The sequence below is a fragment of the Centroberyx affinis genome, unplaced genomic scaffold (genome assembly GCF_046629955.1).
Source record: "Centroberyx affinis isolate AG114_WGS23_722 - 3 ecotype Tasmania unplaced genomic scaffold, CSIRO-AGI_Caff_v1 ptg001619l_1, whole genome shotgun sequence".
Classification (NCBI taxonomy): domain Eukaryota; kingdom Metazoa; phylum Chordata; class Actinopteri; order Beryciformes; family Berycidae; genus Centroberyx; species Centroberyx affinis.
In genome coordinates this window covers 101,632-226,336 of record NW_027280059.1, presented here as the reverse complement: position 1 = coordinate 226,336, position 124,705 = coordinate 101,632, and the positions used below count along the sequence as shown (strand labels likewise).

At 42.5% G+C, this 124,705-nt stretch overlaps 5 protein-coding genes across 6 annotated transcripts; 1 reads left to right on the top strand and 4 right to left on the bottom strand.

The window, feature by feature from the left end:
* Positions 1-7,463: 7,463 nt before the first annotated feature.
* On the bottom strand, positions 7,464-8,099 carry LOC139651250 (TMF-regulated nuclear protein 1-like). The gene has a single exon (XM_071528097.1). The coding sequence runs from the start codon at positions 8,097-8,099 to the stop codon at positions 7,464-7,466; it is 636 nt and encodes a 211-aa protein (XP_071384198.1).
* A 6,501-nt stretch (positions 8,100-14,600) lies between these two features.
* On the bottom strand, positions 14,601-73,032 carry rps6ka1 (ribosomal protein S6 kinase a, polypeptide 1). Its single transcript, XM_071528111.1, is given in 23 exon segments — positions 14,601-16,446; positions 17,049-17,186; positions 17,439-17,556; positions 17,655-17,731; positions 17,936-18,097; positions 18,736-18,894; positions 19,047-19,136; positions 19,950-20,075; positions 21,006-21,136; positions 21,709-21,811; positions 21,939-22,003; positions 22,242-22,330; positions 22,455-22,525; positions 22,656-22,798; positions 23,591-23,628; positions 24,204-24,312; positions 24,481-24,558; positions 24,812-24,832; positions 24,835-24,891; positions 25,875-25,957; positions 26,126-26,241; positions 58,142-58,186; positions 72,869-73,032. Coding segments are annotated over 23 exon segments (2,280 nt in total). The 5' UTR covers positions 73,007-73,032; the 3' UTR covers positions 14,601-16,323.
* On the top strand, positions 72,889-103,788 carry cnksr1 (connector enhancer of kinase suppressor of Ras 1). 2 transcript variants are annotated; one of them, XM_071528110.1, is made up of 21 exons: positions 72,889-73,056; positions 75,016-75,173; positions 77,424-77,626; positions 78,087-78,171; positions 87,630-87,671; positions 87,996-88,115; positions 91,552-91,611; positions 94,371-94,439; positions 94,680-94,808; positions 95,671-95,789; positions 96,967-97,106; positions 97,561-97,736; positions 97,869-97,902; positions 98,440-98,615; positions 99,498-99,571; positions 100,052-100,123; positions 100,707-100,780; positions 101,007-101,068; positions 101,192-101,282; positions 101,718-101,899; positions 102,446-103,788. In XM_071528110.1, exons 1-21 carry the CDS (start codon positions 73,005-73,007, stop codon positions 102,890-102,892), a joined length of 2,565 nt encoding a protein of 854 aa, XP_071384211.1. In that variant the 5' UTR covers positions 72,889-73,004; the 3' UTR covers positions 102,893-103,788. The 2 variants fall into 2 exon arrangements, with proteins under 2 accessions (XP_071384211.1, XP_071384210.1); XM_071528109.1 differs by having other exon boundaries at positions 87,627-87,671.
* A 2,677-nt stretch (positions 103,789-106,465) lies between these two features.
* On the bottom strand, positions 106,466-110,402 carry cldn23l (claudin 23-like). Its single transcript, XM_071528112.1, has 4 exons — positions 110,289-110,402; positions 107,702-107,752; positions 107,359-107,552; positions 106,466-107,274 (listed from the first exon to the last, which is right to left on the bottom strand). The coding sequence occupies exon 4, from the start codon at positions 107,213-107,215 to the stop codon at positions 106,466-106,468; it is 750 nt and encodes a 249-aa protein (XP_071384213.1). The 5' UTR covers positions 107,216-107,274; positions 107,359-107,552; positions 107,702-107,752; positions 110,289-110,402.
* A 788-nt stretch (positions 110,403-111,190) lies between these two features.
* On the bottom strand, positions 111,191-122,834 carry grhl3 (grainyhead-like transcription factor 3). Its single transcript, XM_071528118.1, has 15 exons — positions 122,693-122,834; positions 120,868-121,042; positions 120,709-120,758; positions 119,370-119,655; positions 118,958-119,197; positions 118,116-118,227; positions 117,764-117,858; positions 116,571-116,729; positions 116,370-116,445; positions 116,114-116,244; positions 115,042-115,076; positions 114,792-114,880; positions 114,238-114,323; positions 113,678-113,742; positions 111,191-112,306 (listed from the first exon to the last, which is right to left on the bottom strand). The coding sequence occupies exons 1-15, from the start codon at positions 122,707-122,709 to the stop codon at positions 112,189-112,191; spliced, it is 1,734 nt and encodes a 577-aa protein (XP_071384219.1). The 5' UTR covers positions 122,710-122,834; the 3' UTR covers positions 111,191-112,188.
* Positions 122,835-124,705: the final 1,871 nt, after the last annotated feature.

Genomic DNA, 124,705 nt, shown 5'->3' with positions numbered 1-124,705 from the left:
AATCAAATTTGGTGAAATTTCCCTTTAGTATTATTGATTCCATAGAAGGAAACCCAGTCCATACACCTTACATTCTGGCAGAACAGCACCTTTTAATGTGGTACAGCAGGGTAATTCACAAAGACTTGGTCTGGGAAAACGTTCACCAATTTCACAGTGAACCCTGAAACCATGAATCCTAGTACTACTGATCTAAGAGGTGTGACATTCCTCACAGCTCCAGCCCCATCCTACACCCCAAAGGGCTCCAAAAGGGTGAAATGTTGGAAGGATGGTGATCAGCAGTGACACTTAATGTGAAACCCCATAAATCTTGATCGGCCTTCCCAGCAGTTTGAATTTGAATACATTTAGGATCATAACCATAACAGGTTGATCAAAAGATATTGATCATATTGACATAGACAGACAACCTAAATGTGCTGTAGTAGACTGTTGGGCCTTAAACACCTAAATCAAATTATGATTGAAAACCATCTCAATAGATTCAATATTCACATTTATGCAAAATTTGAAATAGTCTTTCCTGGCATACAAATAAAATATCAAATCAGCATCCATACACTTCCACAGTGAAAACTGAGATGACTGTATTGTGTATTCAGGAGCATTCAGCAAATTTCTGCTTTGTGTTGAGAATGCACTATAGTTATTGGTTCAGTAGTTATCAATTTCTTTATTCTCAACTCCATTAGTGGTTACCATAGCAGCTCTTCCTGACATCCACCAGAGACATTTCAGAAAAAGGTCTTTGGGGTCCAACATCACAGCCGGCTATTGGTTCTATAAGAACATGACAGCATGACATACAGTGAAAATATCAACAAACTCTGCATAGAAAGAAAACCTGTTAGATTTGCTTGATTCTTGAAAACTTTCACTTTTTAAAATGTCAACTAATGACCCACATAATCCTCTACATCAAGGTGTTTGCCTAGGTAAATACAAATTTAAAAATGTCAGGACAGAGAATGTACTAGTGGTGAAACTGTTTGAATTTCCAAGGTTAGATGGATGAAAATCGTCATACATATTCATGCATATATGTTTGGTTTGGTAACATAATTTACTGTTTTATATCCTTTTAGAGCTGCCTCCAGTACATGATAGTGGCCCTGCGGCTGCCGATCCCCCAGGCATCCCAGGCTAAGCTCGTTTATCATGTTTCCAGATGCTGCAGCCTTACATGCCAGCAGCTGTGTGGATTGTGCCGTAATATACCCAGAAGGCAGTGAATGTCATTTGTCTTTTGCTTTCTGTCCCACATTCTACTCTCATCCCTCTCTCTCTCTCTACCCTCCAAGCCGTCCAAGACTCTCTATTCCTCTCACCCATCTTTCAATAGTACACTCCTCCTTTTCCTGCTCCCTCTCTCCGTCTATCCCTCCTGTCATTTCTCACCTCATGCTTACAGCTTCTCCCCCTTTCCTGCCCACAGCACCATGCTTACACTTTATGGCTCCACTCTCTTCCCCCTTCCCTCCAGCTATCTCTCCATCCATCCTTCTTGGCATGTTTCCCTGCAGCCCTCCATTCTTCCAGCCTCATTGTCTCCATAACCCTGACCCTCCCTCCTGGATCCAGGATGATGTAATTCCAACCTGTCACTTACACAACAGGCCACCTCACTGACAGCCAGCCAGGATAATGATGCTGCCTGCCATGGCCCCCTCTGCTCTGTCTACTGATCTTCCTGGACCTGACTGGCCCATACAACCACTCATATCCATCCATTAGGCCCGTCTACAGCTACTAATGCATATATATAACAAGCACTCTCAGTAAAATGTTGCATTTTCAATACACTAAACATATTAATTCACAAATACCCCCACCCACTTGTGTGTTTGCATGTATACATGTACACATACACACACACACACACACACACACACACACACACACACATATATATACTGTATGTATATATACACACATTCACATAATGTACACACTGTGTAGTATAATGGTAATCCCTGAAATGAAGAGTGAAGCCTGTATTAATCCGAGGATTTGCATGGTTTCTGGTGTGGAAGAGAAGAGTGGCTTGGATCCATGATTAGCATTTTTGTGTATGAATATGTCAAGTTTGTGTGCTCGCGGGTCTGTAAGCTCCAAAAATAAAACATAATCGAGGATGTTCTACCTTTCTAATTCCCCAGATGCTCAGATCCCCCTGTCTAAAACCCATCTGCATGGGTAATGCGTTTTCCGTAAGTGAGCAACAGCAAAATCATGAGCTTAATGCAACTTCACAAATCCTGACTTGCAGTAATGAGCACTTGGAAGTGGGATATATTTCCTGTAATTCTGCCCTTTCGATCTACCGTCTGAGCACATGGTGATATAACCTCCATTTAACCAAATAAACCACTGAGAAGAGACTCTGAAGGATGAGTAAACAAAAATGCATGCACGAATGAACGAATTAATGAATGGAGGACACCATATGACAACAAAATAAATACAATATATGGCATGATAAATGTTTGTAGGTTATGACTATTGTTTTTTTTTTTTTCAGTGTTTTCCTCTTTGTGGCCTGTAGCATCTTGTTACGTCAAGCAGCAGTTTTCTGTTGAACAGGCCGTATCACTGCTGTGAGCTGCTGCAAGGTGACTCTACTGCTTCCTATACTAGCTAGAGTGGAGGAGGTTTGACTTTGAAGCTCTTATAGGAAAAAAAAAAAGTCTGAGGTCCCTCTTGGGATGTTTACCTGTAGGCCTATAGGAAGGTCGCAAGACAGAAACACCTGTGTTTTTTTTAGTAGGCTATAGGCTACCAATCGTCTAGGTTTCCTCTCTCCTTTATTATTCCTGGTGGTGTCTGCAGGATCTGCACGAGATATCAAGGCTCATTTTCCTACCTTCAGAAGAAGCCGTTTGCTGCCATTCATTCTTCTTTGTAGTTATTTAATTGTGCTGGAGTTGAGCGTTTTCCAAATCACTGCGCACACTCTGCTTACTGTCACCTGACATCCACAGGAAGAGATAGAAGTCTCCGCGAGGAAATACCCTGAAAACATGTCGCCTTCGAAGAGTCTCATCCATGTCTTTTTAATTGAGGGCGTCTTTGTTATTCGGGACTGTAGATCATTTCAAGATAGGCTTAGACGCCGTAAAGTTTTCATTTTAAAAACGAGTAGGCTAAATGTTAAAAAATCTAATTACTTATGGCATGCATTGTAAAATGATGGGGGGGGGGGGGGGGGGGGTCTGTATAAACTAGACCTAGGCAGAAGTAAATTGGCTATAACTCTAAATGACACCGGTTCCTCCTGTTTTAATTTCCACACCCGCACTACATTGTCTTCTCCCGCACTGTCACCTACAAACTCAGGTGTGCAAAAAATTAACTTACTGTTTTCTTGAGACGCTTCATCATGGCAGAATTTCACAAAGGGACTTGGATTTTCTCTCCAGCTTCAGAGACAAGAACAAACACATGAATTCTCTGCAACATTTCAGTCAGTTACTCCATTTATTCAAATCATTCTGCGTATCTGTCAAAACCTGCTAAATGCTTAAATTTAAATAAGCATATATCAAATATTTGCTAGTCTTGTACATTTTAGCTTTGCAGTCAAGTAAATGATACTGTTAAGAGAAGTAGGCTACTTAAATAAGTGTTAAATAAGTCTTAGCAAATTTGCACATAAACCTTAGCAAAACATTCATTCTTTCACTGCACAGCAGAAAGCAATAGCCTTTTAAAAAGCAATGTTAGTATCTCATGCAGGGTTGGGGTCAATTGACTTCCAGTACAATCCAATTGACTTCCAATACAATCTAATTGACTTCCAATACAATCTAATTGACTTCCAGTTCAATTTGGGAAGTGGATTTTTTTTTTTTTTTTTCTGGAAGAAATTATGTGGAATTAAGGCTCTGTAATTATGCAAATTGTAGTTTCAATGTACATTTTGAATTGAAAGCAAATTGACTCCAAACCTGGTCATATTGTTATGCAAGTTATGAATTAAACATTTTCTTAGTAGAATTTAACATAACATTCATACTAAAGTACAATACTACAAGTCTCGGTCAACAAAAGAATTTCAGTGTTAAAGATTTAACGTAGAAAAAAAAGTTCTGTGCTTATTCCAGTAGAACATGAATATTACTCTACCATACCACACATCACTAATAAACAAACACAATATATTAAGATACTCAAAGGATAAAAAAAATACAACATCATAAAGCTGGTTTTGGACCTGTGGTTGGCCAGCATTTGTGTCCATAAAGGGCTGCAATGGTTTTTAGTTGTATCGTCCAGTTCACTATAATCCTTCAATAACGCATTTGCTGTTTGTTTGGATTTGAGGATGGAAATCTCTTGTAGCACAAGTCATTTGTCTGTTATTGGTTGAATTCATGTGACCCTTAGATGTAATTACAAGGACAGGCAAATAAATACAAGAGAATTTTTCTTATATTTATAGAATGTAGTGTTCCTCTATGGGTGCGTTTCAATACATACTTTGTAAAGTAAAGGGTTTATTTTCAACCACAGGTTCAAACAAGGTAGATGAGACTATAGTGTATATTCAGTGATGAGAAAAAACAGAAACACTTCACAATTAACATTACATTCGTTCTGCAAGTGGGCCCAGAGATCTTTGGGAAATGTGGTCTTCTTCTTTTTCATTCATAGAAAAACACAAAAGGTGCAGTTCCACAACAGTGCACGATTTTTTTTTTCAGCCCAGATAATGATGTTTCTGGATGAGGTCTATGATGGTCATGAGTTTACCAGTTTATCATCGCCTTCATCGTGATTATCATCATCATCACCATCCATTATCATCATTGCCAATACACAAACATTGCATAAGGCATTATGAAAAGGCGTGGTATAGGCCAACAGTATATTCAGTTATAACAATAGATATATACATAGGACCATGAATACATGTTTAAGGCCTTCTAGACCTTTTTATTCAGTACAGATATTCTGCTAGCAACTGTCTCGGCTGAATATGGTTTGGTATAGATATATGCACACAGATGGCAAGCAGTAGATCCCATGGCCATATTGAATGCTTATATAAAGAGTTAGTCAACATTCAATTATAAGGTCATCATGGCTATCATGTCGTATGCTGTAAAGCCTATGCTGTAGGTCACTGAACGAAGCAGAGAATGCAACCCAAGTTAACACTGGACTTTGCCTGAAATGAATTGTATCTCCAATAAGCTTAGAAAAAATTATCCTTTAAGCCCTTATACTTAATTCTAAGCAAAAATTACCAAAGCTAACCAATTATCTCAATCTATTGTATTAACTATTGACTTGATTTGTCTATTTGACTATTCTAATAGCTCAGAATTCCCCTCATGGAAAGCAGCACAGATAGATAGATAGCTATCGAAGTGCACTCGCATTGCCATACATGCTTTTTCCAACTGATACCGCGCTGAGATTGAATTCCCTGCCTCCCGGCCATAACCTTCAATTGCCAAAAATAGATACCCCTGGTGTATTGACTGAGCTTTCTACGCACGCACACTCCGCTGAAGCGAGGGAGGGTGGGATAGATGAGTAGAGGAGCTACTTAGTCTTTCCTAATGCGAAGTAAAGAGAAATGGGTGGAAGGAGAGCAAATAGGACAAATAATGAGTGTGATCTTTTTGTAGAAATTAGGTCACCTATATGGGCCACAGATAAAGTGCTCGTGAAGCATCACAAGGGAATTACTTATTACTGATTGATGATTGATGATCATTGCCCAACGAGAACTAACAAACAGATTGATTGACAACAGGTTGACAAAGTCACTCTCACACTAGATCTGTCTGTGGACACTGGACAGTACTATGGGAAATATGGAAGTGCACACATATCACTTGTTTAAACCCAACTCTTTTGGCATTGACACAAAAAAAAAGAATGAAAATGCCTCGTCTAACTGCCCTATATTCCACAGTTTCTCTATTACTTCTTTCCTACAAATTGTTGATAAGAATTACATACCGGTGTAGCTACTGTGGTGCGTACACTGCACATCTTACTTGATGACCTGATGCCACTGTGATCTGCAAATTCACTCTGTCACTAAACAGCTTGCCAAAGCCATTGACATACAAATTATGTCACAACACCATGAAACAATCAGAAAAATGTGACGGTCTTCCTCTGCTTCCCTTGCTGATGCATGCAAGGCTTAGCCTAAGTGCAACGCCTAATCATCACATAAATGAGCAAGGTCAACAGCAAGCTTCTATCTATTATATTCTACTACACAGCCCGTTCTAATTCATTTAAAATAAATGCAGCAGAAATGCGAGTTGTCCCTAAATCCTCCAGCACATACAGGAGACTCATACAGCTGTCTAGCAGTGTCGTGGTTACAGTGCTCTGCTGGATACATTCTGAAGGTTCTTGGAAGAGAAAAGGGGATTGAGAGATGAGTGGTTGCTAGGTGACGGGATGAAAAGAGGCCACAGGTGGAATCATCCCGCAATCAACTCCTCTCCTCCTTTCTTTCGTTCCCTTGTTACCTGTCCTTCTCTTGGGAAGTGTAACAACTACTCAGGGGGATCCAGCTCCTGCTGCCAAAAACACAGGGTGCTGGAGTGGACCAGTGTTCTCGGAGAAGCCAAGGCACATTTTCTATATTTCATTGTCACCTAAATTCCCATTTGTGTATTTTCTCTCTTTCTGACTTCCTGTCTTTTCCATTTCTTGCCCTTTCTCTGCCCTCTTGGGTTTATATAACAATGCAGCAATCCCTGTCACGTCTACCTCTTGTTCTCTTTCGTTGCCCTTCACTCCTCTCTTAATAGGTTGGGGAGGCAGATTGTTCAATGCTTTCCCTCTCTTTCTCTTCATCTCTTGTTTTTTCTCTCTCACCCTCTCTCTTCCTCTTCCTGTCTTGCTCCGGTGAACCAATCAATGTTATGTAAGCCTCCCAGGCTCCTCGTTCTCTTCTGCATAAGTTAGGAGGTGCAGAGAAAATCTCTTGATAGCGTGTTACCTCACAGGCCAATCTGTTACCCCTCCTCCCACATCATCTGAGTAAGAAACTGTCATCCCTCACTCACATAAAAACATCTAGCAACCTTACATCCTGGATCTTACATCAATAATGGATCTCTCCTAGACACACAGATCTCCAACAACACCTTGAGTATCTGTGAAAACATTGAAGACATAATGACATCTTGTACACATTGCGGTGGTACAGTTTGATCAGTTTGCTAGCTAGAGCATTTCCTCAGAGATGCACCATTAGAGTCTGTGTGCTGACCAGGCAGCTTACTAGCAATTGTGATAGTAGGCACTCTAAAGACCCAGAGGACCAGCCTCAGGATACGAGAGCAGAGAGGTGGAAATTGGACAGCAGCCATGTTAATGAGTGATAAAGAAGCTAAAGAATAGAGGTCTATCGTCCCTTTTATGTAAAGCGCATCAGTAAAGCATTGGTAGAAAAAACACTGTGGAAATGCAATCCTCTTGTCCTATTTGAGCTTCACAGGCCATGGGAGGCACGTGCGCAGTCCAAGCATGGAGGAGAAGACGATGGTGGGTCGGTGCTTCTTGAACCTCAGGCCCTTCTTTAGCCGCTGGCTGTTCTCTGCCACATACAGCTCCCCCTGCTGGGCGCCCCCGGAGATGCGCGACACCAGCTCCCCGTGAACCACCACCTCCTGCTCCGAGCGCACGAACACCTCCCTCAGCTCCTCCAGTCGCCGCTCCATCTCCCGGATGACGCGTTGGCGCTCCTCCACCTCCAGGAGGCGCCGCCGGGCCGCCTCGAACTCCATGCTGGAGCTGGGGGTGACGAGCTTGGAGGAGGGGGCCGTGGCCGAGGCCGACGGGGGCTCGGACCCGGCCAGCAGGGCCCCGGTCACCCGCCGGAAGTCTCCCATGGAGATGGAGCGCCTGGTGGCCGGGGAGGCCAAGGCCAGAAGAGCAGAGGCGGACGTAGAGGGGGGCAAGGCTAATGGGAGAAGAGGGGGAGAAGATGATGATGATGATGAAGAAGCATCTGGTGGGCGGAGATCAGGGTGTGGGTCTGCGTTGGTAATAGCTGCTGCCATGTCCTCTGTAGCCTCCTCATCAGGAGTGTCTGTGTGTCTTTGTCGTCCCTTCATGGCCAGTGTTGCTTCTGTTTCACTCTTCCTGTTTGTATTGCTGCTGTCTTTGTTGTTGTTGTTGTTGTCGCTGTTGATGTTTTTCCGCTGTCTTCCCGTGTCACAGAGCAGCGAGGAGCCGAGCGGAGAGCGCGGAGAGCGTTGTGTGCAGTGATGCAGCCTGGGAACTGCTCCATTCATTAATAAGAGATCTGAGCCAGGCTTCTGCTGCTTCTGCGCCTGAGTGGTTGTGCTGGGGAGGAGCCTTCTGGCAGCTCATTGGCTGCTTGACTCATGACTATGTCAGCTGATGATTGCCGGCCTGCCTCTCTGCTGCTGATGCTGGCAGGCTGTCATGTCCTCTGGTTTACTGTTTTACTCCATCCCCATCCTCTGGAGCTCTGCTGTGATCAGCTGCGCTCTGTGGAGGACTGACGTCTGTTTCCCAGAGAAATAACAGAAGGCAGAGCGAGGCGAGGGAGGGAGAATATTCAGGGTTTTGTCCTTCCTCTCTCCTCTTTCCTGACGCTGTTTGGCTCAGTACTCCGAGCCTCTCTTCTGCCTTTCCTCTCACCAGCTGGTCTCTCCATTTCCCTCTCTCTCTTTCTCTTGCTCGGTTGGTTGCCCGTAGCAACACAGTCTCGACATCAGATGGCAGGAGCAGGAGGGAGGGGTGATGCTCCAGTTTCTCTCTCTCTCCCTATCACCTTCCCGCTCACTATTATCACTCTTTCCCGGTACTCCTTCCCCCCCACCTTCCCCTCCATCCCTCTTTTTTCCCTTTTGATCATTCACAGCCTACCTGCAAACTATATTTCTCTGTCTGCATAAACTCCATGTTTGACAACTCAATCACCATTGGTACACATCTGCACATACAGAAACATGCAAATAAACATGAAGACACACACACACACACACACACTGATAGAGCATACACTGAGGCCATGTGGATTGGCCATTTACTCTCGTAGCAATAAAACTATAGGTTATTGTTGACATGGCTATTTCAATTCTGATTTATTAATTTATTTAACAGGTGCAGTGCGCATTAAATTATTCAAGCACCTTTGCAAGAGCACCAAAATGGCTTTTCTTTGTAATCAGTAGTTAAGTGGAAAAACACAGAGAGAATGGCAGAATGTGAAGGCGCTCTTCACACCAACTAATTCCTGTGATCTCAGGGGTCCAATTTTTCAGAGCATTTAACCCAAATTGAAGGCATCATGTGACGCGATTAATCCTGCACCTAAAAACCTTGCCCTGGAAATGAAATGACGCACTTTAGCCTAGTGATCGTCAACAGTTACAACCCTGTGTAGAAGTTGTAACAATATGAAATAAACTGAAATCTGCATACATGCCTCAAATCAAATCTCCTAGTAAATGTGACCAGTCTCTACTTCATGGAGACTTGGCTCTTTTCCAATCCTAGTTAGTTACAGACATAATACCTTGGTTTTTTGTTGCTTTCAGTAATATCCATTCCATTAACAGCTAACATTACTCTCTCTGTCTAGACAAATATTGACTGGTGCTGCAATGGGATGGTAGAAGTGATATGATCAGGGTATGGAGCAAGACACAACACAACGTACACACAAATACACTCAGCCGTGCACGCACGCACACACACACACACACACACACACACACACACACACACACACACAAACTGTAAGTGATGATAGCAATGGTGCAGTTGGAACATTATGAACTGATGTTTTAAATAACTGCTCTATAACTGCTTTTAACCAAAAGTGAAAGTGAAAGCAATTAAGCTTTCAGGAGGTCGGAGGGGTGTGTGTGTGTGTGTGTGTGTGTGTGAGTGTTCACTCAACCCCTGCTTTTATGTTAGGATTGGCTTGCATTAGCAATAGCACTGACTGTTCTTTCTCTGCTTTTAGCTTTACTGATCTCCAGAGAGAAGAAAGAGAAGCAAAAGAAAGACATGGAGGCTGCACAGTATGTGCCTGTAGGAAGAAATGTAGAGGCACAAAGCAGTAAAGATGCTCTGCAGTCCTTTGTCTGCGTATTCAAGGATGGCTGAAAGAGTTTAAGTAGATTAGAATAAAAAGAGGATAGACAACTGTGACGAATGCAGAAGAAGGTACAGAAGTGTGAAGTTGAATATGAATGAAGCAGGCTAAAGAAAATTTAAACATTTGAAATATCAGAACACTTTAGTATGGAATAGTGCTGAACTTTGTACATGAAAAACTGGACGCCTTGAATACATTTTGAGCAGCTGCTGTAGTCCTATCCTGCCACATCATTTACAATGCAAATGTCAAATTGATGTGTTTTGAATATTGATTGAGATTTGGAAAGGAATTTGAGCTTCTAAGCATTAGCAAATAATATGAAAATATGACTTTTACCATACCAAAACAACTGTACATAGTGCAGCCTTAACTATGATGTTTATCTAATAATTGTACGTGTTGCAAAGTTGCCCTGGAAAGGGCTATGCAGAGTCGTTCAGTTGAGCAATATCTAACATGGCTTGTTGAGTAAGTGAAGATCTAAAGGATCAAGACAAGATGCTTCAGTGCTGCATTTTTTATCACGATGCCCATTTTTGGAAGATTCTGTTGGTTGCGCAACACTCTACAGTTCAAAAGCCATTCATTCTAAACTAATCCCACATGGTGCCTTGAGTGCTGCGCATACAGATGGCCACCATCACTGGCAAACAACTTGAGGACCAGGACTTACCCTGCCTGCAAGTACAGGGATGCTTAATAATGATAAAGTGTGCTGTTTTGAAAAAAGTCAAACCCTCATGCTTGCACACATATCCACAGCCCATGAAAAGGACACTCCTGCACTCAGACACAGACACTAGACAAGTGGATGTCAGTCTCTTCACTGGGTATACAGAATGCATTTAAGTGTTAAAGTGCCTAATCCATCTTAGATATAATTATCTCTGAACCCGTCCCACCATCCATTTCCCTCTCTCCATTTCTCTCTCTCTCCTCCCTCTTTCCAGCTAAAACAGCGATGAAAGCTGCTCTCAATCTCTCATACCACACCCTCTGTTCCAGATTACTTTAATCTGTGTGTGTGGGTTGTGTGTGCGTGTGGAGGAGTTAAAGTGACTGTGTGTCTGTATGTCGTCTACTCTGTATTGAGTTAAAATGTGTGTGTTTGCGCATAGTGAGTCTCTGGGAGTTGTTCATCTTTGGCATCAAAGATGTGTGCGTGTGTGCATGTGTGTGAGAGAGAGAGAGAGAGAGAGAGAGAGAGAGAGAGAGAGAGAGAGAGAGAGAGAGAGAGAGAGAGAGAGAGAGAGAGAGAGAGAGAGAGAGAGAGAGAGAGAGAGAGAGAGAGAGAGAGAGAGAGAGAGAGAGAGAGAGAGTATATAGGTAGGATAGTGACTTGGCAGTAGTTATACTGAAAGGATTACACCAGCAGGTCTGTGTTTAGTCAGGAGTGTGTCCTGCAGAGGCAAGGGTTGGAAACAGCTGCACTTCATATATGGCTGAAGCAAAGTGTGACACATTAATGAGCTGGAATGGATCGATGTGGTTGTACATCCATCATATACAGTCTGTGAGAAGGTACAATATTGTGATTTTACCACAGGTCAGGGTTGGAGTGAATTCACCTCAACTTTGATGAATTCAAAACGTAGCGTGCAACTGCTATAGGTTATTCATTCTCTCTTATTTCATTCAAGATTGGATATATGAGGATATAAGATAGGATATGAAAATCAATTTTCAGTTTCAGTTTTCAGAGTGCAGGTTCAGCAACAGACAGCAACCTGTAGCTGGTACAGATTCAGTGTTTTGCTCAAGCACACTACAGCAAGATGGATACTTCCTGAAAAGAGACCACAGTACTGTAGTATTGTGTAGAAGGTTACAGCAATAGTGACACAAGTAAAGTATAGGATTTTTTGTTTTTTTGAGAGTATAGGGATAATTCACAGTGTCAAAGCAAGCCATACTAAGACCAGATGAACTGGATGGGAGAGAAAAACCCCAGTTGCTCCTTTTTTTCTGACTTAAACCAAGCTGGAGTTGCAGTACTGCTGGGTCTGTGTAGGGCATCGTCTTATAGCTGGTGCATTGTGCAGTCATTATCATATACATGGCCTATACCATGCAATAAATCACACTAGATGACAGGTACACTACCATAATTTCCCCTACATGCTTTGTACTGCCCATGGTTGTATGTAGATAGAATTGTATTTGCATGAGTGTGCAGGTTGGAATGAATTATGAGTCACCATTTTATCACCGTAAGAAGGATATATTCCCCTGGGTGACACATGACCTGCAGCGAGAGCGAAAGAGAGAGAGAGAGAAAGAGTGTATCTCAGTTTTTTTGTGCTTGCATGTGCATTTCAGCAGCACAGGATGGAAGGCTCAGCAGCTGAGTGAAAACCTAGCTCACATCAGCCAGAACAAGAACAGAAAGGCAAATAAGGGAAATCCGACGACTGGAAACAAACTTCTATTAAAAGAAATCTCTACAGCTGTATTATCTCTTATACGGCTCTCAGGCTAAATGAGGATGTGAACCCCATCTCTCCACCCATCCACCCACTCGCTCTCTCACCCACACAAACACACACAGTTTAAAAAAAATAAAAAAAATCGAGCAGTTTCAGATGACAACTGAGGTAAATGCAGGAAATGGGACCTGGATGAAAACTACACTACTTTCTCCACTTCCAAGAGATAAGGGGACAGACGACGGCGATGATGCTCGTCTTCCACCGGGCTGTAAATCAATATCACTATCCTGCTGCAGGCTGAGTCAGTCAGTCAGTCTCCATGTGGGCGTTTGAAAAGAGCAAAGGGTCATTCACTGCAGTGTGAATCACTGGCATGCTGACGTCAACACACAGAGAACAGAACAAAATCATTAACACCACAGAGGGTGAATGTGCATCTGTGTACGAATAAATTACGCAAAATTTCTCTCGCACATGACGGACATGACGGTGCACATCTTTCTCAGCGTGTGACAAAGTGTGTGAGTGCAATGCAGATGAGTGAGGGAAAATCAGCAGTCAGAAGCAGAATGTTTCACTGTGTGACTGTTATGTAAGGGAGTGCTGCTGTGCATACAAGGGCAGGCGATAGGAGGTAGAGGTTTTCTGCCAAGAGCTGATATATTAAAGTGCTACCTGCTCCGATGGTTCGTACTGTCGCAGTGCATGCATGCTAGAGGAGGAGGGAGAGAGCATGTTTACTGTATGTAGAGGTGAAGGGCATGCTGGGTGGGAGGAGGAGACGGTGTAAGAGAACACTGCTGGAGTGTCTACAGGCCATCAAGGGCAGATGGAGAGGCGGTGAAGTAGAAAAAGTCATTTACATGCAGTCAGATGTTTACTGTTTGCCCTCCAGTAAGCCTATATGCACAAGCTGTCTGCAAGTATAAATACTACTCCGTCCCATTCACACTTTTCATTAAAAGAGCACAATAGGGACAGTAGTTATTTGAGGCCTGCAGTGTTTTTATCAGCAGGTCACATACTTTTTTTTTTCCATCAAGTGAGATTTTTCTCAATATTACCATTTCATAATTATGAGAGAGTAAGTCATAGTTATGAGATACTAAGTCATATTTATCAGATACTATCTCATAATTATGACTTACTATCTCATAAATATGACTTAATATCCCATAATTTTGTATCTCAAAATATTGAGATTCTAAGTCATAATATTGAGATTCTAAGTCATAATATTGAGACACTATGTCATAATTACGAGATACTAAGTCATAATATTGAGATTCTAAGTCATAATACTGAGATACTAAGTCATAATAATGAGATTCTAAGTCATAATATTGAGATACTAAGTCATAATATTGAGATACTAAGTCATAATATTGAGACACTATGTCATAATAACAAGATACTAAGTCATAATATTGAGATACTAAGTCATAATGTTGAGACAATATTATAATTACGAGATACTAAATCATAATATTGAGATTCTAAGTCATAATATTGAGATACTAAGTCATAATATTGAGATACTAAGTCATAATATTGAGATACTAAGTCATAATATTGAGATAATGTGCCAGATTTTTTTTTAACAGCTGGCAAAAATGGGGTTCCATACATACTTTTCAGCATCTTGTAACACAATGGTTGAATTAAAGGCGACTAGCAGACACAGTGCATCAGTCATAGTCAGTGCGGAGTGCTTTGATAGAAAGGCATCTGATCTGAACTCCTTAGCTCAGTGGACCTGGATTTGTTTTACTTCTGCATGAAGACAGGCGTGCACTTAACTCCCTCTAGTGGCCAGCCATGGTAACACACCAGGCTAAGGTCCCATCGGTATCTAGAAGGCAAAAGGATCAGACACATGCACACAAACAATCTACAGTTCCCTCTTCTCCACCAAATTAAGGCCTGGTTGACAGGAGGCAAAATAGAGATCAAAAGAGGAGGAAGATGTTTTCATTCACCTAGGGAAAACTGGTCGGCCTTATTAGGTACAACTCAGAAAACAGAAAACGAGGGAGACATTCTGTCATAGCAACTGGATTTTTAATTCAATATTTGTAAGATATAAAAATCTTCATCTTTATGATACAATAACATCTTACCATTTGTCTGCATTTACTGTAGTCGAAGGAGGGAGACTTTTGCCACCAAACAAAAATTACATAACGCTGATCCCTTGTGAGGTGAGACTGCTGGTTCATGGATTATTTAGCCACACAGGTCTTCCCTTCTTTAGATGTACAGTACAGTCTGGCTGTTTGGTTTGTTAAAATGTGTTTTCCATGTAAGACATTCTGCCTCACCTGTAGGCCTAGGCACCGAGCTTAAAGCAGGACCTACCCCATGAAGCTACTTACAGTGAGACACATCTGTCTTTTACTGATTGTAAATAGGAGAAATGGGAGCGCTTTTTAGGATATTGTCAGATTTTAGCTGTCATTGTCAATAAAATGAAAACCAGTCAGCGAGTAAATTGGATCAAGAGAACAGTCAGCCCCACCTCCCCTTTACATTTCACAACAGAAGAAGAGAACTGAATGGCATTAACTCCACAGACTGATTTCCTGCGATGTGCTCAGCATGTCTTTCACTATTTTAAATCACCACTTTCTTTGGACAAAAAAAAAAAAAAAAGAAAACGATCAACAACGAAAGCAGCCAACACGGGAAACAGCATTCAATATGCATTATCCAAGAAACACAGTGGAAAAAACAGAAAACAAGAACAAAGAAAATATAGAGAATTTAACATGCCACAATGTTCCTCGGGCAAGTTTCTTTCACAGAAAGCCACCTATTTTACTATTTTTTGTTAAGTAATAAAAATAATAGACATATCTCAAATGGGTGCCAGCAGGTTGACCAAGCGGAGTGAAGGGAAGGGAGAGGGACGAGGAAGCCACATGACATCATCACGGCACTGGACCATGCACATGACCCTGCAGCATCCCGCAAGACAATACACACGCACACACACTGCAAGTCATGCAACTAACACACACATACACACGCACATTCTCTGTAAAACAAAATACAAGCATAGATTGACATTAACCAAAACATCAGCATTTGACATTTCCCAGAATCCACGTGTTCTGGCTGTACCAAAACCAAAGAGGCATTTATGGCAGAAATGTTTCTTTTTTTTTAATATTCATGTTAATAATGCTCTTTCAAAAACATTTAACAGCAGTTGGACAGTACTATGGTTTTGCGCTGTCGGCACAGGTTGATTTGGCAGCACTACCGGTAATATAAAGCTCATCAACTTTAGAAAAAGAACAGGAAGACGGACGACGAAACAGGCAGACAGACAGGCGTGCAGCAAGCGGAATGACAACCAATCACAGCAATGCGGAGGAGAGAAAACACTTTCATTATCACTATTGAAAACGTGGCCGCATTGACTCTGTGGCGGGTCACACATACACCCACACATACACACACACACACACACTCATACTCACACACACACGCACATTGCGCAAACACATCTGCCAAAAACCTGCACCCTTTTTTGCCCCCACTGCCCCCATCCACCTTCATGTCCTTTTGCTAGTCCAATATAGCAAACAGAATGATAGCAAGAGCGGGACGACTGATGTCACAAGATGGGGGCAGGACCACAGTCACTGTTCCTTGGCTGGTAGTAGCAGGTGGACACTGATCCCCGAGCGAAGCTGACTGGGTGGTGTGAGCCAGGAGGTGTGGTTTCGGTCAGTCTCCAGTGAGCTGATTGGTTGTTGTGAGTCTCTACAGGGAGGTGGAGGGAAGTTTCTTGACGCGTCTCTGGGCTAGGAAGGAGCTCTCGATGGGCTTGAGCTCCGGAGTGGGTTGGGAGTTCTTCAGGGCGGAGTAGGTGGCTGCCATCGCACCCTGCGCACACACAATATGGGGATGTTTAGGCAAAGGCAAGGAAAACTTTATTTACATAGCAGCACATTTCATACACAAGGCAAATTCAATGTGCTTCACGTAAACCACAAAAAATACATAATTTGTCTTGTAAAATGACATATTAAAGAAAGAAAGAAAGAAAGAAAGAAAGAAAGAAAGAAAGAAAGAGAAAAAAGATAAAAGGCTAAAAATCACAACGATCAACTCAAAATTAAATTAAAAACAAAGAAAGACAGAAAGAAAGAAAGATAAAATAGGTACGGATGGTAATAAAAAAAAGAAATCAATAAGTTATAATAAAAAATAATAACACCTGTTACACATACATATGGATGATTTAGTAAAAGGCCACAGAGAAAAGGAATGTGGCTTAGTAGTTTAGTGGTGATGTTTAGTGGCTGGACAGGACAGTTTGGTAGCCCACACATCCACTGTCCAAAATGCCAGAAATAAAAACATCAATTCAATTAATCTCCATAACACCATGAACAAAGGATTTACACTTCCATGATTGTTTGAACCACTTGAACCACCTTGAAGTACAGTATTTTAGCGATAACGAATCCGCTCGGCCACATTACCTTGACCAGTTTGGGGTCCTGGTGTGGGAGCTGGCTGTTGGGCAGGTGGTCTCTCTGGACAATCCAGGGGTGTCTGAGGACCTGCTTAGCTGTCAGTCTCTGGTGCGGGTCCACATGAAGCATCTTAGACACCAGGTCCTAGAGGGAGCACACATCAAACATGCATGTGAAACAGGACAGAAACCGGACAGAATGAGACCAGAGCCATTTTTAAAAGGAACAGGAGCCTAGAAAAGATGCTGGAAGAGTTGCCACTAAGGCAACACAGTTTTCCACTTAAAATTTCCATTTTGCTGTGGCTCTTGTGCTACTGTACTGTGGACAAAATTTCAAAAGATTTACAAGAGCTTTTCTTAACAATTTGAAGCCTTTAGAGATTTCTTGCTCTACCTTGGCAGCATCAGACACAGCGTCCCAGTTGCCTCCAGTCAGACTGAAGTGACCACTTCCTATCCTGCTCAGGATCTCATTCGGAGTGTCCTCGGGCCCATTGGCAAACGGAGTGAAGCTGGTGGAAGGAAATGGGACAGAGAATGGAGTGAGTGTGAGGGAGAGAGAGAGAGAGAAAAAATGTGTTTAAGAGAGTGTTTGTGTGTTGCTATTCACCCGGCCAGCATGGTGTACAGCAAGACTCCCAGACTCCAGATGTCGCAGCCTTCGTCATAGCCTTGACGCTTCAACACCTGCAATACAGAATCAGAGACAAGCACGTTTTATTTCAACGTCTAACCCTGGAATATTTCAATTCAGTGTCATTCAATGTTTTCATTTAAAGTCTGTGTCTCAGAGAAACAAATTTCATCACTTTTAGCGCCACCATTAGTGCGATCCAGACCAACCGATTGTGAACTTCACAGGTATGAGACTGACTGAATCACTCGGCTCACCTCGGGAGCTACGAAGTTAGCGGTGTAGCACGGGGTCATCAGCAGGCCATTGTTGGCACGCAGCTGCTTAGCGAAGCCAAAATCACAGATCCTGATCGACTCCGGATTCCCCGACTCGTCAACATACAGAATGTTACTGGGCTTCAGGTCTCTGTGCACCACCTGCAGAGAGAAGAGAGGGAGGAGGGAGGAATGAAATAAAGGAAATAAGGAGTGAGAAAGATAAAAAAAAAAAAAGGGGGTGGGAGAAACCAGGAGAGGAAAAGGTAAGACAAAGGAAAAAGGGAAGAGACGGGATGAAATAAATTTTAAAAAAGTAATAGCAAAAGTTAATTGTATAACAGGTAGTTTGAGCCAAGTAATCTGATTGGTCAAAGATGCACTCTCTTAATTCCAAAAAAAAAGCAAGGCTGGCTCTTGTTTTCTCCTGTTTTTCGTGGTTATTAGACATACTGCTTTAAAGAAAACTCTTCAGTCAGTACACATAAAATCCATTATTTCCCCATAATTGCCCAATTTTGCCTCACTAAAGTTTCATCTAATCAAATAGCCTTGGGGATATTCTTTACTGTGACTATGGGTACAATATCATACCCATAATCACAATAAAGAATACCCACTCTGGTATTATTGTGTTTTTACAGTAACTGTTTACAGTGCTGTATCTTGATTCTGCTGTATTGTAAGAAGCCTCCCGACTATAAAGTCAATACAAACTGCGCCTAAACTCAAAAAACGAGACAGGAATAAAGACCATAACCAGCTGCTTGATGTGGATCAGTAGTGCTGGTAGTTCTCACCCCCTGTGAGTGCAAGTACTCCACAGTCTTGGTGATGGTGTGCAGCACAGCGCTGGCCTCTCTCTCAGAGAAGGACTTCTGCTTGAGGATCCGATCCAGCAGCTCTCCTCCACGCATCAGCTCCGTCACCAGGTACACCTGCTTACCGTTGTCGTACACCTGAGATACACACACACACACACACACACACACACACACACATTATCAACAGTCATCATCTGTGTCATCCGTTACACGTTCTTTCCTACACTTCCTAGGCAGATATTAGGCATTGGTTGTGTGGGTATGTGTGTGTGTGTGTATATACTCACATCCTTCAGTGTTATGATGTTGGGGTGCTGTCCATATCTAAGTAGAATCTCAATCTCCTCAGAAGGGTCTGTACTGGTCTTGTCAATCATCTGTCAATCACATGAAAACACCAATCACACACCAGGCTCAGATTTTAAGGGTTAGTTCACGATTTCCCAGATGCATATTCATACTTCTTTTATAAAGACTGCCTTTTTTCTACATTCTATGTTCTTGTTTTAATTCACATTTTATGCATATAATCCTACACATTTCATATTTTACTATGTAGTATCTTTACTTTTTCATGCTCTACACAGGCCAGCCTCTCAACGTGCTCTCACTTTTTAAATAAAGGTTGCTTAATGATATTTTATTGTATTGAATGACAAAATCACCTGACAGACAAGTGAGAAAGAAAACAATTTTGTTAAGGCTTTCCCAGATTACTCCAGGACTATCTTGGGATTAAACTAACATCTATGTTTTGACTGAACCCCTTTTTGACTGGGTTAGGGTTAGGGTTAGTTAGGGTGAATTATTTATTCTTTTCCATAGGAGTGGTGTTTGGGGTAATTTTGATTCCAAGTTTTGGTAAGTTATTGCGGGTAGTAGCACCAAAATTGTTCTCTGTTGTAGCAAATCATTTGGATACACTGTCAAAATAACCATAAACCAAATATTTATTTGGTTTATGGTTATTTGTTTTTCATTTTGCGTTTCCTCTATCAGTACAGGCAATTTTCTTGCTGTGGTAGGTGTTTGAACAAATATTACAGTAATACAGTAACCTTTGTTGCGTGTAGAGAAGGCAATTATACAGTGGCTACACTCTAGGGCAGTGCGTGCCATGTAGGACTCTTTTCAGTGTGTGTGTGTGTGTGTGTGTGTGTGTGTGTGTGTGTGTGTGTGTGTGTTCAGACCTTGACGGCGTATTCTGTGTTGGTGGCTTTGTGCACACAGCGTTTACAGACAGAGAAGGAGCCCATGCCGATGTCTTCCTTCAACACATAGCCATCGCTGAACAACAGGTTCTTCCCATGTAACTGCTGCAGAGGGAGAGACGAGGATGGGGGGAGGGGGGGATTGAATCAAAAGAGTTTAATCAAATCCCAACAGCATTCTCTCTCTCTCTTTCTCTCTCACACACACACACACACACGCAGCTAAATGCAGTTCCAGCCAGGCGTGAAACAGGATCTAAAGGCATTTACTGCTGCTTATTGCCTTACCACTAATAAGCCATTTCATACCCTTCCTCCTGTCTGGCTTACATGGACATTGCATTTTTCATTCATTCAGTCATTCATTAGCTCAACACAGGGAATTAAACTGGACAAAGGCCTCCATCTACTGGTCAAACAGTGACATAGGAAAGTGTGGATCAGAGCCTAAAATTGCATAACACCGCCAACGTACTTGCAATGAAGTACCAAATACAAGCACTCTTGAATTACTTGATTCATACGTTCAGAGACAGATTAAAAATATTCGCCTTTGGAAACCAATATGTTTTTTGATGCTGTGCCTCTCTTAAGGAGTGTTGAGGAGAGAGCAGTATTGTCACAGGAACCACATTCATTCCAAAATGCTATATATCAATTTCAGAAAACGTTTGCTTACGAAATTTCATCGGTCAATATTTAAAAATCACAGGTGATTCTATCCTCAAAAACATAACTGTTTTGTAAGTAAAGCTCTTAAGATGACTCCTAATTTTAACAGTTACCCATAATGGATTTGACTTGGATATCATCCATCATTTTGTTAGAGTATGTTTTCAATGTTTTCAAATGGTGGATATCTCATTTTGGAATGACACTCCTCACACGCACAGTGAGAATTGGGAGCACACAGCGCAGAATCTTCCTGGCAAGAGAGCACAAACTTGCACTACGCGTGTCTAATACCCCCCAGTCCACGCTCCCTGTGACAATGTTGTGGAGTCCTATGAGTTGTATGAATGACTGGCGGCTGACCTGGACCACCGGGTGTGGCGGGGCCTGGGCTGGCTCCTCTGAGCCTTCCTCCTCCAACATAGTCGACGCAACGAAGCTGAAGCCTCTGAAGAGCTGGTGGGCTCCGGCGCTGGGCGGCACGCCGGGGGAGTCTGGGAGGGAATAAGGAAACACAACAGTTAGACATGAATGCATAAAGTGTTGCATACTGACACAGAAACAGGATGAATGGACTGCAGCTCTAATTACAAAACCCATCTAGACGGTAATGGAATCAGTGAAATATATGTTTTGATCCAATTCCTTGGGCAATAGATGTTTTTTAAGATGCTAATAATGCGTTTTCATCTGTCCCTATTCAAATAAACCACAGCTTAAACCAGCTAAAACAAAAAACTGGATGATTTTGAATGCATGCACACACACATTCATGTATTTTTTATGAGCACTGCCATAATGAAGTGTTTATTGTGTGGCTTCATTGTGCCCGACTAGCTCAGCTCAGGCAATGATGCAGAATGATGCAGGCCGCATGGAGGCTTTCAACAGACTAAATAAGGCTTGTTTCATTTCCTCTGAAGAAACATCCTGTATTGATTATATTCAGCTGAGACAGAAATAATGTAGTGCTTTGGCTTAACTGGTGAGCCAAGCCAGATATGCCATGGACATGGAGTCAACCAATGGAATTGTACCAGGTGAACCTTCAACTTTAACCTCTGACCTTTAGGCGTGCGGGAGGTGAACTCTGAGTCAAAGTAGAAGGTGTCGTCCGGACGAGCCACAGCCGGTTTGAACGGAGGCTTTATCTCTCTTCTGAAGAGTTTCTGAAAGGCATAAAAAGACCTTTACTCATCTGTATAGTTGAGATTCCCCCCCCCCCCAACAAAGACTAAACATGATGAATATCTAAATGAGAGTAAAATGTCTGAATCTGAATAGTCAGGCACTCACATTCCAGTCTATGGTGGAGAAGAAGCAGTGCCGCTTGATCTCCTCTGCACCGTCAGCTCCAGACCCTGCCAACACAACATCGCCATTAAGCAATATTGATCTCAACTTAAGTCCAATACCAAACATTGTTTTTATAATTAAGGCTACATGCACAATATACCAAGGGCCAGTTTCTATTGACCACCCACTGGCATTTCATATCCAAAGAAATATACAACCAGGCTTAAACCTTCTCTAGGAAACGGTGTCAAAACGGTGTATTTTCTGCCATTTGTGAAGCTGTGTTCATCAGTTGGTACTCACCCAGTCGGTTGGAAGGGTTCCTCTTGAACAAAGCCCTGAGCAGAGACTGGGCCTCCGCACTCAGGAACTGGGGCATTCCCAGACGCGCCCTGCAGGGAGAGACCCACAACACACAGCTCGAGTTACTTCATCACTGATGATATGGAATGAGACTTTAACCAACAGCGAGAATCAACATTTCACCCCAGAGAGAATCAGAAAGAAGATACTCACTTCAGAATCAGGTTCATCGTTTCTTTACGGTCCTTCCCTTGGAACGGCAGAGCTCCTGTCAACATCTCAAACTGGGAGAGAGAACATACAACCGTCATCTAGAATACTTACTTTCCAGGGCTGTGAAAAAACACAATATTTTACAGATATTATATCAGAATTTATGTATTATCTGACTAAAAAGTGATGTAAAATCCTCACCATTAGTACTCCAAATGACCACCAGTCTGCGCTGTGGATGTGTCCCTGCCTGTTGACGACCTCTGGTGCCATGTACTCCACAGTGCCACAGAAGGAGTAGGCCTTCTTCTCATGGTCGATAGCTTCTTTACACAAGCCAAAGTCTGGAAAACACCACAAGACACAGTCAACACAATATTGCAAAATACTATACTATAGTATCGTGGAGTAGTACTGTGCGTTTTTCTTTTATGTTATTCTACACTGTTAAGTTATATTTTTGCTCTGCTGAGCATTTGGTGCCAGCAGCTTAACTCTTTCCTTCATTATAGCTGATTAATATGCTTATGTCCCTTTTATTTTACGGCACTTTGTACTTGTTTTAAGTACCAATGTAATTATTGTGATAATATCACACATTGAACTTTATTCTAAGCATACCTAGAGGGCAACAAATAACTGATAAAACACAAAAAACAAAGCATAAAGTACAACCATATGCAAAAAGCAGCAAAATGGCTACAATATGAATCCTACTTTTAAATTGCAACACTATATCTCTGTTGGCATTTATCCTTGTGAAGCTTCATCAGTGTGACCTCTCAAATTGCCTCTCTAAAATCTCTTAAGGTCACCTTTGATTCCAGCGGCAGGCCGCGGGGTAAATAAATGGCCGTGATTATGGTCGACGATAAGATTATGGTGTAATAATTAACTGGAGGAACATATATAAGCCCATATGCAGATATCTGGAGTGGGCGAGATAAGGCTGTCACCACACTATGACTAATGAAGGTCAACAGAGTGGAGGAGAGATAGAGGAAAGTACCTGTGTGTGAGTGTATGTGTCAGAGAGAGAGAGAGAGAGAGAGAGAGAGAGAGAGAGAGAGAGAGAGAGAGAGAGAGAGAGAGAGAGAGAGAGAGAGAGAGAGAGAGAGAGAGAGAGAGAAACTGACCTGTGAGTTTGATATGTCCCTCCTCATCCAGTAGAATGCTAGAAGACAAGGTAGTCAAATGTTAGGAAAAAATCATCACCTCATACATTTTAAGAATATTTTCTGATTCTAAATGCAATAACAATGGAATCATTTCTCATATGACGGAAAGGTTTTGTTCCCTTTCCAAGCAGTGAGTTAGGAAAAACCTCTCAGTGTTTATCCAGGTTCTTGGTTAATGTATCGCATATCAGATTAATCTAAATAAAAGCCTCTTCTGAGTGCACTCCAGAAGGGGATGATAGCTTTTTCATAGTGCCAGCAATATACATATTTTATAGTCGAATCCCAAGCCAGCCACTGTAAATGTATTCCTGTGAAATTCAGCTTTACACAATTCTCTAAGCTGTACTGACTTTGAGGATTTTTTCAAACTGATGACGGGTCCAGTCCAAAAATAGTTACTGGGTTGAGCGAGTGGTCTGTGATGCTTTAGACCTGCTGATGTAATCTGGTGTATCCAGCAAATATAAGGATACAAGACATGAAGGTGTGGTGGCATGGTCATAAAGTATGCATTTGTTTGTGTTTGTTTCTGTAGTCTTTCAGTGTGTGTATATCCGTTTTCTCCTACTTTTCAGGTTTGAGGTCTCTGTAGATGATGCCCAGGCCGTGCAGGTGGTCCAGTCCCAATGCCAGCTCTGCCAGGTAAAACTTCACATCCTCCTCTGTGAACATCACCTGGGAGGCACAGAAAGGGAGTGAGAGAGAGAAAGAGTGTGAGAGCACATGAGAGCGAGAGAGGTCCAACGGAGATAAATCAGTCTCAGCAAGTGAGATAAATGACTGGATAAAAGAAAACCGGAGCTCAGTTCTAGCAAAACATCAAAAACAAATGAACAATTCCCACTCTTTAGACAGTCTAGTGAAGAGATCGCCTCCTCTGAGGAAGTCCAGGATCAGGTACAACTTCCCTTCAGTCTGGAATGCTACACACACACACACGCACACACACACACACACACACACACAAAGTTGCACTGAAATTCATTTGATTCAATTATAGATCAGCTGGCATAACTGGCTACAGAGCATTAGAGGTAATAATTTCTGGAATTTAAAGCTCTTCAACTCACTAAAAATCGACTGAGAAAAATCAATAATGGAATCAATACATGTCATCGTATTGCTACTATGTTGGGAGGAGAGAGTAAAGAGAAACAGCGCTGCGGGCTGACTCACCATAGTGCAGTTTGACAACAATGGGTGGTTGACATCTGCCAGGATGTCTCTCTCCATCTTGGTCCTCACACGGTCTCTCACTGTGGAGAAGAATACAGAGGTTAGTGTGTGTGTGTGTGTGTGTATATGTGTGTGTGTGTGTGTGTGTGTCTAGTATGGACTAATAGCATGTGTTGCAGGCAAATCCAGTAAACTCGAACTGCAGTTCAAGAGTTTCATTCCAAGATGAGATGACAATCATTTGAAAAAAATGACACTTGCTCAACAAAATGATAAAACATGATTCAGTCAAATAATGGCATTTTCTTTAGAAGGACGGATAGATAACTTTAGTTCTTGTTTGACAAAATACAACTTTTACATAGTGGATCTTCTGTATTTAAAATATAAGAAGATGCTAAATATTGAATGACGAACTTCAGGTGATGATATATAGCCTTTTGTAATTCAGTTCAATTCAATTTATTTTCAATTAAATCATTTGTAAGTCAAAAATATGACTTAACATAAATACAAGATGCATCTGTGTGTATGCCTGTACAGTTAATGCCAACCAGATAATGTATTCTGGAGGACTGTGTGAAGCGGCATATGAGAAAAATCTGTTCCTTTCTGTTTCTTTCATCATTAGAGCCTGCAGAGTTTAACCACAACACCTGTTTGTATGGTGCAAACTCCAGTGCAAACTAGGGTGGTCTCAACATTTCTTAAACATACCTATCTACTTCTCTTCGAGATACAGAAAAGCACACACCCCCTTATGTGAAACTGGATGTTTAGCCACTTGAAAACAAACGCTGAAAACACCACAAAAGCCAAAAAAGAAAGCATTTTTGACATGTCCCTATACGAACTTAGTGCTGCGAAATCATCTGTGTAAAGGCTGTAAAATACATACAGGGCACAAATTTGTCTTTTCATCTGCTCCCCTGCATAAGAAATCTTGCTCAAAGACACTTCCACAGAGTTGACATTTGGGGTCGTGGGAAATCAAACCTGTGACCTTTTGGTTATATTGTCCCACCGTGATGACACCCTACAACTGCATCACAGGCTAGTGTACCTTTGAGTGTGGCCTTCTTGAGGACCTTCATGGCATAGAGCTGGTTGGCATCGGGAGGGGTCACCTTTCGCACCAGGAACACCCTACAACACACACAACACCGGAAACACTGCGTTATGTACTGGAATATGTGTGTGGCTCAGGGTGAGAGCTTCTGGGAAAGGAAGAGTGGGAGAGAGAGAAAGAGGCATACAGAGAGAGCAGAGAGTATTAGAGTGAGTGTGTGAGTGTGTGAATGTGTGTGTGTTACCTTGCCAAAGGATCCCTGTCCCAAGACTTTGAGCAGTTCAAACTGGGAGGCATCAGCCTTCTCTGAACCCTCTTTGACCACATGGGTAATGTTGATCTCCTTGATGTCTCCATCCTCCTAGGAAAGACAGAGGGAGAAAGGTATTTAATCAATCAATCAATCACTCACAGAATAGACAGAGAACTAGTGAGGATAGTATGTTTTGAAGGATTGTTGTGGAGCATAAGAAAATGATCAGCAGATTACTGAGAATTTGTTGTTCAAAGAAGGCACTTCCTTCACAAGGGTGTCCCCTGCCCTAAATAACACAACATCCGAGAATAATACTACAGAAAGAGGAAGAACGCTAAAAAGCAAGGTGTAAGTGAGAGAGAAATGACACGCAATGGGTGCTTGTCAGTATGTTGGGTTTTTTATTTAAGTTTCTGGAAATAATGACTGCAGTTGCAGCATTAACTTCAAGTAATTCTCACAGCAAACCAGCTGTACCTTCTTCTAACTGTTCCACACTAGATTTGACCCACAGAGGTACACAACACTGTTCCTGTGAGGTGCAACAGACACAAGTTTTAGAACTTCAAGCTTGGCCTTTTGGAAACCGTTCAGAGACTTAAAAACAAATTCAAGCGCGCAACAACTTCTTCAGCTTCTCCCAGGGTGGAGCAGCGACAGCGCCGACAACTTCACCACAGGCACAATTGCCGCTGCTGACCTGGTGTCAACCCCACTGACAACTTGTTAACACCCAAAAAAACAAAGCATCAAAACATCGGCAGAATGTGAACAACAAAGTATGAGCAAGTCTCTTTCTAGAGATTAGCTTTCTCAGTTCTCTGTACTCAAAATCCCTTGCGCTCTCCGTCCCAAGCCTAGGGTGAAGCACACTGGTACAGTTACCCAGAGGGGATTTGTTAAAATTTAATGAAGTTGGTGGGGAAATACATTTTAGTTTGCTTCTACTTTTGTGCTAAAAAGGGGGGATACCTTGTCCCTTCATCCTCCCGTCAAGTTCTGTGTGGTTGATCCACAGCACATTTAGCAAAGGAAGCCTATAAAGCAATAAAGCGTCAACAGCCAACAACACAGACCTATTGTAGTAAATTTGACAACAGGAAACCAGAGAACATGCAGTCTGTCAGCTGCACCTCACTTTTAAACAACCGCTGACACCAGTGAGCATTGTATGGTCTATAGAGTATCATGATGCCCTGTAAGGACAGTCCTGCATTAACACAATTACAACAAAGCCTGGTGTGCACATTGCAGGCTTAACAAAACCCACTCTCTGCTTGTTCACACAAAAATTAAAGCGCCTCATCATGGCATCACATTATCAATGACAGTAACATTTCTCTGGAGCATACTGGAAAGTTTATCAAGGTGCCAACAGGATTAGTTATCACTTTACCGTCCAGCGGTTCCTCCCTGCAGGTGAGCTGTCTGTGCCGTTGCCTGGTGCTGCTGCTGCTCTGTAGCTGCTACAGTGAGCGCTGCTGCTAACCAAGGCTTTGTTCTGCTGCTTTTTAAACAGGTAGAGGGTCAGCAAGCGGCCCAGGTTGAACCTTTTCTTGTCCTTATCCATCTCAGCTTCTCCCTATCTTCTGCCTTGACACCCTACCCATGTCCCTACCAAGGCAAACGCACAACGACCTCATATGAACCACCTTACATCACACACACGCTTTTAGACTTTTTCTTGCACTCATTGCAGAACTAACTAAGGGCTGCAGGTTAAGATGGAGAAATCTGTCTGTCCGTATCTCTCAATCTCTGCCCTTTATCTATTCTCTCAGCAGGAGGCCTCTAGTATTATTATTATTAACTCTTCATCTTCATTCTCTCTCTCGTTATCTCTCTCCTCCTCTCTCTTTCTCTCTCTCTCTCTCTCTGTCTGTCTGTCTGTCTGGTTAGCCCAGTGTGTCCTCAGTGAGCTCTGACTGACTGTCTGACTGCAGCTGAAGTGAACTGGAACCGAGGCAGGCAGGAAGGAAGGAAGAGCCTGCTCTTACTCTCACAGACCTGCAGCACCCCACAGGACCCACAGAGAGAGAGAGAGAGAGAGAGAGAGAGAGAGAGAGAGAGAGAGAGAGAGAGAGAGAGAGAGAGAGAGAGAGAGAGAGAGAGAGAGAGAGAGAGAGAGAGAGAGAGAGAGAGAGAGAGAGAGAGAGAGAGAGAGAGAGAGAGAGAGAGAGAGAGAGATACGGCTAAGAGAGAGGGAAGGATGGTGAGAAAAAAAAACAAGCCCTTCCTCTGACCTGGATGCCACAATACATGTCAGATCTCAGAGTCAGAGTTGACTTGTGTGGTCAGTATCCAGCCCCATTTCCAACAGGCAGCTCTCTGCCACTTCCCTCTGCCCACACTAGTTAGTCGGACAGGGAGCTTGAGGAAAGGGGGTGGTGGGGCGAGAGAGGATGAGGTGTCCCCTCTCAGTGTCAACACAGCCAGAGGATTCACTGCCTGCTGATGACAAAGATTTTCCTGTCTGTGGGCAAATGTGTCCCTGTTTTCCCTCTCTTTACTCCAATGATAGGTTATTCCCCCTTATCCTCTCTCTTAAAAAACAGCTCTCTCCTGTCCTAAAGTGCTCTCTCACTTCTATTTTATTATCTCTTATTTTACTGCTCTTTATTAAGTACCTCTGCCTTTGTCTCTTTAACAAGAGAGAATAGGGCATTACACAGCCAGACAAAATACAGTCCATGAGTCAACTTCGCTCTTGACCGAACAGTAGCATATCACTATCGAGGCTGTCAGCAGACCTGCTTTCCACAAACATCTGATTACACTGCAATGCAGTCCAAGCTTTGAAACGGTCGATTTCAACTGGTTTGCGATATTGAATGCAATTTCCAGGGGGCATGCAGACATAAAAAGTAAAAGTGCTTTACTCTATTTAAAGTGAATGAAATGCTGGGCTGTTATTACCATAATTACCCATATGTTCTTCATAGACTCGAGCTCAAGCAGCTATAAAGCGATAAAGTAGGACAGGAGTAGAGTGTGTTTGCTTAGCGAGGGAGGAACTGTAGATCAGCCGGATGTGGCTGTACAGTATGAGTGGTCAGAGCTTACCTGGGCTCTAATATTGGCATAGTCCTTCTCTATCCAGGTGATACGAGAGTCCTGAGAGGGGAGGATGGGTGGGGATGAAGGGGTTAATATGTGCTGTACAGAACACAAGTTGGTTGTAGGCGAATTTCAACATAAAGGGGAGGCGGTTTACAGAAACACAGACTGACACGTACTGTAAATGAATGCACAAGTGCCCTCGCGACCGCACATACGCCTCCTGCACGTGCACACACACACACACACACACACACACACACACCCCCCACACATACACACCCACACATACACACCCACAGACAGAGGGGGTAGAGCGGAGCAAGATGGTGATAATTGCCACGCTGGTGACAGGAAATAGCTCTAGCTCTTCCCTTCTAGTTCTCACTTCCTCTTCTCTGGTACTGATCTCACTTCCTGGCTGCTCATTAGTCCTAACCTACATCTGCTCGGGAGTGGTATTTCCCAGCATAATTGCCACTTCAGAGTATTTTTGCACTTTATCAAGTTGATTTAGCAGGAAAACCAATGTAACAAGTATGTCTGTGACAATGTGACAATGTGCTTGTGACATCTGGTATAGAAATGACACCTTGCAGAAAACACTCATTTGACTTAATGGTATGATTTAATGGTAATTTAAGTGTCGGGTCTAAGGAAAGACTAAAGCTAGTCTCCAGATTGTTCTGGACTTCAGTGGTCTCAACACTGACTGGTTTGACTGAACAGTTTTTTTTGTTAGGTTGCCACTGCCTTTTCCTTTGTCTCTCCTATGTCTCTTCAACATAACACAGGCTGAATACTAGGCTAATAGATTAGGAGTGTAATAAAACAGGAAATATTTGCCTGTATTAGCAATAGACTCCCAAATCATCTGGAAATGTAAGACCCAAGGGAAGAAAGTTTGAAAGCCAATGAACTAGTGAAGCCAACCAGGATATAGTGCAGGGTTAGAAGAGGGGCTATAAAGACACCTTCATGTGTTTCCTCTCACTTCACAGCTCAGAAGACAGCAACTCAGCCTCACATCCACCTTCAGAGAGGAAACTCCTTCCTCTGCTCCCAAAATATCACACACCACACACACACACAGCTGCCTGCTTCCGGCAAGTCCCGAGTCTGTAACCCATCCATCACCCAGGCACCGCTCACACTCACACAGAGGAGCACAAACGCACTTGACTGCACACAACACTACACATGCAAATGGAGGTTAACAACAAACACAGACACAGAACAAAGGGGCCACTTGCCTCTGGTAAGCGGGTTTTGGTGCGGAAAATGAGCCTCCACATGTCTGTGTCCAGATATTTCCATGTCACTAACACTATCGCTCACTCTCTCTGACTCTCATCGTCTTACAAATACACACACACAAACACACACACACACACACACACACAATGTTAAACTTGGCTAAGACTTTCTGTACGCAACACTGACACACAGATAGAATCAGCACGCACACACACACACATACATACACACACACACACACACACACACACACACACACACACACACACACACACACACACACACACACCCACCCCAAAATGGGAAGTGTTAAAGTTATATAAATGGATATGAGCAGCAGACTGATTTGACTGAACAGAGCAGGAGGAAATGGTGTCAGAGTGGCAGGAAGTGTCTCTTAGGAAGTGTTTCTCTCACAGACAGAAAAAGGCCGAGTGAGGGAGTGGTAGAGTGGCAAAGACAGACAGTCAGAGACTAAGAGAGAGGTAAGAGAGAGACTGGAACACTGAGCAGTTCCAGACAAGTCCACGACAGAGCACTCTATTTTGTTTGACTTCCCATCCAATATTGGCTTTGCATAATTAGGCACTTTGTATGATTGCGCAAACCTCTGTTAGCAATGGCACATTTCTCAGAGAAGGGAAGGAAATGGATTGCATGCTGATGCACGCTTAGAAACTATTTGTGCTGAAATTGCACTTGCCTCCTACAGAGGGAGAAAGAGACAAACTTGTCTGAAGTGAGCAATTTCCTGCTGGATATCAAGCTGGCCAAGCTCCAACAATGGCTGGCAGATGAAGAAAACGCAGTGAACAACAAACCAAAAAAGGAGACTACATCAAACCTTTCATCAGCAGGTTCTTCAAACTGCATCCTGCCACTAAAATACTCTTAAATAGAGCCAAAGCAAACAATATAACCAATCCCAGGTGTGAGTTATTTCCAAGCAAATGAATAAATGGAAAATTTGTTAAGTGTGAGTACAAGCCTTCAATAACTCGCCTTTTTAAACATTTTTTCAAATAGCTTACTCCCCACGTTATATCTGACCACGAGACCGGCCCGGCCCCGAGGAATGGAGGGGAAATTCCTACCTGACCCGGCCCTGAACCACGGGCTGGGCCGGGCCGGGCCGGTCTCGGGTTCGGGCAGAGAATCAAACCTCTGCTAGAGAGACAGACCTGGTGTAATGCTCTTTAGCAAACACAAGGGGCCAGTGTAGGTCTACAGCCAGTCCAGCGGCCAGTGCTCCATCCATGGAGAGTCTGTGAGGTGGGAGCTTTAGCCAAGTAAGGACATGTTCACTTTGTCAGCTCAAAGCCCCCCCTCCAAATCTCACTGTTGGCTACGACATAAATCACAGCAAGCGAGAAGAAAAAAGGGACAGAAAGGGAACATATGAGAAGTGACAGAGGGAACAGTTAGCAGGGTTCGCTGGTGCTCAAAAGACCGTTGAGTAACTAAAGGTCACAGGTTTAAGCTCTGCAACAGCCATGAGTCTTGACAAAGTGTCCCTGAGCGAGACACAGAGCCCCTACCTGCTCACTCACTCTAAGCTGCTGCGGATGACCCGAGGGAGCGATACGACTGTAGATGACGGGAAGATTTAAGAGAGAGAGCAACGATAAAGAAGGCTGGACGTGAAGGAGAGAGGAAGACAGGAAGAGAGAGAAAGCACTGTAGCGTTTAAGGGCAAAGTGGTAGTGAGCGAACAGCAGCGAAGGACGACTGAGTTCACTGCGGCTCTAAGCTAGCTGTAAGACACAAGACAAGTCTTTGTCTGCATGTCCTGCAGCGGCCTCTCTCCCCTCTCTCCTGTAAAACGGAGCAGCACCTGTACATTTTCAAATACATGACAGCTCCGATGGTTGGAACAGAGAGGAGAGAAAGTACAGAGTGTGAGACAGGGAGAATGAGTACATAGAGGGAGACAGAGACTAGTCTAAACATCCATCCAACCGCGGCCCAGTCTCATCACTGTGAAAACAAATAGCACTGGACTACGTATGCGTGTCCAAGCTCCACACACACACACACACACACACACAGACAGAGGGGTAAATTACACCACACAGGTACTCTGCAGTACTATTTTGAGTATGACTAAGAAAGCTTCCAGCCTACCTGATTACATAATTATAGCTGAAGGAAAGAAGAGACCCTTCAAAATAAAGTAGGCAGAATGTCAAAATTAATAGCTCTGTGTTGGATCCACTAATAAATGTCTGTCCCACAACAACGACATCGGGCTGAGAATATGGAACACGTTTTTCCTCATGATCTATAAGCCTTTTTACAGGAAAATACCCCACATATAATACGGTGGATGTCCAATCACCTGGGTGTGACGGCATCGTTTGGGGTTTAGAGAGATGAACGAGGCAGAAACGTTAACTAGAAATTAGAAATGCATTTCTTTAATGCAGCACTAGACCTTGACTTTGCATGTGCTCTGGAAAAAAAGTGTAGGAATTTCCAGTTTGGAGTTCCCAGGCTCACATTGGGGGTTGAGTGTGAGTGTGTGTGTGTCTGTGTGTGTGTCTGTGCTACATTCCAGAAGACACTGGCCCATGTCTGCAGGCAGGCGGCCACATCCATCAGGTGAGAGATAGGAATGTCTCTCTCTGCGTCGATCAGTCCAAACCTCTCCGGTCTTCCTTCTCCCGCTGTAACTCTGGAGGCATCAACCAAAGCCTGCTGCTCTAGTTGCAGGGCTGACTCACTCAATTCCCCCATTTTCTCGCTCTCGCTCTTTTTCTTTTGATGATTTTCAGAGGCTATCTCTGCGGCTCACCTTCCTTACTTTTCGTTTAGCCACTCAACCTCTCTATCCGTCTTTCCCTCTTTCCTTCTTCCTCCAGTTCTTTCTTTGACTTTCTCTTTTTCTCCTTCTGTCTTTCCGTGGGTTAGGGCCATGATTGACGGGTAGGTGCAGAAAAAAGAGGGTGGGTTGGAAGGATGGAGGGAGAGGGCAGAGGATGGATGTTCACCTGGTACAACGCTATACTTGGAAGGCTCCACACGAGTGGCTGTGGGCGAGTCGTTAAGTCCCACAGTGGGCAGCTTTAATACTAGCTTACCTGGTGACAGATTTAGAGAAAAATAGTGAGTGGCTTAATGAGCAAGCAAGTGTGAAAAGGGGAGAGAAACAGGAAAGCAGAGGTCCAGTAAAACGTCAGGCTCGCAGACTAGCCTGAAGGCTCAGACGGAACAAAGGACTAGTAGCCGAGCAGATATTAAAGGTATTAAGCGAGCCAAAATCGTATTTGTCAGACTATTAAAAAATTTTTAGCAGCTCATGTTAGCTGGCACTGGCGTTAACGCACTCAGGCACTTAACCCCTCACTACTTTCCATGATTATCCCCGTCTTTCCCAGTACTGCTGCTGGTATCCCATAGATAGGTGGAAGAAAATAGCTTCATGTACTTTGGATTTGGGGGTTATATCAGTAATTGAGGAACAACACTACTGATATCCATTACATCTGACAATAATACATTTTTGTGGCATCATTCTTACTTAGCATAATTCACTGCTTTATAACCCACCTCTAGACCAAATTCTAGACCAGAATTTTAAATCATGTTCTGGGATTTTGTTTGGAATTTGTCTTATGTACTATAAATGTAAAAAAAAAAAGCAAACACCAGTGTATCTGTCAGGTAGTAATACCCAGCTAGACACACACTGAAAATAGTCGACATACAGTAGGACAATAATAAAAGGCAGAAATACAGATATAGACAAAAAGCAAGAGGAAGTCATTGGGCTTAGTGTGGTGTGAGATTAGTCTGTCACAGTAGTGAGGTAACATGTCTTGACCTTTGAGCCCTAAGCATAGGGCACCGCTGGGGTTAATACCCATCCTGTAGCACTCTCTCCCATCTGTCCCCTCCACAGCACCCACCCACACATGCGCATTTATAAACCCATACAAACACCCAGACTCATAATCAATACCCATGTAGACAGGCAAATGTACAAACTATAAATGAAACTGTTAGAAACACTGCCCCAGCCTCACAGCACACTGCGGAAACTGCCACCATAATTCATTGACTGAATACAGCAACTGTGCGGAGAGGAGGGAGTGTCGACTGGCACAGATGCCAGTATTAGCACAAATGCTATAGGAAGCGAGGAAATAGCGCGGGTGCCACAGGAAATGCATCGAAGGTAGCACAGCATTAGCGCAGATGCTACTGGAAATCCCATTGTGGCATCTGTAATATTAATAGCACCGGCAAGAATAGCAGTAAGATGATAGGCAGTTCAGCGCTGGGCCAGTTGACACGAGGCCATTACGGCCTTGTGTAACTTTTAGAGTGGCAGTCTCGGTCAATAAATAAATAAATAAAAAAAGAAAGAGCGAGAAAGAGATAGTAGGAAAGAGTGAGACAGAGCAACAGAGAGAGAGAGAGACACAGGGAGAAAGTGAGAGATGAGTGGGAGAGATAGATGAGACAGAAGGAGATGAAAGAGTGGATGTTGGTAATGTAAACAATGAGGTCATCGCAGGCAGAGCCAAGCTGGCTGACTGCAGCAGAACTGTGTAGCATGTTAAACAGAGACACACCACAGCATGCTGCGGCACTATGCATGGAACACAGACACACACGCCTGCATGTACTTTTACACACACACACACACACACACACACACACACACACACACACCAACTGTCTCTAAGGTCTTCATTTCTCTCTTTCTGGCCTTCTCTCACCTTTCATACTCCCATAGTTCAAACTCTCCACACTTGCCAGAACATTCTAAAATGGCAGCTTTATAGCTCAGTCAAGAGCTATTGCTTCCTCCATCCCATGGTTCAACTCTTTCCTTAAATATCAACCTTCCCACTTGCCCCATACACATGGACACACACACACACACACACACACACACACACAGACAGCCACTGTGCCGTGTTCCTCAACATGCCTTACCCTTGTCCCACAAATCTTCCTTTGCTAAACACATACACTCATGCACACAAACACACACACACACATCCACCCCAATGATAACCTTGTGCCTTGTTCCTCGACGTGTCCCACCCTCAGCCTTGTTCCTTTCATAACTCCCATGCCAGCACAGGTGAGATCAGCACACTGGTAGCAAATATTTAACTAGCCTGCCAGGCAATCAGCCAGGCAGCCCCACCTTCCTTATCCACTGGGGCCAGAAATTACCAAGCAACCGTCCTTTAGAAATTTACACTCCACTATAACATACCCCATGTATGGCCAATATATCATGATTTATTATGTTATATGCAACGCTAACACTTTTCACCGCCAAGTTCCATTTTATATCTTCAGCCAGGTCATGACACAAACATCGACAGAACACAATAATAAAAAGCAATAAAATGCAGAAAGTTTTTTTTGGCCTTGGCTGCCAAAGGTTTTTTGAATTAAAAGACTGAATGAAGACAACCTGGCTACTTGCCAAACTGGCAGAAAATGACAGATGGGCCAGTCACAGTCAAAATTCAGCAGTATTTGGTTGGTGGCTGGTGATGATTCGGAGCCCGGCCCTCAGCCATGCCAGACTATGTTAAATCAGTGTGAAGGAAATTCCTCCTGGAGCCAATTTCTCATTATGGGTCTGTAGCCCTGTGCTCAACACACAGTCAATATGAGTAAGTGTGTTGGTATTGACAAAGACAAGCAGTAAATTCACATTCAGAAATCAGCACTGCATTGAGATGCAATAAAACACAGTAGATCATGCAAAAGGCTAAGAAGTAACTGCAGCCCGGGTGCATGAGGAAAAGGACGGATGGATAGATCTGTTGGTATAACAACTCATCTGGGTACAGATGGGCTATGGAAAAGGTTGTGGGTGATGCAATTTCCTACCCCTTGTGCTGCATGCAACACTGCTGCTGCAGCAACCAAGGTCAAAGGTTAGATGCTGCTGGGTGCCACAGTTAACACAGTTGAGAAAGAGAGAGAGAGAGAGAGAGAGAGAGAGAGAGAGAGAGAGAGAGAGAGAGAGAGAGAGAGAGAGAGAGAGAGAGAGAGAGAGAGAGAGAGAGAGAGAGAAATGAGGAGAGAGAGAGAGAGAGAGAGAGAGAGAGATACGGCTAAGAGAGAGGGAAGGATGGTGAGAAAAAAAAACAAGCCCTTCCTCTGACCTGGATGCCACAATACATGTCAGATCTCAGAGTCAGAGTTGACTTGTGTGGTCAGTATCCAGCCCCATTTCCAACAGGCAGCTCTCTGCCACTTCCCTCTGCCCACACTAGTTAGTCGGACAGGGAGCTTGAGGAAAGGGGGTGGTGGGGCGAGAGAGAAATGAGAGTCAATCACAGAAACACAGAGAACACACAAAAAGTACCTAACTTGGAAAGACAAACCAGTAAATTGACATATAAACAAGAACGTAGCAGAGCTTTGATTCAGAGAGAGAGAGAGAGAGAGAGAGAGAGAGAGAGAGAGAGAGAGAGAGAGAGAGAGAGAGAGAGAGAGAGAGAGAGAGAGAGAGAGAGAGAGAGAGAGAGAGAGAGAGAGAGAGAGAGGAGAGAGAGAGAGAGAGAGAGAGAGAGAGAGAGAGTAAACACCACCACGCATATTAATGAGAACAATAAAGGATGAGAGGAACTGGTCAGGAGATTTTCCTTACACGACCCTGAGAAGGAGAAGCGTGAAACTATGGCAACTGTGCGTTCTCTGTCTCCGTCTCCCAGCATCCTCTTTGCAACAGAAGAGGTGGTGAAAGAGGCAGTGGCAAAGAGTTAAGGCCATACACACACAGGAGACACTGCTAAGACGATGCTTCCAGGTAACATTTGCGAGTCTCGATCTTCACAAATGGAGCACTCCATTGCCCAAAGCCTGGCTCTTTACCTTTACACGCTACTTCAATATGCACTTTGCTGCCAGACTCCTTTTCCCCTTGCTGATCATTCTGTATGCAGAGAAGCCTATTTACATTTATTCAGGAACTAGCTCATATATTATGATGCTGGCAATATAGCTTGTGAGTCTAATATCAGAGCCCTTTAAGGCTACACAGCCTTATCTACAAGACAATGCACACACACCATATGATTAATGGACAGACTCTGACCGACTCACAGTAGCCCTGCGTCATCACTACCAGTGTGTGCGTGTGTGTGTGTGTGCATGTGCAAGTGTGAGTGAGTGAAATTGGTTGCATGTTTGTGTGCATGAGCGTGCATGTGCGCTTTAAGCCAGCCTGATACTGATATATGAATGAAAATCCCAATGACCAGACAGGTGAGGATTTATGAGAATTAGTGAAACAAGTGTGTGTGTGTGTGTGTGTGTTTGCGTCTGTGTGCATGCATGTGTGTGATCACAAAGCTTTTTTTCTTCCTGGCGGCACACCTCGGAATCAGAGCTTAGCGACGCCGAGGACGCAGTAACCATGACAACAGGGCCCATAGCAGCCATGAATGGATGGAGGGAGGGATGAGTTGAATAGCTGGATGGAACGAGAGTCTGAGGGGCATCTGGGTGAAGTCTGGCAGGCTTTTAGTCAGATGTTCTGGTACGATGGAAATGACTGATATCTCAGTTTCTACTTAACACACATGTACACATGTACACACACACACACACACAATACAATACACACCCGCAGTCCTGCTGCACCCATTCACATAAATCATCTTTGCTATTGTCGTATGGTTTTTCATTCATATATCAACATCAGTCTGGCTTAATACACCCACACACATCAAACTGCTGGTACAAATGTTGGATGTGAAAAGAAGCATAGCTAAAATGATAAGTAGAAACTCCACATTTATGGTGCTATGTGAAATCATTCTTCGAGGCTGCTTGTAGCAAAATGGATCTGTTGGGACGATCCTAAACTCTCGATGGAAAGATGAAACATTAGTTTAACGTTATCCTATGAATACAGTGAACAGTGACAGACAGTAATGAGAGTTGCTTGCTGCCGCTCTGCTACTGGAGGGAGAGAAACTACACAGAGCTGATAGACAAATAGAGAGACAGAGAGAGAGAGAGAGAGAGAGAGAGAGAGAGAGAGAGAGAGAGAGAGAGAGAGGAGAGAGAGAGAGAGAGAGAGAGAGAGAGAGAGAGATGGTAGCAGAGGTTATATTACTGTACAATAGAATCCAAAGATTTAGAGCCCTGTTCCAGCACAGAGGCAGGCTGGGTAATTGGGCTGTAAACCATCCTCCTGCCTGTGTGTGGTGTGTGTGTGTGTGTGTGTGTGTGTGTGTGTGTGTGTGTGTGTGTGTGTGTGTGTGTGTCTGTGTACCCACTCACACCCTAATCCACCTAAACAGCTATTGCCATTAACATCAGTTCTGGTGATGACATACACAGATAACAGGTTAGCCACTTGACAGACAACCCCCCCACCCCAAAACACACACACACACACACACACACACACACACACACACACACACAGAATGTACATACATAACACACACTTAAACAGAAAATCAGCTATGACTGCAGAGGAAAAGCTACAACTGCACCTAAACATGACTAACAATTACTGATTTACCTCCTCCAACCACTGCCACACACACACACACACACACACACACACACACATACCCCCTCAAGGGCCTGGAAAGGCAATCACAACAAGGTCTGCTAGGTACTGCAAAGGATAAGGAGCCATTTTAATTTCTGTTAAAACCTTCTGGAGAGGCTCAATTAACATGCCGCATAAACAGCGCTGTGACTCACACTTGATAAGATTTGAATTATGGTGTACGTGTGTGTGGTTAGGCTCAGGTAATAGATTTATTATTTGCCCAGACAACCACCTGAAAAGGTGTGTGTGTGTGTGTGTGATGTGCGTGTACAACAAAGTCCAGTCGGCTGTTGCAATGAAGTTGATTTTCCATGACAAGTGTTCACTGACTAACCTGCGATGTAGGAGTAAGAACACTACGAGTTGTTTATACATAACGGATGAACCAAACGCCACTCTGACTATTTCACTGGAAGCCATTCATTCGCCGAGCGCCATTCAATCAGCCGTCACAATGTCAAACATCCTTCTGCAAGGCTTCACGTGACCTTGCTCAAAAGGTTCAGGTTGTCTGACAATCACGCGCGACCCGCCTAAGCCGATACAAAGCCGTCTTTGCCGTCGACTGACAAAGCTCTTTGAGAGGAGAGAAGTTTGGCTCGGAAACTTCGCCGGAACACGGGAGATCAGAATGGAACGGGGCAGGCCAGTCAAGGACACCTGCTCAACAAATCATTAATAGCCCGGCTTTATCTGGACTACAAGACATAATGATGAATTACACTTCAAGGAACGGTGCTGCGGTGAGGCGATGGAGAGATTGGGGGATGACGAGAAAAAGAGAGAGGGCATTGTACAGGAATGTATAGAGTTAAGATGTATCGATGTATAAAGAGATGATGAGGGGCAGAATGTATAGAGTTAAGATGTATCGATGTATAAAGAGATGATGAGGGGCAGAGAGAGAGAGAGAGAGAGAGAGAGAGAGAGAGAGAGAGAGAGAGAGAGAGAGAGAGAGAGAGAGAGAGAGAGAGAGAGAGAGAGAGAGAGAGAGAGAGAGAGAGAGAGAGAGAGAAAGGTAGCGAGGTTAGAGAGAAAGGAGGGAGCATGAAAGAGGGCATCTTCAAGCTTCAGTGCTTTTTCTCATTTAAAGTGTGTGTGTGTGAGTGTGTGTGACAGTGTGTGTGTGTGTGTGTGTGTATGAGTGAGAGTTGTGTGACAGTGTGTGTGTGCGTGTGCAGGTCCTTTCAGTTGAGTGATGAAGGTTGGTTGCAGCTAGTCTCATACTGTATTGTGTCCAAGCGCTGTCATATGGCTGATTAACTAGCACACACTGTTCTACTGCCATGGCAGGACCAAAGAGCTTTTAGTGATAGTGCAGAACTTGTGTGTGTGTGTGTGTGTGTGTGTGTGTGTGCGTCATCAGGGTTCCCTCCCTGTCGTCATCACAGGAGCTGCTGGAACACCAGAGTCCACTTACCGCAGCGTCCTGACCGAATCCAGAGGCTGTTCCACTTGTTGTTATCGTTGTGATTTTTATCGTCTGATCAAAGAAGAGGTAATAAGTGGCAGGTCTGGATGTCACACAGTAATCCGATGAACCAGACCCCATTGCATTTGAAATCGACACAATCTGGACACAACACGGTTACAATGTGTAATATAAAGAGATGGAGAGGCAGAGTGGGAGAAAGTAATGTCAAAACAGATTGAGATTGTGTAAAAACAGAGACGCATAATGGACATATTCAGGTCAAGTGTCGACACCCACAGAGGTGGCCTCATAATGTCAGACCTGCATGATCACATCGCAAAAAGAATATTGAAATGACAAGTGCAACCACTGCTAGAGAGTAGGCTACATATAGCTACAATTCAATAACAATAGGAAGAAGGTAGAAAACCCAGGGAGAATGATCATACCCATCTCATCAGTATTACAGTTCGACAACAAGAGTGGCTGCTACAGCGCTGCATCAAACATCTGGTGTCTTTGTTTGGTTTCTCTCAGTCAGGTAGAAGAGGAAAAACAAGTGAAAACTACCTTAACGCTGGTTATATGCTTGCCAGCTGTAAGCATGTGGGCAAATGAAAATATAAAAATGAAAAACAAAGTCAAATCACCAATAAGCTACTGCCAACATACACTTAGCAAGGCCTACTATAATAACGTTACATCCTCAACAGCAATTCACTTCCACACTCCAGATATATCTCTTCACACAACACAACCCACAGCCGTGGCAACTCTGAAAGGAAAAAAATCCGGACTACATTTTGGCCGGATGAAAGTTCATGATTGAACTTACATCAGATCTGCTGCCAGAGACTTGCCAGTGAACGAGGCAGCAGAGGATTTATGCCATTCTTCGCTGCCCACCGTTCTATGAATAAAATCTCAGTCTCTAGCTTTGACCAGCACTGGTATTCATCTTTCTAGTTGACACAAGAAAAAACAGAGGCTAAACATATATGTTTATACAGGGAATACAGGTTACTATTACAGGCATTTCAGACTGGTGCAGTTCAACAAAAAACTTAAAAATACTAGATATTATATATATATTCTCTTATTGTTACAACAGTAGAGGCAGATGCTTACCCTTCTGCCAAGCATAAAAAGTTAGAAAGCACTGAAAGTGTTTTAGTTTATATTATGTGGATATGCATGCTACATTAAGAGAAAACAAAATCCTCTCTCTGCACTCCTCCAACTTTATTCTGGCAAATGAAGCACTCAAGTCAACATATGGTTAAGGCATGAATGAAGGCAGAGGTATATTTGCATTTCATAATCCTGGCTTATTCATCCCCTCTTCTACAGTAAAGGTCGCTAGTTTTGAAAGGAGAGACACTTCAAGTCTTGGCTCTGCCTCTCCAACCTTGAATTGCCTCTACAAGCACACACACACAAACACAACACCGTCCCTTCTGAATTGAGACAGAGAGACAGACAGAGAGACAGAGTGTTATCATTACAGACTATTATCCAGTGTTATCATTAGAGATTATTATCATTATTGATTATTAGCAAGGCTTTGGCAATATATACACTGAATTGTACTTCATGCTAATAAAGCTCATTAAATTGAGGAGAAAGAAAGAAAGTGAGAGAGCGAGAGCGAGAGAGAGAGAGAGAAGTCAAATCACACACACTCATACGTTGAGATATGCAAAGTGGTTAAATCAGGATGTGGCTTGCTGAGTATAGAACTTGACTTTGCAAACAGCGATAACTATCACAGCAAAGCCTGAGAATAAACTTATTCTTATTATAACTAAATCTTGACTGGTTCTGTGGTAACAGCTACGGAAAACAGCATTCTTCATCCTCTCAAGTTCATTCAAGATTAAATTCAGTTCTACTTCTGTAGCTGTATCCTAACTAATTGGTTGTAAATAATTTAGATTCAAGCGGTTTGCAGTTTGTATCCTCTCCATTCCACAGTGGAAAGTGAAGAGCGATTATCAATAAACTGACAAACTGTTATCACTTGATTCAAAAAGGCGGTGTTTGAATAACAGTCATCTTCCTCTTCATGACTTGCTCTACATCAAAATATCTTGTACTGTCTATTCACTTGAAAGCGTTTAATTAGGACGAGAGCAGCTCTTGTCATCAATCAATCTCAATGCAGAGTTTGTCACAGCTCTCGCACAGGATAATTCCAGTTATTTTCAACCTGCGCCTTATTGTCCTAGTTTTTACCATCATGCCAATCAATTCTTATCAAATATTTGTCAATTACTTCTCTGTAGAGCCTCTCAGTATGCAGGGAGGAAGGCATGCTCTCAGATACAATCTAACAGGGCAAAGGGAAACTCAAAAAGTCAAACCAAAAAGCACCTAAAACATGTTATTTTCAACACAATAACACCCGCACTGCAGTGAGACCTGCGCTGCCTACATCTGATTTTCTGATTATCCATGGCCTTTCTTTCAGGTCATTCAGGTCAGGTGAACATACAAACAGGGAAAAACATGTTCATGTCAACGTCCTAGTGGTAATTACAAGTAGGATATAAACTGTAGCAACAAAATCCCGTTCTTTTGCTTCTTCTAAGAAGACTGGTAGCCGGTACGGTACACAAGGAGATTTGTGAGCAATGCCCAAAAACCATCAAATGGACTATTATCTGACATGCCAAGTAATAATTGTTATACCATGGTCTGGGTGAATACTCGATTCTGATTGGCTGCAGGGTGTCCATTAATTCCTGATAATGGACACCTACTAAGTAGTTCCAGTGAAACTGTCTGTTCACCGTTCTAAATTAATGCGCTGGCTACGTAGTATCAGCCTGTATCTAAAATGAGTAACCATAGCAACAGGGACGCAGTCAAAGCCTCCGTTTACAATTTGTATGTTCGTGAAAAGCTTGATATTGATTTGGGGACAATGACATGGCTGGATAGCTAGTCTTGTTGTTAAACATACTGTCAAATTATATTTACTGTTTGTCAACCGTACGCAATGTTATTGACTTTGAATCTTGCTAGCATAACGTTAGCTTTCTGGCTCATAGCAGAGCCAAAGGGTTCTATGAGCTGAGCGGACTAGAAATATCTCCCGCTGCCAAGTCATATCTAAGGTTTGTCCTATTTACTGGAGTAGAGAACAACGTTTCCATTGCATAAGAACCTTATGGGATGGTAATGATTGTTCCAGGTATTAGTCAAACCCTCAGGTGTTACCAGGGAAACTGAGTTATGGCTTGTGAAAAACTTTAGATTTTGATTACAAAATGAATGAAAATATAAATTAATGGTCTTAATTTTTTTTTCTTTGGCAAGTGACCATGGTATAATATATAATAATATGGATAATGCCCTTCGAGGTGCCCATTATCAGGAATTAATGGATGACGGGGAGGCCAGAACCGCCCTCCGCCGCGTGTCAGACGGTTCTGGCCTCCGCTGTGATTTAAGTAAGGGCATTCTCCCTTACTTAAATCACAGCTATTTAAAGACGTGTAACAGTGTGAGTGCTATTGTGCTTTAAAGGGCGTGTTTTAATTGCTTTCTGGGTTTGACTGTTTGAGTTTCGTTTGGCCCTTTGGACCGTAGTGGAGTGCAGGGCTCCCTGCAAACTGAGAGGTACCAGGCACTACAGTCAAGTAACTGACAAAATCTGGGTCAAAATCGATCAGCATTATGGTATAAAAAAATAAAGAAAAATATGGCCCACGTTGTAAATTACCAGAATTATCCTTCAATGTTATAAACCAGCTGTCAGTGTTCTGTGGGGTTTGACAGCACTCATAAGCTCCATACATTCTCAAATATAACATCACTGATATCTTTCATAGCCCTTTTAGAATATTAGCAGCATTAAAGTTCCTCACCTATTTGCATTTAATCATCAACATCACCATAATTAACGTACTTGCATTCATTCAAATGATGTCCTGGAGAGGTGAATGAGTAGAGACCCCTAATGCAAGAGTGTGTTAAGCGCGTTCACAGACAAAAATACACAGGTGGTTGACTAAGTGCGTAGCAAACTCTATGTGCCCGACCACACACACATACACACGAACACAAAGGGCCATGCATATGTCAATTTCCACAAAAAAAAAATCGCAATTTATAAAAAAGAAAATGTGTCCCGAGGACGTGCGTACTTCCAAGTTTGCTGTACAAGTTTCAGGATGGTTTCAACATTGGTGTGTGATCCTTTTTTCTACAAGCAACATTTTTATTCTAACAGTAGTAAGTAGGTTTTCATATTGTCACCTAAATCACACAGTGTTGTGGAATAACAATAATCCAGTCAGGAAGTTAAAACCATTATTGTATGAATGGTTATACAGTTGTATGGTATGGTTATACAGCACAGGTTCTGCTCTCCATATCAATCCAAGCAGCATGTTAAAGATTCAGCAGGGAGCGCAGTCAGCCCCCAGGGTATACAGAGCAGAACCCAGCAGACACATATCACTGAGATCTGGAATACACAGAATTTCAAGAGACAAGCCTACAGAAACATACCATCTCAAGTATACTGATTGATAAGGAGCCAGACAGGAGGAGGCTGGGGTGGTGGAGGGAGAAATCAGCACAATCATTGCATCATTATCACTGTAAGGTAGCACAGGCAGTAACATGGACCTTGTTGCAAAGCCACAAAAGACTTCACAGTTCAGCACATTATTTATTTTTAATATTGTGACCTATTTTTGTTTTCATTTCATGTGCTCAGTTCATTACTCACTCTCCTTGGAGAAAAAGACAATTAAATCATTAATAGTCACAGCTCTAGTGATTGGTGTATGTTTGGATCAGCTGATGTGGCATGCAGAACTTTCGTAGCTGAACAAACGCAATGCTTCATTGCACATATTGGATGATAAATTAGACCTACACATGTGGTATCAATCAATAGGCTATTATGACTCAATATATAGCAGTGTGTAATGGCTGTGTGTACAAATGGCTGCTTTGGCACTATCGGAGGATGTTGCCGATGCAAGATTAAGGTGAGAACAAATTTTAGAGATCATGCTGATTTTCTGGCCCATGATAATGACTGGCATTTATGTGCAAACCAGGTGAAATGAGAGTGTAGTCACAGTCACAGTGGGCATTAGGCTGCACATGCACACAGGTTCACAATGATTGACATTTACAAAGCAGAAAAATGTGTGAGCACCATGTAAGCAAGGTTTATACATCTGAGGAAAAGATTGTGTATGCATGATTCCAATTTTGTGCATACAGATTTTTGGTCTACACTGAGTTTTATACATCTGGCCCAAAGTGTACACTAAAAGATATGCAGCAGATAAGTAAACACATAGTGGTGACTGGTGAGGTGATAATAATACAATACACTTGTGTGTACAATACTTAGATAATTATAGAGGTCTTCCAAGATCTGTCTGTCTTTACCCTATGCTCCATTATAATTCCACTATAATTTGGATGTTCAGAAGGTGCTAGAAGAAGATAATTTAGTCTGTAAATCAAATTTTATGGAAGTGTAATCCTCTGGCATTTCATCAGAAGACCGTGGCATTTGCTCAGCCTGAAAAGATTGTCTTCATTATGAAAACTACAACTGCCTTACTCTTGTAGTAGAATAAATCTTAGATCACAGAAAGATGTTTTTGGATGAGGAAATCCTTTTGACATCCAGATGAAAAGGGAAAAGGCCAACTCTGGATTATGTTATGATTGATGACATTAAAAAATCTTTCTGTATAAAGGAGCTATGCTGTTGTGTGTATTGTGTAACACATTGTGAGCTGCTACGCTGTCCATTCTGGCTCCTGGCATGCCAATGTAAGTCATTAGGTGTAGGGTTGCAAAGGGGTGGAAAATTTCCGGTAAATTTCCGGAAAGTTTCCGGTAAATTTCCATGGGAAGTTAAGCTGGGGAATTTTGGAAATATTCCAAATTGGAAACTTTCCATGGGAATTATGGGAATTTATGGGAATTTATGGGAATTAATGGGAATTTATGGGAATTAACTGGGAATTGAGGGTAATTTAATGGAAAGGTATCATATCCAAGCATAAATATTTGTTTTGTTATAAGCAGACATCCATCCAAAATAATACAATTAAAATAAAAGATTTATTTGTAAGTAGAACTTTATCAAGTGTTAAATATTTTATTGAACAATCAATTCTTTCATTGAAGAACAAAAACATGAATGTTGAGTTAAATATTACTCATCCCCCCAACCCAACCCATTCAAAAATGAATAAAAATGCACAGGAATGCACAGTGCATGTAGGGGGCGTGGTCTCAATAGCCCTGCAGTAAGCAGTGTGCTATGTGTGCATGTGATTGAGGAATAGCATAGATATTCAACTGTACTTGCATGATATCTGGTTGTTTTAGTCAGGATTATGCTAAAATATATTTTCCCCAACTATATTTAAGTTCCCTATTAAGAGCATACCTTCAATTTAGTAAATTCCTGGTTTATTCCCGTTTATTCCCATAAATTCCCATAAATTCCCATAAATTCCCGTTAATTCCCATGGAAAGTTTCCAACTTTGAAAATTCCCGGAATTTTGCAACCCTAATTAGGTGTATCATCTATGAGCAGCTCTCTACTCAATACTGTGAGAGCTAGCAGCTAATCACACACCCAGGAAATGAAAGGAGGTGCTCAAGTATGAAGGCTAATACTTTCTCAAGGGGAGAAAAAGAAAGAGAGAGAAAGAAATCTAAGCAAAAGAAGCCAGCCAATACTATTCCTTCTTAATTAGGTCTCGCACTATGTAATGGACTTTAAGCAGAAGGCCAGGGGGCTACATGGAGCTGCAGGGTAAACACACACCTAAACAGATACACACGCGCCGAGTTTGACACCAGAAAATAATCCTAACCAATAGTTATTTTAGAGGTGAGTCAATTGTATCAGGTAGGAATGGGGAGACTGTACACTATGGTACACAGTGGGAAAAGGAAGAGCAGTCCAACAGAAACAAACAAGCAGAATCAAACGTCTCGGTTCAGGAGCAGACAGGAAAACGCTGTGCACACTGTTCTATATGTCTGTTCCTCTGCTATATCTGGGTCTGGCTGCCTCCCAGCAACACCCTGTCAGTGTGTGTGTGTGTGTGTGTGTGTGTGTGTGTGTGTGTGTCTGTATGAAGCTGCCTCCTTTGTGGCCTGTCACAAAAGTGTGATCCAAGACGATACTCTCAAACTACTGAATGATAACACTGACAGAGCTGTCAGCAGAACAGTGCTATAAAAACACACAGCCTGGAGCTTACTATTCTTACTGTCTATCAGGGTGTGTGTGTGTGTGTGTGTACGTGTGTGGGCATGTGTGTGTGCGTTAGTGCCACATCTGCGATGAGCAGAACCAAAGTCACCTCTGAGTCTGTGCCACATTGCTGCCATCAGCGATTCCCCTTATTAAAATGTAAAAGTTGTCATTTTTGTTTCCCCCACCTCTTCACCCTGGTTCAATCAAAGTCACAATTTTTTATGAACTCACACCCACACACACGCACAAATGCCCACACGAAAACACCAAGTTTTCTGCTCAATCGGCAGAAATGAACAAAAAAGGACAGACAGCAGCACATCATATTGGATTTTCCACAACATCATCATCACCGATGTTCTAAAAATAAAGGAGGGACGAACCTAGCAGACACAGAATATGTGAATTCATGCAGTTTTGTGAGTGTCAGTGAGTTCAAAACTGGAGCGCAAGGCATCACACATGCACATAATGTATGTAAAGGCACCCAGAGACACATTTGCACCCAGCCACACAGACACAGGCACACAGACACACACACACATATATGTTCACACCAGCTGACTCAGAGCTCTACATGAACATGTCTAAGTATATGTCAGGCTACATCCTGAAGCCAGAGATGATATAGTCAGTCACAGACATCTGCACTCCCTTTACCTCCAACCCCGCTCCCTGTCCCATCCTCTCCGACCCCCCCTCCTCTGCCTTGCTCTCCCCAAAAGAGGCCCTCTCTAACCCTGCAGTGGAATGTGAAGTGTTTAGCTTTGCAGAGCTCCAAGGCGTGTCCAAACCTTGTTAATACAGGCCTCCGCTCACTGGGGAGAGCAGGCAAGCAGATGCCGGCATAACACATTACTCTCCTGGCTGGATTTCACACTCTGTTGCAAGATGGGGATCAAGTCAACTATGAAATGTTTGACACTTTCTCTAAGAATGTTTGTTACTGCTGTAGAATCTGGCGAAAAACAAGCTTTCTCTGTCCTGATCTCCAGTCCTTCCATAAAGTTTTATTGTATTTGTTTTACCTTTATTGAGCCAAGGAAGGCTTGCTGAGCATACATGCACATTTCCTGCAAAGTTGTATTTCACATTCATACAGTTACACACATTCACATCTAGTAGCTGTCTAGTATAAAACAAGTCTTTTACTATTCATCACAAAGACGCTCAACTGGAGCAATTGGGGGTTGAGTGTCTTGCTCAACGGCATTTCAACCAAAGGTTTGGAGCGAGGAGAAAGCAAAGAAAAAAGGAAAGAAAAGGACCGAAAAAAAAATCTGTTAATGCAGGATAGAGAAAAAAAAAAAAGGTATTTACATCTGCAGACAGCAAAATACTGTAGAACTGTATAAATTAATTCTGGGTCTATGTTTAAAATATTTGAAGGAAACTGATCCAGGAACGTTGGCCTGGTCATATGATCATAACAGTATTGCAAATAATTCTTGGCATTTGTTTTATCTTGCTAGGAGTACCAGATGGTTGGGGAGTACCATATCGGTAGATGATAAAGTGCCAGGTTAATTGTGAATCACAGAACACTGAAGTATGTGATTTATGTAGCAAACTCCACCCATCTGGTACTCCATGTAGGTTCACATAAATGTTGAGATGTCTTTGCAAACACAACAGTACTACACCCAGGTCTGAATATGAGCTGCAGTAGGACTTTAGGGCAAATCACACTCCAGTGCCAAGAATCGTCCCACATACAGTACAGGCCCAGATTATTCGTAAAAATCCACCTACTATTAGTCAGCAAAAGTGGAGGGGGCAAAGAGGTGAACCGGTTTTAAGTGTTAGGATGCATTTCATCATGAGGTGAAATTCAAACAGCCTCTATAGCGATGCTAGCCAAGACGAAGACAGCTGAAGCAGGGAGAGAGGAAGAAAGGAGCAACAGAGAAGGTAGAAAATTATTATTTCTTTCTTTTATTATTACTCTCTCTTCATTGTTTGCCCTTCAGCCCTTTGAAGAGAGGGTTGAGTGAATTTACCAGATTGAAAGGCCTCAAAGGAGCCATACTTACAGCATGCCCACTAATGAGAGCAGATAGAAAAGGACACAACTGGAAAGAAGGGGAAGACAAACACCATGTGAGCCTCCCCATTAACTGCAATATTAAAAATCATGTTTCCGTCACTTTTGCTGTAAACTGGCAATAAATATTTGTTGTCCTATCGCATATTTTGTTGTTATTTTTTAGATACCAATACATCGCCATTAAAATCCACTTGTCTAAAACCACTAAAATGCCAACTGGCTAAGTTTGGCTAACGACAGCAGTCACATATCATGATGTAAGTATATTTTCCCCACAGTTATATATTTGTAGTACAGAAAAAGTGCATAGTAACTCTTTGTCATTTTTTTGACATCCGCTGTCAAAGGAGACAAAGACTCAGAATGTTGCTAGGTGTTATGCTAGCTTGTTAGCTATCATTTTGTCTTTTTGATGTTTTGCTACATAATTCCTGGCTGTCAGAATTTTGTTACTCTGAATGAAGTCACTTTTTTATGGTTGTGCAACTAACCCTAACCCTAACAACAGCAACAGCAAGGACTGTCAATGACAACATTCATGTATTATGTTAAACATTCCACTGAAACTCAAGATAGGTGAAGACAGGAAGTTGGCTTGTTACAGTCACGGAAACGGCATTTTGATACTGTCTTGCTTCCGTTGGTTGGTTTCTGGTTGAAACACGATGTTGGGGCAGGACATAATACAGGGAGGGACTGTTCAAATGTGGGCAGGTTGGACTGTAACACACACAGAAAATGACTCAGTGCTTTGCATATAATCTTGACCACAAATCCTAGATTCTTCCAAATTAAAAAAATTCCAACCTCCAGGACGTCATACTGTGACTTTACTTTAAATGGTGAGAACCCCTTCTCTTCCCCTTGCTTCCAGGTTTCTATCTATAGGCATACACAAAGTCACGTTCTGAGACTGCCCACATTAATTCTCTTTCACACAGTATCTGTGGAAGTCAGAGGAGCCCCCCCCGCCCCGCCCCACCACCTCCTTTGAAGAATGGGTAAGGGTAATGGTTGATGACAGCATGGTTGCTGAGCCTGAACTCATGTCATAGCACAGCAGAACCTTCCTCTCCCTTGTCCCGTTCTCTTCTCCTCCTCCGTTTTCATTTCCAGTTATTTTTCCTTTCTCCTCTCTTCCCCAGCATTTCTGTACTCGTTATTGCCCCCTCCCTCAATCTTCTTCTGTCTTAGTGCCATCAAAAGTAACTTAGCAACCAGATACCATTTATGAAGAGGCACCTTGAGTTGTGATTCTTTCACTCTCACATAAACACACATATCGAGAGACACACACACACACACACACACACACACACAGGTAGAACTGGATGTTCTGGCAGCGGCTGCCATAGTGATGGTGTGCAGGGTTAATTCCTGACCGATGTGACTTGCAGAGGCTCATCCCCATCCATGCTCATCTGAACTATGACAATGTATTACATCCTGTACTAGAGTCACTGCAGGCATGTTTATGATGCTAATGTGCCACAATGACCATGACTTGAATACTGGAACACACACAAACACACACACTCACACACACACAAAGACACTGCATAAAACAGATGGCACACCAACATGTTGAGGCCATGTTGGTAGTCAGGGTTGAAGATTATATATAGAGATAGATAATACAAGAGTTGGAGAGGAGGGCTTAGTGTGTGTATGTTGGTGGTCTAGTAGCTTTGTGGAATCTATGTGTTCATGTGTGTGTTTGTGTGTGTTTCAATATCTGTGTGTATGTGGTGTAGGGAGTGGGCAATGCCACATAAATCAAGCATTAGCTCAGGGTTGTGTAAGAAGGAGAGAGCAGTTACCATGCCTACAACATGCATGTGCACACAGAGAGGCTTATGGTTACACAAACAGTGTGGCTGTGCAGCTTTGACTTTCCCATTTCCTGACTTCCCAGCCCCTGCAGCGCTCTACGGTAGCCCAGAGGTCAAAAAGCTCATCATGTAATCTGCAATCCCTGCCTACACATTCTCTCTCCACTGGTAAATATTTAATCAGTCTTGGAAACACTCAACACCAAGGTTCCACTGTGCTTTCCTTCTGACCATCACACACATGAACATTAGGGCAAAAACACACCTGCACACACACTTGTACACACATGGTGGTTAGCAACCACAGGATAATCCAGATATAGATTAGCCATTGCTACAAAGGATCAAAACCCACACTGACTACGTTTACACACAGTCAAATAATAGTATTAATTTGACTTTTTCAGACTTATTCTCAATGACAGGACCTCATACAAACACCTAATCGTTTTAGAATAAACTGACCAAAGCCAATCCAGGTGACAATGCAATCCTCTTGGAAATGCTGGATTATCCCATTGACAATCCGCTCATCAAATCCAACTGCAGTCATGTAAACCTACAATTGGCCTTCATATCAGAATTGGTCATGGCATGCATGCTGTTGCGTATTATTCATTCACACACTACAGGTACACTGATGTCTGTAATAGACTGATGAATTATAGAGAAGCTGTGATTCCGGTTGGCAGCGCCTTCTTGTTATGAGTTGGATTAGCGTCGGCCCTGATGAGACAGTCTCATCCATAAATAAATTAACACAACCAGAAGACACGGAGGCTACGGAGCCACATATTAAGTTTACGAAGATTCTGTGTGTATTGAAGTTTCTCATCCATAAGGGTTTTTGGCCATAATTAGGCCTAGTAGTCTTGGGCCTTTATAGTTTTGGCAATGGCATCCGCGTGCAAAATGACCACCGTGTCCAATAGTCATTAGTCTCCCAGTGTGCAGGTGGTGGTCATGTACCAAGTAGGCTAACAGTGGCTGGACAATGATTGGTAAAAAGAAAGAGGTCAGAAATTAGATCATTCCGATCAGCAGCTATAAACTTGTAAACAGCTGATCACATGCTCTCTCATGCATGCCACCGATTACTTTCTAGTCGGTTTAGACAGATAATCCCTTTCAAGCCTGCATGTAAACATAGTCAGTGTTCACTGATGCATTACCACTACACACACCAACATATACACAGGGGCATGTGTGTGTGTGTGAGAGAGTGTGTCACAAACACCATTTTCAACAGACTCACACACACAGTGTGTGTGTGTGAGTTGGAAGTGCTGAATTTTTTGGCCTCTTACATGCTGAGTCTTTCTTTAGTCATGAAGCCCCCTACTGTCTCCATACTTGACTGACTGGAGAGAGAACTATGCATCAGCAGCCCTCTATTTCCTCTCCTCTCTGCTGTTCTCTCTCTGTTCTCTCACCCAGTCTCTCTTTTCCTTGCTGTTCCTCTTTCCTCCCATGCTGACTGCTCCCCCGCTCCCCTCTCTTCCCCCTCTGCCCTCTCGTCAGTTGGTCAGTCAAGCACAAATACCACCAGCTCAGCACCTCTTCCCAGTAAAAAGCCATTATCTACATTAAGGCCTTGAAAAAAATGTCAGTGACACCAATGGAAAAGGCATTACCTCCCCTCTCTCTGCCCTCAGGCTTGGTAGGTGGGAGTTCATAAAGGAGTGGGAAACACACAGACAAAATTGCCTTCTACGCATGTGTTTTTCACCAAATGCTGTGTTTTTCTGAATAAAATTCAGTGCTCATTCTACCATGAATACATATAAAACCGCACGGGACCATCAGCTTCAGCTTAGTACAATATGTGTGAGGCTGTGCACGTAAAAACTGGTGTGCACATACAAATGTGGGCGAACACGTCAGTGAGCAAGGTCCTGTACATGGGTTATGGACACTTTTGGGACCTCCAATTTCAATTCTGGTTCTGATACAAGAGCATCAGAATAATTAATAAGAAAAGTGCTATAAAAAATGAGCTAAACTAACGTATTGACAAAACCTGTTAACCAGTTTTGCTTGTAGAATGTGTGTTCATCATGCCCAGCATCATCTCTCTACTACATTATTCATGCTAAAAACAAATATGACCCACGTCTGAACCCAGGCTGTAACTTTATAAAATATGAATGAAACAGTTTAAGTGAAGAATAATCACCATAGTATAGTCAATCCATAGAGAAGGGTCTAAGGTTGGGGGAAGTCATTTTTATTTATTGCTTTATAATGTGGGTGTTGTGAAGCCCCTTGAGCCTGTAACTGTAACTAAGGGCTATACACCAATAAACTTGACAAAGCTAAACCTCAGCGACCCTAATGCAAACTTAAGTGATTTCAGATCCTCCATCCTTCTCCTATTTGTGTGTATTATATTAGATTTAATACAATGCATTTCTTCAAGGCTGTGCTCTCATACACCAATCGGATCAGGAGGAAATTATGTGAAAAGAAATATAGAAAGAAAACAAGTGATATTCAAAGTATCTGGCAAGATAAATCAAGCAGAGTTTATGCCATTCAAATATTTAAAACTCAGATCTGACATAATTTCCTCCCCAGCTCACTAAGCTTTAACACTGTGCGGTCACCAAACCTCACCAAATTCCTAAGAGTTGCAGTTCAAATACCAAGGCAACCAGTGCCATGAACACCGGCAATATGTCAACCACACACCGTGACATTCCACATTGCTTCTTCCAAGGAAGTTATTTCTCATACGTGACTTGGCGTGTGTGTAGTTGTCCATCAGACTGCGACAGCTCTGTTCCAATGCACCATTTTCTCTCCCATTATGCTCCATTACTATTATTTAGGCCATAATGAATTAGAGCACCAAAGACGATTTTAGCGGCTGCCTTGTGAGACCCCCCCCCCCCCCCCCATGTCTATGACAACTACAAAAGCTGCCTGTGTCCTCCGAATGTGTCCTCCATTTACAGAAGTATAGAAAAACTTGAATTATCCAATTATAACCCTGCTTCCCTCTGCCAGGCTGGCTGTCAGTTCCTTTGATATGAAACCATGACAACTGATATACTTTCTCTACAGTTAGAGAATAATATTACAATGATGGTCACTAGCCATTTGTCCTGCCTTGGTGTTTCTTGTACTCCTCTTTTTTCTCCCGTTTTTGGCCAGTTAGGGAGCTAGTATTGCTACTGTCATTTTGGTTTTGGTTAGGCTGGTAGACATGGTTTGTTTGGTATTTTGACCTTGGCTCACCCTGCAGCCTACTTAACAATTTAAGCGTCCCGTTTTGTAATGAAACCGTTCTTTCGTTTGCACACCTGGTTCTTCCAACCAGCCATATGTTACTCCCCTCCTCTCCTGGGCCAACCCGGGGTCGTAACATAATTGGGGGCTCATCCAGGATCTAAAATTATTTCCCATGGCATTATAAATGGTTGTTAGATTTGATGAGCTGGTGTTTGGTATAAATCTGTGCTGAATTGCATGGTAGTGAGTGCTGTTCTTTCTGGCAGATGTGAGTATGGTAACCAGTGCTTTTGATTTAGGTTTCTGAACAGTCCTACTGCTGAACAATTAGATAGTTGTCTGAAAGAGGAGCTATTATCCATAGCAGCGCACTGTCATCTTTCAGACCAGAGACAAATTTTTAAGCGTTAATTCAATGTTGCATTAAAAAATGTAAAATCTCTAATCTGTAGCATGAAGCACAAGGCCAAAAAGGTTTGTCCTAACTGCTTTTATGGGAGGTCACAGTTAAGTGAGGTCTAGCTGGCTAGATTAGTCCAGTTCAGATCAATACGTGGCTTTCTCATGAAGCCATAATTTAACACATATAACACGATTGGGTAAAGTGATATATCAAATGCTTCCTTCCTTACTAGATCTCGCTGTAAGGTTGGTCTAGCTTGCTAGGCTAATTCATTTCCACTTTGAACTGTCATGTGGTAGACAGCCGAATTCTCACCAAGATATCACACATGGGAGGCGTCTTCCAAATCGCCTTATTGTGAGGCTCATCTCTCTTGAAACTGAGGTTGTCATATGCATCGTTTCAGCTTTGTGAACAAATCCGTCATATTTTCCCCTCAGGTATCCTCTAGGGCAAATGGGTTTGATATGATTTGCGGATAGAAATTGGCCCATTTCTACACTTGTGTGGGAGCACACCACTGCAAGGCTGGCTCACTGCCAGATAGTAAATTGCTGGGTAATATCATCCCCGTTAGACGAGACTGCTCAGTTGAGTTTCCTCTCAGGTGACTGTGCGATGTCGCCTGCTCATCCTAACAACAGACTTCACAAGAGGCCATTCGTTGGTAATAGCTACTATCACACCAGAATCCAAGTTTTAATCTGTTTTAAACTGCAGGGAGGTGATGAGAGTTGGGGAGATGCCGAGAGAGAAATCAACGTTACTGCCTTTTCACTTCTTATATATATCGCTACTGCTCTACTGAACTCCATTCCATTCCTATCCTGTTTCGTTCTATATTTATATTCTGTCCGCAGTTCTTCAAACACTACACGACTCGAAGCATGCACTCAGCCTATATTACGAAAGCCCCAAGGAGGCAAGAGAAGAGAGCAGGGTGACTGGGTTCAGACCCTGTGAACAGTAGCCTGGTGCCTGGTTCCCTGCCTGGATGCCTTACCTCCCTCAGCAGGGAGGGGGGGACAATAGGAGCACTATTAGCCAAGTAATATGTTTGTTCGTATGTGCCAGCTTCACACCATATGAATAGGTGTGATAGAAAGCCAGAGAGACAGAGACACCCAGAGAGATAGAGAGAGATAGAGAGAGAGAGATAGAGAGAGAGATATAGTCACAGGATGTTAGATGGCTCATTAAGGCTGTCACTGTTTTTAAGTCTATTTTAAGGTTTAATTCTACCAGCTAGGCTGACCAAGGTCAGGTACTAGGAACTGGTATGTCATCCTGTATTCCTGGATGCAGAGCGATTCCCATCTTGCTCTCTCTCTCTCTCTCTCCTTCCTTATATTCCCACCCCCACTCTCGCCCTCCACCCTTCCCACTATAGGTCTGTGGGAGCCAGGTAACTCCCATGGCTAGAGTAGATAATAGAAGCCATTATCAGATTCCCAGCATTTAAACAGCAGCGCAGCATCGATCGCTGTAGCGCCTGGCTAGACCTGCCTTGACTGCATGGTGCCAGCGAGGTCTGCGGCCGAGGTCTATCCCCGTCCCCGATAATAATCAAGATCTGATCCCTCAGTGTGACGTACATTATTGATGAAGCTATTTAAAGACTACTGACTTATTCCCACCTTATGCAATTCAAAATGCATCATCCTATTCCATCTCTTGCTGTCTATCCATCTCGTTTGAGAAATAGGGGATGTGTGTTGCCACCCGCGCAGAAACCCAAGCAGGAAATCCACCAGCCAGTTGGAGCTCATCTTAATTAACAAGATTACAGAAGTTATCAGATTACTGAAGTCCTCCCCAATCAATTAATGCTATGCACGCCGCATGTTATGGCAACACTGCCTGTTACCATTCAAATTCAAATTCAAACAGTATATTTTTCTTGGGGAAAAAAACGTGTTTTGCTCAACAGACAGCTTTGAAGTCTGCATCTAATTTTTTTTGCCAGCAAACATTAATGGCTGAACTGGAGGCTTTGAACAGAGGCTGTGGCTGTTTCTCTCGGCTAATGTGTTGTTGCTCAGACGGGCTGCTTTGACTATAAAACCTTTTTCACATGCAGCGCTCTCAGCTCTGCCTCGGTCACAGCGCATTGTTCGGAGCTGAAAGACAAGAAGCTCAGCCCGACATGCTCTTCAGCTCCTCTCCCCCTTGAGAGCGAGGAATGAAAAAAAAAAAAGAGGAGAAGCAAGGAGGAACATTTCCTTGTCCTCTGCTACGCGGCTGGAGAGTAATAGTCTACCGGAGGAAACAGGATCACGTTTCAGGGTTGGACAATAAAGCATGGAGGGTGAGCCAAGAGCCAGGAAAGGGCTGACTCAATGATTCTGTGTGTGTGTGTGTGTGTGTGTGTGTGTGTGTGTGTGTGTGTGTGTATGCATGTATGTTTGTACATGCATGAATGCGTGTATCCGTCCATATGTGTGCAGGATGTGTCCATTATGGGCCTATTATATTGACTCAGACACATCACTATACACAGATGAACCCTCTGTCTATCTGCCTGACACACTCACTCGGGCAGTATTCAACACATTAATGCCCTCTGAGGGTTGTCAATGCAACTGATAAACTAATAAATTAACACACACACACACACACACACGTCCGTGAGCACAGACACGTGAGAGCATGACGGCCTTCTCTCCCTCCTTTTCACAGACGGAGTCGGCTTGAAAGAAAGATTCATTGAAGAGACTTTTTTCCTTTTGTCGAAGTTTGCCTCCTCTCGCTCGTCCTTCATACAAAACACACAGCAGCCAAGAATTCTATGCAGGATTTGTCTCCTCAGAATCTCATCTATTGGGTGCTGAGCTGCATTAACACTGACTCACATTTGTGTGTGTGTGTGTGTGTGTGTGTGTGTGTGTGTGTGTGCATTTGCGAGTGTGTGTGTGTGTGCGAGTGTGCATGTGCCCAGAGATGCCTCGTACCTTGACATCAGGCGTGACTCCATCCTCAGTAGTGTTCTGCCCGTTCTGTGAAGAAAGCAGATGTAAGAAAGGGTCAGTGTGTGTGGCAGTGTGTATGCTTGTGTGTGTGAAGGAGAAAGAGAGAGAGAGAAAGAGAGAAAGAGGGTATTTGCAGGACTGTGTGGGTGGGAACATTGCATTGTATCCAGCACTTTGCTCCACTGCTGGCAAACCCAATAATCTAAGGCTGTCCCCCAGTAGGTGAGTGCTGCTGAAAAGGGTAATCATTGTTATTTGTAAAACAATGGCTTGCCGAGGGCTTCTGGGAGAATCAACATGTTGTTCGTACAGTAGAAGTGGGTGTTTTACGCCGAGCGTTGGATTTCGGTAACATTAGTTGATTAGACATGCATCTCATTCTCCTGCACACAAAGCTAAATAACAACAAAGAGAATGAATAGCAGAGGATAAAGGAGATTTTGTGAGATACCTGTGGTGTTATTTTAATAGCGGGGGCTGATATAATGTCGAGTCACATTAAGATCAGCAGTCATTACCCATGTAATATCCAAGGAGGCCAGACAGACAGACAGACACTGAGGCGAAATTACCCTGTCAGTAAGATGGGTTGTCTGGCTGACTCATGACATCTATACAGTATATTTAGTCATAATCTGTAACTGCAGTATGGCGCCCCCTGTGGAAACACTGGCACGCATGTACCGGCCTTGTTTACATAGTGATTTATTGGATTGAAGACGTTTTCCCCCACTCTGAATAGTTTTTGCACACACAATGTATGGGGCGGGCAAATATGAATGTCAGGCATTTTAAAGCTATAATACATTTAACGATTGTAAATAATTACAAACATTTGTAAGACAGTATTATGAGCAACTGTATGGTGGGTTAAAAATGTGAAAATCAAGAATATATGTGAATATATTTGACTATATTTAGATAAATACAGGATTGCATCTTTACATCACTAGGGTCCCTTTTTCTTGCTTAGTCAACATGTTATTTGCATGGTCAAATCTGATCCTACAGGATGGAGTGTAATATATACAGCACAGCAAGGGACTGTTTAGAGTATAAAAAGCCTTCACTAACCTTGAATTGACAGAGCTGACATGATTCAGCTATTTGACTGGTGTAAAATACTGATACTGAACCACTCCAGACAAGCTCCCCAGTCATGTTAAAACAGCAAATGTATAATGGAATACAAAAATAAACACGACAGGCACATACACACCACACAAAGAGAGGGCGACATTTGCACTCAAGACAGCAAGACTAAATGACAACTCCCCCTTCATCCGCTTTGTGCTTTGTTTTGAGGGGCGACCCTGAAGTCGTACACTTCCTCTATGCGCTCTCTTCCTTTATACTGCACAAAATAAGACAGACAGCAAGGCAGCAGAGACACAATGACAAGCAGTGGCCTTACACAATCGCACTAGAAAGAGACGGGATATGGAGTGCGAGACATACAGGGGAGCAGAGGCAGTGACAGAGAGAGAGCGACTTTACCAAGCTCTTCTATGTTCAAGGGAAATAAAGACCTTGTGTTGAACAGAGGACTAACTGAGAACTTAATTCACCCTAGCTGTAATAGCTCACAATACACTCTCCTCTGTGATGATCGATTGGTGCGTTTGGCAAAAGGATGAATTAACTTCCCTTTCTCTACTTTGATTTTCACTCTAGCAGCAACCAACAGCTATAAACCGGATGGGGTGTACAGCCCTAGCCATTTTTACAGACCAACAGTTCATGCTGTTGGACTTTAATCATGATTCCGAGGGAGGTAATTTAATTTGGGTGAACTATGCCAGTCATAAAAGCTGTAACAGCTATGTTCTAAGTGAGATAGCATGGGAGAAATGGAAGCAATTAAGTTGTTGAAGCACAGTTTGGAAGTCAATCGCAGATGTGTTTTAGGAGTGATTATTTCATACAAAACCAAAAGCACAAGAGATCTTTGAGGAAGTCAATGTGGGCAGTTAAGATTTCCATTCCCCAAAAAGCTGTCATCACTTCTCTCTTGCTCTCAGAAACACAAAATAGAATCTCGCCTCCTCACCCCCGTCTCTGACTGTGCACTTTCCTTCATCTCGTCTTCCCTCAGTGAGGTGTGTGTGTGGTTGCTGTTGTTTAACCCACAACAGTAAGGAGCAAGGGTTGGAATCCTAAGTGTGTGAGTGCATTTGTCTGTGAGTGTGTTTATGTGTGTGTGTGTGTGTGTGTGTGTGTGTGTGTGTGTGTGTGGTCAGCAACAGCTTCCCGAGGTTGCTGCTCAACACATTTCAACCTCATTAGCTCTGCATGGCTGATCCAAGTGGCCCAGTTAACTGTGTTTTCCCTCCCCTGGGCTTCCTCAATGAGAGCACAGGCATGCACACACACACAAACGCACACACACACACACACACACACACAAACAGACTTTCAAATATATATTCAAATATGTTCACCCACCGTCAAAGACATGCATAAACAAAAGCATTTCCCAAATCACAGGGAGGGAATGATATGCATACTGCTGTGCAAATACACACACAGAAACATAAGGTGCACATGAGTTCACAACAAGAAATTTACAGGCGCCAAGCATACTGTAAACAGATTTACAGACTGGCCTATTAAACAAGCCAGAGAGCACAACTTTTAATTTCTCACAGGACCCATGTATAATTGAGTCAAAGTAAACAGTCTAGGAGCACTGATATTGTGTGTAGCTGAAAGATTAATCTACGTTTTAACAGCATGATTAGAGCCACGCTGCCCTGTAACTAGGCAACTAAGGAACACAATAAACATACCTTTCTTGGTAGCCATAATCATCTTCATACCTGTCTAAACTTCTCGTAATTACACACACCCACAGGTGAGTACTGGCAACAGGTCACATTACTAAAGTCCTCTTTGTTTTATGACAACAGACAATTACTGCAATTAAACTACATTATTCCTATTTATGTCTTTTTCACTCTGTGCTGAAAGATTCCTCTCTGACCTACAGCAAGCAAAAAGGAAGTGAGGAGAGGAGGAAAACTAAGTCGAGGAAAGACTGTTAACACCACCATTGCCTACAGGTGGCAGTGCGAATGGACGCTGCAGTCTTTGCTTCGCTAGCATTACAACTTGTAACTCCAAAAGTCAAAGAGTCAAAGAGAACAAGGACTTACACAGGGCACCTATCAAGCTCGGGGCTGTGTTATCACATGCCCCTATGCATTCACCCAACCCCCCCCCCCCACTCCTGTGGCTGTGCCCAGGTGCTCCACAGGTCACACCCAGATTAGCTGTAGCTAAGCCAACACACACACACACACACACACACACACACACACACACACACACACACACACACACACACACACACACACACACACACACACACACACACACACACACACACACACACACACACACACACACACACACACACACACACACACACACACACACACACACACACACACACACAGAGCAAGGCATGCATGTGAACTGAACCTGTGCATGTTCTAGAGCATGCACACACACAAGTAGCTGTGTGTACACTGTTGACCACGCCTGGCTCTCAGGCTAGACAATGGCACACATTCCGTTTATTAACCCTAAACTGTCTCTCTACATGTCTGGTTGCGTAAGAACCACAAACACTCAACTTCAATAAAACAAACTCTCTCTCCCTCCCTCTCTCCTTCCACCTCTAGGCTTGTACAGTCCTGCTCTGTCTTTCCTCTTCCCACCTTTCAGGAGAATAAAATTCCAATCTCATTTTGACAAATGAAGAGTCTATAGACGTGACTGTGGGAAAAACCTAGCCACTGCCTAGGGAGTCGATCGATTCATTTAACCTGTATAACTTCAAAATGTGGGACCATTTCAAGATGGCCTGAAGGAAGAAAAGGTAATTGAGGAAAGGTAACGGCTAGAGCTGAACAATTAAATCGGAAAAAAACAATCATGAATCAATGAATCAAAACGTTTGATCATACTCAAACTCAGTAAATTCTTTTTTTTTTTAAATCACTTTCCTTTAAACAATTTTAAAGTTCTAAAACATTGCTGACAAAAAAAAGTTCGATTTTTTGTCAATATCTCTCAGCCCTAGTAACCATCTGCACCAGTGTGTCAGGGTGGGTGGGTGGGTGGGCGTTCTTGTGGGTCACCCATAGCATATCTGCAGTGGAAATCTGCAAAAACTAACAGAGTGCTAGGCGTGTGAATCAGATCACATCAGATCACATTAACCCAGTAAGGCCAGTGGCTGATGCAGGTGGTCATGAGTCAACTGGGATGGATGAGGGATGATTTGCTGAAGTGCATTTATCCAAGATGATTCACTGAGGATTAGTTAATACACACCAGACGTGGTTTGATGATAAAAGGAGTCAATCAAACACGTATCTTTGGATGACTCCCTTTGTGCACTTCTTTGTTGTTTTTGCCTCAGCATCCAGCACAAGAGGCAGTCGATCTGATTCCCATTCATGACACCTTCTCTGGCTTCAAAACACATGCGCGCACACACTGACTGATGAGGAAACACACTTCTCCTCAACTGGCATATCATATCACATCATTCTGTGCATGCAGGTTGGTGTTTTTAGATGAGAAACTGTATAAAATAGACTTGAGAATGGTGTTTCATTGACAAAAGGTGATTTTTCTGATCATGTAGGCCAAGAATAATAAACTTCTTCTATCACGGCCGCTGATTTCCAACTCAGCCAACGCTGTCTGTCTGTTGGTCCATCTGTCCGTATGTCTTGGCTATCTCCCTTTGCTGAGTCTCCCTTTGTCTCTCGAAAAACTGTTCACCGGCATGGTCTCCAATCTGCCTTTCTCCGCTCAATCAGTCTGAGCCCTTAGCTGTCCCTCTCATGTGCCAGCAGGAACCAAAGAGCACAGCTGGCTGGTAGGTTGGTGACAGAGCTAAATGGCATAGATCCCACTCTGACTGGCACAGACTGTTGTAATCGAATTAATCACAGCTATCTCCAAGTGCGCAATCGATAATTCCTGCGTCCTTGGTAGTAGTACTCTTGGGATGACTAGAAATACATCTTTTCAGCACAAAGGCAGTGGCAGATTCATTAATGTGAGGCTTCTTTGGAATGTCATGAATAAGTTTAATGAGCAAATTTGGGTTTTGGGAATAGTGCAAACTACTTCTCACCTAATTTCCTCAACATCTTTTTCTTTGTGTCCCATCTCCTATGAAGTTTTAACTCTGATGATAGGAGTATTATTCAGAAGTAAAGGAAGAGGATCCAGGGAGAGAGAGAGAGAGAGAGAGAGAAAAAAGGAGCCTCATTTATAATCAGGCAGATCTGGTGAGATGCATTCATTAATTGCTCTGATCTGCAAAGCCGATTGAGGACACCACGTAATGTGCATATGTGCACCGAGCTATTCATCGATGAGACACAAAACACAGAATCAGATACTTGCTTCACCTGCCTAACTAACTGGGCTAATTCAAAAGAGCTCATTCTTACAGCTAGACAATCCGACAGATATCCAATTACAAGCAGGAAGAAACACAGTGAGTGATTTACTTTAAACCAGTTCAGCCTAATGTGCTACAGGTTGCTGCGTAGACCCTTTGCAAGGTGAGCACATAGTCTGGGATGACGATTACATACAGGATTAACCCAGGGTCCCATTTGCTGCATGCCAAAAGAAAACTTGTCTCCAAAAGGTTTCTCAACCCTGCAACGTGCCGTCCATAGCTGATGGGATTTCTGACCAGGAAATTTAAAGATGCCACAGGAAAGATTTTCTCATTAACATGATCAGTGTGAAATTGACTCAGTTTGATATGCTCTGATCTGCTTTGCGGTCTTTGTCATCTTATTTTTTTTTCCGTTAGGTGAGATGTCTTGATGAGCCCCTTGGAATTTTTTTGCCTCACCCGCACAGTTTGTATTTCCTCTCTCTTTCAGTTTTTATAATTTGTGTGAGCAATTTAACTAAACTAAAAGCTTCCGGCTTTTGGCTCAGTTTGAATCCTTGGACTATTTGAAGAACAGACATGTGACAAATGCTGCAAAGAGGTTCCCATTCTACCATCCATTATGAGTTTGAGAGTCCCTACAAAGTAAATCTATGTTATTTGAGCACAAACACAAATAATAGATACTGCATTAAATCATCGATATTTTAAAATCTTGTTTGGTTCATGCAAACAGACCCAAAACATCAATGCTATTTATGCTCTAGTGGTGGCGTGCATTATCATTTTTGCAACCAGTCCATGGAAGAAGCATACAAAAAGTTAATGAATAATGATGATCTGTCTATGATGCAGCCTGCTACGTCAGAATAATATGAGTGTGCTTGGTGTTTATGTGTGGAGTACAGGAAATACAACTGAGTCAGCAATCCATTTAGGATTTATAAGAAAAATAAGTAGGCTATATGAAATCTTTATTAAATTCCATGCTCAGTAATGCCACCCATTATGCAGTAACTGCTCTGCCTTCAAGGAGTATATTACAGAATTTGAAACATTCTGCTCTGGAAGAGCATGGCCTTTATGCTATTAGTGACCATTCACTGAAGACTCCCATAAGCAGACAAGAGTTTGTCCCGCCTCCTATTTTGTGATGGCAGTCTAATGCATGCCTCCGCACAGAAAGGTGAGAACACCCTGGATGATTATCCGTGAAGCATGAGACAGTACATTGCTTTGAGATCACAGATCAGTCTTGCCTCTCTAGTTTTGGGCTTTGGGAGAGAGTTGCTCATGACCTCAAGTAGCCTACAAATTAGACTGTGCTATGTATGGATTTCTAAATTGAGCTGTATTCCCGTTTAATCTATACTTGTGGACCCAGCTAAAAAGTCTCAAATGAATGGGTAGTGATGAATCATCTCCTTACTGGTTAAGACTTGAGAAAGAAAAGCCACAAAGTAGGCTTCTACTGGAATCAGTAAATAAGGTAGACCTATGGTTTTCCTGTTGGATTCAGTAAAAAACAATTATCATGTCATTATGTTTCCAAAATTTGGGTGCCTATATAGGCCTAGAATGGAAGTGGTAAGCAAAGGCACTATATATCTTTAGTGACAAATCCTCTGGAATGAGGCCAACCTATTCATCAAGTAAGTTAAGTCAAATAAGTTACATTCAAAAATACATAGGCTTTAAAAGTATATATGAATTATGGATTAAGCGATGTATTCAGTCTCTTCACCCCTGCTAGTAAACGGTAGGCTACCAGTTAATACTTTTATAGGTCGATGAAGTAGGCTATTCAATTATCCAGTACGGTCGATCAGCTCGACTTCTTCTAGAAAGGGGGGACTACTCAACACCTTAATGGTTGAGGCAGGGCTTCATGCTTTCATTAAAACAATACGTGTTCACCTTTTCACGTTTGACTTGAACCTAAAGTCAAAGGACCAAGCTACATTTAATTAGATAAAGGTCACAGAACAGCATCGACATATTTCACCTCAGATTCATTACCTCCGTCTCTAGCTGCACTAGTTCCATGGTGGGCCATGGCTCCGCGATCTGTGCAAGAGGCATTTTTGCAGGATTTGGAGTTTCCCCTCAGCTTCTGAAGTACGAGTTTGGTCTCCCCAGATTTCTTGGAGCCGCTCCTGTCAAGTGCAGTATACCGGGAAGCTCCTGCTCCTGTCCCAAGTCCAGGTGAAGGAGATTTACAAGCACTTTGCTGTCTGCTGAAAGAAGAAGACGCGCATGCAGGCGCAGCAAGCACGAGAGGTTTACAAACAATTGTAATCCCTTGATTTGACGTCGTCGTCGGCTGGTCACTTCAAAATATTTGTTGAAAATGGTAATCCATCTGAAAACACCTTAAACACAAAGAAAACCCCGTCTTTCCAGGTACGCGCGTTGGCTACTCGGGTTTGACAGGAGGGAGAAGAGAGCAGTCCCGACCGGTGTGATCCACGCTCCCTTGGTAGTGCCGTGCAGGAACCTAATGCCACCAGGAGGAATAAACCAAGAGTCTGTGCAGGCTTTGCAATCGACGACGTATCAATTCTTCCGTTTTTCTTCCCTGTGTGCTTGTGATTTGTCTCGGGCAGTGAGGGGGACTCCGCTCTGTCCACCAGAACCCCAACGGTGCGATGTGCGCAAAGACCTCAGTGTGGCTCTGTAGTACGAGAAGGCACCAACCCGAGCTGCTATTGGCAGACTCCAATAGGATTTCATCCAGCCCACTTTTCTTCTTGTTCCGCCCAGCTCTGCTCATGCCATCATCTGGTGGATAGATGAACTGCAAATACGTAATGCAGACTGTACTGAATGAACGGTCTGCTTTGATGCCAGTGGTGCAGCAGGTGCACCTGAGAAAAGCAGAGCGCATCTTCTGTTCGTGATTGGCCTTCAGAGGAAAACCTGTCAATCATCCGTGACAGCAAAAGAGGGTGGAAGAGATGTGGTGGTGCTTATAAACTGCGAACATGAATTGTCATGATCACCAAAAAGATGGGATGGCAGGGCAATGCAGAGTGTGTACAGCTGGCTTTTCTTGTCTGGAGTGAAGCTGAGTGGATCTGCCTTTCCCAAACTACAGTATTTTGTTCATTTTACTGAAACCTATTTAGAGCATATTGCCTTTAGACCTGTACCACTATTGCCTTTAGGTCTAAAAACAACCCTACTGTCACACACTGTTGCAAAATTACATAATTGATTACACAATACTATGCAATTGAAAGAGCAGAATAGAATAGAATAGAATAGAATAGATCGTGACCAGTGGTGTTTGATACTGTCCGGACACTACATTGATGCAACATGTATTTCATTGACAATAGCTTTTCTAATGGTCCTTGTAATCCTCAGTGATATAATAATACGCCCCTCCACCCTCAGCCCTTCTCTGCTCCATTCACTGCTGAGTGGATTTTGCTCTTGGCCAGCTTTGGTTACTATTGGCAACTAGAGAGCATCAAACCACCTCGGCGAGGATCAGATACATTTTTGATTCAAATTAAGATGACGGCATGGCATTTCATGGAAACAAAAATGAAATCAAACGGAACAGAGCACGGAGTATCTGATGTGGTGCCTCTGTTCAGATCAGCGTGCGCTCTATCTATATGCAAAATGCTGCTAAAAGCCGTTGGCTGGCCTCTACTGCAGCATACTGTATGTATTCAGCATGCCAACCTGTTACTAATTCAACATATGCCACTCTGGCTTTAAGACACATAATAAACATACAGATCTAGACTGGAGCGACATCTCCTGTCTTGTGTAATTGCATATCAAGTCCCTGACGCACATAACTCACAGGCTTTTGGACTTTGTATCTAATAGTAGAATAACAGCCACGTATGTAGCTCTTTCTGACACAGTTAACATGCAACACCTTGTCTGTTCACTCATGTCCATTCTCTTAATTATTTATTTTTACACACATAACATATTCAGAGTGTACAAAACACAATAGTGAGACTCTTTGCACTCGCTCAACAACAGAATAGATGTATTTTTATGCCTGTTTGCTGGTACCTCTTCCTCTACATTTCCACACACCAGGGCATCAGCTTCAAAGGTTAACAACCCAGCATTAGTCCAGAGAGGGAAGTCTTTGAAGGGAGAAAAAAAAAAGCTAAATAATGTTTTCCTTTTCCCTCCAAAGCTAATGTGTTTTCTAAGGAATCCATACCACATTACTCAGAGGGCGGTTGGAAGGTGAGATAACGCCACCTAGGGGGAGGGTTATCCATCACACTCACATTGTATGTAACGCTCAAAGTCAATGGCATCCCTGAGCTCTAATTACCCCCCTCAGTTGGTCTCTATGATGGATAAGCAGCTACTGGTCTTTGTTATTTAGTGCAGCCACACCACAGGTCATTGCTTGTCTTCCTTCTTCTCTAATTCTCTTCTCTTCTCTTCTCTTCTCTTCTCTTCTCTTCTCTTCTCTTCTCTTCTCTTCTCTTCTCTTCTCTTCTCTTCTCTTCTCTTCCATTTTCTTCTGGCTCCCCTCCTTTCTTTTCCTCCCTCAGCACCTCTCATCCCCCCTCCTCTCATTTTTCCCCCCCTGTCTCCATTATGTATAGATAACTGCCACTCTCTCCTTTTCTCCCCAAGGGTGCCAGTAGATCAGATGGATGCTGAACATTTCTCACTTTTTATGGCCCCGCTGGAAGATGTGATAAATTCCAGACATACAGTATGACCCTGCAGTGAAAGTGGCAGTGCAGGGTGTAATAAAAAGAGGATCGATAGGAAGAAGGAAAAATAAGAAGATCCATGTCTGAGAAGCTTGAGAATAGGGAATAGATTTAAAAGTTTTATTCTTCAAAAATCAATACGCTGTATTGATAAAGGTCGCTGGTGGCTAAGAGGAAACAGCAACCTGTAAAAGCAGTCCTTATCTAATAGTACATTAATTGATTTATGCATTGATAGTGTCAGATATGGTATATAGCCATTCTGACTGCAGGGAAGAGTTTCCATTAAATTGCCACGTAAGAACACATACGTATGTTCAAATGGCCATATAGGGGCAACAAGGAATCTCTGCTTCCTCTCTCCTTATTATGCCATAATGACATCATAGGCGACAGTCGTGAGTCAGAGGTGTCTCCCATCAAGGGGCAGAGACCCCAGGGACACCCCTACCCCACCGTAGGCTGGAAGTGAAGGATCATGGGTAATATGACTCAGTCCAGCCCAGCCTGCTGTCCATGTGCAATGGAGCAAGACTCCTCGTGATTTGTTGTTGGATTGACGCAGGAGTGAAATGTGTGTGTGTGTGTGTGTGTGTGTGTGTGTGTGTGTGTGTGTGTGTGTGTGTGGGTGTGTGTGTGTGTGTTGTGTGTGTGTGTGTGTGTGCGTGTGTGTGTGTGGTGAGCAGAGTAACAGAGGAAAAAAATGAATCATGTTGTGTCCTCCTCTCTATATACACACATAGCAGTAAACAAAGCTATTAAAATGCAAATACATACATTCACATTCACTTGGATCATATTCACTTTAACCACGCTGTATCAGGATGCATAGAAATTGCTCTCACAATTCTCAAATTCACAAAGTCTCACAATTGTGGTGCCCACCACTACTATAGTGCCATTAAGCAAGGCAGCTGATATTTAACTCTTACACTATGTGTGTGTGTGTGCGTGTGTGTGTGTGTGTGTGTGTGTGTGTGTGTGTGTGTGGGTGCAAGTGCATGTGTGGCATGTCTTTGCACATGTTGTAAATCTAGTTGGCGTAATCGAAAAGACAAATTACAATTACCTTGAATGAAATAGCCGGTAAAGGTCTGTATTAATCACTCTCTTTTCTCCACCCTTTGAAAGATGAATAAAGCTGTAATGCATCTAAAGTAGATTAAAATAGAGTTCATGCTTAAAGTGAAAGGTTTCGATAATCCAAGGGATTAATCTGTTGATGCAACAGAGGCAATAGAGGCGCTGGCTCCACTTAAAGACCAGAGCATCCCAGCAAGTAATACACTCACTGTAACTGATTTACAGTGCTGAATATTAAATTCAACACAGTCTAATGGACAGAGTACTCCCTGTGGCAACATGTATATGTGTCATTTCAATGCTATAGATAATACTTTAGGTGTATTAGGTTTCAAGAAGAGCACTTCCAGACCTTTGATGATAATTCCTACTCAGGTGAGTTCAATGAGGATGTGTCTGCAGTGCAGGGATCAGCGCTCTCCTAATGGGGCTGCAGCATAGAACCAATTAATTAGCTGCTCAGTAGTGGAGCAAGGGTAATTATCCAATCTTTGTTGACTGACTCTATGGCAGGGAAAGACAGAAGCATTGTAATGATTCAAAATTCAATCTGGCTCCATGCCATGCAGAAATGACGAATAAATAGGCTACAGCATAATTGGATTGCAAACATCAGTGGAGTTATCATTTATCACAGAGATGGATAAAAGGACAATGGGTTTGCAGATGGATTGGGAGGATAGTATTGATCAGTAGTAGAGAGAGAGGAGGAGGAGGAGGAGAGAGAGAGAGAGAGAGAGAGAGAGGGAGAGACTGTGGTTAGAGGCTATGGTCTAACATGGTAAAATACTTACTTTACCATTGTTAGTTATTATGTACTCCTCTCCTTTGTCACCTACACTATTTCTTACAGTAGGCTAATGTCAGCAACTCCTAACGCAAGACAGAGATCACTGAGTCTAAAAGCTTATGACTGTATTAGGCTAATCGCTGTGCTGTCAAGCAGAAACAACACGTTGGGACTTGAATCTGTGTCTCAGGTATTTGGGCTGGGCAAAAAGGCAGGCCAAGGTCTTGATAGTAAGGCTATTTGGAGCAAAAACAGGCCACATTAACACATCATCATGTCATTGATTTTCACTGTGACTCATGCCATTGTAAAGTATTGGAATTTTCCAAATCAGTAAGTACAAATGACTGGGGCAGATACTTAAAGATCAGATTCGGTTTGACAGCATGACAGTATACAATTTTCCACTCAACGCATAGGCGAGAATAGGTAGGAATTTTGCAATCCAGTGTGTTTCCATTATCTAAGATCAGCCTCGATTATCATTGTAAACTGGACTGACGTTTTACATTCAATCTCAGTTGTGTATTTTAGAGTGCATCTTGACTCAACTGAAGCTCAGCAGTGATCCAGTCAGCATTCGTAATCATGGCCTAAACCCTCTACCAATCTTGGTCTATGGACATTAGATGGTATGATAGATACAGGCCAAAATAAACAGGTTTGAGGGCGTGCAACGCTAGTGGGTTAGGGTTAGGAATACACATGGAATACAAAAAAATACACTTCTGTCCCTAGAGGAGAACCTGTGTGGGGTTTTGTAAAAAATAAAAAAAAAAATAAAAAAAAAATCTAAACCTGTGCATGATTGTCAAACCCTATCAAGCATTTGGAAGGGTTTTCATGACAAACCATTCAGATTTCAAGTAATTATAAACAAGGTCTCTATCTGAGGCAATATCAGAAGAAGCGTTCTTCTACCAGGACAGTACCATAGCACTAGAGTTTTTTTTGAATGTGCCCCAACAGATCTTTCTCTAGATATTTGAAGATGTTGATATGAAGCATATATACCAAACACATAGGGACACTGTGCCATTTAGCCTATTGACATATGAAAGTCAGACTTTTCTCCTCACCCTTTCCCCTTTCCCCTCCCTCTGTCTCTTTCTCTTGGTTGAAAGGGAAGAACAGCAGGGGGTGCCAGATATCAGAGGGCAGCTCTTTCATGGCTAACCTTTTCATCAGGGGTTGCTCTTTACTTCTGGGGGAACATTAAACATCAGATTAGTTTGAGATTGTTGTGCAGTAAATACTACAGTCCTGAAGTGCACAAGAAACACTGGTGATGATTTCCTACTGTTGATTCATTCACAGATGCCAAAATCTCTCCTTAAGGTATCGGACATAATCTAATAACCAAGAACTGAGAATACAGCTTCAAAGATTTGTAAAAGTAACATTTTGATCAATTACATGCATCACTTGGGCTGTGATGTTATGTCCTGCAGTCTACTTTTAGAGCTTATGCATAATGTTTATTTTTATGCTGGTAATCATTCAACATAATAAGGACTTTGAGCCCCAGGGTCAGTGTCCATGATTGTTTCCCAGTTATTACAATATGTGCTTATGGAAAATAAATGATAATGAGCTAAGTAGAGAGAAGCAGACTAGACCTTTAAATCCCCCATGAGGCCATGTAAGTCTCAATGAATAACCACAAAACACAATATAACACATCCACAGTATCCTCATAAAAAGTATGTATGTTCTGTGGATTCTACTGTTCTCTTGATAAATATATCATGCACATATTATATATGCCAAGCAAAATATACTGTGTAGTTATGTAATATGTATAAATTATGTATGAATGAATTACTCAGGTATAAAGTTATGCAGCGTGTTACTTATGTAATTGTTGCTACTGTGAATAATTTAGCAAGCAACTCATACTGCAAATGTTTACATGAAACTCATTGCACATTCATTAAATATTGATAAAGCAAAGGAAAGAGTTTTTCATAAGGGGGCCCGCAAGTCAACTCAGTTCAATTAATTTAAATAGGAAACATTTCCTTCCCAGTCCCAAGAGAGGAGACTCACCAGTGGACTTGACAAAGAGGATTAGACCTGCTGATCTAAAGTAAGAACGGTTATTTTTCCACTTAAAGCTGCTATCTTAAGTGTTGTGATAATCAATCCGTGAAAGTAAACACTGAAACCTTAGCAGTGCCCCAAGTGTGTGCGTGCGTGTGTGTGTGTGTGTGTGTGTGTGTGTGTGTGTGTGTAAGGGGTGGGAGGGGTGGGAATCACTGTATAGGGACTTATAGTGGATCTGTGGTACTCAATAACGAATTTATGAGTGACCTAATCGCACTTAATAGCATTTTTTTTAATTATTATTTTATTTCCTGTGACATCATTTTAATATCTTTGTAATAGACCACTCATATTCCTATAACTATACGGATACAAAGTATGGTATCATATAGCAGCCTACCCCTCTAAAATGTGTTATTTGGTTGCTAGATTTTTTTCGCGTAAGAATGACGTTGTAAACCTGCATGAAAGTAAACTTTGAGGGAAGTTGTGAAGCCTCAAGCTACAGCAGCAGCACCACACACACTCACACACACACACATACACACACAGGTATGAGCAGGGCGGAGGAGGGTCTCTCTTCCCGGTCGAGCCTGACAGCTGCGCACCATTGGCGGACAGCAGGGGACGCTTACCTGTAGGCCTACCTGTAAGGGGGAGTGCCGTTCGTCATCGTCGGGCTCCAAATCAGGACCAACTTTTCCTTCTTCCAGCGATCCGGAGAAGTAGAAGTCGGCGAGGACGCCTTGGATCTGAATAAGCGACTGCAGCAGGACTCCGAGCATGGAGCCTATAACGTCGTGGAGCGAGGAGAGAGTCAGCGAATGGCTCCAAGGTGAGGACCATTGCGGGTTGTTTTTTCCTTTTTTTTTTTAAGCCTTGATCGCCTCACAGGTATTCTGGCTCGGACAGTAAGTCGCAAATAGAAGCGCCACACAAATCCTCTTGGAAGGGAAAGGTGGAGGTGGAATGAGGAAGTGGCCTGTGCTGAGAGAGAGAGAGAGAGAGAGAGCCACAACAGTCTTATTCTGTTCAGTGTCAACAGGCGAGCCAAACTCTTTATAAATACACTAGCAGATTGTTTTCCACTCACAGGGCATGTTGAGTTAGAGTGGGAGTCAAGTTGTGATTTCTGCGCAGATATAATGACTTATATAGCCTGTTGTTTGCCCTGAGCTGTCATGTATCAGCGAGTAGAGACTAGCCCACCTGCCTTATAAACTGCCCACTAACTGCAGTTACTGTAAAGTGTGTAGATTAATGGTTTCTCATGCAGTTATGGGGGAAATCTAATAGGTTATAGGCCTATAGACTGTTAATATAGGTGAGCTATTTCATGTAATGGCACATTATCAAATCTATTATTATGAAGGGGTTTTCACTAGTTACTAAGTCATTACTTACACTACCAGTCAAAAGTTTGGACGCACGCATTTTTTCTTTATTTTTTACTTTTTTTTTTTTTTTTTTTGAATAATAGTAAAGACATCAAATCTATGAAATAACACAAAGGGAATTATGCAGTGACCCAAAAAAGTGTTCCAAAACTATCTTATATTTTAGATAATTTGGAAAGGCTTTGGAAAGAAATTCATACATAGGCATCAACTTCACTATTTATATTTGTCTAAAAAACATATTTCAAGCATTTAAGCATAAGCCTTTAGATCAAAATGGCCTTAAGATAATGAAAAACATAGTACATTCAATCAGATATGTCCAAACTTTTGACTGGTAGTGTGACTGCTTTATTACCTATACTTCAAAGATGTCATGTTCATCGAAAATATGAATTTTATAAGTCAATATAACTAACTAGTGTTATATAGGCACACTTTTTTTGTTTCCATACCTACCTGCAGAACATGCAGCAGACCAGTCTTACTCTACTACTTCAGTCAGGAGGATGTCAGCAGCCCCACTGATCTCATGCCTCTGTCCATGCTCACACTGCATGCCTGTGCCTGCGTGTGACTTTCTGTCTGTTCACTCACATGTGGTGTATCTGTGTATACCTGTGTGCACGCATGTGTGTACAGAGGAGGTAGAAGTACACAAATTCCCTACTCAAGTAAAAGTGCAAATACTCATTTAAAAATATACTCTGGTAGAAGTTGTTTCAAATCCTTTACTCAAGTCAAAGTACAAAAGTACGTGGACTTAAATTTACTTAAAGTATCAAAGTAAAAGTCGTTCTCTAAAAAAGTCATTTCTAATGCTCTAAACTGGTTTTCTGTTGAGCGTTCCTCTGAATCCCAGATGAGATAGATTCTGCAGCTCAGATCACGAACCTGAACCCTAGCAGCTGAACTAACACTAACGTTAATTCTCTCTCTTGTTGCGTCTCTCTCTCTGTCCCTTTCCCTAATTTTTGGCGTCGCTTTGCTGAACAAGCAGCCGATCACATCTGGCTCTTGATCAGCTGCTTCCGGGATGGAAGCCGTCTGATGTTGAAAATAAAATTGCTTTAGAAAATCAGTTGATGATTTCCCGAGAGTAATGAGTCTCGAGTTTTGAAAATGTAGTGAGTAGAAAGTACAGATTTTTCTTTTGAAATGTAGTGAGTAAAAGTAAAAAGTCTTCAGTGAAAGAAAAACTGGAGTAAATACAGATACTTGAAAATCTTACTTAAGTACAGTAATGAAAAAGTATTTTTTCTTTGTTACATCCCACCTCTGTGTGTGTATGTGTCCCTGTCTGTGTGTGTGTGTGTGTGTGTGTGTGTGTGTGTGTGTGTGTGTGTGTGTGTGTGTGTGTGTGTGTGTGTATGCGTGTGTGTGCTTTCTCTGGCCAGGCCTGGACGCCCCCCTGCAGCAGTACCCGTTCTCGGAGTGGCAGCTGTCGGGTCTGGAGCTGCTCCAGTTATCCTCTCAGGATCTGGAAAGGCTGGGAATCAATAAGATCGGACACCAGGAACTCATACTGGAGGCTGTGGAGAAACTCTGCTCTCTGGTGAGGGAGGGTGTGTGTCTGTGTGTGTGTGTGTACGTGGGTGTATGGCTTGTGTGTTGGGGAGGGAATGCGTGACGAAGGGGGTCTTTTGGATATTTCCTGAACAGTCATCTTGTTGTCTTACTGTGCTGTTGTCTGTGTTCTGATACTCGAACACAGAGAGCTATTTTTGCCAGCCATCACTCTGTTTTGGTCATTTTCTTGTGACCCTGCTCTTGTTTGCGTAGCCGAACCAGCGGCTGTCAGACTGTCTGGGGCAGATCCAGCCAAAATACACAACAGCTGTTCTTGCTGCCATACAAGTCCTGCTTCATTCACTGCACTCACATCCATTAGCAGCATGTGGCACAAGTTTGAGTGTTAAGTTTTTGTGTTATTTCAGATTGCCCCCAGTCCAGCACATCATAATAATACAGCTATTTTAGTTTTCCGACCAACATCAAAGGACTAGTCACGCTTCAGCTGCAGCCAAAGCAGATTTAGAGTCCATACAAAAGCCGTGCCTAATACTCTACATGCAAATTTTTGGGGAAAGTTTGTAGTCGGGGGCTACAAAGCACTTCCGCCTCCCTTTTGATTCTCTCTCCCGTTTTTTTTCCCGCTGCCTAATTAGTTTTCCTCCCTGCGCACTCCTCCTTTTCTCCCTCTCTTTCACCTTCTCTCCATCCTTTCAGTGTCGAGAGGGAGTCTTAGAACTGTTACGTAAACAGTGGAGATGCTCGTGTGTGTGTGTGTGTGTGTGTGTGGCAGTCGGTTCCCAGAATGGCCTTTGTTTCCAGGGGAAGACTAATTGAGTGGGACGGTGCCAGGCATGGTTCCAGCTCGGGTGACGTAACGGCCAGTGAACATCAGGCCATGGCTAAGGCTGCTTAAACTGCTTGTTGTCCAACTGTTGAAATAACTGCAATACTGATTGAAATAGTCATTACAACTCATTAGAATTAGCAGCAGTTTAACCCAAAGTCTGAATGAATGAGCGTGGTATAGCTTGTGAGCAAAGTCTTTCTGCAGTTAAAGCTTAACGTAAGCGCATTGGTGGGAAGTAAGTTTCACAAAGGACAAGATTTACCGTAAGAACCCACATGGAGATTTACAGTTTCAATTTTTACAGTACAGCGTGTATGTGTGTGTGCATGTGTGTATCTGTCTCTCTCTCTCTCTCCTCCTCTCTCTCTGTGTGCGTTCACATCATCAGACACTGACATGGAAGAGACCAGTCTCTTTCAAGTACATGGTCACTTAATTAACACCCACATTGTTGAAACGTCCATGAAAAATTCATGACCACTTGTTGACGGACGATTGTTCAGTCTGGTTGATGTGTAACAACCAGCCGCGAACAGACCAAGCCTCTTGACCAGTGATGAGTGGGTCAGGACAACAAGTTGCTCCCTCTGCAGTGTCTGTGAAGGGTCACGTCTCACTCGACTCAGCAGAGAAGTGTGATGACAGGCTCATGAAAGAGACACGAGAAACTCTTTTGTCTCTCTGTAGTCCTGAGAAGGGGCTTTTATGTTATTTGAGCATTTATTTTAGCACTCACTACTGTTTGATGGGCCAGCACTGATAGTAGCCTATTCATATTGTCATCATAGATCATGACAAGAAAATAAGTATATCTTTGTTTAGGACTGTTAAAAACAGCTGTTGGCAATGTAGCTTGAAAAATTTTGTTGTTTAGTGGTGTCATTTTCTTATTTCCATGGATAAAAGGCCAAACATAGACGACACCTCCAGATGTTTATATGGAGTTTAATAGCAGAACATCTTTCAGCTATCTAAAACATCAACAATAGACCAGAATGCAATGCAGCCACAAGGCACGTTGTGTTTTGCGTAAGAGGCGTGACTTTCACTTTTTCTCAACTAGAAAAACTGGCTCTTTTACTCTACTTATGCAATCCCTCCTGCTATCACTATCGCTATGGGTCTCTCCACCTCTGTGTAAAACTCAACGCTGAAACGCAACAACTGCAGGCACATTCTCTGGGTGCTGTCCAAAGGCATTGTGGGAAATGTAGGAAATCACGACCTGAAGTAGAAATAGACGAGACAGGTTGAAGGAAAGTGGGTACAACAAAAAACGTTAATTACAACACTTCATCACAAAATAACTCCTGGAATGTATTGAACATCACAGACTGATTATATATAACAATGTAGGAGTATATGAGGGGGGGATTTCCTTTAACCCATTCTGTCTGCATGTGTGTGTGTATGTGTGTGTGTGTGTGTGTGTGCGCACTCCAGACGTACGGTATGGGCGGCGAGAACCTGCGTGGCCTGACAGAGAAGCTGCGTGCCGTCGCTCACACCCTCCAGATGGGCATCCAGGGCCGCTGGCGCATCAACACCTACGACGGGCAGAGCGCCACCAGGCTGCCGGTCGACGTGCTGCAGGTGGTGGTGGAGCTCATCACCTCCGCCAAAGGACTCTTCTCTCTGCTCAACAGGTTTGTAAAGAGGGAGTTATCTAATCGTTACGTATGCGGCACTCAAATTCCTATTTTATTCAGCAGTGACATTATTTTTAGAAAATGTTCTGTACTGCATCTTTTAGGTTTTTGTTGGTGCAAAATTACAGCCATGTTTACAGCATTAAAAGGCTGTAAGATCATTTATTTAAAGAGAATGCCTGTATGTTGAAATCATTTAGAGGTGTAGCCTTCATTGTGAGTGTTTTAGTGTACACACTGGCATGCTGTGTTTATTTGTTGTCCCTCGTTAAAAATACTGATACCTATCTACTCTTTAAAAGCCCGTGACTGTCTTTGTCTGCTCTCTTTCATTCTCTCTTTGTGTGACTCTGTAGCAACATTTTTGTCTTTTGTCCTCCTAATTACCAGTGCAAAATGAAACCGTTGTACTTGCTTGCATCCAGTCTCTCATGCAGTATAATCCATGTCTATCCAGGTATCAGTTTTTCCAGCTCAGTGGATACACCGCCAGCAAGAGCATAATCGGCTACTGTCGGGAGCTGGGAGCAATTATACACAAGGTTGGTCTATTCATGAGTTTGTCATCAATGCATAAAACACTCAAGTGGCTTATACTGTTATAACCTGAATCATACAACTCTGTCCACCTGTTGTTTTCATCTGAGTCTTTATCAGTCTTTTCATTAATCCAGTCAAACAACAGTGACAGTGGCCTTCCACAATGAAAGATGTATATATAATGTCTCTCTTTGGTGCAAAATTTGAACAGCTGTTGTGGATATCTGCTTTCTAGTAAAAAAAGGGTAGTCAGAATAGTCTTGCGCATTTCTCTCCATGTCAAACATTTGATGTGTTTTTATCTTAAGAGGAACAAACATGAGCGACGCATGCTCGTATAGTGGTAGTGTAGTAAATTTCAAAAGAGGAACCGCAACCTGTTATTTGATCAACTGTTGTTGTTTTTTAATCAACCCCTAAAATGCAGCTAGCAAAACAGAGCCACAAACACACTCCCTGTTCCTCAGCTCCTCCTTGGGTAATGCATTCTTTATCTTAACATTCCTGGCATATTTTTGAGGTGGTTGTACCTTGAAGAAGCGTAGGTCCAACTGATTGCCAGAGAGGAGTGTTCTGGGTATTCTGGTTCCTCTTTTATGGCTCTATGAAATGCTCCTGGGAAGAAATGGGAGGGGAATGAGTATTTGTAGTAGGGTGAATGTTAGGTGGGAGAGAACTGTTCATAAGTAACAGGGACAGGCCTGGATACGTTACAGCGCCTAGGGGGGAGGGCAGAGAGGGGAAGGGAGGGAGAGAGAGGGAGGAGATTTAGAGAGACGGACTGCTGGTTACACTGGAACTCTTACATGACTTTTGACTCCTAGGAGAGTGTGAGTGGCTGAACACACAGCGGACAGCGAGAGACAGAGAGAGAGAGAGAGAGAGAGAGAGAGAGAGAGAGGAAAGAGTCCACTAAGTCTGAAACTACATTATGCTGACATTATAGTGACAGATTAATTAGCCACACAGACAGACAGAAAGGCAGGGGGGGAAGAAGACAAGAGAGACAGGGAAGAGAGATACGGTGACAGAGATAGCCAGAGAATTAGAGATAATTACAGCGAGAGACAGAGATAGTGAGAGGTGTGGAGAGGCTGTGGGAGTGAGGGAGGACACTCAGTATTTAGAGAGGTGTTTATATATAGCCCTCTATAGCCAGCTCTGGACACTTGCCTGGCACGACAGCTACAGCACTCACCTCTTTGATTGGATAATTCCCCACAAGGTGATGTTTCTTTTGCTACTTAACCTCTGTTTCACTTTGCCTGACTGCTTAAGGGGGACTCTAGTGTTTTTTGCATGTTAGTTAATGATCTACATCCTACAGTTGCATATCCTTTGCAGGAGAGTGTTGACATCAATTAAAATACTCTTTGATATCTATATGTTATCGTTGATAATAATATTGGAGGTAATTAGAGCATCGCTGCAGGTCTAGACTAATCACCTCCGGTTAGTCTGAGCCAGATGCAATTTCACATGCTCAGCCGTTCACATGAGTTAGATAATATGAACAAGTCTACTGTACTTTAGTGTGAGAAATAAGGTTAGCGGTCGCCTACAGTCACAGTAACATTATTCTTATGGACTTGCAGCTTGGAGGGCCAGAGGGGAAGGAAGGAAGTATGGATATAAGAGTGTGATGGAGCTTGTGGAGGAACAATGACTCTGATAGGATGTTGATGTTTTCACCGCGGCTCTATGAAGTGATTCAGATTTGTTTTCAGTCACTGGCTGTCCCGTAGAGAGGGAGGCCAGACTGAGCAGTGATTAGCGAGCTGAAGCTTCATCACTGCGTCGGAGAGAGGAGTGTTTTGACGCTGGACCTTCTCGGAGGTTGATCAGCGTTTAGTAATTACTGGCTATTGTTTACCCAGTTCCTGTTTTTTGGACTCGGTGTGTGTGTGCTTGTGTGTGTATGTGTTTCACACTATTTTGAGCCGTGGTTATTGTCCTTGTAGGATTTGTTTTGTGCAGAGAGCATTCAGTGAGTGTTGAGCTGAGGGTTCGGTGAAATTTATCGTTGGCGGATAAATCAGTAAGGGCCACCTGCCACACTGGCTGGTAACTTTTTGAGACAGAAACAATTGAATACCTCAGTTGTCTTTGCATGTTCTCAACCTTTGTTGCACTTCATGATGAATTCCAAACTTCATAAGTGAGTGAGCAAATTTATAGTAACTGATTCCATACACAACATAGCATTGAAAATGGGTAGGGTGACATATTTCTATAGAACATAAATATAATTTTTTTGCCTGTTAAAAAATGTCTTGGCCGGTAATGTTTTTGTACAGTTTTAGTGCAGTAGCCCTTGGCAGGTGGGCCAAAAAGTTAATTTCGGACACTGGTTGAGCTGAAACAGTGCTTATATAAGGCAACCCTCACACCTGTTTAATGGACAAGAGAAAATGGGGATCCTCATCAGGTGGGTTGGACCTCCGTCCATCCAGCTGTCAGCATGGCATTATCAGCCAGCAGGCACAGGCTATCTGGAAGAACACACTCATTCACACACACACGTCTAACAATATACAACTGAGGCACAGTGCGTAAGCTCATGTGTGTGTCCTTATACCGTAGCGTTCACATCAGTAGCGTTTATACAGAATCATGCGCTACTGCTGACGCATGCACACATACACCACACACCCACAAACACACATATACACACGCAGGGTTGGCCAATAATTCAATATTATTGGTTATCATCTTTGAACATAATAATTTTGTGATGAAATAATGATATCAAGTTGTTGTGATACACAATTCTGTTGTCTAAAGTAATGATTAAAAGCAAATTAAAATCTCTCACAAAGTTTTATCATACTACTATGTAACACCATGTAGTTCAATGTGCACAACAATTTGATTATTTAACACGTGATTTATGCTGGCAGATATCATTATATATCAAGATCATTTCTTAGAATTTTTTAATATTAATTTTGTCCATGTCACCCAGCCCGACACACACATGCAGACACTCCATGTGTGTGTGCTCAGATATGGCTGCATGCTCTCATTAAGGTGGCCCCTGGCTAGCTGAAGGTAGTCTCATTTCCCCTGTGAGGTTGTTTTAACACTCTGCTAGTCATCCTGTTGGGGGCTACAGCTTCATCATGACGTCTGTTTCTGGAGAACTGGTTCCACAGTAGCTAGACCACATCTCCCGGGGTTACTCATGCCGAAGAAAGGACTTTTATTTCCTGTTTGTGTGCGTGTGTGTGTGTGTGTGTGGTTTTCTCTCACACCCCGAGGGCGATGGAGGTCAGTAGTCAGCTGGTGTTGTTGGGATCTCACACTGGAGTTGTCAGTCTGACTTTCACGGTAGCTTTAAGCACAAGTTCAGTCCGCTTTGAACCAGCAGAGTCACAGCAAGCAAAGTCCAAGAGAGACACACAGACAGAGTGAGAGAGATAGGGGGCTCTGTGAACTGTGAATCTGGATATGAAAGTAAGAATGAGTTTGGAGGCGTCCCACTAAGGTATGTGATTTAAACTGCAAATGCTACTTTGGACACTAGAAAGGGAAGCTTTGCTTTTGTTGGTTGTCAGGCTAAAGCTAACTGTGGATAGGTGTCTGAGGTTTTGTGAGTGTGTGTATGTGTGTGTTTGTGAATGATAAGCGATGATCTTTGCATGGTTTAACAGCACGACATGATTCAAAAACACACACACACACACACACACACACACACACACACAAAGCATATCTTCGCTGTTGGGTGAAAACCTCACTACTCAAATTTTGGTGATTTTCATGTTTTAACTTAATTTGAAACAATTCTGTGACCCCTTTTGGGTTTATGCTTTTCAAAACCCATCGGATAAACTCCAAATGGATGCTGGTCAAGCTAAAAGCAAGGCTGTTTTTCTTCCTGAAAGTTGACATTTTGGAGATGGAAGGTTTTCATCTGACAGTGACAATGTGATAAGAGAGCACAGAAATACAGAAAAAAAAATGCTGTGTCTTGCTGTGTCTGCAGCTATTACTTCTTCAAAGTGCAGGATGGAGGAAATGACAAGAGACGCTTGAATATAGTCAGGAGAGAATGTCAAGTCTTTCTGTTGCTCCCTCATGCAGCGGTGTGTGTGTGTGTGCATATGCATGTATCTGTGTGTGTGTGCATGTGTGTCAGGAGAAGACTGTACTTGAAAAGGAGTGCTACACATTAACAAAAGCCATAACCTATTGACTAGCAGTTAGCACAGTGTGAAGCAGAGAAGACAGGAGAAGAAAGTGGAAGAGCAGTGGGAAAGGTCAAGGCAGGAAGAAGAGGAGGTGGAGAGGGGAAGGGGTAGTGAGATTTTGAAAGATGAGGAGCAGGTGTAAAGAGATAGGTATGTCTCCCGGTCTTTTTATAGCAAGTGTGTGACCTGCTGGCTAAAAGAAACATCCTGGTCCAAGTATGTAAACAAACAGGCACATTGGGGCAGAACATGACGAGGCTTGACTTGCAACATCAGGCTGTTGATCTTATTTTTACTATATTGTGTGTTGCATATTGAGGCAACTTACATATTCTTGATAATGCAACAATGATGTAAAAGTAATATTAGGGGCGCCCTGGTGGCTCACTGAGTAGGGCGAATCCGACCCAAGGTCCTTTGCTGCATGTCTTCCCCTTGCTCTCTCTCCCATACCTTCCTGTCTCTCTCTCAAATAAAGCATAAAATGCCAAAAAAAAAAAAGTAATATTATATGGATATAATAACACTACGATCATGCCTTATTCATATAAACAACAGAAAGAAAAGAATTCATGAATGCCTGTGCAACTCTGCGTATGTGCTATTTTTCTTCATGTTCCACCCACCTAACAGCTTGTGTTTGTTTCCTAGACAACTATAGAGAGAACAGCTTTCAGGCACAGAACACTGCTGTAAAGTTAGCTTACCACCAGATCATGCCACACACCATGCTACCCAATGCAACGGAATGCAACGCAACAAAACGCAAAGCAACACAACGCAAAGCAACACAACGCAATGCAACGTAACGCCATGCAACATAACGCCATGCAACATAACGCCATGCAACATAATGCCATGCAACATAACGCCATGCAACATAACGCAATGCAATGCAACACAACACAATGCGACATAACACTGTGTTTAAGATTTACAACAGTTAACAGATAACAATAGTGATGACATCATTGATCATCTCCAGTTAACAAATCTGTCGTCATTCAACTCAAAAGATGGCAGATTTACTTTTTGAATTTGTATTGATGAACCAGTAAGGTAGCCATAATGTAATGTAGTGTAAAGATGGTCAATGTGGATGTTGAATGCAACCTGGGACTCAAAAAAGGAAAATCTCAACAGTAACTGCACTGTTTACAAGAGACAATTATCAAATCTTGTGTTTCAGAACCTGAGGGTTCTTGGCTCCCTCAAAAACAGTGGCAGTTGTTGCCGACTTAAGTGTTTTAGCTAATATCTTAATGAAATGAATAGAAAGGCGTCGAAGTGGAGCATGAGCTTGCTGAGGCTGATGGGGGCTGAACATGCCTGTCCCACAGCTCCTGGCCTGGTCTCTTATCTGTCCTCTCCTCTCCTCTCCTCTCCTCTCCTCTCCTCTCCTCTCCTTGTCCTGTCCTCATGTGACTCTTCCTCAAAAGTGAAACACTGTGTTGTCACATGGCAGTCCCATTTAACTACTGTGAAGGCATCATCTGCTCCACAGCACGCACATCTGTGCGTGTGTGTGTGTGTGTGCTTGTGCTTGTGTATGAATATAACTTTGTAATTGTGTATGTAGCCTACTTCTGAATGTGTATTGATGCGGAAGGGTAGCAGCAGTTTTGTTAATGTGTAGTACAGCATGTATTTTTGTTTCATACATCTGTAATTGTGTTTTGATGCCGAAATAGCCCATAAAGAGTAATGAGTTTGTGAAGTTACAGAAAGTGATTATCTGTGTTTACACCATGGTCTGGGTGAATACTCGATTCTGATTGGCTGCAGGGTGTCCATTAATTCCTGATAATGGACACCAACTAAGTAGTTCCAGTGAAACTGTCTGTTCACCGTTCTAAATTAATGCGCTGGCTATGTAGTATCAGCCTGTATCTAAAATGAGTAACCATAGCAACAGGGACGCAGTCAAAGCCTCCGTTTACAATTTGTATGTTGGTGAAAATCTTGATATTGATTTGGGGACAATGACATGGCTGGATAGTTAGCTAGACTTGTTGTTAAACATACTGTCAAATTATCAATAGACAGAGAAGGGAATACAGCTTATCTCTAGTGGCTGGGATGGCTGATCCTCCAAAAATAATTCTTCATTCTATGATACTGTCAAATTATATTTACTGTTTGTCAACCGTACGCAATGTTATTGACTTTGAATCTTGCTAGCATAACGTTAGCTTTCTGGCTCATAGCAGAGCCAAAGGGTTCTATGAGCTGAGCGGACTAGAAATATCTCCCGTTGCCAAGTCGTATCTAAGGTTCGTCCTATTTACTGGAGTAGAGAACAACGTTTCCATTGCATTAGAACCTTATGGGATGGTAATGATTGTTCCCGGTATTAGTCAAACCCTCAGGTGTTACCAGGGAAACTGAGTTATGGCTTGTGAAAAACTTTAGATTTTGATTACAAAACGCATGAAAATATAAATTAATGGTCCTACTTTTTTTTTCTTTGGCAAGTGACCATGGTATAAGCGGGATAATGCCCTTCGAGGTGTCCATTATCAGGAATTAATGGATGACGTGGAGGCCAGAACCGTCTGAGGCACAGCGGAGGTTCTGGTCATCCTTGTTGAGGAAGCAGCAGTGAGAAGTGTGGGTTTGTGCTCTCCACATCCTCGTGACATGACTGTGGTTTCAGGGCAGAAGTGTACCTGTCACCCACCTGACACACACACATGTGTCATTTCCTGTCGTGTGGGCTCTAAAGGAGTTGGCATAACTAGAAGAAAATGCAGAACTAGGCTGTATTGCTGTGGGGAAGCCCCCTTTACTGTGACGTGGCTCTAAATACAACAGAAAGCCCTGGTTTGGATACGCTGTATTTTTTTGCTCTTGTCTAAAAAGCAAGAGTGAGATGCTGGAAAGAAGGAGGTGTTACTAGTGCTGGAGGCAGAAGGGATGGTGTGTAGTAGGTGTTGGAAGCTAGATTTGAACCTCAGCTGAGGTGCCACTACTAGATCGCACTTACTGTATAACATGGATCTGACTGAGCGATTAGAGAGACTGTCCTTCAACCAGACGGCCCAGGTTCAAGCCCTTGTTTGAGCAATCACCCATCCTGCTGAAGTGTCCTTGAGCAAGACACAAGACACTGAATCCCTACCAGCTCCAGGGGGACAATACTGTCACTGACCCTGCACTTTGATCTCCCTGTAGAGGGTCAAGCAAAAAAAGAGTGTGCCTATTCATTTCCTTATTCTTATTCTTAGTTGTACCAGACCTGTTTCATATAGTATTTCCAAGTAATTCTTAGCGAATATCTCCTTTTCTGTCCAAGGAAATACCTGATGGGTCTCTATGCCTCTAAGCCTCTAATCCTAGGAGGCTAAAACAAACCCTAAAAGCTATTTTCAGATACTTTAACACAGGTCTGGTCTATGCACCATTAGTATGTTTTCATGGTAGCAGATTGCTGTGTAAAGGGTTACAGCTTCAGTGTAATGATTAATCACTCTTGCATGCAACCAGTGAGCCGTGCCAAGACTACTTTAGCTCAAGTAGGGACCAAGATGGAGATCAGGATATCTTTAGTTGCTTATACACACAACAGTTTGCAGTGTGTTTTGGTATAAATCAAGGTATTTGCAGGATCTGTCTCTCTCATGCATACACATACAAAAACAGGAGTGCAAGAGCACCAGACACACATACACACACACATAGGGAAGAACACACACACACACACACACACACACACACACTCACACATTCAGGCATGCAGACAAGTTGAACTGGCCACCATTCATGACACAATCTCTCCCCTCCTGCCCCTCCCATAGCCCAGTGTCATAGCCTTTAATTAGCCCAGAAATCCAACAGTGTTCAGTGCAGTTCCCTTGTTAGATTTCACAGGGATTAGTTTCCTCTTATAATCTTTCAGTCCCTCCTTCTGTAACTCATCTAACCTCTCCTCCCTCGCCCCTCCCTCCCTCCCTCCCTCTCATTTATTCTCTTGTCTTCCTCCTTCATTCACCGCCCCCCCCCCATCGCTCTGATGGCTCAGTATACTCCGGGTGTGTCCCGTTCGCCTTCACTACTACTCGTAACTCGGAGGAGGCGAGGAAAGGAAGGGAGGAGAGTGAAGAGAATCCGGACAGTTGTTTCCTTCTGTCGACATAAAAGTCTGAGTCGATTACAGATGAATTGGCCCTATCATCAACCTCCAGTCCTATAGCCAATCACAGGGCTTAATCATGCCCAGCCTGTTTGAAGTACAAGAGCCTATTGTTTTATTGCACTATGACAAAGACTATATTAAACAGCATACTGTGACTAAGCCTTGTCTGAAATCTTACAGGCTAGCCTACATAAATATTGTAAATAATAGATAAATATTTTAAATATAGCCAAAGTAAAGATGCGTCCTAGAAATTTAACAATCAAAGCTCTTAGCCAATAATCTGTGAGCCAGTGATCAGTATTAGCATGTGATATTCTTGCAAGCAAATAATCTTGGTCAATATTGTTGCTGATGTCATCTTAAAATTGGACGGAGCGGCTTGTATGTGGTCGAGGGCGTGGCATGTGAAAATACTTTGAAAGGATACTCATGTTTTCTCTGGCAAAGCTGCTACAAAGGAGATAATGAAGCAGCTTATTTCGTTTCCTACAGTATTATGAAAGGCGGTAGTGAAGGAAAGGAGGAAGCATTTCTAGGGTAATGGGACAAAGCCTCCCCCTGCCTTCTAGGATGTGTCCCATATCAACACCTTCCCCCTAGAAACCCGGGACTTAGCAGTTTAGTTCCAGTACGTTGTCTCAACCACATTAAGTGACTTTGACCACTGACTCCCCTCCTCCTTGTGTTTGTGTGTGTGTGTGTGTGTGTGTGTGTGTGTGTGTGCGCGTGTGTACATGCATATGTTAAGTGTGTACGCATGTGTGAAGCTTGGGGATTACTGTGAATCATTGGATTAAGTGGACGTTACACGCTGTAAGAACGTTTGCTCACTAGCTCTCCTGCTAATGTTGGAGAATTTTATGGGGGTTTTTTTTGTTTCCGTAAAGAGGACAGAATCAAATAAGTCAAATAAGTAACTGAGAGGGAGTAATGCCTCTCCACCCTCTGGATACCTGTGACCTTTCACTGCCCACTGTGAAGAGGAAATAGGACATGATGATTTTTGTGTCAGCATGTCCCATTTCCACAAATCAATAGTAGCATTATGGTGTCGTTTTGTCTTTCTGCCCTGTGTGCTGTTTGGTTGTGCTTCTGACACTCATCTCATGTTGTTTGGCTCATCCAGCAGGAGTCCACTGTCTATGAGAAAGAAAAGGACATCATCTCTATAGTAAGTGTATCAGTGTTTCATGCCGTGCCTTCTCCTTTACTTGCTGCTTCTAGGCATTTTCCTTCTCTGTGCTTTTGTTCACCTGTTCATGTGTTTTCACCTAGCCCTTACAGTGTACATACAAGTACTATTATAATTATATTAGGGATATATTCCTAGTATCCTAATGCTAGAATGTGTTTAACTGGGATGTTATTTTCTATTCAGGGACTATACCGATTAGTCCTACAAGTAAATTCAAATGTTTTTCCACTGGTTTTGTCAAAGACAGAATGTAATATAGATATAATTCTGTGTGTAATCCTGGTGTGTTTTGCCCTCTAGTGCCGTAAGGTGGTGGCGGTGTGCGATGAGATCCTGAACTCCAGCCCCGAAGCGCTTCTTACCCATACTGCTCAGCTGGAGAGTGTCGATCTTGTGCCTGCGTCACCTGCTGATCACCTGGTAATCCAGCCTTCTTGCTCTTCATTCTGACCAGTCATCGTTGTTGCTTTCATTGAGTCCTCCTATTGTCAGACCCATGAGATGTCCTGTTGTTATCAGACATCAGAGCAGGTGCAATGCCCAAATTGTATTTAGCACATGTACAATCCTATCACTTTAATAACTGTACTGTATACAGCACACATGTGAAGGATTGTAACATCCTATATGAAAATTTCACTATACTACATAGAAGGCTTAGAGGCAAAATCAAGAATAGTTTAATTTCACTGTCATTTAATTCACTAGAACTTATCCCAATTAGAGAATGTATAAGAATTTGTGTTCCAATCATAGGTTTCACTCTCGCCCACTAATGTCTCCCCATGTACAGTATAGACAGTTATACAATTCAATGCTAAATCAACAATAACAACAGTCTTCTCATATGGGAGTCTCCGGGACAAATGGGTGTCTGTTCGTGCCTCTGTGACATGAAAACATTTGAGAGCCACTGTTGTAAACCAGTTGTATGTACTGATCAGTTTAATAATTTTTTCTCTCTAATGTGCTCTCTAACTCTGTCTAGCTATCTGCTCACTCAATTAGATACTCTGTTAATTATTTCACTTTTTACCATTTCAACGCTCCTCAAGTCTCTCCACCACCCCTCCTCCTCCTTCTATCGCCTTATCACCAGTTTATTGATAGTCAACAACACTCCTTCTCTATGTATCCTCTCTTCTCTTGCTCTCTGTCGTTTTCACTGTTCCATTCCTGCCTTCGTCGTCGTCTGGAGGTTTCCATCATCATTTGGTTCCACTCATCGTTTCTTTCGTGCAACTCAAGGCTCTCTCTGTGCCCTGCTCTATTCATATACTTCAGTTTTTTTCCTTCTCAGACTTTCATTTCCAACCTTGTCTACTGGCTCATACACTCCTTTCTCTTCCTGCCTCTTCTCCTCTCTCAATGGCCTAGCCTTCTATCCACACAGTACAACAATTATAGCTCTCTCTTCTTCTCCTGTTATTTACCTCCCCTTGTGTCGTCTTGTTTTCACCATAGCATTTTCTAAAGAGCAATTTTGTTCAGGACATGTTTTCAATTCCCTTCCCCCTTTTGTATGCTCAACCCATCTCTCAGGTTAGATGATAATAGCAGTCTCAGTTCCTTGTGCTGGGTGTACAAGGGCGGCACAAAGCATCAGGAGGGCTTTCACTTTCTTGATTGTCCTTCCTAATCATTTGCAATTAGTGTGATCTGCACAGCTAGAGGCACATTTTCCAGCTTCACTTCATCTCTTCTGTTCTTTTCTCTTCGGTGCTTCGACAGAGACATACATTTGTGTTTGTGGATGCGTGCTTGCATGCGTACGTGTGTGTGTGTGTGTGTGTGTGTGTGTGGGTGGGTGGGTGGGTATGGGTGTGTAGGAGGAGTGAGTGTTAGCTGTATTATTGGGGGAAACACTTCACTATTATCCTTCAGTCGAAGTAACTAATTTCTACAGATGTGCTCAACAAATAGCAGCAAAACCTGATTATTCTTTGCTGACGCAGATCAATTGATTGGAGTGAATCGCTGATAACAAGGTCTGTTTTCTAAAAGGATGAGAGTCAAAGTTAAGAGTAATGTCAGTTTAGAGAAGGACAGAGTGAAAGAGACAGAAAGAGTCATCATTATTCATAGACTGAATGTACAAAATATCAGGGACACTCTTTTCATGAAGTACACTGATGAGGTGAATCCAGGTAAAAGCCATTTATCCCATATTGATTTCCTGAATTAAATCTACACCAGTCACAAAGGAGGAGATGTAGATAAAGAGAAGCAGACGAGTTGGAGAAGGATTTTAAGCTTTGAGACAAGAGATGTGGATTGTGCAAAAGTGGCTGCAACTTAATATGAGGAAGATGACCCTAATGATTTGTACATTCAGTGTAAATAAATGTCTGTTTGGCTAGTCTATGTTGCCGACTGATATAACACAATAGTGACTCAACCTATACTCAGTTCATGAAAGCATATACTGTGCATTTGCTGTTCTAAACACCTGGTAGTGGGTAGGTTTTTCCTGGGAAAAACACAGGAAATTATGTGTTTTATGTTTTTGGCAACCGCAATAGCGATGTGTTTAGAATAAATAGAAGAGGAACTGGGTAGTTAGCATGAGCAGCAATAGCCATCATGGCTGAACAGACAAAGAAAAAAGCAAAACTGCAGAAACTCAAACTGCATCAACAGTAAATCCAAGGAGAAAGACGTCACAGTACTGGAGTCACTGTTTGAATGCCAAGTGATCTGTGAGAAGAGCAGTGCAGAAACACCAGAGCTATGAGCGCTTAGCAATAAAGATGTCACCAAAATTGAAAAAAATTAGGAACACATTATTGATTGGGTCTTAAGGCAACACATTGATCAGCTGTCTCTCTGTCCAAAGGTTATACCTGTGGGGTCATGCAGTAGCTGTGTGTAACATAACCTCGTGATATTTTGAGGTCCAATTTGAAGTTTGTGGCTACAGCTTTTAAGACGCCATGATGAACAGTAATGGGTTGCACCCTACGCAAATATAACCGAGAAAAACTTATCAGCAGATATGTTGATAACTTATTAGGTATACAGGTGGCTGGCAATTGGCTAGTAGTATGATAGGAGGGAATGGTTTCTTAGGCGCTTTTTAATACAGACATTAGGGTCATATGCCTGTTTAAATCCAATCAGGGTTCTGGTGTCATGTGATATGTATTGATTTGTGCTACAGGCTTCTTGTGGTGTGATTATTTGGCTCTCCCCATGCCCACCGTGACTTAAAATAACAATCAGGGCAGGCTGATAGGTAATTAAAGGGCTGAACCATCAATACATCTGGAGACAGACATCAATATCCCCTTAGAATCCAATAGTGATTGAGAATAACAGGATAAAGCAGCATTATTGTGTACATTAGGATGGGTAATTTATGATGTGCGAAACATGGACTTTGCCATACATTCTGTATGGCAAAGTCCCTCACATGGCCCTCTCCCCTTCTCTGCTCACTGTATTTGCTCTTTAAGAAATCTCTTCTATCGCTCTCTTTGGCTCTTACTTTATTTATTTTCCTAGCACTTGCTCTTACATACTCGTTATGCTCTAAAACAGGACTATTCTAAGGACTTTTGTACTCCTTAGTTTTGATTGTTTTTTGGTGATATACGTAGGCATTGAAGCTTATTCCACTGTTGCAATCATTGTAAGTCACTCTGGACGAAAGCATCAGCTACATGCCTCAGATTTAAATAATAAGTAAATATAAGTAAATGTTGAATCACTAAACACAATAGACAAACTATTACAAAAGTTCTGACTGAGTCCCAGTGTTCACCTGTCTCTGGTTTAAAATTTAACATCTCTCTCTCTCTCTCTCTCTCTCTCTCTCTCTCTCTCTCTCTCTCTCTCTCTCTCTCTCTCTCCGCAGGGTATTGAGATAACGTCAACAGGTTCCAGTAACCATTTTGTGACCGGAACCGCTGCTGAGGTCAGACTCTCTCACTCACTTTCCTTCATTCACTGCTGACTCTTGACTCACAAGTCTTACAGGGTTAACCACCGCTGACGTGTCGGTGCTCTTAGCAACCCTCAGAAGAGCAGCACTCCTCCAGACCAAAAGGTTAACCTGAGTCTCTCTCCATGAGCCCCTGAAAGAGCTTTGGGTTAGACTCAAAAGCTCTTCGGTTACACTGAGGCTAATATCTTACAAGCTTTCACTCTTAACTGGTTCTCTTGGCTGTCTGACTTGAGGTCAACCGCTGACATTTGTCTGTCTAAAATAGGGAAGGAACTGAATCTATAATGGGGGAGGTCAGTTATAAACTGCAAAAATGAAAAAGGGGATTTTTCAAATTGCTCCCAGTCTGATTTAAGCCAAAAACATTTTCAGCTAACCCAAAAACATTTTCTGGCTCTTTTTCAAATAATGTGACTCTCTTCTGTGACAATGATAAAGAAGTTACAAATCCAATGAAGCAAACTGTATGTGACAGGAGAATCCATACACAACGCTGTTCTTGATGTTATGAATTCTGCGCTGCACAGTTGAACTTTGAAATTTTAATTTTGCTTCATTTAATATGGAACCACGAGATGAAATATCAGCTATGAACCAGGCAGAAATCCCCTTGGAAGTCCACTTGTGATGTATTATTTTTAGCTGATGGCTTGTATCACTGAATTGAACCCTTGTGCTGTAAATAAACATCCATTCTAAGATGATATAAGCCTGCTTGGACCGAACAACAACACTCTGAACTGCATGTGAAAACAGAAATATCTTGCATATCAATTCACAATATATCATACCTTACAATATCTATGCACGTTATCAGTTGCTGCATTTTCTTATTCACAAGGAACAATATTTGTCCGTTCTGTTCTTAATGTAGTAAATATGATGAATCCCCTTTATAATTTCGACTACACAATACACAGAACGTACAAATTTATTTGCAATTTTGATAAACTGTTATCATTACACCACTTTTTATCAGGAATATAGAAATATAAGTACAGATTCAGACCCTGTTTACCAGTCAGCTCCCTGCAGCCATATCTGTTAAACAAATAATATTGTTGCAGGCCCACTTTAATATTGCTAATGCATACCATACTGAATTTGGATTATTACTGGGGAGTAGCTATTTCAAAAGAATAGACAATTAATGACCATTATTTAACAGCTTAATGAAACTAAGTTTGGATTGTTACAGTACAACTCAAGGAGATGTGTCCCTGCTGAATAATTTGATGGTCATACTTAGTTTTATTTATTCATAGTTTTTGACCGTTAAACTGGAAAGTTTCACACGCGCAGGGAAAGTCCCAATCCAGTAAAGGGGATTAATTCAAGTATAAGTTCAGTTATTATATTAAAAGTGATCAGTTGGTTTACTTAATTGATCATGTTTAATTTAGTTTGCATTAATTTGGTTGTTATTATCCCACCTCACAATATGCATAAAAGCTTCTGTGGGAAAATGAAAGCGGCCTGTGGACGGAGCACAGATGCATAATTTCAGAGAGAGAGCTAGAGATCAGAGGGGGGAAGAGAGAGATCAGGGGGCTTGTGAAATCAACAAGGGAGGGATGGAAGGATAGAGGAGTGTTTACCAGTGAGAGCAAGGAGAGCTTGTAAAATTTGTGCTAGAGTAGCTCTCCTGTGGGACAGAGAGATGGAGATGTTATTTTTCCATGATGTCAGCAACAGAGTAATCTAGACTCCCCTGCTACTGCAGTTACATCACTATGACTGACTGCCAATGAGAGATAACGAAAGAGGGAGAAACAGATAGAGGGAGAAACAGAGAGCAAGCAGGAGAGAGAAAGAGGGATGTGAAGATAGGGATCAAATTGAGATAAAAGGATAAAGTATGATTATGGTAAATGCATGTTACAAGCCTTTTCTACACACACTCTAACAGACATGCACACACACACACACACACACACACACACACAGAGAAATCACATTTGTCATCCATGTAATCTTCAACAATTCAATAAATATTTATCAACATGAGCAACTTAGGATGATGCCAGCAAGAGACAGGATTTTCAGACTATTTGTGTGAACTTTTATATTTAAGCAAGCTTTATTAATTGTAATGCCTCACAGTTATGACCAGAAATAGAGCTCATATCATGATAAAAGCACCCTGGGGACCGTCACTGTGTCCACAAATTCACTATCCCATTCACTGTCAGTGGATCACCATAAGGAATGAGGACAACATCAGCAGGGTCTTGGATCATTTCTAGCCCTGAGAAACACTTTAAAGTTTGCAAATCAAGACTAAGCTGTGTCAGATCATAGGAATAATATTAATTCTGCTTTAGGGAACATTTTCCATTTATGTAGTCTGTAGTCGCACTGTTGAAGAGCTAAGACAGTAATCCATTATGTACGGGCCTTACAGCTAAGCCATACATATAGGGTGAGGTAGGGTGGCAGGATGACCTGATAGCTTGAGCCCCACAATCAGAAGGTCACAGATTCAAAACATTTTTATGTTTATATGTATAAATGTGTATCAACAGCCAAGGAGCTGTCGAAATGTCATTGAGCAAAATCACTGAATCCCTACCTGGTCACTCATTGCTCATCTCTTACTCATCACTGTGGATAAGAGCATCAGCTAAATGCCTAAAACATTAAGTTATACCAAGTTACAGTGAGAGATATTGGCTGAGGCTGTTTGTTCTGAGTCCTTATTTGTGTTTTTTGCCCATTTCCTTTTGCAGTCTCCAGCTGAATTCTGTGAGAAGATCTTGGCTGGTGATGAAGTTATTCAAGTCAATGGCCAGATAGTGGTGAGTGTCTTCGTGTTGTGTGTATGCATGGATATGCATGGTATGTCTTGCACTGTCCCATTGCATTATATGTGTGGTCCATTTGTGTCAGTATGTACTGTGAAATGCTGTAAGTTTAAAGCTATCAATTTGACGAGAAGATGTCAATTTCTCATTGAGACAAAATCTTGTACATTTATTGTACTTGTAAAGTGTTTCTAACTCAGAACTGATAACCTTCAATCTGTTTTGGTGCATCAGGTGGGCTGGAGCAGAGCTAACCTGGTGAAGAAGCTCCAGGAGAATCCCAGTGGAGTGACTCTGGTCCTGAAGAAGATCCCCGGGTCTCTTCGACGCAGAGACACAGTCCAGAAGCCCGCCTCTCCACAGGTCACCTCCTCCACTCACCTCATCCCTCCATCAACTGTATTAACTTCTCTGAATATAGTCAGTGAAAAGCATGATTATATTATATCAAACAAAACAATGCTCAGTTGTATAGCGGGTGAAACCCCTAACCAGCGATCTGTAGTTTTTTTTATGTGCACATTCTGCACTGCTATTGACATTCAATAAAGGATAATCTGATCCAGAGGTGAAAGTCACACATCAAGTCAAATCTTTCTGGAACTACCTTGGTGTGTTTACATGGTTTAGGTAGGAGGAGCCTGTAGTCTCCATTCACAGGAATCCCCTCTTCGATTTCCTCTTCCTGACCCTTGGGATCTGTTTCCATGACCACTTCCGCTTCCCAACATGCTCTCAGTAGTCTTTACCATGCCAACTGTGTTTTGTCTTTGAACTAACTAACACATTGCACCCCAGACACACACACACACACACACACACACTGCGTATTTCACACCCCCTTGTGACCATAGCCATGATAATCTCAAATCTGGTTGCCGCCGTAGGGGTGAGAGAACACATACAGGGAAATGTGAATCAGCTGTGTGTATCACTCCTTATTGCCCTTGCAAGATGTCCTGCTTCTAGCAAGAGTGTCAGGGACTGTGTGTTTATGTGAGTGTGTGTGCATGAGTGTGTGTGCGTGTATTTTGTCTGTGTTGTTTTCTCATCTCCTAAGCCACAGAGCGCGTGGAAGGAGCCCTGAGGAAAAGGCAGCCATTACAATCCACATGACATCCGCCTCCTTACCCTCAACTTGCCCCTAATTACACAAACACACACACACACACTTGCACGTGTATGCACACTCACATGCGTGTATCTCTGCTTATTTTCTTTTCAGAAGGAGGAAGAGGAGGAAGAGGAAGAAGAGCAGGAGGAAGAGGAGGAGGAGGAGGAGGAGAATCAGAGGCACTCCATATTTGAGAGGGTAGCGGCTTCTGTCAGGTCCTTGTCTTTTAGGTGAGAACATACAGTATAATCTTGCAATAATCCTTGATAAAGGAGGTCATTACAACAAGTGGAATGCTTGTATGACCAAAATACAAAATCTTCAAAATATGAAATGTAAGCAAAAGTATTGTAAAACAACACATATTGTTGTAATTTGCAATATAAATGGTTATAATCGTATGTAAACAAGTCAATTCCTCAGAGGAAAATCCTGCTGTCTTTCTTGTATCTACTATCTGGGTTTCTCATCTCATATACATTCTGTCCTGATAATTGGAATTAAGCCATTTCATGTCCCCCATAACCAAAGGGCATGTGCAACTCATTGCTTCCTTCAGCAAGTCTATTTACAAGCTTTATTACTCTGCCTGAATCCCAGCATGCAAGCGAAGCAGGTTGGAAGTAAGTTTGCTTGCCTGAATCACCCAGGATTAACTCAGTAGAGCTAAATCTCAGAAAAAATGTGTTTCCTCTCTCCCACAAACCCTTTTGACCTTTGTGATGAGGTCATGCTGCAAATGCCATAAAGGCCATAATGCATGTCCACAACCCACGACTGCCTGGAAATGAGAGGAACGGAGGAGATGAGGAGTGAGATGAAGAAAAAGGGAGGCTGGGATAGATAAAAAGAAATATAAAAAGGGGAGGGGAAGAGAGACAGGAGAAGGGAGGGAAAGGAGTAATGGAGAGGCAGAGAAAGAGTGAGAGATGAAGGAAAGCAGTGAAACAAATAGAGGGAGCAGGGGGGCATGGTGCATTAAGGCTGTAAATAATCCTGTCATATTGTCATACTCTACAACTCCTCTGTTTCTCTGAGTGAATAACAAATTCATCCAAGTAGAAACTCTATTAGACTAAAAGCAGTTTAGAGTCATGTTTTATCCTTTTTACAATGATTTTTTTTATGTTCTGAAGCCTCGTTGCGCCATCACTAAAAACGTAATTGGCGGTGTGCCTCTGTGCCTCCTACTGTACTCTAGTTCCACTATTGAGCAGAGCTAATGTGCCCAGGACTCTTTTTGTTATGCTATTGATAGTAGATTGAGGGATGAAACGTGCCATTTCTTGAGTGATTTACATAATGTCAGATGATGTCCTGTATGTGATGCAAAGTTGGTGTTGTGACCAGTTTGTTTCCCTGTGATAGTTAAGTTGTTCCACTCCTCTTCCCATACTTATCATCCAGGAAGGCCATCCACGGGCCAGAGGTACCTCCGCGGCCTATGGGACAGGAGGAGTCAGAGCTGTCCTCTGACAGGGGGCTAGAAGGCAGTCTGACTGTCACTTCACACCAAAACCAGCAGGGGGGGCTGTCGTCACTGTCAGGTGAGAAGTGCGGAGGAAACTCAGGCCACAACTTCTGCTAGACCTTTCCTTTCCTTAAAAGGGAATAGAAACGGTGACATCAGATGGCTGAGATTGGCCACTAAAAGCATTAGTCTCTATTAAAGTTTCTGTTGAAATAGTCAGAATAGCAATTAGCTCAGTGGATTTACAGTAGTAGTGCTAGTAGTACCATGCAGATCAGTGAGGTTTGCCAACTAGGACACTATAGTGAGGAGGAATGCTTTAGACTGTGTAAAAGACTATTGGCACCTGAAACAAATTCAATGTGAATTATCCTGCTGTGCTAAATAGTAATATTTTAACTACTAAGGTTAAAACAGGAATTTTTGCAGGTCAGAATTTCACCCAGGTCTGGAACTTGTGTTGAGTTTCTGTCCGAGTGCTGTGCTGGCTTGCTTTATGCAGGGTTTTCACGTGTGTGTGTGTTTATCAGTGGAGTCTGAGGGTTTGGACAGTTCAAGGCTCTCCCCCGGACCCAGGAGAGACGGGTCGCTGTCGCCCAGAAGTCTCTCTCCGCGAGGATCAGTGTCACCCAGAAGTTCTTCCCCCCTGGGAGTCACCCAGGGACGAGCTAGCGTCAGTTCCTGCCCTGAAATGGTGGGACACACGGTGAGAGGAAAATAAAACCATACGAAGATTCACTGCCAGACATTTTAGTTTCAACTATGATGCTTTGCTTATTATTGTTGCTAGTCAAAATACAGATGTATCAATAGGAATGAACTCAGTTTCTCTTTTCAGGAGAATAAGGAACCAAAGAAGAACTCGACAAAAGGTAAAATTTTATGATGTAATAGTATATAAGCAGAACAATCTAGTGCATGGCTGGTGTCAAGACCACCTTGGTCAAGTCCTAGTCAATTCCAAGACCAGTTCCAGTCCAATTAGAGTCAAGACCAGGTCCAAAGGGGGTCGAGACCAAGGGGTAAAGACCAAGACTAGAGCAAATTGAGTCCCATTCAAGACCAAGACATACTGTAAATAGTTATTAAACAGTGTACCTGGCTTTCCAAATGTAAAAATAAGGAGTTTCTTAAGGATCAGCAGAGACGTAGATCGATCTGCGTTTGCTCTGCACTATACCCTTCAACAACCAGGTAATTAATGCATAGGATTTTGACTAATCAATGCATAAAAGTTTGAGGACCATTATAAGCTATACACAGACCCTTACATTGATTGTCATGCTGGGAAAATAAATGAAGGTGGACCAGGTAGACCAGCTAGTCTCAAGTACTACAGTCCTGCTCCAGTGTTGGTTGATCCCTCTGAAATATCAGTGACTCATCATGCCCTTCTCCCATCCTCCCAGGTATGACGACGGCTCTGAGTCGGCGCCGCGTGTCGTGCCGTGAGCTGGGACGTCCCGACTGTGACGGCTGGCTGTGGAAGAAGAGGAAGGAGAGCAGCGTTTTCCTCACCCAGAAGTGGCAGCGCTTCTGGTTCGTCCTCAAGGGGCCGTCCCTCTACTGGTACACCAGCCAGCAGGTGGGGCCATGGGGACAGGATCATTTGGTTTTATAATAATTAGAACAGAAATGTCAGAGTGGCCATATCACAATCACATCTCAGGATATTTATCTTCGCTTTCAAGCAGGTATGGAGGGACTATGGATTATCGCTGCTTGTAGCATTTTAAGCATAACCTCTGGAGACTTTCATGTGGAAAGACTTGGAGTTAAATAAATGTTATCTTCAGTACCAAATAAATCAAGTTGGATCTTTGAAACCCTCTTAAAAAGATAAATCAAAGTTGTTTTGGTCCTACTCTTCTGCTGCTTTTATCCCAGAAAGTAGCATCTTCTCGGTTTACTGTTGCTTTACTTTGCTCCAAATCCTATTTTGGGGTAGGAAGGATTTGTGCAGATCTTAGAAATAAGCTTCAAGCAATTTTAAAAGATTATTCTGAGTCATTGTTTTTCCTTCCAAAGCCACAGGGTGTATGTGAGGGAATTGAATTTATTTTTCTTTATCAAACGTGTAATCTGCTACATTCATCTTTTTGACAGGGGCAATATCACAGTGTAATTGTGGACACATGCACTCAGTCCTGTTTCATCATAGGCTGGAATATGAGTTACATATGAGTTAAATACAAATATCCATTTACCTAAAGTTCATCATTCAATATCTCTAAAATATAGACAAAGTTTTTAATGGTGTTATAATTTTTATAACCAAGGTATTTTTCCCTGTGCTTTTGAAAGTAGCATGGATTGTTTTAATTTCGTGCTATTAATCATTTTGTACGAGTCACTCTTCAAATGTTACATATATGTCACACATTTCTGATTTTGCTATTCCTCTCATTGTATTTGGTCTAGACTTGCTGTATTGATAGGTGATGTGTTTGTGTGTTTGTGTCCTCAGGAGGAGAAAGCAGAGGGTCTGGTCCAGATAGCCAGCTACAGCATTGAGAGTGCCGGAGAGCACAAGAGGAAATAGTAAGGATAGACTCAGTGTTTAAACGCCTGCGCTGTTTAAGATTTTATCTAAGAACATGTGTGCCAGTTGTCAGTTTGTAACTGAAATGTCTATTCTAATCACTGAGGCATAACAGGGTAATTTGAAACGCTAACATTATTGTTCCTTTGCACAGTGAAAGATGTGTCTTGGCTCAGTGCAATCTAATTATATAGCTGAATGCTTGCAACAGTGCAAAAAACTCCCTCTGTTTTCAAATGTGATACGATTGTACCGGTTAAAGCGTAATCTTATGGAGGCAATAGCTGATTTATGAAGTCGTGGACTGCTGTCACTACTGAGAAAGGAGACAGGAAATCTGTGTGTTTGTGTGTGAGAGAGAGCGTGCGTGCATTTGTGCGTGTGTGTGCCTGTCTACTTGATTGATGTGTTTTAATTTGTCTGAGATGAGCTTCCTGTGTCCTGAGACTTGTTTCATGTTTGTGTTTTCTCTCCACAAGTGTGTTCAAAATGTGCCACCAACGATTTCAGACCTTCTTCTTCGCTGCTGACAATGTCAGTGACATGAGCAAGTGAGTAGGATGAATTACAAACTCCAACCTACATCTATCTATCTATCTATCTATCTATCTATATGATCTATAGCAGTTTTATGCCACTGTGATCCCCTTGAGAAATCAAAGTATAGCCACCGATACTAGACTTCTCACTTAATTGATCAATTCCAAAGAGCATCTGTATGATGTTGGATGAACTAAAGGAGGATCAGGATTAAGAGGTTTATGACTGTAATGATCTCTTGCCCTGAGTACAATGTCTTCATTCATGTTTTGCTAGTAGTGAATACACTGATATCAGTCATATGAAATATTAGTCTACACTGCCCCCTACAGATAGACAGGACTAAACTACATAGTTGTCCTACTTAAGTGTCTGACCCTGTTTTTGCACTGTGGGAAATGATGATCACTGCTGGATAGATGATATCAGGAAATCTGATTGCTTGCAGACATTATAGAAACAAAAAACAACTCAGAAACACTGACTTGTGAATTTATTGTAGCTGATTGATTGTTGTAAAAATAGATTTATGGATAATGCTCGCTTGATTTGTCTAAGTCAGTTATCTTTATTGTTGTTTTTTTGTTTCTCCAGATGGATCAACTGTCTGATTACAGCCATTCAGAAGCACAAGAAGTTCCACACTGACCCACCAGATAGTGAAGAGGGTAGGGAGACGTTCTTCTTATATTCTTTCCTATAACTGACTCTGGATCACCAATTATGCAGTTAAATGTGCCATTCTCTACCCAGTAAGCCATAACTATGCCATAGACTACATCTAACCAAGTTGAATGTACTGTACCAGTTGTGCCTACACACCAATGTTGCCAACATATTGTAATATATTGAGGTAATGCCATGAATATAACGCCAGTGTTTATTTGTGAGCAGAATGCTACAGCGAGACAGAATCAGAGGATGAGAGGTCGCCTTCACCCCGCAGGAGGAACAAGGTGCAAAGATTACACACACACACACACACACACACACACACACACACAGATGCACACTCAGACTCATATACACATGTATGGGTACCATTCAAATCACTGTTGTGTGTTTGCGTTGTGCCTCAGAAAATGCAGTCCAACACTCTGCCTCGTCCCAAGGGAAAGAAGACCAAGGTGCCATTATCAAGTCCTGCAACAGGGGGCAGCAAAGGAACAGGTACAGAGGACTCTCTCTCTTGTCTCTCTCATCTCTCTTTCTTGCTTACTCTTTTGCTTTTGCTTTTGCTTTTGCTTTTGCTTTTGCTTTCTCTCTCTTTCTCTCTCTCTTTCTCTCTCTCTCTCTCTCTCTCTCTCTCTCAGTGATTTATTACATTAATCTATAAAGTCGGTGTTTCTCTGATACATGTTTTAATAATTGGTGTTTTCGAGTCATCTTCATCATGACATGTTATTTTCTTGACTCTCCCTGAGGATAATGTGCCCAATCTACTTCCTGCAAATTAATAATTCATAACTGTTTTATGTCTGTGTGATATTGTCATCCAACGCCCCCAACCAACTCTCCCTCTTTCTTTCTCATTCCATCTCTTTCTCCTGTCACCTCCCCGTCTTAATTTCCTCATTCTTCTCTTCCCTGCCCATCCCTCCATAGGTGCCCCAGTGGATGAGATGGGCATGCTGTTCAACAAACTGAAGGAAGGAGGAGTGTCTCTGATTGGCCATGAGCAGCCGCTGACACACGACCACTTCAGGAAATCGTTCATTCGACGCAATAAGAACCCTGTCATCAACGAGAAGGCGCACACGCTCCGCGCCCTGCAGAGCACGCTTAAGGTCAGGAGAAACGCCGTCTAATTCATCAGGTTGGACCTAAACCATGGCCCAGGTTACCCTTCCCTGTCCAAGCAACAAGCCACATAACAAAATGCTGTCACTAGTCAAGCACCTTCACTCTGCTACTTTTTCTGACATATAGACAAATCAACTAAGTGTAGCCTTGGCCAATTAGAAATTCTGCTGTTAGGCCTATTGTTTATTGTTGAGTCTTGAAATCTTATATTCGATGTGCTTTCAAAATATAGCAGATCTCTCCACTAGTATCTAGATTAAGTCACTTGATTCAAGAAAATTCTTCTAGTTAATCTGTAGTGGAAATCTATGGAATGATCTCAAACCCTGGCAGATTCATTTTTGCTTGTTTTAAGGGAAAAAAAGATTTTAAGATTTAATACTAGATAAAATAATAATAAAACTGATTAAGATAGATATATTTTGCAGTGTGGAAATTGTTCTGAATCAGACAGTTTTTGCATAGGTGATGGGTTGGAGTGTCTCATTTGAGTTCATCTAGGCGCTGACTGAAGCCCTTTTGCTCTGCAGGCTAAAGAGGCCGAGCTGCAGCAGATCAACAAGATCCTGGAGGACTCAGACCTGACAGCCGGCAAGTTCCGTCAGTGGAAGGAGCACAACGAGGAGCTGTGTCAAGAAATCGAGAGACTGGCGGTCCTCAGGGCCTCCGACGAAGCGGTCGGCGTGGCGCGGGACACGCCTGCCGAGAGGGTCGCTATGGAAACGGTCGCTACGGAAACAGCCATTGCAGAGACGGAAGGCGCCTGCAGACTGAGCCTTTGCGACGGGGAGCAGTTAGTGGATGCGGAACCGGCCGACGTTCTCCTGGAGATCGCGCCGGGTTCTCCGACCGCAGAATCCTCCCCACTGCTAGAACTTTCTCTGGGATCGCTGCAGGAGTCCATACAGAAAGAGCTGAATGAAATGGCGAATAACTCGGAGAGCGGAGAACCTGCAGAGAACTACTTCTACATTTAAGACCAGGCTGGAACGGTCACTCAACCTTACGTGACTCAATGTCACGTAAGGTTGCTCAAAGTCAGACAAATGGAAGATGTTTGTCATGCAGTAGTGTGAAAGAGCTGCATTTCACTTTGCCCCATGTTGTGATTCATTGGAAAGGATTAGTCAAGTTGCTGTTATCAGTGCTTTGATCAAAAATGTGAGTGAAATGCAGTTCAGGCCCATTTGTTGTTTTCTGTGGGGAACAGTAGGGCTGCGCAAGTGTAAACCTGACTTAGCCTTATCGCTTACTCACAAAAACATGAACTGATCTAAGAGTTTGATAAGTTTTCTACAACAGAGAAAAGAACAATTTGCCATGTGTCATTCTGTGTTCATAGATACAGCATCTATTTATGGGATTCTAAGGTTGTCTTGCTCTTCTACTGATAAAAACTTGTGTAGAATTTTTCTTAGAATTTCATGAGTAGCCTATTTCTTTGTATTATAATTCATGCCTCTAAATGTAAATACAATTTTACCATAAATATGTATTTGTTTATTGACATTACCTTAATAAAGGTATACTTTTAAAACTTTTTGCACAGAAAGAGAGGTTGAATCACGCTTCAGAAACACTGTAATAACACCTTGTTGGTCAAGGTAATCATCTATTTTAGTTTTTGCTCACCCTCTTGGCTCTCTGTAACTCACCACTCATTAGACCTGTGTATATGAATCATAATGTAGAGCTGTATGACAGTTTATTTCTGAACTATATAATGGTTCAGTGGTGTTCCTTATTGGCCAAGCCCACCATGAATGCAGCGAAGAACAAATGAGTGACTGCTTAATCACAGCAGTGCTGAGAAGGCAGAGGCAGCCTTTCTCCTTTTGACAGTAATATTAATAAAAATGGAGCGAGATGATCATTGAAACGTGTCGTGATGTTCCTGACTGAAAGGGGATGAATGACAAAACTGTGTTGAAGCAGCTATTTTATCACTATCATAGTGCCTTTTTCCAAGATAGTTCTGCAATGAATGTTGACATCAACGTAACTAAACAAACAAACAAACCCATTTTTTAAATTTGTGTGTGTTTGCTTATGAGTGTGTGATATATGTGTGTATATAGGCTAGATGTGAGCAAGACAGAGAGCAGATAATAAAATGCATGCATTTATATGTATGTCCATTCATCTCTGTGCGTGTTTTGTGTGTGTGCATAAATTTCAGCAGGTCAAAGCTTTTCTGTTGCTCTGCTTCTTGCCCCTTGTGTAAGCTGCTATGAGCCATTTACCGAAGGTCTGTTTACTGAGTAGGTTTAGAAATTATTCTTTTCAAATCCACCTGCTCTTTTTGAGCTAGTCACCAGGTCGCGTCTGCTGCTCACATTGTAGACTACTTCTGAAATAGAGCATAGCCATTGGCTTTGGATACCAATTTTTCAACATTCATTTGGGAATACATTTTTATGGCTTCATGACTCTACTTAGGTACTGACCCATTCTTTGAAAAATGACATAGAGTTTATATATTGCAATATACAGTGTCACAGCACACAATGGTTTTACTGGTGCTGGTATGGGTGTCATAAACTCATTCAACACATTTGTACAAACAAATTATAAAAAAAACCCATTCAAATTCAATGAAATGCTTGTTCTATTGTTTAGAGAGTTTTAACCAGCAAACTAAGCATTTTATTCTATAAGTTTGAAAATGAATTGTCTGTTGATTCCACTGAAGACTTGTCTGCACTCACTCAACAAAACTAGGTCATTGCGGTCGCATGATTAGGTAACGGAGGGCCAGATGATGTCCTTGTTCTCTGTACTGAACACTCGGTCTCATCAAGATGTTAGTCACTCACTGAAAGGTGTTATTTTCCACTGACAGAACAAATTGAATTGTTCGTCTTGTCAACAAATCAAGGAGAACTGTTCACATAAGAGGCATCTTGCTGCTAATTCAGTAAATTGCACTGAGGACTGCAATGACCTTTCCGCTCTCTGTTGACTGAAATAAACTGCCTCTCAGCTTTGTGTGGAGAAAATGAATTTGAATCACTGTCCAACACTAGAACATGCTGTATAGATAAGTGCAGTACGTATAAGGATGGCAAATGTGTACACATATAGTATAATTCATAATGTATGAAATATCTTGAGAATGTGACATTAAGTGCAGGAGCAAAATGAACCTGTTTGCCTTTAGTTCTGTTTATGATTAATTGTTTTTCTGCCCTATATAATTACTTTTTTTTAATTGTTTTCTGTGTTTGCAAGGGTCTGACCTGAATGCTTTTCTTTCTTAAAATCTGTCTGGATCTGCTTCCACTCTCATTCTCAGTTATAACAGTGGTGTTAGGAAGTAGCACACAGTGCCATGTTGTTGAATCTTGTTTATTTAATGCAGAATCCACCATAAGTATGAACACAGAATTACAACTGAACATCAACAAAACATTTACAAAGAATAAACCCCCCTCTGCTGTGTCCATTCTGCTCTCGCTACTCCTTCCCTCTAACAACGCATTACTGCTTTCCTCTTACTGCTCACGGTATCAAATAAGTGGCATCATATTCATCACATTCATCAAACATATGCTTCACTTCAGATGAAGGCTCATCAAGTTATTGTCCAAAAGGCTAATCTGACAGACAGCCTAAGGATGTAAAAGATGACGTGTAAAGGGATTACAGTAATCTTGCTCATCAAAAATTGGTCTCTGTCTTCCATAGATCCTTTTACAGAAAATAATTCAAGATTTTTCACAGGATTACTAAAAGCCATGTTTGAGCAGTAAAGGGGATTTTGATATTCATTCATTTAACATCACTCTCTATTTAGAGTTAAGTAACCCAAAACTAACTAAAAGGTAGAGCTGAAGAAATCCAGTGAAACATGTTACTGATTACAAATTTAATCATGCAATCCGAGATCCGTAATGGATTACATTCTGAAAATAACTCTCCCAATCCTCCTCCCAAGTCCTGACATCATCTAAGCATCTGCTCTCATGATTTATTATGAATATATTACATTTTCACAGTTTTGTTCGGACACAGAACACATTATACAAGAAAAGCACAGAGAACCTGATTAGGTATGAAAATGTAAAGTTTCCGCTAACAGTACAAAGGCGTGGCTACAGTATGTAAAATGCAGCACAAATTGATACTTCAATGACGTTTTACAAGTTGTTGCAGTTAAAGGCAGCATGGATTTGAGCTCTTTTCTGCCAATACTCCCCCAGTGCAGACAGCACATTACATCTCTTACAAGCTTTTTCAACTGTATCATTCATCACTTTATATTTTACACACTAAAATGATATTTCATACCTGGTGTTGGTGTTAGAAATGCTTAATCGAGTAATAATCTATCGACAATGTCCTGTGGTTTAGAGGCATTCGAAAGTTGGTTCTCTCAATTTTAATTTCATTTGTTGGCAGTTTTAGATTCATTAGCTGAACAGCTGACTTTCAGGAGGAGGAGCAATATATTTTTGGTCCATCTTCACCCACATCCTCTGATTTTAGTCTTTCTGGACATAGCCACGCCACACATGCTGTCTGAGGTGCTTGTCTCTGAGGTTCACACTCTAACAGCTGACTTCATACACCTCTGTCTCTGACTTGTTAATCTCTGGACAGGAACGACACACAGGACAAGCGGGCAGCTCTGGGCAGGAGGGGCAGGTCGGGCATCTTGGTCGTTTGAAGCTGAGCAGCAGAGCGCTGCCTCCCAGCAACTGTATGCATGAACCCAGCCATCCAAAGTAGAGAGAGCCGGCTGGACGCAGGCTGAGGTGGGGGAACCTGTTGTTGATCCCTTGCCCTGGATCCTCCATCCCCAGTCTTCCAAGGTTGTGAGTGTACACCCCCAGGGCAGTGAGGCTCAGCAGCCCGGCCAGCACCACCAAGAGGCCACCGGTCGCCGCTACACCTCTCAGAGGAAGATCGGTCCAACAGCGGACCCCGATACACGCCAGAACAATGCCAGCGCCGCACAGGAACAAGGAGCTTAGCACCAAGCCTTGTGCCAGACAAACCCGAGGGTCTCTCTGGTACGCGCCCGCCACCGGCCAGCACTGCTTCAGCTCCGAGTGCGCCACCTGCAGGCAGCTCTCCCACAGTCCATCAGAGCGCAGCAGGAGCAGCGTCTCCACTGACCCGGCCCTGACCCCTGACCCTTGACCCTTTACCCCTGACCGAGGAAGTGACCCCGGCCCCGTCATGCCCAGGCGCGCCTGCCCCTCTCTCCACTGAGGAGTGATGGCGGCGGTGAAGACAAGGACCAATCCCACTGGGGCAAAGACAATCCCCATCACCATGGAGGCTGGAGTGTGCATTATGGGTAGTGCAGCCCTAATTCTGTTTTCCTTCTTGTACCTTTGTATGAAAGAGGACTCTGTTGAAGTCAAGATAGTTCCATGTAAAACACACCAACTTCACAGTACCTGTCATTAATGTGCCTTCTTAAGAAAATACTCACTCTGTTATTCGACTGTTATATACTGTTATACGATGGCCTGGAGGGACCAGAACAGTCTGGCTCTCCCCGCAGCATAGACAACTGGATTGTGATGATGAGTGATGATGAAGATGAAAGCTCTCCTGTGGGTTCTGTCTGAAGAAAAAACAGCCACAAGTGTCTCCTCTGGCCAGACACCACTGACCTAACTGTGCCTGTAAGAGAAACCAAACAAAGCTTTTAATATCTTGCCTCCCCAAATAGCTACAAGTCAATAGCAATTAGCAAAGGCAAAGTAGCGCAATACAATGATCAGTACAGTTTGATCAACACGATTAGATCAACACCTCAAGAAATACATTACCTCTTCATCGTCACTCTCCTCTCTTGTGGCTCTTCACTTCGGACTAATTTGCTAGAAAGAGAAAGATACAGAGACAGAGAGTGAGGTGGGGAGGTGGTGTGTGTCAGATCAGGACAGAAGGACAGAGGGAAGGAGAGAGAAAGACACAGAGAGGTGGGAACCGGAGCGAAGGGCTCCACTACTCCAGTGCTGGACAGGAAAAGACTGAACGGTCGATGCCCATCTCTGTTGCTAGGATACGGTAACCTGGCCAGTCTCAACATGACTGAGCTGAGCGGCTTTATTTATCGCCAGACCTACTTAGATTCCTCTCTGTACAAGACCTGATTGTCTCTGTGCTTGCGTGTGTGTGCGTATTCATGAATGTTAGCATGCTGGTGTACATCTGTGTGAATGTGTGCATGCCTCTGTGTGTTTGTGTGTGCGTGTGTGTGTGTGTTTGTGTGTCTGGTGCACGCGCGTACATGATGCTGTCTTCTCCCAGCCTGTCGATTAATGGCCAGCTGTGACCTTGGAAGAATTTAGTTCGGCCAGTAATGATGTCTGAATGCTGAGTGAGTCTATCTACAGTGTTTCAGCCTGGAGGAAGAAAGAATGCCCTCGGGGACGGGGACAAGACAGCTTGATGACGTCTGACTCACACAGACATACAGTATGCATACACAGTGCCCACACACACACACACACACACACACACACACACACACACACACACACACACACACACACACACACACACACACACAGAGGGGTTTAACAAGCAGCCACAACCAATCACCATCCCTTTCAAAGGAACGACCACACAGAATGTGTGAGAATCATAATACGATGACTACCATGTCTAAGTGTAGAAGATCGCCCTTGCTCCATGTGTTTCAATTTTCAACAGCAGCTATACAGTCATCACAATTTTTCACAGTCACGGTCACTTGCACACATTACATGCTCAGTTTTTTCCAAAGCTATAAACACAAAACAAAAAATCATGTTGTGTTGATGAAACTTAACTCTTTTCACATAAAATGCGTCCTTCTATGCAAAATGAAGATATCTTCTACCTAAATGAAAACATTGTTCTTAGATGACACACCTATAAAATACCCCCCCAGACACACCAGTGAATACACGATCAGAAAAAAATTGCAGTAGCAAGTGAAAAAATCACGGATACTTTGTTATATAAGTATCCTGTGAATTGACTTTCCAGTAGTCAATTTCCAGACTTTCCTTAGCTTTCCTTAGCTCCGTAGCTTAATTAAAAAAAATGATTTTCAAGTGAGGGAGATATAGACTACCCAGTGTTGGTCAAGAAAAAAGTCATATCTGAAGTCTACATTGAACACTCATTACTGTTTGCACCCTGAGAACTGTGTGTTTGTGTTGCTGAGTTGCAATGACTGGACTATTGTACACTGAATGATCATGTGCTTTCTACACAAAAACATAATGTTCACCATGGTTTATAAAGAAACTTCTTTGATCTAGCAAAAAAAAAAAAGGTGTAACAAATGTGCAATTTCTGTGAAAACAGATGAGTAAGCCTTGTCAAAAGAGATATTGTTTTGGTAGCTAATACATTAGAGAGATAATACTGTAATCTAATAGGGATATTTTGTTCACAGAAGCAGTTTCAGTGGGTAAGTAATTGCAGAAAATGGTAAACTCAGGGTAATTTCTAATTCAAAGAGTTCATTACTAAGGCCAAAATCAAGGCCAAAATCAAGTATTGAAAAATAGAATAGAATAGAATAGAATAGAATAGAATAGAAAAATAGAATAAACCTTTGGCATGAGGAGATGGATGTTAAAGGGACACGTCATCTGTGTCTAAAATCATGTCCTAACATCGCGGTGATCCTTGTAAATTGTGGAATATTTTCTAATATACTGCTGGATTATTGTCACTTTATTCACATGAGGAAAAAGAGAGGATGACAGACAGAAATCACAGACCTGACTCAGCTGTCAGGACATGATACCCTGTCTGCATGAGCAGTGATTCAAACGGGTTTGACAGTCAGCTGCTTCATGGACTGCATCACAAAAGTCTCACCTGATTCAAGGAGCAAAAAGTTCATTATATAACCAGCTATTTATCAGTTATCAGTTATCCATGTTTTTTTTTAACATTAGGTAACTTTTTTTCACATGAAGGATGTCTCATTTTGGAACCACAATCACAGTAACATCACTTATATGCTTATATAACAGCTTATTTGCATGTGATTTTTGTGCTGCCTCAAAATGTCATTAAGATTTGATCTAAATATTTTCCAGTCTTGTCCCTTCGCCTTTTCATACCGCCACTGAAATGTCTTGAATTCAATAACAACACCTGTAAGATGCTTGAATCGAGAACATTTGGATGGAGAGATGACAGGAGGAGGAAAGATATGGAAACATCCGCAGGAAGGCAAAGCACTGAATAATCCTAAATTGACAATGATGAACACACTGTAAGTTATTAATAGCTCAAACTCGCGCAGTTTCTCTCACACATGAACAGCGGCTCTCACACCGACACAGACACACACAAACGAACACACACATGCATGCAAACACACACACACATTGAACAGTCACTTACCATTCAGGAGGGGTAGTGGTATCTGACTGCAGGTTGCTGCCTCCGCTGGCTGCCTCTCTGCTCTTGTTTGAATGGCTAACATGATTCCCTCTGTGGCAGCAGATGGCTCTACCACCTCTTCATTATTCTGTCTCTCTCTCTCTCTCCTCCTCCTCCTTCACCTATCCTTGCTTCATCAGTCTTGCCACCTCCGTCTACCTCCTGATTCTCTCTGTCTTTATGTGTGTGTGTGTGTGTGTGTGTGTCTGTTGCTGCATCTCTCTCTGTCCTTGTTTTTGTCTTTGTTTTTCTGTTTGCCTGGCTGCCTCCCTCTCTCTCTCTCTGTCTCTCTCTCTCTCTCTCTCTCTCTCTTCACTTGCTGAAGGATGTCTGTGTTACATCTCAGATAGAGTACCTCTCTTGCTTTTCCCTGTGCTGACACACCACATACCACATATGTGTACTGTCTGTTTTGGAGCACATGGGGCTGCTAGCACACCAGAATGCAATTTGTTTTTGTTTGTCTGTTCATCTGCATGTGAGTGAACCACCGACCCCCCTCTCTCCATCCACTCAAAAACCCATCCATACAGTGAAATAACACTGGACCCTTGTTCATACAAATGAAATCCATGCTTTTGTTTGATCTGATTATTAAGGAGTAAGGAGTTGCATCTCATACATACTGTATCCCATATGTGCTTCACTTCATAAGACTAATTTCATTTCTGCAGTGCTTTCTTTCACACACACACACACACACACACACACACACACACACACACACACACACACACAGTGCCTTTCGTCCATTCCTTTTGTTCATTCTGTTGATAACTGAAGCTGGCTAAGCAGAATAGTTTTCAGTCAGATCTGTATGATTTTACACTGTATGAAATGAAATGAGACCCGACCATGAAACCTATTATGCATTTTCTTTATTTTCTTACAAAAAGGCAAGATGTGACTAATACAACCAGAATTGCCGTGGTATAATAATGAAATATTACAGGGATACATGTTCGCTTTGAAATGATGCGTAACGTATAAGGAAAAATCCAACAACTTTTCACACACACACAAAATAAAACTCCACTGAAAGGCCTCAGGGTTTGGGGTTTGAACTGCTTCTAAGTGGTTCAAACGCAGTGGGAAAACTCTGTGGTTACACCATACAGTCAGGAAATGTGTGCAGTCTCGGGCGAAATGATGGCCAATACTAACTCCGTGTGGTGTTGAGAAGGGAAATGTGTGACTTTCGGTTCTGAACGCAACCCACCGTCGGGTCATTTTAGTTGTGAAACTAACAGGAAGCTACGGGATCATACTTCTGGCAGTATCAAACAGCGACAAACATTATCAGCAGGTGTTGGAATAATACAATGGAATGAAAGAGAGGTTGGTAGCGATGGGATGCATGAGAAAAGGCACTGCTGGCTCTTGATATCTTGTTGAAGAAATGATGATTGCAAGCAGCAAGAACGGCATCCTCTGAAAATACGCTGTACACAAAACATGTACAGAATTCCTCAAAAATTGAAATATGTAGCAATTTGTGGTAAATGGATTACAATATGCACATGGCTAGCTCATAAAACATTGTCATATTAATTCTATTTACATTATATATTTACAGCATATCCATCATAATTGCTCTCATGTTAAAATATTTAATTAAAATATAAAAAGTGGGGTGAGTGGTATTTACAAAGGCAAAGTCTAAAAACGGTTTGACAGTTCCAACTATGATTGGAAATATTGGAACTTTCTGTTCAATCCAGTTCCCTTATTGGTTTTGGTGGTCCAGACCATCTGGACTGCAGTGTCTCTGATTGGGCAGTGCTTCTAGAGATGGTTGAAATTGGCAGTTGTGATTTGTTAGATCCTGTGACGGAGCAGGTGGCTGATTGGATGCTTGTCTTCATAGCTCAGTGAGAGTGATCTGGAACTGACCGCTGACGACCTCGGACATCTCAATGAGGAAGGCGGATTGGTTGCTGTAGTGTTCAACAATGTTGTCGTCCATGTTGACGAAAATTCTGAATACAACACAAGCAAAAACAAAACTAAGGTTACTCCAGTGAGCATGGAGCAAAGGTTAGCCTACTAGAGGTGCAAGTAAGGAAATAAGCCAAGCTATTGTATTACATGTTGAATTACCTTGAATATAGGTAAATTAACCCAGTTAAAGAAAAACATATTCAACTTCAAAATTAAGACATGAAAATTTGTTCTGAAAATGTGTTCAGCTCTAGACTTTCAAAAAAAGTCAGAGTCATTTTTCTTGTTGTTTGGGTTACTGTAAGAGCAACACGTCATTTAGTCTTAAGGAAGCTTGTCTGAAGAAAACCAAAAGAGGAAGAGTGGAGGAATACCTCATCTATCCCGCATCACTAATGGCAGTAAATTAGGTCAATCTCCTCCTCCTCCCCACTAACACTAACCTCTAAGTCTTTAAGTCTATAATGACAGAACTAACCGCCAGCTCATGCTCTCTGCCCACAGGGCCAGGACTGATTGAAGACAAGAGCAAAAAAAAAGAGGGAGGGAACAGCGGGGAGAATGTAACCCAACCTGTTAGCTTAGCTGCTCCCCCCACGGTGCTAGCTAGCAGCAAGAGGACGGTCTCCCTAGGGTGTTTCAGCCTCTGTCAGGAGGGCTTACTAACATCTCAGGGGATAGTTAGTCGAAGTAGACAACACATTATGAGATGAAAGCCCCTCTGATCCTATCAGTTGTTTTACAGGAAAAGATCCAGACTATTACCAGTTTGGCAGCTCTTGAATGAGTAAGATAGATGCATTTTGTATGTAAAATTGAGCATATTTGGAAATTGAGGCTTCTAGCTGATATGTCTACCTTTTTCAGGGCCACTGAGCTGTAAACATTGTCTATTCATGATGAGAAACATCATGACACATAACCTCACGGACAGACTAGAACCCGTGACGTCAACTTCACCTCAAAGGCAAGTCTCATTTACTGGAAGTCACCTGAAGCCTTAAAATCTGCCAGCTATCAGGGCTGGCTATCTCTTTCAACACCAGAAAAACTTCCTGGTGCAGCGATGAGATCAGATTATGAAAACATAAATAAGTAAAACAATCGCCTGTGACTCATCCACAGGATGAAATCTTTCCATCCTCCCTCAGTCATTTGTCTTTCTTTTGGAGGAGCTGCAATTAACACATTCCAGAGAGCAGAGCCAACTAACCTACCGACCCGGTCTGGCAGCATTAGCTTTCTTGGAGGAGGCTGAGATTAAGCCATGAACTAAGCGCTGACTTTATGCACACTGACTGCGTCGAATAAGCATGATTATAACTCCCTTTACCCAACTTGTGTGTTAAGCTGGTTGTCAAAAAAGGTGGGCACAGCCATACCAAGAATCCCCATGATAGGCTACTCACCCTCTTTTGCATTTTTTGTAGATCTTCCCAATGGTGTCCTTTTGCATACCGTACTTTTCTGAAATCTGAGGAAGGAAAGGAATGTGAGAGGACAGTTAGCACTATCTCCTGTTGAAAGAAAGACTTGAAGGATGACAGAAGATAAAGTTAACGTGTGTGTGAGCGTGTGTGTGTGTGCGTGTGTGTGTGTGTGTGTGTGTGTGTGTGAAGGATCTGTGAAATGTGTGTGTGTCTGTTTGTCTTAAGAAAGAACAATAGAGGAAAAGTGGAGGTATATCTGTCACATCATTAGAGGTGGTAGATCAGGTCAGGTAAATCAGAAATGTGTGTGTGTGTGTGTGTGTGTGTGTGAAGGATGTGTGAAGTGTGTGTGTGTCTGTTTGTCTTAAGAAAGAACAATAGAGGAAAAGTGGAGGTATATCTGTCACATCACTAGAGGTGGTAGATCAGGTCAGGTAAATCAGAAATGTGTGTTTGTGTGTGTGTGTGTGTGTGTGTCTGCATGTGTATGAGTTGTGTGTGTGTGTGTGTGTGTGTGTGTGTGTGTGTGTGTCACTTACAGCTTCCCGTAGGCCCATCAGTGTTGGTGTGCTGAGCATGAGTGCGTCAAACACCTCTTCAGTCTCTGCCCTCACGTACAGCAGAACTGCAAATGTGAGAAAACAAAAACCCATTAAGGTCAGAAACTCATGGAGAATGCTTAGTCACACTGAAATGAAAAATGACTTTTTCGCCTTTTTATCTCATTCTATCATACCACACAACTATTTCACAATTCATGCCAAAATATTTTCTTGTGTTTTTAAATGAATATGTCATTACTTTTACCTCCTGGAAAACAGAAAATCTTTAGTGGTGATTTCATCATGTGCCAGGAGGCGTACATAAAAACTCCAACCAATAAAACCATCCTGTTCCTCTGGACTTCCCATCAAATAAAACTGCCTTTCTCTCCCTAACTGATATCCCATTGGGTTAAAAATTGTCCCATCCCAATATCCTGTTTCACCAGGAAATACACTAAATGAAGGAAGCAGGATGCTCTCAAAATGCAGTTTAATTGTGACTTTAAAATGATCATTTTAAATATTAGACGCTTTATTTTCCTGCATACCTCTCTGTGGGTCTTCCCTGCGGGCCTGTTTGCTGGGTGGAGGGCTGCTCTGTTCTCTTCTCTCTGGGTACAACCTCTTCAGAGAATTCCTGGAAACACAAATATAACCACATCAGACTCAAAGCCATCATCATGGTATCAGGCTGCCTACAATGTACAAGTGGCCACGGTATGTTCCATTGCAAATAACTGTCACTCTTTGTGATGTTAAACTGTTCATATTGCCTGGTATGTACTAGCACATGCTTACCTTTCAACCTCGTCCAGAGTTGTTAGAGGAGTGGCCTGCAGCAAGAGAGGGAAACAGAGAGAGAGAAGATCAGTAATGCGATTAGAACGAGCCCGACTGATAAAGACATTGCTTAATGTCCCCCTTCCCACCATTGTCTGTGCGGAACACAACAGAAGGAATGTTATCATTCCCATGACCTTTCACAGCGTGGACACGGATGGAGAATTACAGATACAAGGCTCACCATCCTGGGCTTTATTTATCACTCTAGCCAATCAGAGTTTCGCCACCTATCAGCCATTCATATCAGACTGTGTGTCAGTGCATTATCAAAGTAATAGTAGTAGTAGAAAGCCTTGTCATTGTGTCGTTTGTGTACTCTCTTTTAAAACTGACTATTTAATCACTAGTGCATATTTCCTAAAGCAGGTTATGAATGGCATTCCCCGTAAGCACCATCTAAATTAAAAGCACATCTCCTTTTCCCTCAGGTTTCTTTTTCGTCCGATGCCTCTTTGCCTACACACACACACACACACACACACACACAGATACACACACAAACACACACACAGCCCTCCAGACTCCCTAGTGTGGGAAAACTGGCCTGTCTGAACAGCACCCTCACCACCTCCACTGTCTTGTGTCAACAGCACTGGAAACCACAGAAACATTAGAGGAAGGGGGTGCCATGAGCGTGTCTGTGTGCATGTGTCAGGTGTCTGTGTGTGTGTGTGTGCGCCAGGTGTGTAAGCCCCCACAGCTTAATCTTAGTGTCAGTCAGTTGTAGCGGCTTGTACTTGTGCCTGGTTTCGACTCCAATTAGCTCATCTGATCTAAGGTTAGCGTTTCATCTCACTTTCGCTGACACCCACCTTTTCCCAGCCCACTTTTCCCACTACATAGTTTCCCACACTTTTCCCCTGCCTCTCTCGTGCCTGTCCTGTAGCCTGCAGGGATACAGGGGTCGGGAACATGATTCATGTAACACGCTATTGCTGCAACGCTCAGATCCTCAGAAAGCTGAGGGAAATCTCAAGTAAGAGAGGAGAGGAGAGGAGAGGAGAGGAGAGGAGAGGAGGCTACCTACCATACTACAGCGCTGCATGCTGGAGAGGTGCGTCTCTGGGATGAAGAGAACAGGCTGGGTGACATGGTCATCCAGGGTCTTGAAGAAGGTGCAGTCGCTGCCCACTGAGCTGCTCACTAAAGACTTAATGGCTGGAAGGGAGAAGGAGGGAGCACAATGTCAGAATGGACATCTGAGGATGTCATGTGTGTGTGACTGTGTTTGGGGAGGTGTTGGGGGGGTACAAATAATTATCTCAAAGAGATGCAACACTCACCATTGGCGTCACTAGTGTTCTTGCCCCTCCTCTTGGTTCTCTTCTTCTCCTCATCTCGCATCTTCCTCTCTGCACCCTGCAGACAACACACATAACCACACAGTTAAAATAATGACACTCTGATTAGACAAATGTTAAGTTCTCCTTTTTTACTTGTACGACCAAAGGGTAAATGAAGTGAACTGGAGCACAGTGACTTACCTTATCACAGAAAATCTTGACCTGGCAAGCGGCTCTGTGTATGAGCTGGTTGGTTCCTGTGCTGAAGTCATAAGTGTCTATCTGCAGGTTTAGAGGCATACCCTTCACTCCCTTCTGAGAGGAGAAGTCTGTGCTCAGGGAGTTGATGCCAATGTACACCTGTAAGAGGAGAGGAGAGGAGAGGAGAGGAGAGGAGAGGAGAGGAGAGGAGAGGGTTATTATCATTATTTATAATGTTTCCCACTTGTTACTATAATTAGCTACCATAAACTGGCAATTAAATCGACTGACTGACTCCTTATAAACAAGGAGCCACATTTATGTTTAATCTAGTAATAAATAGAATAGTGACAGAGATAATTTGTCTAGTGTACACTGTATGGATATGAGGTTTGTATGATGATGATTGACATCGTTCAGGTTACACTCAAGGAGTGTCCTAATCTGACATATAATGACAGGCACTTATAGGGAAGTAGTGTATGCCAATGAAAACAAACATCAAGAAGCCAGTGACATTTGCACGATGACATCTTTTTGGACTGAGCTTCAAGGCTGGTGTAAAAATAGAGATAGTTGAGTGATGTTAGTTGATGATGGATGCTTAGTTAAAAATTCACTCACTGCACTGAGAACACCTGCTATTACCGTCTTTTGTCTGCCTTGAAAGTGACCTGTAGATGTTTGTTACAATCTTGGTCTTCCTCATTTTTCTCGATTAATCCTCTCTATTCTCTCTGTCCTCTCGTTTCTGCTCTTCCTCCCTCTCTCCACCTGTAGCAGGTTTTGTGGCCCCACCCCAGTGCCTTGGGGCCATTGAGAAGGTTGAAATGAGACGTGGCTCTCGCCTGCTGTGGCGACAGGAGCCTCAGGGCCAAACACATATCTAGGATTCCTCTCCTCCCTCTTCTACCACTCCTTCTCTCGCTACCTCCCTCCTCCAGCTTCCCTGTCCTTCCTCCTAAATCTCTCCTGTTCCTTCTACCACCCTTCCTGTTCCTTTTCTACTCAGTAAACTTGCTGTGCAGAGCCATTAATAGTAATATGTATCCTATACTGTAATGGTAATGTTGCATTGTAGTTTGATAGTGACATATGTGTACAGTTTTCTGAGAGTGAGAGAGAGAGAGAGGGAGAGAGAGAGAGAGAGAGAGAGAGAGAGAGAGAGATGTGTGTGTTTCTTGTGTGTTTACCTTGGCTTCTTCGTTGGGGTTCCAAACAAAGGAGAGGGCGTTGAAAGCCACCTCCTCTATGTTGCTAATGCCACTGAACACTTCTTTGTAGTCCGCTATTAAAAGAAATAAATTGTTTTTTTAATCTTCTCTTTATTTGCACAAAACACTTTTCAGTTATTGTTGTTGCTGAAGTAGGTGTCACCTCTAATCAGATCAGAATGATGAATTCATTATTTTATGCAACATATGAAAGAAAAACCCATAAAAGAAACAGAAGCAAAAATGTTACTGTCTACGTGTTTAGCGTGTGTGTATGTGTGTGTGTGTGTGTGTATGTGTGTGTGTGTTTTGTAATGTGTGAAGAACATACCGATGTCAATGACCCTCTGCTTGACAGTGGGCTGGCGTGCATGCCAGTGATTCCAAGAGCGAAGCTGTATTTCTGGACTCTTGTCATTCTCAAACACAGCCATCACTACTGTCTGAGGTGGAGAGAGGGAGAGAAAGAAATAGATGAGTGTGTGTGTGTGTGGGTAGGGGTGACAGGGAACCAGTGAAGGAGAGAATTAGGTACATTTGTCTTGGTGATTGTACTTCTTTACGCCTTTATGTCCAATAACAACCAACTGTCCTTTCTAAGCCATCACCCCTTCATTCATCACTCCAAATCCCCCTTTTCTCCTTGCATTGTCATCAGCTATTAGCAATGAGCTGGTGTGTGTGCGTGTGTGTGTCTGGGTATATTCTTATCCTCTTATTCACCTGACAAAGAAAAGGGTTGTCACCTATGCTTTTAAGCCACACCACACCTTCCCCTCTCCTTGTGCTCTCCTCTTTTTTCACACTGATCCAGCCAGACAAACTGAGCTGAGCTCAGCTGCACTCTGGCCTCATTACACCACCATAATAATAAATGATACAGGGCAGGACAATGTCATTTCTACTTGTACTAGCCCAGTGTGGGTACAGCTCAGCCGGGAATTAGTCACCAAGGAGCTGGCTCCAAGGGAGGGACAGAGATTTAGGGATGGGTTAGCTTGGTGGCACGCAAAGAATGTGTGTATTCATGGGCCCATTAATGAGCCTGGAGGGAAGGATGCACTCAGAACTACAGTCACCAAAATGCCTAAAATGTAAATGCAAATCAAATTTTAAAAAAGCCTATCCCTGAAAAAGAATCTGCACTCAACACATTGCGATGCCTTGACTCACCTTGACTTTGCTGGCAGTGAGGCCAGCGGTACTGTCTATTCCCTGGAGGGTGATGGGGTAGAACTGTCCCTTGTTCAGGTAGACCATGGGCAGCTCTGTGGACTTGTATGGGGAGGCCGAGGGGGCTCCCAGGGCAAACTGGAACTCACTCCCATATCTCTCTGGAGGGGAGCTGGTGTAGGAGCCTGAGTAGACCGGGCTGGACTGGTCCTCAGAGAAGGGATCGCTGTAGGGAAGAGGCTGACATCCACACAAGACACAGGGATTAATAAAGTGAAGAGGCAGAGTAAGAGGAAGGAAGAGAAGGGGAGGCACTATAAAATATAGTGAAAAGAGGTAAGAGAGAAAATGAGAAAGACTAGAATACAAACACAGAAATACCAAATGATGTATATTTATAGTTCAGTCTTACCTCGGCGCTAGCGTCGGGGAAAGCCCCTGCCTCTGTTGGCCACTTCTGCAGCAGGGAGTCGAAGATGTGGTTGAGGTCCTGCTTGTCGTAGCCTTCCACCATGGCGGTGGTCAGGGTGGCGTAGGTGTCCGAGGTGGCCAGAGAGACATTCGGCTTGGTGGGGGTGCAGATGGAAGATGCTAAAACGTCCTGGGGGTGGCTGGAGGGAATGTTGTCCGACAGCATCTTCATGATGTTGGTGGGCGTCTCCAAGGAAACCAGCTCAAGGGAGGAGTTAGTGAGCGTCCTGGGAAGGGTTGTGGGGGGAGAGGGGGGAGAAGAGGAAGAGTTATTTAATTACAGCAGTGACACATGTTTTGTCAGGTCATCATGACTCTGTAGTACTCCACCCACGTATCAAGTGACAGTAAATAAACAACACACTAAAGTGACTGGGTGACTGTCTTTTATACAGTAGCCAGTACAGAAGCCTGTAAACTAGCACATCAATACAGACTGTGCAAACACATGACAGTCAATAAAAGCACTTCAGCTCTCTTGTGTCTGAAGCCTCTTAGCATACACAGAGAGCCACTGCAAAGTTAACTCGTAGAAAGACAGGGTCTGAATCTGGGTGGGAACTGTTTGTCACTTAATCCAGTGTTTTTTCTTCTCTGTGTTTGAGTTTCTCTGTGGGGTGTTTACAGTGTTTGAGGGGACAACAGTGCGCCCCAACAATGGCCATTTCTCATCCACCAAACAAAACGTGAGTGCGGGGAATGGAGAGCTCAGTGAGGACAGAGCTCCCGTCTATGAGTTGTGAAACTCTTTTCGCAAGGGAAAGATGGTAGAGAGAAGGAGGGGGGGGGTAGATGGATAGATGGATGGAAGGATTGGATAGGTGGAGGAGTGGCAGCCAGTAATCCCTCTGACTCTGTTTGACTTGAGGATTACCCACTCACCTGCTTCTGACCTCCCAAAGCCCTGCCTTTCTCTTTCTCCATCATACTCTCTCTTAATACATTTGGCTCAAAGACAACAGGGGATGGGTGAAAAATAAGGGAGGATGCGTGTGAAGAGTTTAATTCCAAAATTACATTAAAATGATATGAAAGTAAAACTAATTTTGGAAGAATAGGCTATCCCAAATACTAACATTTTGGGGATTGAATCATCTACAGTATATTCTTTAATGACTGAGTGATGGATTTCATGTAAAGGCATCTACTTGGTAAAAATATGTACCACACTGGCATGCATGAGTAGTTGCACAAACACATAATATCATAGCCACAACTGTTTGGTGAACAGGTGGATTTTGTCTCTGCAAGCTTGCAGCCAATCCCGTTCACACACTTACTTCTCTGTTGGCTTGCAAATGCCACGGTTGCCCTTCGGTTCTTTCTGGTTCTGGAAATTAAAATGCAAAAAAAAGTTAAGAAAATAGAATTTAAAATTGAGGTTAACATTCAACTCAACTCTGGGGATGCTGATGATTGATTGATTATGGATTAGCTACCTTGCACTGTTCATACAGCATGGTGATGGCTGTCAGGTCATCTCCTGGGTGGAGTCTGGGTTTGGATCTGCTCAAGTCGGGGACCGGGTTCTCCAGGTAGGACCAGGAGTCCATGATGTAGTTAGAGTAACGGCTATAGTTGAAGTTCTCGTTCTGAAGGACCAGTCCCAGAGTCCTATAGTGAGGGGGAAACAGTTGAGTTTGATTAGACAGTGGTTGTTAAAAAATAAACACATAGAGAAAGGAATGAATGTATTTGCAAAAATTCTCCAGTGGTTCCATAGGCAAATAAACTTGCTGTGGCGATGCAAATGAATGTTGTTTGAGCGTGTCTATGTGTGTGACATGCAGGGTTTGACAGAGCGAGAGCAGCTGGGGTTTAATAGCAGCGTCTGAGCCTCGGAGCACTGCACATACTTGCCCCAGAGCGAGGAGGGTTTCGATTGCAAAACCACAGAGCTGAGTAACATCCCTCAGATTCAAAAAAGTTCAAAAAGCCATGGGCCACCCACCCGTCCACGCACGCACACACACACACACACACACACACACACACACAAACAGAAACACATACACACATACATCTAGTGTTTCTGTGGTTTTTAGTGTCATGAAAGAAAGTGAAAAAAAACCCCAACTTTATGCATTCTTGAATTGTATTTTGAATTCTCTCATTTGCATCTTTCACTGTCTCTGTAGATCTCAAAATAGATGAAAAGATTACCTTACTAAATTAAAACAACATCGCAACCCTCACACAGGTGAGCTTTGGGTTTCCATATTACAAAAAAAGCCTGGGATTTGGAGGAGGGAATCAGTTGGATTTGTGTGTAAAGAGTTGCAGTGAGTTTTGTTAGGATAGGATAAGCCCCCTGAGAGTCTGACTGAAGTAGCTAATGAACAAATAGAGCCAGTTTACTCTGGATAAACAGCTAATCAAATGTGCTGACAGCAGAGGAAGACCCCAGGTATTCACCACCACACAAGATTCCTCATTAAGATTAATGAGAGAATAATGAACGTTGCTTTCTAACATAGCACTTGGCAAACAAGCAAAACATTTTAACAATAACTTTATGCATTGATGCCAGAGTAAAACACCTGCTATGGCATGCACCTGTCTCTCTCTGTCTCCCCTCACTCAGCAGCCTCACAAAACTAAACACCACATAACACCACGTCCATTAGTTACTCTCCATTTACCCCTAAACACAGCTGAATGCACATGTTTTTACACAGAGGGGCTTGCGTCTAGGGTTTCACCATTATGTAATTCAATGCATTACATTACATGCTGTCATTGCCCTCTGTCTCTCTCCAACACCTCAAGAGGAGATTCTCATTTCCCTGTCTCCTTTTGTGCTCTCTGGCCCCTAGGTTAGTGTCAACACAACCCGAAACAGACCCGCTACCACCATAGACCCAACTTTGTGTGTGTGTGTATGTGTGTGTGTGTGTGTGTGTGTGTGTGTGTGTGTGTGTGAGTTTGAGGCTATCCATATCAATTTCCTCTGCAAAACACCCCTTTCTTAAAACAGGGATGTTTCACATGGGGGTCTCATTGCAAATAGAAAGAAGGGGGGGGGTAGTGGTCTCTCCTATCCCACAACCTGGAACCACTAACTGTATTACACCAAAATTACGCACAAGTCATCTAAAACACTGTCTATATTTAGCACGTTGGTACAAGTCCTACATCAAATAAGCTATTGAGCAAGTCGTACAGTCAAAACCAACTCTCGTTTTTCTTAGCACATGAATGCCATAAGTCGAAGAAAAAAAAAGTTTTAAGCCACAATATGAAATGTATCATCACAGAACTTACTCAGTCTCTTTGGTCATGTCTCCAATCCAAGTCAGCTGGGGATAGGTTCCTTTAGTTTGAATTGTTCGCTGTATGTATGTGTGTCTCTCTTCCTTAGCGGTAATAAAGTCTATCAGTCTAGCAGAGAAGAGCAGTGGCACACAGATGAGTCAAGTGTTGTGATTCTCCTCTCATCGGGGCCCAGATTTATTTCATGCCAGACAGTTTCCCTCACTCTCCTCTGATTGGCTGAGAGGTTTGAGACAGGTGTCTGATAGGACAGGTGTAAAGGGGATTAACTCTTCCAGGGCTGGAGAGAAACTAGCCTGCATGAGTGTGTATGTGGAGAAGAGACCACTTTGCAGGACAATCCAAGGCAATCTCATTATCACATGGGATAAAAGAGTGAGATTGGGGATCCTTGAGGTGTGAAAGGCTTGGTAATGACTCTGAGAAAGAGAGGAGATGCCAGGAACTGGGTTTTAAAATGTTAATAGTTTTTCAGTATCATTTTTCACTCTCTTCCTTATTTCCATCTCACACAGGTTTTGGTGTCATTATTTTTGGGGGATCATAGCTTTCAGGGGTTGTTTTGCTGTTGTGGTCAAAACAAGGGAGGAGAGTTGGACTTAAGGTGAGAATATTTATGGGAGAGTTTATCTAACATTTAACATTTTAAAATTCACCTGTAAAAATTACAAGATTAAAAACATATTCTACATATTCAGGATTTTGGCAGAAAATCTAAGGCTAACATTGATTAACATTGATTGATAAATTAAATTTAGGATTAGGAAACCAGTGCCAATTGTTTAAAAGCATTGTAAAGGATTTTTTATTAATATATTTCTGTTTCTATGATCATACAATTAAATATGCTACACATTTCTAATTAATATAATGTTTTCTAATTCAAATGTCAATAACTGTATGAATTAATAAATCAATAAACGGTACCCACAGTGAACTGATTTTTTTGTTTTTTAAATATCTAAAAATTAAAACCAGTCAAGCTGTATATTAAAGAATACACTAATATAAAATAAAATAAAAAATAAACATTGCATTTGTTCTGTGACAGCAACAGAATTGTGTTTTGGGCAAGTAAAAGTGTTTTTTTACAATAATAGTTATACTGATCTGCAAAGTAAATAATTAAAAAAAATCAAAAACAAAAAGCTACTAAATAAAAGATTTTAATGACCTATAATCATAATTGAACTGGTTTAAAATATGTTTTTGTGTGTGTTTTTGCATGTGGAATTGAGATTAATTTCATTTCATTTCATTTCTGAAACTTCTACCCTGTTGAATTATTCAAATCATAACTACAGGAATTATTATTTTTTACTTTCACAATAAGTATGTCAACGGTAAAAGTCATATACATTTCCCAGCAAACTCAAGCTACGGCTCTTAGATTGTTATCAGGCCAAAAGTTTTCAGTCCTTCAGCGACCTCATCCACCCACACACACACGGAAGCACACACACATAAAGTAACGTGTGTGTGTATATTGCACTTAGCAGTTTATCTGCTGATGTGTGTGTGTGTGCGTCGGTGTGTGTGTGTGTGTGTGTGTGTGTGTGTGTGTGTGCGACCGCTTCTTGTGGCTGAGACCTGAGGGAATTTGGCGTGGTAACATTCAAGGGTGCGTGCTGTGCAGCTTGCCCACACACTCACACACCCTCTTCCAAAAAACACACACAAACTACACAGAACCCCAAGGGTAAGTTGGCAATGAATCAAAAGAGACAGAGAAAGAAGGAAGGCGCACCGTGTGCGACACACCTTCATCACTGCACTGTATAGGCCCTGAATGAGCAAATAGATCATTAAAATTAATTAAAAAGCCACTGAAGTCGCCCACTCCATCCATGGCATCTGGACTTTCCAAATAGGTTTGACTTATATATTTTTGCTCCATGACCCATTACCCACATTTGTAAACAGCTATGCTAAGCTCCAGATTTGTATAAACTATACAATTATAAAACGTCACTGACATTTCATACACACACAACCCTAACCCTA

Coding starts and splice junctions, on each gene's coding strand:
- grhl3 (XM_071528118.1), bottom strand. Junction 119,656..120,708: donor ATTTGCAAGCCAACAGAGAA/GTAAGTGTGTGA, acceptor AACCCTTCCCAG/GACGCTCACTAACTCCTCCC. Junction 114,881..115,041: donor ACTCTGGACGAGGTTGAAAG/GTAAGCATGTGC, acceptor TTGTGTTTCCAG/GAATTCTCTGAAGAGGTTGT.
- LOC139651250 (XM_071528097.1), bottom strand. CDS start 8,099: ATGAAGGGACGACAAAGACACACAGACACTCCTGATGAGGAGGCTACA.
- cnksr1 (XM_071528109.1), top strand. CDS start 73,005: ATGGAGCCTATAACGTCGTGGAGCGAGGAGAGAGTCAGCGAATGGCTC. Junction 87,672..87,995: donor AAAAGGACATCATCTCTATA/GTAAGTGTATCA, acceptor TTTGCCCTCTAG/TGCCGTAAGGTGGTGGCGGT. Junction 101,069..101,191: donor CACCCCGCAGGAGGAACAAG/GTGCAAAGATTA, acceptor GTTGTGCCTCAG/AAAATGCAGTCCAACACTCT.
- cldn23l (XM_071528112.1), bottom strand. CDS start 107,215: ATGCACACTCCAGCCTCCATGGTGATGGGGATTGTCTTTGCCCCAGTG.